Source organism: Tamandua tetradactyla, chromosome 21 (assembly GCF_023851605.1).
Source record: "Tamandua tetradactyla isolate mTamTet1 chromosome 21, mTamTet1.pri, whole genome shotgun sequence".
Classification (NCBI taxonomy): domain Eukaryota; kingdom Metazoa; phylum Chordata; class Mammalia; order Pilosa; family Myrmecophagidae; genus Tamandua; species Tamandua tetradactyla.
Window position 1 is genome coordinate 4,888,572 of NC_135347.1, and position 144,179 is coordinate 5,032,750.

At 41.4% G+C, this 144,179-nt stretch overlaps 1 protein-coding gene, 1 long non-coding RNA gene, 1 other non-coding gene and 1 pseudogene across 3 annotated transcripts; 1 reads left to right on the plus strand and 3 right to left on the minus strand.

Moving 5' to 3' along the window:
* Positions 1–3,788: 3,788 nt before the first annotated feature.
* Positions 3,789–104,991, minus strand: PRDM6 (PR/SET domain 6). Its single transcript, XM_077138810.1, has 8 exons — positions 104,937–104,991; positions 103,850–104,462; positions 94,730–95,037; positions 37,906–38,033; positions 33,407–33,531; positions 22,196–22,538; positions 12,608–12,784; positions 3,789–5,095 (listed from the first exon to the last, which is right to left on the minus strand). Exons 2-8 carry the CDS (start codon positions 104,445–104,447, stop codon positions 4,981–4,983), a joined length of 1,794 nt encoding a protein of 597 aa, XP_076994925.1. The 5' UTR covers positions 104,448–104,462; positions 104,937–104,991; the 3' UTR covers positions 3,789–4,980.
* Positions 27,124–27,194, minus strand: TRNAE-CUC (transfer RNA glutamic acid (anticodon CUC)). The gene has a single exon. It is a non-coding gene; the product is annotated as a tRNA-Glu (tRNA).
* Positions 104,992–108,818: 3,827 nt separating the features above from the next.
* On the minus strand, positions 108,819–110,238 carry LOC143665257 (uncharacterized). The gene is made up of 4 exons (XR_013166815.1): positions 110,143–110,238; positions 109,885–110,016; positions 109,525–109,688; positions 108,819–109,012 (listed from the first exon to the last, which is right to left on the minus strand). It is a non-coding gene; the product is annotated as an uncharacterized LOC143665257 (long non-coding RNA).
* A 2,081-nt stretch (positions 110,239–112,319) lies between these two features.
* Positions 112,320–120,474, plus strand: LOC143665807 (T-complex protein 1 subunit zeta pseudogene; annotated as a pseudogene).
* The last annotated feature ends 23,705 nt before the right edge of the window (positions 120,475–144,179 follow it).

Genomic DNA, 144,179 nt, shown 5'->3' on the forward strand with positions numbered 1-144,179 from the left:
AAGGCTTCTGCAGATACAGCAAAGTTCTTTTCAGTTTGGCTGTCTCTGAAAAGTGACAGAATTTAATCTTGAGGAGGGCTGAAGTATGCGGTTCTCCCAGGGACACTGGGAAACAGTGTCACAAAATAGCAATCCAGTTGTTACATTGTGGCAGTTCAGATAAATGCTTGTGATGGGAAAAACCTCAAACTCAGAGGTAGATAACTACCCAAACTACTAGTCACTTCGTACAATTTCTCCAAGCCTCTTCACCTTCAAAGTATCATGACAAATGAATGACGTTTGGGGAACCTACTGTCATCCCTTAAAGAAACATACCTCTCAGTGTTGGTGACAGGGACTGCTAAAGCCTATGGGAAATCAAGTTAAATTCCCATCAAGCAAGGAAAATTGAAACTAACTTTTTTGACAATGTGTTTATTTAGTGTATTTGTTATTCCTGGCCAGGTTTCTGTAGGCAGGAGTAGCTTGACTGTGGGGACAAATGATTGGCTCCTCAAAGCAGACCTTCGGGGGTGTGCTTTGACTCGAGACCCCACACTGCTCTGGAAATACGTTCTCTGTGAGATGTGCTTCGTGTCTTCATTTTAAACAACCCAATAGATCCTTGCATTTGATTTTTAAAATCAGTGCAAATGCGTACAAAATGCTATTTCTACTCTGAAAGGCTATCAGATATTAGTTTCTTACGTGGACAGCTCTAATAACCAATTATTAGTAATTAGCCTTGCATTCCACGTGACAGAAACCCGGGGTCTGGAGCCACTGAGGGGAACTACATTTAGTTAAAACTGAATTTAACCACCCCCCTGAGGAATCTGCACTCTGACAGTGCTCTCTGAAGCGCCTGGGGACAATTATGTGTGCTCTTTGGAAGAGCGTGGAGTAGCCCTCACTTCTGACAGCTTCACAGCACACACTGGGACAGCAGCTGCATCGCCCAGGCCTGTCACTGATGGAAGCTCAGACCCCGGCAGGACCTGCAGGGGTCCTGCTCTGAGCAACTCCAGTCCCAGCCCCATTTGTTGCCTTATCCCTGGAATAGGGTCATAAAAACCATAAGGCTCTGACCCTAAATCCTGTTCCCTTGATATTGTTGGTAAAAAGTGATAGCCTGGTGGGCCAACTGAGTTGTGCCTCTTAATTTATTTAGAAATACACTACTTTCTGGTCCTTAGCTGACCTTATATCTCTCTGATTCACCCACTGCAGCAATCTCTGTAACGTCACTGAGACGGGATAAAGGACTCAAATACACTTGCTACTAGCCAGTCACATAGAAAATTATTATGTTCTCACTAATAGTCCCCTAAATAATGTTGATTATGGCAAACACCTAAAATGGTATCCTTAAACAAAGCAAGAGTTCAATAAATTGTTGTTGAATGAATGAATGAATGAAAAAAAAACCATCAATCAGCCAATAGTTGAAAAACTGATGGAAAAAAACAAAACGAAGCAAAAAAATTTGATGAGCTGGCAAATGTTTATAAATCTTTGTAAGTATGGACGAGAATGAAGTTTTCCCAAGGTTTTTGATAATCTAATAAATAATAGCCCTTGTGTGGGCAGATTGTAGTATTATAACTTCCTCCTACAGTTTCCAGTAGAAGGCTATCACTTGAATGGGCACTCGATAAATATTTACTAATTGAGTCAAATTATATGAGACGGTGTTTTGCAGCTTTAATTACTCACACAATAACTCGGTCAAAACACATCTTTCTTCAAAAAAAACAGTCATTTTTAAAGACAACCCAAACAAAAACATCTTAAAAAAAAAATCCACACACATTTTCTAGGGAAAATATTCAGCTTTGCCTTAGGTTACTGAGATTTTTCTAGAAATGTAACAGTCTGCGGTTCAACCTGTCATCTTCTTGTAGTTTAACTTTTTAAACTTTTGCCTGGCATTGCCCTTTGGCACATATTCTTTCCTAGACAAATGAGCATAGGTTAGGTGGTATGTCTTATTCTAAAAAAATAAAGTTATGTTCTGTCCTCATTGACTGAAAAGGACAAAGAAGAATTGCTTCAACAACTAAACGCTGATTCTGCTGTGTTGGTCTACCTTTCTCATCTTAGATATCTTCTTCCATCAGTGATTCAGAGCTTTTATTATCTTTACACCATTACTAATTAAGAAGTTGCTAATAAGGGAACCAACCAGGCAAATCTTTATATACTAGCAGTTTCTACTACCCATTTGTTTTGTCCCAAGAGATTATATGTCAATTTCAAATAGAAAAGGCTAAAGCAATTGTTTGGAGGTGTCAAGTAGAGCCTTCCTTCCTCTCCGGTAAACACTTCAATTAAAAGCATTTGGGACCCAAGCAGGTCTCAGAACCTGCTTTAGGGCTCCAGGTCAATTTGCAGGTGTAGGCCTGATTAAGGGACTGACAGACTGACGGCCTAGACTGGCCTGTTAGAAGCTGGCAATGGCTCAGTAATGTGAAAACTGTGAATATCCAACAAATGCCTGGAAAACCAGAGTATGCAATTTTTTGTTTGTTAAGCAGAAAATATTTTCTTACCAAATTTGGTGGGAAATATATGCCAAAACTGCCACATTCATTGGGAGTTTGGGATCAGCTGCCAAAGCCATCTGAATGGCAGAGATCTTTGTTATGGGGACAGTTCCCTTGCTATAAACTGAGGCAGGAGTGAAGGCTTCCCCTTCTCTCATATGGGGTGCTCTGTGTTCGATCATGAAATGAAGAAAATGGCTGAAGAATGAATGATTCCTCTTGTTGAAAAAAATTCTAGAAATATACAGGGTGTCCCTTACTCTCCTTTTCAAAAAGTGCAGCCAGATGTTTCAACCTTAATAAATGCAATGGGCATGTATGTAGCCTTGTGTCATTTTCTTGCCGGTTTGGAGTTAACATGACTACATATTCTTTCCACTCTTTCTGATGACACACATTGTTGGCCAATGTTCCCGTCACCTAGGGCAGAGAAGGAACTGGAACACATTCCTTTCTACCAGAGGGGATACTTTCAATCAGCAGCAGTTACACAGCATCACAGATTGCGAGCTACTTCCATGACAGCAAGCCAGCAAGAGCTAGGGGGAAATTGACTGGAGATGGGGCAACAGAGGTCAGCATTCGCCAAGCTCCTCTCCGGTGGCCCACCATCCCAGAGATTATTCATATATATACACATGTAATTATTCATAACTACAGACCCAATTCTCACTGTTCGTGAGGCCCTGTTTTATTACAATTTTAAATGTGGCAGGTAAGGGCGAAGGAATGCAGGAGCAGAATTAAAAGGAAACGATGATTTTCCGAAAACCGAATACAAGATGACAGATTCAACTGAAACCACACAGGATCACATGCCTTTCAAACAGGGTCTCATATTTTTTGTTGAGGGCAGACAGTGAGAGGGCAAAAAGACTAGCAGTTCCCTGCAAGGCTGAGCCCTGCTATCAAGCGACCAAGAAATCAACAAGCAGGAATTGCAGCTATTGGGCACTTAAGATAAAACCATTCAGCTTTCTCAAAACTGGCCGTGGAGGTACACTTGGTCTCGGTGCTGCTGCTCAGAGGCAAAGGACTGAACCCCAGGAGCCATTATTCCTTCCTGCATCAGACCATTTCATGCAGTATGACTGGATGTTGTCGAGCAACACTGCTGAGCTCCACAGGGCTAAAGGAAGTTAAACCTCCCTCTGAGCACTCAATGGGAAAAAAAAAGTGAAATGATGTACATAACTCTTCCTCTCTCGATCAATCTACCTTCAGAGAAGAAGGCCTAATTCTGCTGAAATTTCCCTATTTAAATTTGTATTTCTTTTTAGAATTATCAGGGGGCAGAGGAACATGGTAATTCCTTTTGATAAAAATTAGCTGTTCCTGGGTAGTTTTGTCCTAATTGCAACCCTCTCCGTGGCTCCCCCTCTCCATGTTTCCTGCAGAAATGCTCCTCTCTCACTCAGGAATGAGTAAACGAACCTCTGAGTCTTCACCTGTACAAGGATGAAAGATGAAACCACCTAAAAGGGCCTAGACAATCAGACTTGGCACTATTTCTGCTTACATAGCCCACCACTTTCACAGCAACAACAAAAAATTACTTGAAACCTAATACCTTATATTCAGCTTCAGACAGAAGAACTTTATTTTCCTCTTTTTTTTTTTTTTTTTAAGCTAAAATGTTATTGAAAACAAAATTTTCTCAGCTAGCTGCTTCGGGGCAATATACTGAATTATGAAGCTCCATACATTTTAAATGTTTTTGAAATCCTGCGAGGAACCCAGTAAGTCCTCCCACCCCCATCTTTTCCGCCCTTGAATTCTGCTGTTTCGACCATTCTCTTCCTTTTCCAGGCTCTTCTGCATCACAGACAGGCTGTTGGCCGAAACGAGCCGCCAGGGAAAAGTGCATGAGAAAGCGAGGGCGGAAAACACAGAGACAGAAATTCGTCTTGAGATGGCACTGCCTGAGCCAGGGCTCTCGCTTCTGCTTCCAGGGCCTCTCCTGGGCAGCTGGCATCAAACCCAGAGCACATCGAAGTTGCAGGGAGAAGGGCTGTACAATGGGTGGGTCCCCTTGAATCATGCTCCTAAAAAAGCAAAAGGTGCAACGAGAAACGAGTCCCTGTGCATTCTTAGTCACAGTTGTGGACAGAAGAAGAACCCATACGACTCTTCCCTTTGGTATTAAATAACAGTTTTAAAAAAAAGCTTTTTAGAAACAAAGCATATACTTGGTGAGACTGGAAACGTTAGCCATCCCAGGCTAGCTGTCCACCGAAATACGTCTCATCCCTACTCATAAATAAATAATCTCTCTCCTGGTCTGGCTTCCACGCCAGGATCAATCTCTCTTAACATCTTACTTATTTTATTACAGCTTTTGGTTTTCTGGGACTGATTGAAAGTTGCTCAGAGGAAATCTTTGGTTTTGCTTAAGTGTCCGTGACATTTAATCATGACTTTCCTTGCAGTTTAATTTCAACCAGTCAATCAGTTAATCCACTTCGATTGATTCTGGGCTCTCGGTGACTGGTTTGCACTCGTTGGGCATTCGCTGGTGCCGGCTCAGCTGGGTGGCCTGCGTGAAGCTCCTCTCACACCTCTCGCACCTGGTGGAGGCAAGAGAGAAAATTGAGACCGGGAGTGGGACCGGCAGGGTGATGGGCTTCCTCTCATCCTGCCTAATCAGAACGGACACTCCAAAGTGGCTTCAGATTTTACCGGCTCAAGAGGTTTAATTGGTGGCCCCTTCCAAGGCCTGCATGCCTGTGATGGGACAAAGCTTGTCTGTTGCCGAGCAGAGGGATCTGTCAATAGGCAGGGGGGAAGGTGATTTCTCCAGAGAGCCCTGTCCTGCTGCAGCTCTGATCGCTGTCAGTTCAAATAGATAAAGAACAAAAAGAGATTTTTAGGAGTGAGCTATCAAAGAAGCAGCTTGTCTGCAGTTTTCTGCTCCGTAACCCCAAAAGAGAAATTGATGACAAATAGAATTGCAGCTGCTGCTAATTTAAAATCGGGACTCCTACTCCCCTCGGCATAGCAGCCAAAGAGTGATCATTTCTGAACTGGGGAACTGGAGGAAACAATACATTAGTGTGCAGTGACGATGTGGAGGGGGTGGGGTGGGTGGAGGTGGCTGCTTCTTTGTAAAAGCTCACCCATACTTGGGGTTAAAATACCTTTTCCTTTTTTTTTGCTGGGGGAAGGGGGTGTTGGCGGCACAGAAAACCCAGAAACCAACAGATGTTTGTAGGTCGAGATACAGGCTCAGCTCCTTAGAAAGCATAGAATTAACCACATACACGAGGGCCATAATTAAGGGCCAGTGTGTCATCACCTGAAGAATAGCGCCTCTCCTTAACCTAGAAAATAATAATTACCGGTGGGGGGGAGGGGGTGTGTGCAAGGGGAGTTCAGCAGTAGAATTCTCGCCTGCCGTGCAGAAGACCTGGGTTTGATTCCCGGTCCATGCACTTGCTCCCCACCAAAAACAAAAATTCAACAAATGGTGTTGCAATAACGGGATAGTCACATGGAAAAATGCAAAATAATAATAATAATAATTAAATAATAATAATAATTAGCAAAAGCTGATGGTCTAGAGACCCCAGGTTTGTCTATATCTCCCATGTAACATGAATATTCTAGTCTGGGGGCTGCTCAACCTATCAGGAAAAAAAAAAAAGAAATCCAGCGCAGCCTCTAGTCACTCTGTCGTCGTTCCTGGCTGGCTGGCTGCAGCCGTCCATACCCACACAGATGGGTGGTGGCCGGGAGCTGGGCACAGGCAGACCCCCTCGTGACTGTCATGCTCTCCCGGGCAGCCTGGAGCCCCCACCGGGCACCGCCTAGGGTACGGCGGTCACCTCAGCCTTCCCCTCCATGTCCCCTCCTCAGACCTCTGAAGGATATTTAGGAGGCGCCACAGTCACCTGTTCCTCTTAAAAAATAATGCCACCTCTAGCTTTCTGGTCTCTGCACCACTGGGACTGTGGCAAAAGCCATCTGGGGAAGGTCCCCACTGCCTGACTTAGAACCACAGCCCGAGGAAATCCGCAGGTCCCATTACCCACTGTGCCTTCCTCTCTTTCTCCTCTTTACAAAAATTATAACTCTGTCTTGCCACAGAAATAATGACCTATAGAAACAGAAAACATCCATCCACTTTGGGGATTTTTTGCAAAGTTTGGAATGTTAGGAGACCGGAGCGTGAATATCGCCCTTGGATCTTTCAGGGCTTCTGTGCCTGCCCAGGGTGTCAGTGTGAAGAGACTGTGTTTCTTTGATTGTCTTTCAGGGAATATTTTTTTGCAGCCTGTTCCACTGTTAAAAACTGCACTGTGATCTTGACAAATGTATGATGTCAGCTTTAATGTATCAGACCTATCAGCTCAATGAAAATAACTCAGAAGTATTGATCACCTAATGATTTTTGGTGCATTCATTAACAGCCACGGGCAGCTCAGCCCCTCTCCGGAGCTCCTGAAGTGCTGATGACACGTTAGCGACTTGCTGATTGTTTATTAGAAAACTGATTAGTTACTGGATTAGTGTGTCAAAATATACTACCTTTCATGGCTTGACAAACTTTCAAATTATTACATTCCTTTTTTTTTTTTTTCAAAGCTCTAGAGTCAATTTCCAAGAGAGGAATAGCTCGAACAATTATGAGGAATGACAATTTACCCGGGTCATGATTTTGCTCTTCTAATCCCATGTATTAGAATATAAACAAATTATAAGTGGAAAGGATAGTGCTTCATATAGGGCAAAAATGTGTTTGTATATGAGATATTTAAACATCCTCATTAAGGGGAGGGTTGATTTTTTTCTCAAGTGTTTGCCTTAAATACATCACAGATATTTCCATGCATGGAACAATTTGTTGTAAGAGTCAGGAAATTTACTAAGTCAGATTTAAGGGGCATGTGAGAAGCTGACTGCCGAAAAATCATCTCTAGTGCCATCCACTCACCAAATGTGAGTAAAAATACTTTCAGATGTGCAGAAAGTTACCTTAATCTAGATCCTTGTCCCAGGAATTTCTCCTTAAGTTGCCTTACTCTAGATCCTCTTCCCAGGAATTTCCCCCTTTTAAGTCGAGTGTGCTACTAGAAATCATTATCTATACGATTTGGAAATTATAAGAATACAAGTTGGATAGCTGAGGAAACAAAGGGAGCAGGGTAATAACATGCTTGGTTTTGTTTTTAATTTGGGTAAGGGTAGGACCTCCATTTTGCATTTATTGGCTTCAACTTTAGAAAAAAATCCCATCACAAAATATTTTCAAAGCTTAATGAAACCCATCAGAAGGACAGACTCAATTAAAGAGCCCAGATTCTGGCAGGTCAAAGCCTTGACTGCAATTGAGCTGGCATCCGATTAACCCTGAACTACTACCCCAGATGAGTGACGGGCTGTGGGCATATCTAAGCCTGGACTTCGTGCCGTATAATAGGATATGAAGGTAGGAAAGATGCAGGTAATGAGCCAGGAGGAAAGTAATGCTCTGCATGCATGGGTCTTCTCGTGGCCCTCCCTCAGCACAGGTGTCCATGCCACAGCCATCAATGGAACACTGTAGGACACGCAGGTGGAGAGGCATCCAGATATTTCAGCATAGAGAAAGTCCCTGGGTTTCATCACATATGAGAGTCCTAATTATAACTCGAGTTCCTCTTAGATTTGAAATCATCCTTTGCTTAATATGATGGTTGATTGGATTATATGTGCGGGGGCTTAATTGCCTCTTGAGAGTGACAGATGAGCAAAACTACGGAAAGTTCTATTTCACAGAAAACTTGCAAAACCCTTTCTGTGCACTACAAGTCACAAAATCCTTCTTGAGCTGAACCAAATTGCACAGGGCTTCATACAGATGATGTGCTCACTGCATAGTTACTGATTTGATTTGATTTTGCCTATGACTTGTTCAACTATTGGGCATGTTTCGGAATTTCCTTCGTTTTTCCTACTGAACCAAACAGCTTTTACTTGGGGCAAAAATGCAGTTTTATTCTAACAAAGATAAAGAGAACTCCTCCTAAGCAAAGTCCTGCTCTTGTGAATTTTTCCAGCTCAGCAGCCAGGCATCAAGCAACTCACATGGATCCTCCCAGCAGAGCAGAACAGCCTACCTGAAACCTGTGAGATTATTTTTAGTAATAGAAGAAAGAAAAGGGAGTCCTCCCTGTAAAGACTTCTTCGACGGGCAACCTCGTCTCCCCCTCCCTCTCTTTCTCCCTTGCTTCCTTTTTGCAATAAAGTGTTTGGCAATTGCTATGAAATGAAATGACATCTTGTTTTTGCTTCTTGTTCAGCACAAACTGAAAGCCAAGCGTTTCAGTCGGATGCTTTGATTTTTGCGTCTCCTGTATGCTCATTTACCTTCCAGATTCTAAGGCCATGGCCTAGGTCAGCTGTCCACAAGGCGTCTGCTCTATCTAGAGCTCAGGAGATGGAGTCTTCCATGGGCTGCAGCCCATCAGATCGGGAGGCAGAGCCAGGAATGAAACTCTGCTCTCTCCTCCAGCCTTCACTGATTTGCAATAATCTCACTCTGCCTTCAGAACCCACTTCCCCACAGAAGATTTTAGAAGTCAGAAGAGCTTTTCCCTGATGTAGCAGACACAATCTCGAGGCTTGCCCCTGAGAACTCTGTGGAGATCTCCTGGGCCCTGAGTGGGTGGGACAATTTGGGGAATGAGCCATTTGGGGCAGTTATTTGGAAGTTGCCCAAGGCATGGAGTTTAGCGATGGGCATCTTTACAAGATTCTTTTCCTTCTTGCAACATTGTTTAAGCCAATGCCCATTAGTTGAAGTAGTAAAGTTAACTGTTGTGGCAAAACCCATTTTGTTGACTAATCTGCAATGAAAGTTGTTTTTGAATATTTGTCTTACAAACTCGTAAAACGATATCTTCATAATATTTACAAATGCCCATGGGATGGATATCCATGAGCTGTGGCTGGAAGATTCCCAAAACTCCCTTGGGACAGTACAATGCTAAAAGACCTGCTTGTATACACTAAAGGATTTAATTTTCCATTTCCTAGAAGAGGTTTAAATCCTGCACTTTAAAACTAAGCTGACACTCAGCTCTCCCTTGGGAATATATATTTGATAATTTAAACTAAAAGCGACAGGATGTGGCTTTCTTCATAGGAGTAGGAGCCAAAGGAACTGAAAGTAAAAGACCCATAGAGCCCAATCCAATCAATTTTGGCTGTTTATCTTCTTTTCCAGATGAAATTAGATTATGGTCTCAAAGACTACTTTTGAAAAGAAAAAAAAAATACAATAACCAAAGCCCAGCAAATATTAATTTATGAATTGAAATTAAGTTAAAATGGCAGCTTTATCGGAAACATGACAAAAACAGGATGCTAAAGAAAAAAAAATTGAGAGGAGTCAACAAGGTTACACATAAGTAACACCTTAACATTAAAAGAAATCTATTTCTCATTTTGACCCTGAAACCTCTTCAATTAATTACTAAAATCTATTTACACAGCAACAAGGTAAAAATCAATCTGATTCCTGGCACTGCATCTGTTTAGCTACCCTCTCTAATGCAAGGGGCCAGAAAGATGCTCGGTTCTCCTGCAACTCTGCTTTCGAAAGGCACTCCTGTGCAAAGGGCATGGGGAATGTGCCATTGTCTTCTTCCCATCCAGAGCAGTGGTGACACCAGAATCTGTGATTCTCCTGAGGGCAGGAGTCCACCGGGCAGATGAGGATGCAAATTCCCTTATAGGGAACTCCTAGGACTGTGCTAATCTACCTGGCACCTTAGGGTGTGTGGTAGTTAGATTCAGTTGTCAACTTGGCCAGGTGAAGATACCTAGTTCTGTTGCTGTGGACATGAGCCAATGATACATGAACCTCATCTGTTGCTGATTACATCTGCAGTTGACTAGGAGGCATGCCTGCCATAATGAATGATGTTTGATTTAATTGGCTGGTGCTTAAATGAGAGAGCTCAACGTAGCTCAACAACCCAAGCAGCTCAGCATATCTCATCTCAGCACTCGCAGCTCAGCCCAGGCCTTTGGAGATGGAGAAAGGAATCACCCCGGGGAAAGTTGTTGGAACCCAGAGGCCTGGAGAGAAGGCCAGCAGAGATCACCCTGTGCCTTCCCACATAAGACAGAACCTCAGCTGAAAGTTAGTTGCCTTTCCTCTGAAGAACTATATGTCAACTAAATAAATCCCCTTTTACTGAAAGCCAATCCATCTCTGGTGTGTTGCATTCCGGCAGCTAGCAAACTAGAACAGGGTGAATTAGAAAAAGCACCCCATTGGGCTATCACAGCTCCGGGGCCACAGTTTATCCAGTGCAGTGCAAGCCCCATTTTAGACCCCACTCTCTCCCAGCCCCATCAGCCCAATGCCCTTTTGCAGCAAACAAACTGCAGCTATGTACATAAGCAAAAATTATCAATGCTTTTATTATTAATTAATATCATAAATGAAGCCATAATGAAAAATAGTTAAAAATAACAACTAGAGGTATCTAAATCCTGAGAGGTGAGGGAAGATGCAGCCTTTTGTGGACTCCTCCCTCTGCTGGCAGGCACAGAGGTGGTCAGGAAAATGACCAGCAGGACTCTTCCTACCCAAAATAAGTGTGGCCTCAGGATGAGCAATGCTGTGGCAGGACCCCATGCAGGTAGGGACAGAGGGAAATTCATGGGTAACGAGACTTTGGGCAGACTTCTTGGTGAGACTGAGCAAAGGGTTAGTTTCCTACTGCCTGAATAGTTTTCTCTCTTGCTTGGTCTTGTCCTACAGAAGGTTAAAAAAAAAAGAGCTATACTCTATGCCCTTTTACTTTTCTTCTTAAACACAAAAAGGCAGTATGGCAAAAGAGTAGAGAGCGATGTAAGAGGGTTAAACAGAAAAGGATTCATTACACAGAAAGTGAAACCTGCTTTGAGACCACTAACCAGTCATACATGATAATTCACACTCTGAAGCCTTTTCACATGCTGTTTGGGCTGCCGCAAAAGCCTTTCTTCCTCTGTATGTCTGACAAACTCCTACTCATCCTTCAAAACACATTTTTGAAGCATACCATTCATTAAAAAGAAAAAAACCCACATCTGAAATACCATCTATTCCAGATAGCACTGATTACTCCACCTGTGTGCTACCCTCAAACATGGTATGTGAATGCTTTATTGTTGCACTCTTCATTCTAAACTGCAATACTCATTCATTATTTGGGCTTCGTCACAAACTATGAGGTCTTCAGAGACATCTTTTGTATCCCTTGTAGGTGCCAAGTAGCAGAGTAGGTGTGCAATAAATACTTGCTGAATGAACAAACACATATATAAATGATTGAATGAATGAATGAATCAATGAATGAAAAGGACATCTTACTTGACTCAGATGTCTACTGCTTTCATGATTACGATACATCTAGGAACACATAGTCTCTCTTAGGTACCCTGGCCTTGCCAAAACCTTGGAATTCAGTTCTACCTCTTTCCACATTTCCTGAATCCTCAAGAACTCTGAGCATTTTATCCCCATCAACAAAGCATTTCTGAGGTCCAGCAAGTACCCAGAAAAATCACAAGTTGGCTGCTATAATAGAGTCAAACCCCTTTAATATATAAGAAATAAAAGGAAACAGTTCGCCAGAACCCCAAAAAGTTCAAGTTCCCAAAAGATCCAGATGTTCTAAAGTCATGGCCAACTTGCTGATGGCCATGAGGCCTACTGATGGCTCTCAGAGCTCCGTGTGGCTCCTAACTCAGATTCTAGAAGTTCCTCAGGAACTGGAAAGCATCTTAAAATGACTGTCTCCTACCTCCTTATTTTATGGGTGAGAAAACAGAAACCAGAACAATGATCTCATGTCCAAGGTCGCACAACTTGAGCCCAAGCCAATGTACCCGTATCCTAATTAAATTTTCCAAACTTCTGCCACTAAACCAGTAGGTCCTTCTGCAGCTTAGACACTGCCCTTCCAAAGAACCTCCTCCACCAGCTGGCTGGGCTGGGCAGGGCGGTGGCTGGCCCAGAGCCGGTCCCTCCACTCTTCTGCCAGCACTCAGGGGAGGGTAGGAGGAAGAGACGCAAGGAGGACAGGGCCACGGCTACTTACTTGAAGGGCTTTTCTCCAGTGTGGGTTCGAATGTGGTTGTTAAGGGTGGTGGCCCCAGCAAAGGCACGGCCACAGTAGCCGCACTTGAAAGGCCGGTCACTGGAGTGAGTGACCACGTGGTTCCTCAGCTCTGAAGGTTGGGAAAAGGACTGGGAGCAGTGACCGCACTGGTAGGGTCTGAAACAAATAAAGAGACTGCCTGGTTATTATTTCCTCTGTTGGTCAAAGGGATGCAGCATCATGGCGGCAGGGCCAAGACTTTTTGGTGACACTTTCCCCATCTCTCAAGCAAAGCATAGAGCTTTGGTCGCTGGGTTCCCACCACTCTCCTTGTTGCCACAGCAACGGGATGCATGGAGCTGATGAGACAGATTGATTCCCAAACTAATATTCCTTTCCTGTACCAATTGCACCATTTCAAGCACCCCTAATTTCTTGTTTTTATTCCCCCTTAGGCGAATATTAGTGTACTTCTGGGTCCACTGAAGTACAGATTTGGTTGAGCAGAATATTAAGAGAGAAAATATGTAATTGTCTCATCCTTCCATGGCATGTTTAACTTTTTCAAGGTGCTTTACAATCAATTATCTAGTTTAATCTTTACAATAATACTCTGGAATGGGGGAAAGCAGCTGTCATCATTGCCACCTATCAGTTCAGAAAACAGGATGCATAATTATATCCTGTACATTATTGATGCAAAGGACTGAAGATTTGGACTTTATCCAAATCTCTGGACTTTATCTGAAGTGCCAGAAGACAAGGAAACAAGTGCACAGGTGTTTTAATAAATGCTAAACTCTCGGAGGCAGGGTCTGTCTATAGCAGAATCACTGGTATTGTACAGACGAACACAGAATTGCAATCATATTAGTCTCTTTGTACCAGAAACCTGGGCTTGAAACACACACAGGAATCCCAACTTCTGCGTCCTTCACCCCCCACCTCCAATATTTACCCCTAGGCTCTTTTTCTTAAATCTCCTCTGCTCCCCCACTCCTTCTGATGCCGAGCCATGATTTATAGCAGCGTGGAAATGATGAGATGTCACCGAGCTTGCAGAAGGATGGCTCTGATGCAAAAGCAAGTGGAAGGAAGTTGTGACAAATATCTGGTAATTAGTAAGATTATCCGAGAATATTCTTTCCAGCTCAGCAGAAGTGAATCCATTTTTGGTTTTCATAAAACAAATTAAAATTCTGCCTTCTCCACAGACGTTCTGCTGCTTACTGAAGCAGAATCTGGTGAGTGATATAAAACCTGGGGAGTTTTCCCTATTCGAAGCTATTTCATATCATTCCTTGCCAAGGCTCTAATTTGTTTATCAAAATTTTAAAGAAAATTAATAACCTGTTGTGAGGGTTAGTGACAGCACTCGCTAAGCCCAGAACTTCCTAACTGTATTTGGAAAACCAATGGCTAAAGCAGACTTAATTGCTCTACCTTTAGCAAATGCATAAGCTCCAATGACCAAAAACCCAAATGAACGACCAGGAGACAATGGTAACCAAGCATGTACAACAATTCAATTAAGTGCAAATAAAGTGTAGCCTCTCATTTGTCAAGTGAAGTGCTTAATTGTGGCTACTTGCCTCACTGAGCACAAATACTATTACTTTACCAGGCTTCGGGACGCTGAGCACTGATTGTAGAATTTTTTAGCTTGATTAATAGTCCAGGATTGGTCAATAACTCAATACTATACAATTTTAATTACTTACATTAAGAAATCTATCTAACTGTCCTCCAACAAGTTTCAAAGAAATATATAAGAGTCCTTGGTAAGGAGTTTATCAATCTTGACAAATTACGTATGCATCTTATTACAATTACAAAATAATGCTTTGAAAGCCATTAAAATTATATTTAGGTGAAAGTATTCCCCTGCCAAGCCTGGTCTTTGTGGTGATTGTTAACTTTAAAAGGCTCCTCAAAAATGATTCTCTCAGGGATGACTTTTTTTTTAATGTTATTGAAGATTACAAGCAAAATAATATTTTAATATATGCTATATCCACTGACAATTGATTTTTCTAATAGTGAAGGGACCATTAACATTTATTAGCCTCTGGTTATCTATTTTTAATAGCTATCACAATAAACAATAAGCCACTAAACAAAACCAATTAATCTTTTCTTTCTTTTCTAACTCTGCTGTCAAAAGTTGGACTGATTTATTTCTTATGGTCAGAAGTCAATTCATTCTTTTTATGCTAACAGTCACAGTGGCAAAGATTTACACGCAGGAGAGCAGAAATGACAACAGAGAGCCTTATGTTGAATTTTTATATCAGAGGTGGGTGCACAGGTGTTTCAGTGGTTAGAATGCCCGCCTTTCATGCAGGAGACTCGGGTTCGATTCCCAGACCATGCACCCCAACAAGAAAAAGAATATATCAAAGGAATACCAACGAAAGGATAATGGCATTCGAAAACATCACCATTGCCCAGCACTGGCCTGAGAAGTGTTTGCTAGGAATCCAGCGACCTAAGGTACAGTTTTTAAAACTTCGCAGGCGCAGCCTGACTGAATGGCAGGGTCTAGAGGAGGCAAGACAGGAGAGACAAGTCCTGCTTCAGTCCCTGACTTCAATCAGCTTTGGAACTTGGGGCAAGTCACTCAACTTCCTGAGTCTCCATTTTCTCATCTCTCTGGGAAGGGAGATGGACTGAACTACATGCTCATTCCGATGAGCTCTTTTCGTACGTTCCAGATAATCAACAAATGTGCATCGCCTGAGGATTGTTCCAGGGCACAGCTTCTCAGAAGTAAGAGGCAAAAATATGCTCTCCATCTTCCATCAGGCGTACGAGCCAGTTCTCTGTACACAGAGCTGTGCATGTGTGCACTGCACATGCTAATTAGAAGATGAATGATTTAAACTTATTTGGTGAACACGTGCAAATATAGAAGAACAACAAAATACAGTTGATCCCAGAAAGCAAAGTAATAACCCTTCATTCTTAGCTACCTCGAAAAATAAGAATTCAGACCCTTCAGTCACATTCAACTCTGCAGAAGCTGATTTTTATACAGAATTAAGAACTAACACATGTTACCCTACTTGCCACTGCAATAACAGATTGTCTCTTCCAGCCTAGAAATTTATAGAAAGTTAGTCCTCAGAAAGCACAGAAGCTACACAGTTAGTAGGGTAGAATTCCTTTAAGCCCTCTTTTCTTGTTCTTTCAATAACTTCTAAAAAAATGAGTTAGGGAAATGGTCAAAAATTCATCTCAGCTTTGATTGTGTGATAGGGTTTCATCTAAGGGCATAGAATATGTTCAAGACAGAATTAAATCTCCAAGCCCAAAAGCTGGACTAAGAAAACATTATCAACACTTGGGTATCACAACTTCTTTTGAGAACACTTAAGGTCACAAGCCTTAAGATGTGGGTGTATAAATAAACATAAATATATATATATATATATTTCTATTAGCACAATCTAATTCCTCACCTTTTAATTTATAGCTGAAGGACCTTTAAGGCACAGAATTAGTTGCCATTACTCAGCTTTTTTTTTTAACTTTTTTTTATTGTATAGTATAACATATATACAAAGCAAAGAAAGAAAAAAGCAATAGTTTTCAAAGCACTCTGCAAAAAGTGGTTACAAGATGGATCCCAGAGTTTGTCATGGGCTACCATATGATTCTTTCGGATGTTTCCTTCTAGCTGCTCCAGAATATAGGAGGCTAGAGGGCTTAAATACTTTTCTCCCATCACAATTGACTTTTGTTTCCTTCTTTTTTTGTGTGAACAATAACTTATATACAAAAAAGCTATGAATTTCCAAGCACAGCACCACAATTAGTTGTAGCATATATTTCAGAATTTGACATGGGTTACAATTTCACCAATTTAGGTTTTTACTTCTAGCTGCTCTAAAATACTAAAAGAGATATCAAGGTAATGATTCAGCATTCATATTCATTTGTTAAGTCCTATCTTCTATGTATAATTCCATCATCACCTTTGATCTTTCCATACCTCTCATTGGGGTTGTATGGGCCCTGGCAATTCTAAATGTTTGATATTGGAAGGGTATGTCACTAAAATGTACTCAGCTTTTTATTTTGATAACTTTCCCATTAATTTTTTAATGTCTGCCCTAAAATAAGGCCTTAGTTTATAAACATTTGAATGCTATCTTTATCAACTCCAAAGTTGGATATACTGCAGCAGATTCAGAATTCCTTTGATGTGTCATACCAGAAAAAGCTCTGAGGACTGACAACACCAACTGTTGGTTAACTGCACTCTTTCCAGGATCTCACGTCACTAAGTGAGAATCTTCTTTCTAGACCACTTTGATTCTCCCCACATCATCAGACACACACACACACACACACACACACACACAGCACTCTTCCCAAGGCAAACAAAATAAGCATTCCTCACAAAGGCATAGCATCACACACCCAGTAGTAGTTTATCAAACCCCCCCTTCTTTTTTTTTAACAACCTGAGACTTATGCTACCCAATGGAATCCATTCTGCCATGATGGAAATGTTCTATCTCTGCATTGTCCAACACAGGAGCTGTTGAGCAACTGTGACGCGGCTAGTGCAACTGAGAAACTGAAGTATTACTCTACTTAGTTTTAAGGAATTTGCATTTAAATAGCCTCATGCATTTAGTTCCAATACAGAAATACCAAGCTTCTTCACAGTGTGACTATGTGATTGTGAAAACCTTGTGTCTGATGCTTCTTTTATCTACCTTATGGACAGATGAGTAAAACATATGGATTAAAAATAAATAAATAATAGGGGGAACACATTAAAATAAATGTAGTAGATTGAAATGCTAGTGGTCAATGAAAGGGAGGGGTAAGGGGTATGGTATGTAAGAATTTTTTCTGTTTTCTTTTTATTTCTTTTTCTGAATTGATGCAAATGTTCTAAGAAATGATCATGATGATTAATATGCAACTATGTGATGATACTGTGAATTACTGATCACATATGTAGAATGGAATGATCATATGGTAAGAATGTTTGTGTTTGTATGTTAGTACATTTAATAAATAAAATAACTTAAAAAATTGTGAGAAATGAAAAGAAAAAGAAAAGAAATACCAAGCTTCATGAAAAACCTGAAAGTGCTCTGTACCCAATGAAGAAATAACTGAAAAACAGACAAAGCTTGGGTTGATTTAGTTAGTATCTATCAATGCTGGTAAATTTACAGCAGAAAGAAGGCAGTGAAACAATTTTGTACATCCTCTGGCATTTTATCTGTTACTGGCAGCTCTACTGGCAAAGATTTCTCCAGTAAAATGTGCAATTCATTTGCGTTAAGTCTGTAACTGCTTTGGTGTACAGGAAAAGGATAAAAGATTTAACAAAACTAAGTGTGGTTTGGTTTAAAATTATTAATCCTTCTTTGATTTTTATTTCATGGCACGAAAGGCTCCAGGACAAAAACTGTTCAGCCGAAGCCACATTTTCTCTTCGCTCCGTGTCAGCCAGTGCAAGTGCAAATCTCCCAAGACTTCAAAGAGAGTGCTACTTAGGTCACTGCTGGCTGGGTGGAGTGAGTAAAGAACACAGTTCTATGTAAAGGAGAAAAAGATTTCAGGAAAGCTACAAATGGGCAGAGCCAATGGGCCTGGAGAACACTGAAAACTAGAGGAAGATACCTTCACATTTGGGGGAACAAAAGAAATACTGGAACACAAAACCATTGAAACATTCCAAAGAAACCATTGTCGTGATGGATGAGCTCCAGGCACCTTCCATCAAACAGCACCTTCCAAAGACTCGTTTTCCTCTCTGGTACCACATCCAATTACAAGCAATGATGCTGGAAATGCAAATGTGAACAACTGACGGTGGGTGTACAGGGGAGGCTGACGGCAGACTTTTCCATGTGGCATAAATAATCAAAAGGAGAAAGGAAAAGAAAAAGGATGCAAAATAAACAAAAGTAGGCATTATAAAAACAACTTTTATGAAAGAGAACATATTCATCAGAAAATAATCCACTGTAATGGAAGGCTGTGCTTACCCTTTCCTGGAGCCCTCCCAATGGGATTGTTGGGAGTTTCTGCAGCAGGGAAAAAACAGAAGAGAAAAGGGATTTCTAACTCCTGGTTCAAAGCAAAAATGAGTCGAGTTGCTGTGGCCTAGGCAATAAGCTTATATAAAAACCTAAGAGTGTGTGAAGTCCCTGAATACAATCTTGGCTGATTTAGATTCCAATAGCTTCTTCCTTTTTGAATTTGGGCAGGCAAAGCAAAAGCCAGTTGCCTGGGGAAAAGGAAGAAGAGATTTAAAAAAAAAAATTTTTTTTTTTTGCTAATATTAGCAGATCTAAATCAAGAAATAACAATTCTATAGCTCCTGGACCCTGCTGATGTGTTTTTATCTTCAAGCGCTGATTCCCACCTTAGTAGGTCAAATAAAATTTTTTCTGCACTGAACGTGAATACCACAGTGGTGAAACATGGTGATTCTGGCATATCCCTGTGTGTCCAGAGATCCTTCCCCTTTCTATCAAGGCATAGAATTTCTGATGGTCCCTCACATGAAAAAGCTCACGAATGTTGACACACAAAGTGTCTTTGAAGAAGGTTCAAATGTCTGAGGATTCATGGCCAAATTTTCAGCCTGGTAAATGAAAAATCTTTTGGACTTAAAATTTAGGGGTCTGTTTCAAATTCAGGCCTGGGTGAAACTTGAACCTGTTTATCTTTGGACTTTGTCTTCTTGCCTCTGATTCTTCCGAGATTTTCTTAACAAAATAAAACATTTCGTGTTTTTCAAACAGGGGGAATGGCTTTTTCATTGTTTATGACTGGCTGGACACAGGGTGCTAAATGGCCAGTTGATTTATGGAGTCAATCACTAAAGAATATACATGCGTTCAGCAGTTTGAAGTGTCCATGCAAAAGGAAGAGTAATGCAAAAGGTTCTAGATTTAGCAACCATCCTGATCAAATTGATGCTCCACTGTAGTTCTGTGCCTTTCTCCTATTTAGCAATTCACCCAAGCTGGGTGAATTAAGAATTATGGAGAGTACGTTTTCCTTCCAAATTTTCTGGTAGAAAGATAGCATCCTAGGTTCAGGAACAGGAATGAGCTGTTCCAGTCCAAAGGCTAAAAGCAAATTACATCTTTAGAATGAGGCTATAGGGTCAAAGTGACTGGACATCTTTCTCTATTTCCTCCTCATTTCCAAATATCATCTCAAGTGGGGTGGTGTAATGCAAGTATCTCCCCACCATTAGTAAGAAACACTGTTTATTTCATTACTTTGCCTATAAAGGGACTATTTTTTTTGTCATAATTCTTTATTTGAAGTCACTCACGAATAATGGTGATCACACCTCAGGTGCTCCAATTACTCCCAGGAAAGGGAGAAGTAGAACCTCACTGCTTGAGCAATTCACTCCAGCTCTGGTTATTTACCCAGATGACAAGCACCCAGCACCTCACTGCATATGGGGAGACCTGGCCACACAGCACCTGGGCATTTGAGTCAAAGAAACCTAACAGGGTCTGGCACAGGATTTTTGCCAATAATTCTAAATTAGCTTGGAATCAGCTCTGGCCTGAAAAGCTTTCATGGAAGTGTATTTTGCATGTGTAAGTTTTCTAATTTGTCAGATATTTTTTTCTGACAGTTTATACTGAGGCATTACAAATTGTGGAAATATTAATTCATAAGACAGACCTCATAGAGGCTTAAACTATAATATACATGATTACATAATATACTTATTAAACATATTAAACATAATACACATGATAACATAATATACTTATTCCAGTGTGACTGGAATAAGACAAAATAGTACACCTCAGTGTCTTTCTAGTTACGGTTCCGTATTTTCATTAATGTATATGACATTTAGCACGAAGTCATATCATATGCAAAGCTAAGTGCTGAGTTCCAGAATCCAGAAACTTTTAACTATTACTTCACTTCACCTTGCATGTTCAGTTATTATGACCATGCCTACAATGAACCTTTTCAAAGAACAGATCTGTCCATCTGAATGAACTCACTCTATTTAAAAAGCAAGTTTACAACAAGATCTTAATCCATCTTTTCTAGTTTAAAGAAACTAGCAAAATGCTGTGAAAACTTCAAATATCTTGAGGCTTTATATATACTTGTAAGGAGAGGAAACTTTTTAAGAAATCTTTCTGAAGGAGTAAACATTGTCAAAACTTTTGTATCACCTTTTCAGCCAATATAGTACCAAGATGTGCAGCAGTTTGTTGATATTTTAATCGAGGGGCTCTTCTATTGAAAGTAAAAGATTATAAATACCCAGCTGTCTTAACAGCCCTAAAGTAAATGTTTCAACATTAATTAGCTTTAGCCATGTCTGATCCTAAACAAGTCTTTTAGAACGGCATAAATAAAAGCACTTCTATGTTGATATGTACACATATACCCAAAAATTGATTACCATTATTTCGGAAAATATCCATCCTCACTCTGCCACACCTCCATCCTCTCTGTCCTTACTCGGCTTCTCTGGCATAGAGTGCTATCCTGTAATGCTGGGAGGAGATTGCTAAACACATATTATTAGGCAAGGAGAGCTGAGTGGCTTGCTTAAGGTAAATCAGAGGCAAAACTAAGAAAATAATTCAGGAGTCCCACTTTCGAGTCTCCTGTTCCAGTTCCAAAAAGTTATGCTCTGCTTTTATGTTCATGGTACATTTTCAAGGCTATTCTTAGATAATTTGGTTTCAATCAAATTTTCATAGGACACGGAGGCGAGATAAAACACAAGCAATTCTTTCTTATTGAATTACTTTGATTTTTGTCTTTTGCTCTGCCAGCTATCAAGACCGTCGAATAAACCAGCTTTGATTCATAAATAATAGTTCCATTATATCTACTGTGCCACTCGTCAGAGTACTTGAAATTTTAATTCACTTGTTCAGCTAAATTTCATCCTCAGTTCATGGCCATAAAATTCTTTATTGACAAACTTTCAAACCAACTTTGACTCTGAGGTATCTAGTCAACATTTTTCTTCTGTGTGGATATTAGTTTATTGAATAAGTGGCATCTGTTTTCCTCCACATCACCAGGAGAGGAGGTATTTCCTTTTGACAGCTTTGCAGGATTTATGGGTTTGCATGCTCCAAAGAAAAATGCGCTAAGCAAAAAATTCCAATTCATTACCTCTTCGTACTTAATTAAGTTCATACCCACGGCACACTGGAGGTGAACCCTGAAACGACTGCGACAGCAGCAGAGCGGCCAGCTATATTATCTCAGGAAGACAGAGAGGATTCTAATTATCCCGACCTCATTTTTCCATCTATGTTATTCATATAAAGGCTCCTTCCACTCGCCTCCCCTTTACCCTTGCACAGAGCTCTTTGGAAAGCAAGTGCAAGTTCCCCTCTGCAGCCACCAGCCTGCCCATGAGGTCTTCTAAACCAGAAGAGTCGAACGGTGGCCTGACATTAACTCTCAGACCTTCCAAAAGGTCTCTCATCCCAGGGATTCCCCCAGAGCTGTGGGTGCAGGAGGCAAATGGAACCTGGCAGGGACGCAAGCGGCGCATCTCGCGAAGCAAGCACCGTGAGCGCGCGCGTCGGGTGTTACCTGTCGGGGTTCTGCGTGCACACATGCATCTGTAAAAGGATCCTCTGGGTGAAAGTCTTAAAGCACTGCCCACATTTCCAAAGATGCCAGTCACTGAACTCCGAGTGGAGCTGGCTTGTGGAGGTCGGGCTGGCAAGGACTCGCTGGTTTTTCACGTTGATCTGGTTGAATCCTGATTCAATGGGCCCAGCCTTATCCAGGAGAGAGAAGTTCCTGCTGCAGGGAGTCTGTGGGAAAACGACGGAGCGCTGCTGGGTGGCCGGGGAGAGTTTGCTGCTCTTGTTGAAGGGCTGCAAGGCGTCTTGTCTGCACATGGCTTCCATTACCGTGGAAGGGACATTTACTAGGAGAACAACAGTATTTTTAGAAGATCAGTTTTGCTAGCCCTTAAAATAAGCAAAATAGCATGCATTTTAAAAAATTCCTGTACATTAGCATCTTTTGAATGTGTTCTTCTAAACTCAGAATTAACATAATAACATAGTTTGATTTGCGGGGTAAAGCCCTATGAATGCAAATTAATAACTCATTCAATGCCTATTCGTTATGCCGCTGCTATATGCTCAGGATTGTTCTTACATGGTCTTTGCCCTCATGAAGCTCTCTTCAATGAATGAGATGCTCAAGATTGCACACTGAGGCTCCACTCTGCCCCTAATGTTAGGAGAGAGCTCAGATGGAAGACACAGCAAAGGGAGCAGAAGAGCAAACGGGGGCATTTTCAACAGAGGGTAGTCTTGAAGGTTGCAGAGAAAATAGGCTCAACTTCGTTAGCTACAGATGAGATTTCAGGCCTTCCACCAGATCTTGCCACCAAATGAAAGGTATGCAAGCAAAGCTGGCTGCAGAAAAGAAGGGAACAATATGAAAGATGCCTAAAGATGGGAAACATCTGGCAGGTTGTGAGGGAGACAGGCTGGCTGAGCAGAGCATGGATTCTGGGCATTGTGGGAAATAATGGGATTGGGTGCAGACGTCAGAAGATTGTAAAAGAACAAACAGATAGATAAAAAAAAATAATAACTAAGTAAAAAGACTTTAGTCCAAGGAATTAGAGATGCACTGTTCCTGAGCAGAGGAATAGCAAGGATAACGAAGCACTGTCCAAGTTGGGCTTGAGTGAGGCATGAACTGGGCTCGTAACTTGGCCTCTGGAATCAGAAAGCCCTGGGTTCAGATCCTGACTTCTGCCATTTACTAGCTGGGCAATTGTAGCCAAGTTACTCAACCTCTCTTTGCCTCAGCTTTCCCATCTGTAGAGTGGGGATGTAGAAACAACAATCATATTATTAACAGCACATGGCCAAGAGGCTGAGATGGCCTGGATTTTAACTCCACTATTTCCTGGTCTCATGACTGGTGGGCAAGCATGGAACATTTAAGTCCTTGATTTAATCCTTGGTGAAATGTAAAATGAATGAATGAATCAGATAATGAATCAGATAATGGATATATTAGGATTCAGCAAAGAGCTTAGCTGACAATTAATATCAATGGATGTTGAGCTTTATGAGCCCCTGTTTCCTCATCTTTGGACCACTCCCTTTACGAAGCTTAATATCGAGATGATGGAAGTTCTCATCACAGGGCTTACCATCAGCAGCCACCACCATTCTTATTATTATAGAAGAGACTAGAATGAAGGGAGCTTGGCCTAAACTAGGCTGGTGGCAATGGCAGTGGGGACAGAACTAGGAAAAAGAAATGTCTTTCAGGAGGAAAACCTGCTAAACTTTAAAAATGTTTTCCTTTTTTTAAAAGCAGTGATTGTGTTAATAATACTTATCAAGCGGTCCTTGATCATTCCACAGGTCTCGAGGTGATTAGAATCTAATATGCTTAAAACTATTACTCTTTTGTAAAGTAACTGCTGTGTCAATGAAATGTATTTTTTAGTCATTTCAGGGGCCAAAGGGATTACTGATTATAAGGCAGTCTAGAGAAGGAAACTAGAGAGCAAAGTATTTTAAAAGGATGATTGGAAAAAAGATTGGTAATGGCAAGTAGCAAAGCCATGCAAACTAAGGTCACTGACCAGGGGTCCAAGACCACATTTGAAGGAAACACGTGAGCTGAGGGGTCATCCTGCCCGGCCACAGGACACTGACAGCCTGGCCTATCCTGTCTTAGAAAGGAAAACCAAACCATGAGAATCACAGATGTGAAAAGAACCAAGGGATTCCCCCAGTCCATACTTCTTCATCTGAATTGGGGAGATAGAAAAAATTAAATCAGAATCACTCAGTGGGACCTAGGCACCTGCATTTTTAAAAGCTCCCTAAGTGCTTTTGATGGGCAATCAGCATTGAAAAGCACTGATCTAATTCAACCCCTCTTTACAAAGGAAAAGAGCTGAGACCTGCAAAGGTCCAGTAACTTGTCCCAGAGCACACATTCACTTAAGAAGAGAGCTAGGCTAGAAACTATAGCTTTCTGATATCCAGGGCAGTGTTTTCCTACTGTTTCTCTACTTGCTTTATGTGTTTCAAAAAGAAAAAGGACATTTTATAGATAGCATGGATAGCTAGCTAGCATGGATAGATAGATTGACAGATAAAACTTATACACATATGAGTTATTTTTATGTATATACACAGTACCCATACAAACAGATGCTTATAAATATGTTTATATTTTATATATGTCTTTATACGTAATATTAATGGCTGGAGCAGAACTGTTTAATCGTGATGGAATTTATGGACAGTTTTTAGACTTTCAAAAAACTTTTATTGCACAGGGTGCACGGGTAGTTCAGTGGTTAGAATGCCTGCCTTTCATGTGGGAGACCCAGGTTCGATTCCCGAATCATGTACCAAAAAAAAAAAAAAATCTTTAATTGCACACCAATTGTGTGACTGTTTACACAGGTACTAGAAGAAAAGGAATGTTTCATCATGCTTGGCCACTTTTAAAATAAATCATAAAAAGAGCCACATTGTCAGACATGAGGAGCACCCTTCCATAACTAATGTGGAAGAGGCAAAGCAAGGGAAATATATTTGATTTCAGACAACGCTTAGCTCTGGTGGGGTGGGTAAGGGAAGAAACCACGGCGGGAAGAATGCAGAGTGATGATGTCATCAACATGAACAACAGAAAGAAAAACCTGCCAGAGGCTTCACTGTTGGAAAGAGGAATACGACACCCTTGGGGGGAAAATAACGCAAATAGTGCTTATGCGTTTTGGAATCTGACTTTCCATTTATGCTCCTGGGGGGTAATCTAATAAGTGAGTTCTCAAAAATTGCTAAGGTCATATAATCTTTAAATTAAACAAAAGAGTTTGTGGGCCAGTGATTTCTGTAAGTTTGACAATCCATGTCAAAACAGTAATGAAGAAAAATACATACCGGTTTGCAAACCAATCCAGGATATAAGGGATGTGAGTTAATCATCACAATGACAGCTCTCAGGCTATTAAGAATGGGAACGGTTAGAATGAAATTATTCACTGCTTTATTATTTTATTCTTCCAGAACACCCCAAACAAATACGTATTTTCTGCTATAGAAAGTGATACTCGCACTTTATCTTTTACTTTTGGCATATTCTCTTATTAGACTTGTGAATAAATCCAATCCTGCCAAATGAAAATGAGTACATAATTCGAGAGAAGAGAGAAGTAATAAGAATGAATGATTTTTGCAAAAGCAACCATATTTGATCTCTAAACGATCCTGCACACTTCCACAGAACTTCAGAAGTCTAAAAAGTACAGTTTTTAAAAGCAGGCCTTAAAAGGCACAGAAGATTATTATTGCCAAATACCAGCCTCATTTTCATGGCATTCAAAGCTAGCAACAAATACAGGAAACTATCAGCAAGGGTAAAGAAAATGGACCAGAAAATACTATATTGTCCTAGCTCAAAAAACACAACACAGACAACTCCAAAAGGCCAGAGATGGCCAACTAAAATGCCCAGAAAGATCAAGTGGTTTCTGCACCAAGACATAATGAGCTTGTAAAATCTCTTTAGTCTGTAAGGACAAAGTTTAAGAGGGACAGGCAAACTCTCAAACCCTTGAATGAAGAACATGAATTCAACAAATCCTGGTCAATTAAAACATTGACTGAAGCAAATTCAGAATCCGTAAAACACAGTCTTATTCTAATCCCTCTTATTCATTTCTTCAGTTCACAAATACACAGTGAGCGTCTACTACAATATGTGCTGTAGATACGGATGAACGAGAAAAACCTCAATCCCTGCCCTCAGGGCACTTAAACTCTAGTGGAAAAGACTGATACTAAGCAAAATTTTTTTCAAATACATATTTACTCAGTTTCATGGAGTCAAAAATCCCATTAATTGCAAGTTGTACCATTATAATTATAAATCACCATTCACTTAACGAAACCTACCAGGTTAGATTAAAATGTGAAAAATATATGAAATTTAGAATTGATCAAATGCAGGTGTTAGAGCTGTCATAAATACTAGGAGAGGGGGGAAAGAGCGCCAGGAAAGCATACATAAGGGATACTTATACTTGGGGTATGGGGAATGGCTTTCCAGAGGCAGCGACCTTAAATCCCAGTCCTGAGTGGTGCATAGGTCTCAGGTAGGTGCAAAGGGAGACACGGTCATCATGAGGAGACAGAATATTGGCAGCTTTCGCCATAGGGTCTGTGTGGCATGCTCAGGTATGGGCACTCCAGGAACTGAAAAGCAGTCAGCGAGGCCTGAGCAAAAGAGAGAAAGGCTGAGAAGGGCTGCCACTGCGGGCTGGAGAGGAAAGCAGCACAATTCCCAATGCCTATGGGAGACGGGCAGGTAATGGAGTGAGGATGGTAGGAGGCAGCAAATAAATATTGTATTTATCCCACAATAAAGGATGGTATGACATGCAGCAAACCGAGAAGGGTATGGCCAATCTAAAGACACTTGGATCATAATATTTCCTATCAGTTTTTTTTGGGGGGTGCAGAGTCCAGGAATCGAACCCGGGTCTCCCGCATGAGAGGTGAGCATTCTACCACTGAACTACCCCTGCACCCTCTTATCATATTATTTTAAAAACAGTATGTTGGCCACATTAAGTACTGTTGGACACTACATGGCCCATAAGCCACCAGATTAAAGAATTAGGAATTAATCCTAAAAGTAACGGAAAGCTGAAAAGTATTCTAAACTAAGTGTGAAATGATCGGATGTATGCTTTAAATGCACCACTCTAAACTGTTAAATGAAAAAGGAAGGTGCACACGTGAAAACAGGGGCAACAGTGGATGAGGGGGGATGTATGGGAACTCTCATCACTCCCTGCACAATTCTTTAAGCCTAAAATAGCTCTAAAAAAATAAAGTCTATTTTAAAAAGAAACAAAATGCAGAGCAATGTATACAGTACACTATATTTGTGTAAAACGGGGTGGAGAGGAAGAGAAAGAGAGGAGGAACATGACACATGCCGAATGGGAAAAACATATCTCTGGAAGAAGATCTAAGAAACTGCAGCACTACTGATTGCCTCTTGCAAAGAGATTGGCACAGTCAATGGCACTTTCTGGATTTGGAGCTATGTAACTGGGCTACTATTAACAAGACAAATGAATAAACTGAAACAACAAAACCAACCAACGAATCCTTCACTCTGGCTGCTGGGCTGCTGTGATATGGTAAGAGAGGCGAGCATGGGTTCCTGTAGGAAGCTACGGCAGTGATCCAGCCAAAGGTCGACGGAGACACCAGTTAGGGTGGTGGCAGCAGAGGTGAAGAAAAGAAGTGCATTTAAGAATCTACAACCAACAGGTCTTAATGACGGATCAGGTAGAAGGGCGCAGAAGATGCATGCGCCAAGGTTTCCAGAATGAGCGAGTGGCTGCGTAGGAGGGACAGTTACTGAAATGTGAGAGTGGACAGAACACAGTTTGGCATACGCTCAGTTTGAGGGGCCTGTGAGACATGGAAATGAAGACAGGGAATTGACAGGTGGATATAGAATCAGAGACTTGGAAATCTGTGCACAAGAAGTTTACTGCGGGGGGGTGCTCTCAGGATCAGCACCTCAGGGACACACGTCGTGGGCAGGAGGCGCGGATGGAGAGAGAAGTTTAACGTCTCTGGAGCTGAGAAGGTCCTTCAGAGCTGTCCCGCTTTAGGCAAGTGAACCAGCCTTTTATACTGACCCAACCCCCTCAGTGACCAGTCACTGGACATGGGCTGCCATGGGGAGGGGGCACAATCTAGGGTGAGTGGCACTTTTAGGCTGAAGATAATTCCTGGAGGGGCTCATCTGAGAACTGTCAGCACCCTATACTCCCGCGAACTGAGGGAATGAACGAGTGCCTCCATCCTGAAGTGGGCATGGGGGCTGGGGGTGATTTAGGCAGCACATCACGGCATCCTTCAGTACCCAAGAGGTCAAAACTCTCCTGACGGTGGGCTTCCCTGTCTCTTTTGTCACTTTCGTCCATGAACTCATCTCCAGTGAGTGCTGCCTTCTGTTGGAGTCCTACACAGATGCAGAGATGTCCCTGTAGGATGACTTCTCCTTTGCTGCTTCAAGAATCCTACAGGTTTCTCCAATTCTGGGCTAATTTTTATTAGTTTCTGGGCCCAGGATTTTCCACATCTGGCAAGCAGTGCAAAATCAAGCCCCAGACCATGCACAGCTGGGGCAGGTTTTTAGGAAGTGACTCTTTTTCCACCAATGGCCCAAGATGGACAGCTCCTTGTTCTCATTTCCATTCAAGGTCAGGCTAGCCCCTTCGTCCAGCTCCCCATGTAGACAAGGGGTCTAAAACTTGGTTCCTCCCTACTGAGCTAATGCTCGGCCCCACAGCTCCACAGCCCAGCTCAGTCCTTATGGCTTTGAGGTTACTCGTCACTCCTGGCACCTGAGATTTTCCTTTCTGGCTTGAGGATCCAGCTTTGTATTTATCTGTTTTGTTTACGCAGAATTCTCATGAACTTGCAGTTGACAAAAAGGCTCTCCACCATGACAGTCATCCCCACAGCTAACTTCCAAATAGAGTCAAAGGATCACTGAATTATAGAATGCTGCAGAAGTCAAATTAATAAGACACAGTCAAACTGGGCTACACTCTGAGCAGCAGCAGTCTCTCCCTCACCCTAATCCAGAGATACTCTCTTTGCACAGCCCCTCCTGAGGTACCTACACCGTATTCTGTAGCATAGTTGTGTGTTTGTGTGCCTTCCTGAAGATCAAATCCATAAAGGACAGGGGCTGAGTTTTCAGAGTCCATCACAATGGTTTCCAGGGAGAACTTCAGTATACTTGTGGAACTGAACGATGCCATAACCTTCTCAGAGGTCACAGGTTGAAGGCTTGAGTAGGGTCTTCCTTACCCGTAGGTGGGATGGAAGGGGGTGAGGGGCACCGTGCAGAGGTGCCCCTTTATATGTCATGTCTTCAAATCAAAAGCAAACGGCAGGACTCACTGAGGCAAGTGTTTTCTCCGGGACAGCAACCCCCGCGTGGCCATCAGGTTTCACACTCTGCTCCCTCAGCTTCACAGAGACAGAAAAAGCAGCAGGAAGGCTTGTTTAACATTTATTCCCAGGTTTTTTTTTTTTAATTTCCTCCAAAATGAATATGAATACACTATGGTCTTTACACTCTGCAGGAGCTAATCCCTCCCCTGGAAGCTCGGGGGAACCTCATTTCTCCTTGCGGATACAATCTGTCGACACAGGCGTTCCTTCAGGCTCTTTGAAAGGTCCACGGTGGATGGAGGGGCTCTCTCTTTGGAGCTCTATTACATTTATAACTGTGACTTTTAAAAAGAAAATAACACAGGAATTGCTTCCAGAACCCAAATGCCTGTGTGAAACCCTGAACTCTCTTTGAGGCAAGGCAGCTCTGAATGGCTGGCCCAGGGGTGAGTGTGCTGGACCCCTCACAGCTGCCGATGAAGGGGGGCAGTCGCTGGAGCCTGAATCTGCTGCACACACTCAATAGGAAATGTGTACTTTCAATGTTGCGAGAACCATGGGGAGAGAATTATATTTTTATAAATGAAAGTGCTTAATGAGCATGGCATGTGGACCCCCAAACCCTCTACTCCAACCCGTCAACCCCCCTGTACATGTACTGGCATCGCACAGTTTGCAGATCTAGGATTTCGGCTCCAAAGAGCCCCATTCAGGGTAAGAAACGCATTCTCTAAGTAATTATTCCGCAGTTTCCATTCCTGACATACTCACTGAGAGGTCCTCCTACGCTGCCAGTTTCTCAGACCAAAAACCTTGGAGTTATTCTTGACTCTTCTATTTCGCTCTCACTCCGCATCCGATGGGTCAGCAAATGCTGCTGGCTTGACTTGCACACTGCATCCAGCATCCAACCACTTCTCACCACCTCCACCATTTCCACACTGGTCCAAACCACCAGCACTTCTGTCCTGGATTCCTGCAAGAGCCTCTCACCGGGCTCCCTCCTCCACCTTCACCCCTTACTATCCACTTTTTACAGCCGCCAAAGTGATCTTGTTTAAGACTTCAGGCAGATCATTTTACTATCCCTCTCCCTCCACTAAAGTATAAGCTCCGTGAGGGTAGGAATTTCGCTTGTTTGGGTCTCTGCTGTATTTGTGGCACACAGCAAAGGCACTGGCACGGAGCAATATTTGAGCAACGAATGGATGAATCAATGAATATTTGGACTAGGTCCTGTCCGTTTTATTTATTTTTGCACGGGCAGGCACCGGGAATCGAACCCAGGGTTCCGGCATGAGCCACCGTGGCCCGCCTTGTCCCACTTCCTTTAGTTCTCTAGACTTTGATAGGTCAACTTGCTGATAATTCCTCAGAGCACACACTCCAGAACAACTTCTTCAGAGTCTGTAGCAGGTTGTATTAAAGGAGGAAGCAGAGAACTTTGTAGGATTTCAGGAATCCTTTTTGATCAAGTCTCACACTTCGGAAGCAAGGTTCTGGCAAGGTCCCAACGTGCAGGCTGACCCCCACGTTGGCAGGGCAGGGGCTGACATGGGTGTTCTTCTGTGCACAGACCCTGACCTATTTTCAGGGGGGGTGGGAGCTTCGAGACATTCTGGGCAAGAGTGATCACCCTGTCCTCCAGCTCCGTATCTGCCTATCACACCAAGTGCACACTCGTGTCCAACACTGAGACTTTCCCCTATGAAAACAGATACTTCCTCAAACAGGAGCATCAGTACAGAAAAGAAGCTTTGCAATGGAAACTCGGGAAGTGAGAGGAAAGTATTATACATTCAAAAATTCATTTTTTAGGGCGGGCCGCGGTGGCTCAGCGGGCAAAGTGCTTGCCTGCTATGCCGGAGGACCTCGGTTCGATTCCCGGCCCCAGCCCATGTAACAAAAACGGAGAAACAGAATACAATAAAACAAGAAAATGTTTAAAGATGTTTCCCTTTCTTCCTTCCTTCCTTCCTTCTATCCTTCCTTCCTTCTCTCTCTCTGTCTTTCCTTAAAAAAAAAAAAAAAAAAAAAAAAATTCATTTTTTAAAAATCTGAGTCTGGTTTTGGATCAGGGTAAGGTAGAAAAGAAAAGTTGATAGCAACAGGCTTTAAAAAGTCTTTTGTTTTTTGCAAAGAAAATAAAGAGAAGATGGAAAAGAACTATCTGATCATCAGCATTTTGATCAGTAGTAATACGAGCATTTTTAAATTAGAGTGTGTGTGTGTCCACGTGTGAGAGAGAGAGAGGAAAAGCAAGTGAAGGAAAAAAAAATTCAAAATGAATTAACATTTAAAATGAATTAACTAACAAAATAGAGCTGTTCTGTTTCCTCCTTTGTAACATAACACCAAATTGTGAGTTCACAGATTAGTTTTATGACAAAAATGAACAGCATCATTGAAACTGATGTTTCACACGGAAACACACCAGAATTATCTAATTCTTTCCAAATACTGGAAATCATAATATTTTCCAAAGAACCAGAAAAACAAACATATAAATTGAAAGTTGCTGCAAGTTTGCATTTGCCTAGACATCAGGTTGTTTTTTAAAAGATAATAGCTGTCATAGTAACAGAGATGGAAGAAAATCACATGGTCTGCTCTAGACTAGGAAATTTAGAAAGTCACAAATTCTTCGGTCACATGGCTATGATTTACATGATCATTTCTCACTCCAGTGACTGCTTGGGAGGTAGCACGCCCAACTATACGGGGGTCAGCCCACATAGAAGCTACTGCTTTCTCATTGTTTCATTTTTGCATACAGGGTGGATTCAACAAGACTGTGTATCCCCGTACAGCAGAAGGCATATCTCACGCTGCTCTTGTCACTTGCTAGGGTGCTGTGCTGGCTTGAAAGGATTATATGCCCTAGAAAAGCCATGTTGTAATCCTCATCCATCTTGCCGAAGCAGCTGTTTCAGGACAGAGGGTTGGAAACTTGATTAGATTATCTCCAAGGAGATGCGACACGCCCAACTGTGGGCATTAACCTTTGATTAGAGGAGATGTGACTCCACCCATTCCAGGTGGGTCTTGATTAGTTTACTGGAATCCTTTGAAAGAGGAAACACTTTGAAAAAAACTTGAGAGCAAAAGAGCCACGAGAACGATGAGCCCATGCAGCCAGACGCCTTTGGAGATGAAGAAGGAAAACGTCCCCAGGAGAGCTTCATGAAACAAGAAGCCTGGAGAGAAAACTAGCAGACATCACCATGTTCACCATATGCCTTTTCAGTTGAGAGAGACCCCTGAACTTCATCAGCCTTTCTTGAGTGAAGGTAACCTCTTGTTTGGTGCCTTAATTTGGACATTGTTTATAAGCTTGCTTTAATTGGGACTTTTCACTAGGCCTTAGAACTGTAAACTTGCGACATATTAAATTTCCTCTTTTAAAAAGGCCATTCCATTCCTGGTGTCTCGCCTTCTGGCAGCTAGTAAACTAGAACAGGTGCCAAGCATAGAAACAGACATAGTAGGTGTTCAGTAAATACCAGCTGACCTAACTTTGCTGTTAACCAGTACTTTAAAGTGATGGCAAAGGAGAAACCCTAATGCTGTCGGAGGTGAGGCATGAAATTGTGAACAGGCAAAGAAGGATTGACCTGTGCAGGTTAAGCTGCCCTACGAAAGAAGCAAAAGACGTACAGGGAAAAGAAAATGATGGGACAGACTTATGCACCTTTGAATGATGTATCGCAGTGAACCGTGTTTCAGGAGCTTCAAAACATATTCTTAAAAAGTTAGGTTTGAAATAGGTATTTTGAGATGTGAATTCAGAGCTAAAATAAATTCTTACAGTTTTCATCCTGGGCAATGCATTGTAAAGGGATCCCAAAGAAAGACGTATAGCTGTCATTGTACCACACCAGAAGTTCGGTACCCCTGGGGATATCTATACAGGCTCGGTAGAATATATTCGACCTATTCAAAACAAAAGAAAACCCAGCTTAGTAATAGGTAGGACTCATGTACCCCCATTTCACATTTTTATTGCCCCCAAAAGTTCTGCTCAGCTCCACCTCAACAGTTTCTGTTTGTAATAAATCTGCATCCACCTTATTGTCCCCTGCAACCAATTAGAGCCTGTAACCCAGTATGACAAACAACTCACAATTTATTTACAGTGTCCCTCCATACAGCATCCTAGCGGAGAGATGGATGTTTGGCCCAGTAGAGAGCAAAAACCAAGAGTTCATTAAAAAAAAAAAATTCCATCTCCCACTAATGAGAAAATTCTCTCTTGGCAAATGGCAAAGACTCTGGCATCTCAGCCCCATTAATAAATTAATACCATTGATTTCTTACTCAAAGGAAATCATTAAATGTATTCTTGCAGCTTAGCGCTGGGAGTTCCCAAATCCGTCATAAAATTAAGCAGCTTTGTGATATAAAGATGGAGAGAAATAAAAATCCTTTCTGTTGCCTTTCTTCTACAGTTTGATTCAGGAGAAGAGAAAAACCGTTTTATGTGAAACGGATGTAAATTCAATAAATACAAGAAGAGCACTTTACTCCGGTTGAAAGATTACACTCTGAAATGATACAGTGAAAGTACCAAGAAATAAACATTCTTTATAACAGCTTTGGTACTGTAAAGAAAAATCTACAGACTTAAAAAAAAAAAATGAGGAAACTGCGACGAGTTTTCTCAATGAAGGATTACTACAACTATCAGCCTCAAGTTCAAGATAAAAGTGTTTAGGGTCGGTGGGCTTTAAATTTAGCCTTTCTGTAAGGAATTGGCTCTAGCAGGGCAATTTGTTCCTTGTATAACACTGCAGACATAAGGCGAATCCTTCACCACATTTTTCATGGCAGTGAGATATGCACTTGTCAACATATTTTGTCACCACAAAGTGGCTCTTGGCAATAGGCTCATAAAGATCAATAAAAAAGTGCAGATTCTCAATATTTTACTTGCAGCTGCAAAAATTTCATTTATCTCGTTATTTTCCTTACTTGCTGCCATTCTGTCTCACGAGGGCACTGCTAGCTAAGCAGAATGTTTTTTCCCAACATTCTATGAATATCTGACAAAAACTCTAGCCGGTTGTCCAGCCCTCACTCCCCTACCTCCCTCCAAGAGCTGTGCATTTTATTAATTCTTTCCAGTGCTACATTAAAAAAAAAAATCAAAATTGCAGCCGACCTATAAATCACTGGCATCCCCTAACTTGAGAAAAATTGAGTCTACTTTGTACTTCACCCTTGTAACATTTCATCTCTCGGTTTGGCTTCCCTTAATATAAACACTGCGCCCGGCAAATGAATGTGCTAAAACCAAATGACACACTTTGCCGTTGAAAGAGCAGAACTGTTTTCAAGCAATGGGTGGTCCTGGGAGGCACAGAGTAGACCGAGAGGGGGGAAAATGTGTAAGCATACACCATGCCTTACAAGCGGGCAGAGCTTCCAAAACTCGCAGAAATCTCTGCATGTTGAAGCACATCAAAGGGATTTTTCCCTTTTCAGATAATATTTCCTTTGCTGACATGTATTTAGTATTGTGGTTGGATGACTCATAAAGATAGCTTCATGGCGTCCCAACGCAGTTGAAGCAGAACACATGCCAACAAACATTATTGTCAGCCTCAAAATAAAAACAAAACGTTCAGCGAAGGGTCAATCAATCAAGGGCGCTTTGAAGAAAATTCCATTTAGATATTACAAATCATAACAGAATGAATTTAAACCAGCTGACGTTTTGCGAGGAGGACATTCATGTACGATAAAAACGAGGCTGGTTCTTCAGGGTCCAACTTCTCTATTTTCTTACTCTTGGACGCGGTGACTGGTGAGGGATGCCAGTTTTTTGTTTTATTTTAATTGTGTTTTTGTAGTGCATTTTATAAAGAGCTGAAGTAATCGAAAGCAGATTGGCAGAGAGAACTGGAGGTTTACGAAGCGTCGTGGAAGGGAGCTAGAAAACCCACTTAGTATTAACAGATAGGTAATGACTTCCTCATCCCACCTCCCTCTTTGGGTTTTCTCATTTTCCCAAATTCAGAATCTACTGGGAGAGAGTTCCCCGGGCGCTCATTACAGAGCCAGCCAAACTATCTCTTGCTGAATGGACTAAGCACAGTCTTGACTACTTTTTCTAGCTCAGAGTTTCCTAAAAACTTTATGACAGAAGTGCAGCTGGAGTAAAGGTGAGGAGAACCCATACCTAGCAGTGTAATCAAATATTGCCTTGCACTATTTCATTTTAGCCATTATTTTAATGAAATGAAACTGCATAGGAAGCTAAGGCGATGAGTCACACGCTGCCCGAATATGTTCCTTTTGAATGAGAGCCCTTTGGACAGCAAGCCAGATTTGTGCAGCTTTTAGCCTACAAGGGGAAGAAAATTTGCTTTTTGTTTTTTAAAAGAAAGGCTGCCTTTTCAAAATCCAAAAAAAAAAAAAAATAGCCATGGGCAGGGTTCCAAATTGCCAAGCACAGGGCCTTCTGCTTTGATGTGTCTATGGAGCCTAATAAAGCTAAACAGTTGCTTCTGATTCTAAAGGGAACGCGACTGTTTATAACTGAGGTCATATATTTATATGGCACATGTTTCGAGGGATTTTGAAAAAAAGAGAAAGCTTAGTGGTAGGGCTTTTTTCCTATTTGATTTGTTTTTGCCCTCCAGTCTCCACTCCACCCTTCTTAGGCACTCAGAGGAAATGCTTGACCAACAGGTGCATTGAGCAGATGCAGCTTAGCCCCGGAGAACCCATCCTGTTTCTCGGCTCCCAAAAGGCTTCTGTAGGTGACTCTAGGAAATGGGGTGGCTCCACCTTGCCTTTGTCACCCTTTGTGCTTTGCCCAAAAGTCTCAGGACATGGGGGACTCCTCCATGCTCTGAAACCACTTCCTCTCCTCAGATATACCCGGGACAGTCAACGGGCGGAACTCAAATGCTCTAGCACCTTCCAAGGCAGCCATTGCTGCGAACGTAACAGTTTTGGGAGAGCAGCCTTGGAAAGGCTTGAGCAGTCTTGGTTTCTCATGCCTCTGTGTAAATGAAAACGTCGCCCCTAGGAGGCAGCCTGACAGCACCGGGACTGGGGCTGAATCTCAAAACCACCTGATTTGCTGGGGTAATTGCCCCAAATTGGTGGGCTTGCTGGGTTCACTCAGGCCTTTGAGACCCCATGATGCATAAGTAACTTTACCATGTGTACATAGTGGAAGAGATGCCTTTGCTAGCAGTTTTATTCCTGGATTCTCATGAAATCACTGTTGCAAAGACTAAAGGGGTATCAGAAACCTAGTAAAAAAAAAAACTTTCCTGCCAGTCCTTGCAGAGTTCTGCAGGGTTTTTTTTTTCAAAACTAATCACAAGCCTGAATTTGTATATGCAAGCCAAAGGGCTTCAGCTCTGTAAGTGGTAAATCAAGATACACTTTATCTAGCACCGTGGGATCAACAATTCCATCCTGACCAAATGGGGGAAAAGAAGTGTAATTAATAAAGTATCAGTGGCAGAGAGAGTTCAAATAGAGTCAAGAGGCTACTCTGGAGGTTACTCTTATGCAAGCTTCAGGTAGACCTTGCTACCTATCATAACCTGCCAACCCCCAACCTGCACCATTCCAGCCAATCCTAAAGAACACCTAGGGCAATATATAAGATTCCACAAGGGTTCCAGGCGCTAGAGTAATGTGCCAGAAACCTACAACCTCCAGATGGGTCCCTGGTTCAGATAAGCCCCGAAACCTAGTCCAGCCTCTCCAGAACATCAGATAGTTCCATCTCCCTACCCCATATCAGTGACAGACCCTTCCAATATAAAAAATTTAGAATTGCCATAGCCCAAACAACCCCAAAGAGAAGTATGGAAAGATCAAAGGTGATGGTGGAATTATACACAGAAGATAGGACTTAACAAATGAATATGAATGCTGAATCATTAAATTGATATCCCTTTTGGTCTCCAGTATTTTGGAGCAGCTAGAAGGAAAAACCTAAAATTGTGAAATTGTAACCCTCTGAAATACATTCTACAACTAATTGTGGTGCTGTGCTTAGAAATTTATAGCTTTTTTGTATATATGTTACTGTTCACAAAAAAAGAAGGAAAAAAGTTGATTGTGATGATAAAAAAGTAAGCTTTCTAGCCTCCTATATTCTGGAGCAGCTAGAAGGAAAAATATGAGGGGATAGTATGGTAGCCCATGATAAATCTGTCCTGCAACCACTTTTTGAAGACTGCTTTGAAAACCATTGCTTTTTTTTTTTATGTCTTTGCTTTGTATATATGTTATATTATACAATATAAAAGTTAAAAAAAAAAAAAAGATGTACTTTACCTGTACTGAACTACTGTTAGATTCTGCTCTCCGCAGTGCCTTGCACATCGGATATACCTCATCCAGCTTGACTTACTAGGTTCCCCTCCATCAATAAAGTGCTGTAGTGTCCCATCTTGGTCATATATCTAGAGAAGAGGTCAGAAGGTCAAGTAGTTAGAACGAATCATCAGCAATCATTTTCCCTGCTTCCCTTGGTGTCTTGATGTGTCGGCTGCAGAAATTTATAGCACTTAGGTTTGCCAGTTCTTATGGATGCTTGTGGAAACTCAACTGGAATAACAGGGAAATATTTTTTGGTGATGCAAGTCGATCACGTTTTTCTTATCAAGCCAATCTTCCCTGCATTAAACATATTTGTGGTATCTCAAGTATGTGACTATGTTTCCCAAAGAATATTTAACCTATTTTGACAGGCCGGTCTTAAGTAATGAGCTGCCAGATAAACAAAGCGAGCTGAAAGGAGAGGCCCCTCTGACATGGTTGGAACATCCACACAAGCATCTCCCAGTCCCAAACATATAGCCATGTGAAGACGCCACAAAGACAGTAAACATCAGCTCGGCAAGCTGGGTTAACACCTAGCAGAAGGCGGTTGGACAGTACGAAGCTGCAAAGAGTTGGAGAAACAAACTCTGATGTAGGTGACACAAATGGACTCTCACTTCACAAAAGACGTAGGACTGGAGCTGCCAGGACCTGAAAGTTTTGGGAGAGGAGTCATCCAACAAGAGAGACCCTCAAAAAGAGGAAAGAAAACAGCTGCTTCCTGTAGACTTCAAATTTCTCAACTGATTTCAAATTTCTGAAAGGAAAAGTAGATTTTCTTTCAAGATCGCATTCAAGCAAACGAATCAGCTTCAAGCCTGGCAATAAACTCAGGGCAGAGTCTTAAGCAAAACAACTAGCGAGCCGACCAAATGCCTTGTTGGCACAGAGAAAACTGCTGCCCTTTCTAGAAACCAGTTCAGATCCAGGAGCAGAAGATGAGGGGGGTATAAAAGCATAGCAATTCTAGAAGGTCATCCTCAGGACTGGAAGCAAGGGGCACTTCAAAGAGTTTCTTAGGAGCATGATTCTCAGGAAGACCATGGTACAACTGGAGCTTTTCAAATAAAATCAGCAGTGGGATATTTCTTCTGGAGCTGCTGAGGCATTCCCCAGTGCATCCTAAGAAATAATATGTCTCTCACTCTTGCTAGTCAGCCTTTCCACTTTTCCTTTCCAAACAGGCACAGAGTAAGTTTTACAGAGAGCCTCACTGGTTACATTCAGGCCCTGAAAGTAATATGGTCATTTATATTAATTTAGCTCGGCATTTCTATTCTGGGGGCCTAAAGAGTTAGTGATGACAGTTTCTTTTTACTATCACCGGTTATTTTAAAATAGCTGAAAGTTTTGTGGGACTTTTTGTTTGGTTGGTTGGTTGGTTTTGTTTTTGTTTTCTTTACTTTTCATGAACTCATTCTTCTCCAGCCTTTCCATGATCCCCACAAATAAAAGATAAAAAATCTAATGAAGACAACCGTTTGAGAGTTTATGACTGGATAAACACGCCAAAGCCATCACAGTTGATAATCAATTTAGCCTGAGGAAAAAAATAGATTTCTGGATTATCTACCAGATAATTCCTGAATTCTCTTATATTGAAGGCTAATGACGTCTTTAAATTCCTAATTTTTGGATGATGGCAAAGAATATAAGCATTCAATGTGATAGATACCTCTGCTACACAAGCAATCTAATGGTAGATGTCACCGCTAACTAGACTACGCTATAGTTTTGCATTGTTTTTAGGAAACTGGTCAAGATTCAAAGCCTCAACCCTGAGTCTACTGTTGACAGCTCATGAGACATTAAGCAAAGCTGTTAGGTTCCCTTTAGCATCAGTGTTTATCTATAAAGGAGCCAAAAATGCTGATGATCCAGACCCCTGTCTCCCTGTCCCCACCCCCCACCCCCCGTGGACAAACTTTCCATGAGGACTGCTGGTGAAAATAATTATGAACCATTCTGAGAAGCACACACAGCAATCCTTCTTCGTGCTTTTAATCAATGTCCTCAACAGCAAAGAAAAACTCTCCAGTATTTATAGGCAGTGGGTGCTACTTTCAGTGTTGGCTCATTTGAACAATGGCCACTAGCCAGCTAGGCTTCAGACAGAGTATAGAAAGCATTTCCAGCTACACTCTTGCTTCAGTAATCATCTCCATGCTGAATTTTTGTCTGCCTGATATAAACCGCTATTTGCCTTGAAGAAGTAGATGGCTATTTGTAAGGCTTCTGCCAAGTATCACACAAGGTTGTACATGGTGTGAGACCGGGCTTCGGCTAACACCGATATTATGATATTTCGCATGAAACTGTGAAGTGAATCCCATCTACTTAGGATGAATAACTGGGTACCCAATCGGAGTTGAGGGAACTCACTCAACCTTGAGACTGCCCTCTCCCTCAGTTCACCGAACTCAGCCTTCAGCAAGCCCGGTTCAATTTGCCTCCTAAACACTTCAGTGCAATCGTCCATCTCGCTCCCTTTACCATCCTACATGTAGTCGGCTTGCTTTCTCACCAGAAGTTCGGCAATCACCTCTTCTTTCATTTCCCTGGAGGCCCCCTGCCCCCTCCAACCTATTCTTTAAACCATAGCCAGAGTGATCTTTCAAGATACAAATCTGATTATATCTGTTTCACTCAGCTTTCCTCAAAAATAAAAAATAAAAGCCTCATAAATGTCTAGTCATAACAACATATATTCACAGTGGGTGGGATTTCCTGAAGGGATCGTCATATTAAAATGGGCAGCACCTCCTACCAGAGTCATTTAGGGAGATGGACACGTTGTGCCTTTGCATTTGCCTCAAGATAATCTGCAGCTCTCTCTGACCTGTGCTGTTAGGAGTTAACATTTAACTCAGTGTTTCTTCAAAGAGAAATGATGGACCAGAAAGTTCTGCTGCCTATTGCTGTTCATTCCTCTCGAATAAGGAGAGTAAAAATTGGAAAAATAGAATACCTGAGTGTGAATTTGAATAGAAAGTATAAATGACTTCTCAGAACAGCTCTAGGTACTGATGCTGGAGGTATATGATTCCTCTCCAGCATTGCTTACCCTTCTTTCCATTTTAGAACTTAATTTTAAAATGCTGGTGGGGAGGGGGCAGTATTAAACTTGTGCATGTGACCGAACTATTCAAAGACAACAGTTCGTCTATTACTCAATGGGTTTCAGCCTAAAGTTGCAGCAACAATTTCAATATGGGAGTTTGCTCTCGGAGGTTTCATCAGCATCTGCATTTGTGTGACACGAAAATGAAATTCTAAGTCAGATACCTGAAAGCTCTAAAATACTTAAGGAATTTAAAGAGATAAATTTGTAGAAATATTTAAGGAATTTTACAAATGCCAAGACCTAGGGTTATTTTGTTTTTATTATCTTTCAAAAGACTTAAGCAGAAAAATGTCCAAAGTTATGCACGAAGTATATACACAATCCCCCTCAGGACTTATGAAAATGCCAAAAAGGTCAGAAATCTTATTCATTTAAATAGTGAGAATGAAGGCAAGAGAGTCAAAGTAGAATAAGAAAAAGATTCGTTCTGAAAGAACACTTGAATACAAGCGAAGTATTGCTGAAAACTGCCATTTATTCTGAATGCACATGAACAATAAAGTTTTAATATTTGCTCTGTTCTTTCAAAGGAAGCCAAACAATGAACCTTTGCAGGAAGGGGAAATAAAGTGTAAAGAAATACAGAACACTTGGGGGAAAAGGGTTAAGGTTTGCTGTGGAAAACTCTTGAAATCCTAGAAAATATACTGGGCATATTTGTTTTAGAAAATCAGGCCCAGCATTGCTGAAGAGAGTATAAAATAGCCCAGACATATTGGAGAACACACTGGCAATCTCTAAATGAAGTTGATACTGCATATACCCTATAACTTAGCAATTTTACTTCTAAAAATTATACCAAAGAAACCTTGATGCATGAGTCTAAGGAGACAAGATCAAGGGCATTCATAGCAGCATTGTTTATAATGGCAAGTAATTAGAAATAACTGAAATAACCATCAGCAGAAAAATAGTCATTTGCTTGTTCATGCAGGAGACCCAGGTTCAATTCCTGGGCCATGTCCCCCCAACTCTCAAAAAAATAATTCAAAGTATGCAGAATAACACTACAGCATTTTAAAATAGTGTATATAATACATATATAGATAAGCACACACGCACATATATATAAAGAGAGAGAGAGAGATTTGGAAAAGACACGCAAGCAGGATTCCTGCCAACTTTATCAGAGTAGGGGCCTTGGGAGAGAAGGAAATGGGAGGAAAACGATGAGAACTTAAATTTTATCTGAAACATTTTATTTAAAAAAAAACTGAAGCAAATATGGCAAAGTGTCAATACATTCATTTTTTTGATGGCCTATATATGGACAGTTGCATATTTTACTTGGTGCTTTTTCTTCCACCATCATGAAAAAAAAAAAAATCTAGCCTTTTATTTCTTTGTAGTTTAGCTTTGCATGCGTTTTTAAAAGACAGACGCTGACTGTCTTAACCAAGGTTAAAAACTACATCTGTGTTATCCTCCTGGGAAAATATTTGTAATGTATATCACCACATTATCAGGCTCTGATTTCTTTTGTGGCTGTTGTTGCTATTTTAAAAGCACTGTTTTTGGTCTGTACTTTCTCTTTTATCTTGTATCAATGATAGGAGAAAGATAAGTAATGGGAGAGTTACTTCTGACCTTTTTAAGGGGGTTTTTACAGTTTTCAATCCAATAATATTTACTGGGATACCACACATGTGGTTGAGATAACGATCACACAAATTCCTGCTCATTACAAACCATGCATGACGTTAAGTGAAAACCAATCTGCAAAAGGCCTCTTATTGCCATACTGGTTATCAGGAAGAGCTACGCTCTCCCAGGACTTTGTTTTCCTAGAACAAGGAATCTTCTTAAATGAGAACAGCGCAAATAAAATATGCACCAGCCTTCTGTGTTATAAACCCTGACTGTGACTGGCTTGTCTACAGCTTTGCTATTTATAAACGCTGCCAACTTATATTAACGATAATAATAGTAAGAGAAATAATGTGACCTAGTAGACTAACTTTGAGCCCATTTTAACAGAATAGCGAGAAAACTTTCCTGACTGATAGAAATTTGTGTGTATCGGTGGCTCTGAGCAAATCATTTCTCTAAAGAGATGATTTGTAAACTAGTGGTCCACAGGCTGAATTCAGACAAATAACCTGGTTTGTTTTTCCTGTACAGTGTTTTTAAAATTTGAAAAAAATTATCTAATTAGATTTCTGCTTCTTCACTAAAATCAAAAGACTTGGTAATACTGAGTCCCCAATTCCTGGCAAAAATTATCCCAGCTGAGAAGATCGGGCATGCGTTTGTCCAGTTCTCTACAGACTCTGCCATTCTCTATTGCTTCACCTACTACTTACTTCGCTCATTTACTTACCTGCTTGGCCTTATTAGGCATTTCAGTTTGTAACCCCACCACTCAAGTAATTATTGCTACTGCCGAAAATCAGTCTTGCACATCTGGGGGTACCTTCAATAACAACTGTTTAAAATGACAGCCTGGAAACACTGCAAAATTTCATCACCCCTGTGCTACCAAAAAACAATCATCTGACCTGAGATCCAAGCTCTTTCTGCTGTAGCTTCCCATGGAAAGCAGAGAAGAGAGTTCATTTATTTCCTTTGCACTTGTGGAGGCTTTCAAAGATCTCTTTGAAACAAAGAAATCTCAAATATAATTCAATTATTAAGAAACAGGTAAAAAAGAAAGGTGCTAAAGAGATAATAGCAAGTTTAACAAAGATGTGAGAAATTGTAACCCTTGTACATTGCTGGCAGGAAAATAAAATAGTGTTGCTGCTGCAGAAAACAGTTTGGTGGTTCCTCAGAAACATTAAACATTGTACTATCACATGGCCCAGCAGTTCCACTCCTAAGCATATACCCAGAAGGACTGAAAACAAGGACGGAAACATATGTTGGTACACCAATGTTTACGCTGTTAATAGCAGCATTATTCACAATAGCCAAAAGATGGAAGGAACATGGAGATCCATCAACAGAAGAATAGATAAACAAGACATGATATATCCATGCCGTGGAATTTTTTTTTTTTTTTTTTTTTTTACATGGGCAGGCACCAGGAATCAAACCTGGGTCCTCTGGCTGGCAGGCGAGCACTCTGCCTGCTGAGCCACCGTGGCCCACCCAATGCTGTGGAATTTTATTCAGCCATAAGAAGGAATGAAGTGCTAATGCATGCTACAACATATGTGAATCTTGAATATGTTAAGTAAATGAAATAAGTCAGGCACAAAAAAGACAACTATCGTATAATTCTACTCACACGAAACATCTAAAACAGGCAAATTAACAGGGACAAGAAAATAGATTCGAGGTTGCCAGGGGCTGGGGGAAAGGGACACCGGAGAGTTACTGCTTAATAGGTACAGAGGTTCTGTTTGGGGTAAAAAAAAAAAAAATTAAGAAATAGTAGTGACGGTTGCACAAGCACTGTACATGTAAAAGCGTCACTGAATTGTACACTTAAAAATGGTTACATGGCAAATATTATATCTATTTTACCACAATTGAATTGTACACAATTTTCAGGGGTGATGAAATTTTGCAGTGTTTTGCAGGTTTCAGAAACCTGAAAAAATATATTATCAGCAGTGTGCTCCCCCTGCACACACACACACACAAAGAAAGATGGTTTGATAAAAGAATAAAGGGTTGGTAGAAGCGCCCCAATAGCTCAGCCAACCGCACTGTTACTCACTGGAGCAGTTCCTGGGGCATTTCTAAGGGCCCTTAGTGAACTGTGGAACCTGGTTTGAAGAACCGCAGAGACCATTTCCTTCTCCACAGAGAAGATCTCCTTGAAAATTTAAATCACCAGTTCCGCTAGAACCCCTAGTACCTTGCTAAATTTTAAGCCCCGGAAAAATCCGATTTCGAAGGGACCTCAGCAATGGCTCCAACGTGATCCTTTAGTGCAGAAGGAAACTGGGGTCTCCAAAAGGTCAGCAAAGTGAGAGGGCTACTTAGTGGCAGCATCGGGTCTGTCCCCAGCCTCCCTGTGCCCTCTCCATCTCTCCACCTTCCTGTGGGGGTGGGGGGGCTGGGGGAGGGCTGGCTGTGCTCAGGCCCTCCCTCACCTCACTTAACCCTGAAGGGAGCTGAGGGTCTCAGTAAAAGGATCTTGAATCACGATTTAAAGATTACTCTGCTCCTTCCAGAATCTGAACCCCTGAATACTGGCATGAAAAAAAAAGAAAGAAAGGAAAGGGTTAGGCAACTTTCAGGGAGTGGAGAGACATTTCAGGCTCCCTCACTTATGTTCCCACACTTCAGTATTGCCCCCTCTGACCACGCCGATTGCTGGCGTTTGGGCTGTGTGCTGCAATGCCAGCCTCCTGCAGTTTTCACCGAACAGCTGAGGTTAGGGGCATATTTCATATCCAAACATCTACACAGGGCCCAGCACCAAAGGGGAGCCCAAAACAGGCTGAAGTGAATTCAACCGAATTCGCACAATTCCCTAGCTTCTTAAATATCTGAGATTTTATTCAAAGCTGAGATGAAATCACCACTAAATGCAGTTAAAACTCGCTTCTTAGCACTAACAATTAGGGTTTAAAAAAGGAAAGAAAAAAAATTTCACCCCTGAACCTAACTTCTTTCAATTTTATGAAATACAAAGGTGAATTTCACAGGATGCTTAAAAATGAAATATGCGATTACTACAAACGAGTGTCACTGGGAGTTTTGCCACTCAGACCTGTGCACACAGCAGTTTTAAGTCCTTTCACAACACGTGAGGAATCCAGAGAAGAACAGAGAAAAGGAAAGGTTCTCTCCAAATCTCTTCTTCCTGCTCTCCACACGGTGCCTTTACTAAATGGCTCCAAATTTCTATAAAATCCAGAACATTAGCGTTTCAGCGATCAACCTTATTAGCACTTTAAGATACTTAGTTGCAAACATCCTGTAACCAACATGGGTAAACAGGTTTTCACTTCCAGTTTGCTCTGTTTGATAGTTAAAGGACTAAAAACGGTGCTGAGGGTGGGCCATGGTGGCTCAGCAGGTAAGAATGCTTGCCTGCCAAGCCTGAGGACCCAGATTCAATTCCTGGTGCCTGCCCATGTTAAAAAAAAAAAGAAAGAAAAAAGAAAATGGTGCTGAGCTCAAAGGAAGTTAGCTCTCCTTCAGTCATCATTATTACTTGATGAGAAATGTCAGGCCAGGCATAATCTAGTGACCTGCTCATGGGCAATGCCACCGTAATCTGTGTAGTTTTGTATTGCAAAACTTACCAGATCTTGTCTTTGAGGACAAGAATGCCCTTTAAACTTGTTTTTTAAATTTACCCATATTTACAAATGCCGGGCTTTGTACATTTCAGGAAATCAACTTTCGTTGAAAAAGAGAGAAAGGAAAAAAGATATGGAATGGCATCAAGGGGGATGTAAGAGTAAAACAGGCATTCTGGTTTCGTGTTCTTATCTCCCAGATGAGTGTGTTTAAATAACAAAACAAAATGTAGCAAAACAAAAAATTCTGGATGCATGAGAATACGCTCTAGAAAACATCAAGGAAGCATTTTTTTCAATCCTGAATTTTCCATTTCCTAAATTTAATGTCTTCAGCTTAATGTAGATGACAGGGTCCCTCATCATCCAGAAGACAAGGGCACCCATCAATTCTTGCCTAATTTCCCTGGATTGGAGTTCTCACTAACAGGTATTCATTGCAAGTGTTTTCCTTAGCTGTGGCTTCAGTATTAATGTTTTCATTAATTGTGGCTTCAGAATTGCAACAGCCCTCTCGCTGGCCATCACCTATCATTTAGGTTTGCTCGTCCCCTGAAGTCAGTGACAGTTTTAGACCAAGGAAGCACCCACTTACAAGGCACCACTTCTACCTGTTGAAGTAAAGTGAGATGCCTGTGCAGTTGAACATGCCCAGGTGAGGGGCAGGGACCATTTGTGGCCAGCAGCCTGGCACCTCAGATTCACAAGGACACTGACAGGGATTCAGGGCACTGCTTCCCAATCCAGAGGGGAAGAAAGCAGGAACCACACCACATGATCTCTTACCCTCTTTGTTTTCAAACTTTTAAGTTAGGCTGAATCAAAGCATGAGGAAAGAGAGCAAAACGAAATACTTCCAAAATGAGTGAAAGCGTCTGCCACCACCTTAACACAAAGTCAAATAGCAAATTAATGACCAAGTCATATACCTGTGCATGGCATATTAATTTATAAAATGCTTTCACAAGTTATTTAATTCGTACTGACCAGGGAGGTAAGCCGAGAATATTATTCCTATTTTACAGATAAGAATCCTTGGGCTGAGAAAGGTTAAATGACTTCTCTGAATCCTTACAATTGGGAGGTGCTTGGGGCAAGATGAAAAACTCCTGCATCACAGGAAGACACCTTGTCATTGCTTTTTTCATCACACCTCATTTGTCCTATCAGGGGGAAGTAGGAGAGCTTTTTCTTTAAAAGCATCTGAAATTCTCCAAGTGAGGGTCATAAAAATGTTCATCATGATTAATAATGTCACTTATGAAGCAAATTCCTATTTTCAGAGCAAATGTCAGTTTAGTGAGAATTACTTAATCTGCTAGTAAAATTTACAAAAGCTACCATGCAATGGATAAAGACAAAAATCCTCAACTCTGCAAAACCATTCTTCTTCACTGGCAAAGCGCCATAATGACCAGGAACATCAAAAAAAAAAAAAAAAAAAAGAAGGGGGCAGGGGAAGGGCATAAGACTGTGGATAAAGATGCATATTTTAAAATAAAGCCTTCTTTCATACCTTATTACTTGTGCTTAGTTTTCCCCTTTCTCCCCCAATGCAGATTATCGGCTTTTCACTTCAATGATTTCTTCCTCTTCCCTCCATCACAATTAGCTTACTTTGTTGTTGTTCCTAATAAGAACATTTTTTCCTCTTCCTTTGGCTGGATATGTTTTGGAATGTTTGAAGTGCCAAGATGCTAAGACGATGTTTCAAAGGTCAAGTAATAAATGCCCCATAAAATAAATGAGTAATGGTTATATACACCACTGCTGTATTTTCAGTAATGCTGATATAAAGCTATATACTGTACTTCGTCAATTCACATTCATCAAGTTCCAGAAATATTAGAAAATCATTAGAGGTTTATGTTGAGCTTGCAGATAATATGAACATATAAGTCAAGGCTGAAATATGGTAATCAGAAAAACAGTTGAAATGTGTCGATAAACCGTAAAACACCGGGGGTGGTATCTGTGGAGCCTTCATCAGCGAGCTGGCCATGTGAAGAAATGGAAATGGGTATTTCGGTCACACCGTGGACCAGCTCTGCTCAGTGTCAGGTTAGCAGAGGATTCTGAGTGGTTCTGCGGATTAGAACACAGAGACCCGGGGAGTTCCTGAGAACCGGTTCAGCATTGGGTGAATCCCCGTTATCTCTGAGGACGCGGCTAGCCGTCCAAACGAAGCCTGCCATCCATCAATCTGGAGTCTTCTTGAGATGTCTTGGGTCTGTTGATCAGAGGAAGACTTCGGGGAATCAGCTTTCCATTATCAGGAGTTTGTCTGGGATCTGAACAAGCCACTGAACCTTTAACTTTTCCCTTGGCAAAAGCATATATGCTGGAAAAGTCCTGACAGTTCATTCATTTTCCTCCATCCTGGAGCCAGATGATGTCTGACTGGCGAGACCCACCCTCTTTGATGTACTCTGGAGAGAGTGTCCTGCTGTGAAAAAAATTTTTATCCGTCCAAATTAAAGAGAAATATTTCTGCGTCCAGCTGTTAGCGGTGACATGTTTGCCATTTTTCAGGGCACTGGCCTGGTGCCATCTGCAGGCTCTGCTGCAAACCTATCTTTTTCCCTCACCTCCATTGCAGCAATAAAATCCCCAGTGTTACTGTCTCCAGCGTCCACACAGCCTCAACGTTTCAGAGGAAAATACCGGTAATCCTACATTGCTAAGAACAACCTTAGAAATTTTTGTATGCAGCAACGTCTTTCTCTTTCTCTTCTTCTCCACTCCCTTTTCCCCCCACCCTGTTTGTTAAATATCAGGACTAATGTCTCTCACAGACTGTGAAATTCTTGGACACAATCCACCCATTTAAAAATGACTTAAACCCAGTGTTAGTTAAAGCAACCAACAAGGAGTCCTGACCCCCACTAAATATATTTACGAATCCTGTGGATCCTGTGAAAACTTGTTTCAGATGTACAGAGCCCACATCAAAAACCAGGCATTCGGTCGGTGGAGAGAGCTCTGTTTAAATGAAGACAAACTCTCACGAAAGCTTGAATAAACATTTAGGTCGAAGTAATCAAGAAAACCTGTATCTTCTCATATTTATTAAGTGCAATTCGGGAGGGGTTGTAAAGATTGCTGTAAAGAATTCTGTGTATTATAAACAAAGGGTGGCTCACTCTGTTACTGCTTCTTTTTCCACATATTGAGATGAATGAAGGAAATGTGGCAGTTTCCGGCTTCCCTTCCATTCCAGCTTTTCTTCTTTTCTCTCTCATTTTCACTTTTGCTGCACAGAACAGGACCCTCTGAACTAGAGCTCAGCTCGTAGCATCAGAGAATCCTGTCCCATTATGGATCTCAGACTGTGACTGGCAAATGTGAAAAACCACTCATCTTTTCTCTCACCAGTGAAGGATGTTTTCTTTTTTAAAAAAAAAAAGTAAATAAACAATGACAGCAAAAACATGTTATATGTGGAAAAACATCAATTTTAGAAAATAAACCAGAGATTAATTTAATTAACATGCTCCTCCACTTGCATAAACAAAGTTTTAGTTTTCCATCAAACAGGAACAAGGATCACTATTTTATTAAAATAATCCTATAAACAGCAACAGTGTGAACTGATGGGATTTGCATGTTATTTGCAATGGCATAACAAACAGTTCTGCGTTTGAGAATTACAAAAGCGTGCATTCAAATGAATGCACAACTTAATATTACAAACTGTGAAACATAACCGAATTCTCCATACGGCTCAAACAATACATGTCATGGAATACTATTCAACTCTTCACCGTAATGGAAAATTTTTGGTTTATAAATTCTAGATGCCTTACAGACCTTGGTGGAAAACCATCACTAATTTTACACCTCAGCATAGTAGCCACTGAAGAATACGGCTTGGTTGAAAGCCTAGGTATAAAGAACCATGTTCAACCGAAACCAGATTAAATACTTCCAAAATGTTAAGTAGGCAATGTTTGTAAAAGGAATTTTCCTCAAAAATCTGAGAGAGACTGCTTCCATGCATGTGCAGACACACACACCATGCCCTAGAGCTCACCCGCCTTTTTCAGTGAGAACTTTCTGAAGAACAGAATGTTTGCCCCAATGAAGTAATGGTTTCCTATGGTTTTACTTCTTTTCAGAGAAGTCTACAGCTTTATTTCTTTGCTGAAATGTGCCACTCTTTAAATTATGATGTTTTCCTAAGTCTACGACATTCTTTTCCTAACCACACCAATAAAGTGTGATTGTCAGACACACTTTATTAAGGGGAAAACGACCATCTGTTGAGAGTGGAAAACTTATTTTCGCATCTTAAGTAATTTAGAAGACATTCCTAAGTCAAACTGGGACAATTCTAAGCAGGCACAAAATTCCCGATTTATACCGTCCTGGATCATGGGACAAGGGCAGAAGATGAACCCAACTCAGATTCAGGGAGCTCAGTGAAGTGAGACAGCCAGGGCCACAAGTAGCCTGCATTAAACATGGTCCCAAAGGAGAGGCCCCTGAGGGTGCTGTCATCCCAAGATAATGGCTTCAAGGAACGCAAAGAAATTCTGAGTTCATCTTGGAGCAGGCTAAAAAGAGACGTGGGAGAGGGGAGGATTTGGGCTTTTGTGCACCACTTTTCTTGAAGGAATACTTGTAGAGAGGAATGAACAGATCCATTAGTTAGCCATAAGTCTCCCCATCAAAACCCAGGTGATAAAACATCAAGTAGAAGGTGACAGCAGTATGGGGAGCCTCCAATTTAGACCCTAAACCTCCCAGAAAGCTCTCATTCGACAGACACTTAGTAAGCAGCTGCTACATGCCAGTCTCAGAGCTTGGTGCAGGGTATTAAACACTTAAGACCCTGCTCCCGCTCTCAAGTAGCTTGCAGTTCAACAGGACCAATACGTATGTGTATCAGAAGGTATCTGAAGAAGGTGCTTATTCTGACATCACAATCTGTAAATGTTTCCATCTAATCTTTGGACATTTGGTGTCTAGGATGGGGTACTCCATTAACATTTTGCAAAAAAAAGTATACACAGATTTAAAGAGAGATTAAAGGCTAGGTACTTAAACAAATTCTGTACAGTGAGGACAACATTAAACAAAACTTCAATCAAAATATGCCAGATTATAACCTCAATGAGGGTTTTGCCATAGTTTCCTTAGTGATTAACATAGTGCTTAGCACATGATACTGCTTGGTATTCAATAAATACTTGTAGGATGGATGAGTGTGTGGACGGATGGGTGGTAGATGTGATGGATGGGTGAACCAGTGAGTGAATTGATGGATGGATGGATGGATGGACGGATGGATGGATGCATGGATGGTGGGTGGATGGATGGATGGATGGGTGGTAGATATGATGGATGGTTGAACCAGTGAGTGAATTGATGGACGGATGGATGGGTGGATGGATGGGTGGATGAGTATGTGGATGGATGGGTGGTAGATGTGATGGATGGATGGATAGATGGATGAGTGTGTGGATGGATGGGTGGTAGATGTGATGGATGGTTGAACCAGTGAGTGAATTGATGGGACGGATGGATGGGTGGATGGATGGGTGGATGAGTGTGTGGATGGATAGGTGGTAGATGTGATGGATGGGTGAACCAGTGAGTGAATTGATGGATGGATGGATGGATGGATGGATGCATGGATGCATGGATGGATGGATGGTGGGTGGATGGATGGATGGATGGGTGGTAGATATGATGGATGGTTGAACCAGTGAGTGAATTGATGGATGGACGGATGGATGGATGTATGGATGCATGGATGCATGGATGGATGGATGGTGGGTGGATGGATGAGTGTGTGGATGGATGGGTGGTAGATGTGATGGATGGGTGAACCAGTGAGTGAATTGATGGACGGATGGATGGGTGGATGGATGGGTGGATGAGTATGTGGATGGATGGGTGGTAGATGTGGTGGATGGATGGATAGATGGATGAGTGTGTGGATGGATGGGTGGTAGATGTGATGGATGGATGGATAGATGGATGAGTGTGTGGATGGAGGGTGGTAGATATGATGGATGGTTGAACCAGTGAGTGAATTGATGGACGGATGGATGGGTGGATGGATGGGTGGATGAGTATGTGGATGGATGGGTGGTAGATGTGATGGATGGATGGATAGATGGATGAGTATGTGGATGGATGGGTGGTAGATGTGATGGATGGATGGATAGATGGATGAGTGTGTGGATAGATGGGTGGTAGATGTGATGGATGGATGGGTGAACCACTGAGTGAATTGATGGATGGATGGATAGTCAGAAGGATATAGATGAAAGGATGGCATCTTTTCTATGTGCCAAGAACTAAGGGTTGTATTGTGTTTTTCTGCTCTCTGGGTAGGTCAACACAGCTAAGGCAGAGTCAGATATCCTACTGGGAGAATTTTAAGGGATATAATATTGCTGGAAAAAGAGTGCCTTGCCACACTCTGACTAAAATTAAGACTTCCTCTAAAAATGCTAAATAGTCTCTGTAATTGAGGTCACCACGAAGCAGCTGGATGGAGACCTTACTTAATGGTAAGACCAGAGGCTACGCAGAGTCTGCACACACCTACCTGCCTTTCTCCAAGTGCTGGCCCCTGTGCCGTTCCCACCTCCCCAATCTGTCCCGTGCTGAGGATGAGCTTTACCGTCCCTAGTTTTCCCTTTTGGTGGCTCTTTCTCTATCTTCTTTCATGCTTCAATCCCTTCCTTTTGGGCCTAGTGCTACCTCTTTTCAGGTTCCTGGTAGCTGCCATTTATGCTTTAGCTTGAATTTAGCCCAAAGTATTATTCTTTAGATCAAAGTGCTGTTTGCACTCGGTGCTTTATCTTCAAGTGAGGTTTGAAAAAATGTGTACCCTTTTAAAGGAATCTGAAATGACAGAGAAAAGGCTATTACGCTCCTGGGGAGGACTGAAGACCATCCCCTGGACACTTCCTATTGCAAAGACATCCCATCTTGGTCCTGATCAAGATCCAGGACACTGACTGTCCTGCTACAGTTGCGTGGGAGCGTTTCACTCCATAAGAAGGGAGGGAGCTCAGGGGAGAAGGTGAGGGAGTCTGTTATAGAGGTTGCTCCGGCTCCTTCTGCAGAGGCACCTGCTGCAGGGCCTCCTCCAGGGAGTCCCAATAGGGCCATTTGGCCCCACTTTGATAAAGGGCCTCAAATCAAACCTTTAAAGTAATTTCCAAATGAGGTTAGACATGCAATCACAGAGATAGAATCACAGGGCTGAAAGAAGGAGGTCCTATAATCAGACCACCTTGCCTAAAGTGAGTCATAAACTGATGTTCTTATAAATCCTGTAATTAACTTATGAACCGCAAAATTATATGTTTCTGGTATTAAAAGCGTTATTACAGATAAACATTTAACGTACATTACAGTTTCCATAACCCTGTTTTGTCATTTTTTTTTTCATTTTTTTAATATATCAAGAAGCTCAAACAATGGAAGTGACCCAGGCTTCTAGACAGTCCCACTGTGGGTTTGTTAATGAAGCTCCTCTCATCCAGTTGGGAAAGCGTGCAGCTGGTGCTGATACACGGCCCCTTCCCAAGGAGTGGCAGCCCTGTTTCCGCATGGGCATTCTAGTGCACAGAATGTGATTTCCCTGACATTTGACCTAGAGAGTTAATAAGCCTGGATGTCTGTGGCACAAAGTTTGCAAATCCTTTGGTTAGCAAAGATTACGATCGATGCCAACCCCCAACAAAAGCACCACCACTTGGTTATATAGCCTGCATGCTTCCTAATTTTTTTAGACAAGACAGGATTCTCTTCTCTCCACAGAAGACATCTGTGGACTGAAAGGAAAGAAAGGAAAGTGGTCTCTTAATCCATAGACGGTCCACAGAGAACTGCTGTAGGCAAGGTTTCAAACACCCTGACGTTGTATACAAAATGGCATATGAGTAATCTTCCTGGAAGAAGGTTCGTGGCTTTTATTAGAATTCTAAAAGGGGATGTGCTTACATACACCCACATGTTAAAAACTGATGCTAACTCTCTCTCTAAGCCAACTGAAAAAATAAACTCACTGTCCTTCCCCCTATGTGGGACATGACTCCCAGGAGTGTAAATCTCCCTGGCAACGTGGGACATGACTCCCAGGAGGTGTAGATCTCCCTGGCAACGTGGGACATGACTCCCAGGAGGGTAGATCTCCCTGGCAACGTGGGACATGACTCCCAGGAGTGTAGATCTCCCTGGTAACGTGGGACAGGACTCCCAGGAGTGTAGATCTCCCTGGCAATGTGGGACATGACTCCCAGGGATAAGCCTAGCCCTGGCATCATATGAACTAAGAAAGTCTTCTTGAACAAAAGGTGGAAAAGAAACCAAAGAAAATTTTAGTGGCTAAGATTGCAAATAGAGCTGAGAGGTCATTCTAGAGGTTATTCTTATGCATTATATAGATACCCTTTTTAAGTTTCTAGTATATTAGAATAGTTAGAAGGAAATACCTGAAACTGCTTAACAGTAGCCTTGATTTTTGAAGATGACTGTATAACTATATGGTTTTTACAGTGTAATTACATGATTGTGAAAACCTTGTGACTAACAATCCTTTATCCAGTGTAGGGGCAGATGAGTAAGAAAATAAAGAGAAACAAACAAACAAATAAATAAATAAATACTAGGAGAGAATAGGGGGTTTGGGATGTTTTGGGTGTTCTTTTTTATTTTCTTCCCCCTTTGGAGTAATGAAAATGTTCTAAAATTGACCGTGGTGATGAACGCCTAACTATAAGATGATACTGTGAGTCAATGATTGTATAGTTTGGATAATTATATGATACATGAATATATCTCAATAAAATTGCATTTAAAAAATAGAAAAAACAAAAAAACGAATGCCAAGACCCATACTTTAAGAGAGCAGGTCAGTACTGAATGGGGAAATGGAGGAGAGAACAACTGTGGATAAGCTAGAATTCTTAGGCGATTCTGTGTTCTTTAAAAGAGAGGTTCATTTGAAAGGCTGAGAGATTTCTTTGCTCTTGGCAGTCTCCAGTCCCACTCTCATTTCTTTCTCTCCTGGGACCTCCTAACTTCCCTTATCTGGACTTTCACTTTGTATATCATTGCAATTGTATTTTGCTGTGTCGGTTTTGCCTTAATCTCTAACCACATTTTTTGGAACATTAGAAAAGCAACAGGAATAGAATTCTTTAGCTGAATCATCCTAAAAGACAGATATTTTGAGGTTAGAAGTCACATGAGGAAGCCAGGTTACATTAGGCTGAGTCAGTGTTTCAGCTCTGTGACTATTTAGTACTCCCTGCTGCTACACTTAGTGAGTCAATGGTTATTAATACACCCAAAGCATTCCCTTTCATTTTTGATCAAACTCTCTGGTGCCACCACTTTTTCCTATTAAAAAGAAAATATATAATCACATGAAATCCGTTCACCCAGTAGAACCGCTTGCTTTGAAAGCTGTAGTTTTTATAAATATAAGGTACTATTTGTCTTCCTGATGTTTTCTAGCTAATTAATTGACAGTTGAGCAATAAAGTAGGAATCCCGGCTTGAAATTTGGAGTCCTACAGTATTAAATTTGTCACCCAGGCAAGTCATTCAGTCTGACGCTCTGCGTTCTCAGATATAAAACATGGACAGTCAATTAAATGTTATGACTCCATGAAGTGATGTTCTTATAAATGTATGTTAAATATAAATACTTGGCTGTTGGAATCCAGAAGGTTAAAAGGCATAACACAACCATTTTGAGTTTGCATAAAAATATCACAATGTCCAAGAACGTGGGGGCCCTGGGAGTAAAGCATAACCCTAAGTGAAATAATATTTTATTACCCCGTGCACGTTTAATTTTAATTTAATTTCCAAGTTGTAAGCTATAATATGTTGGAGAGCAAACTCTTAAAAAGTTGTATTTTTAAAAATTCCTTGCGATTGAAAGTGAATTCAATTGCACAGATGTGTAATCTTATACACTTAGATGTAAGTGCAAAGGGACGTGGTAGAGAAGTAGAATCAGCCAGCCTGGGTCTGAATCCTGGATTCAGCAACTACGAGCTGTGTCATCTCCAGCAAAACACTTCAGCTCATTTGTAAAATGAAGATGTTAACAACGACATCGAATGGCCTCTGTGCAGATGAAATGAGATAATCCATAGAAGTGCCTGGCACATTATATAAGGGCTCAATAAAAAGCACCATTTCATTATCCTTTACCGGTGCCTTTTGATTTTCCTTTCCAAAACAAATTTCCTTGAACGTCAACATTTCTGAAAAACGAAGTAAAACTAGGCACAGGAGAAAATGACAAAATTTTAGAAACTTCTCCTCGAGTGTTATGTATTTGGTAGAAGTGGGCAAGACAGGAGTCCAGGCTCTGCTTGTTTTGTGACTTTAGACAAATTATTTCATCTTCACAAACTCATTTTCTCATGTGTAAAAAGAGAAGAATAACAACCCCACAGGGGTGCAAGAGGTAAGAGAAATAAGGCATATAAAGGGCTGAGAACAGTGCCTGATACACTACAAAAGGAGGTTCCTAGAAAAATAAAAATTATTTCTGTAGTTCAGTGACCCCATTACCTTCATAATGCAAGTGCCTTTCACAAGTCATAACAATTTCTGAAAAAACCTCTGTATAATTGTTTTGAATTAAAACTATAAATGCCGCAGCATTCAATACTGTTCGAAATATTGAGGCCATTTAAACTTGACAATAGATTTTCAAATCAACTAAAAAATTTGCCTTCCTAGAGCACACAGTATTTATTTTCAAGTTAAAGTAATGTTTTAAAAAGGGAAAAAGAAACTATCTCCATATCTTCCAAAGAAGAATTTACTCTACTTCTTTCATAGAACGAATTTAAGCTTGGGATATAATTACTCAAAACTGGATTTATAAAATCAAGGAAGTGTAAACATGAAAAGATAGAAGCATTTTTTCTATCCATTTAGTTTCTATAATCACCCTTGTAACAACTACCAGAATTAATTCTAAAAAATACGTGACTTCATCTTTATTTATTTATTTTTTTACTTAGAATCTGAGGTTCAATTTAAAGGGGAGGGGGAAAGTGATGAAAAAAAGACTTAACTTTAGAAACAATTATTCTTATAATTGATTTAAGAATTAATAATTTGCTTTCTCTTGTCAATAAGGCATTTACAAACCAAAGTCCTAGCAACAGTAAATATATATAACAATTCCACATACCAGACTTACAAAGATTCGGTCTCATTCATGTAACCCATCTCTCAGACCTTTTCTCTGTGACCTTGTCATCAAAAAGCAAAAATATTTAGTTTTATCAAGATATGCGCCATTTTTATTAGGGTGAATATTTTTTTCTGTAAACCATCTGTGTATTTTTTTGCAACAAATTAAATACATGTCAAACTCTAAATGGCATAATTAAAACCCAACAAATATCTGTTTTTCTTTAAATTGAATAATTTTGTCCTGCTGAGAGGCTGCATAAATCTTGGCTAGTTTGTACATTTTTGCTTTCAAAAGGATATAATGTAACCATCAGAGCTGTTACATCATGTAAATAAATTTCAAAGATGGTCTTAATAATAAAAACTATATCACATAACCCTAAAAATTTAATATAGCTGCCATGGCAATAGCCAGATCATTTTTCCAAACAAATATATATTCCATCATGTCATTTTGAACTTTTTCTGACCTTCTCTTTTTTTTTTTTTTTTTTTAAGAAAGAAAACTACAATTGAGACCAAATGTTTTGTGAAAGAAAATGCAAGCTAGCCTACTTGGCCAAGCACAGATAATTTCAAATTAAAGATGTTATTAGAGTTGAGAATTTAACCCAGTTTTTCATAAACCAAAGTAATTATTGATAAAATTATGACCTGAAACTATGAAGTTAAGAAGACTAACAGCTTGCAGTAGGGCTTAGAATGTTTTTGGAATAGTTTGATATAAACTGTGACTACCAATTACACAGTTCCTAAAAAAAAAAGCATACAGCAGGAACCATAGAACCAACACGGGCCTCCATCCGTCTCCAGGGCTGGGCCTGGAGTGGGCAGGATTTCTCATTCTTCAGCACCAGCATTCACAGTGTTTCCTGTAACTTTAAACTACCTGCACCACTACTGTAAATTAAAATGACTTTAAGTCAATTTGTCATGCTATTTAGCCTCACGTTAAACAATAACATGTACAATACTGAAGGCTTGATGTACCATTTTTTTTTTAAATTTTGCATACTACCTAAAGTTATTGAACGCAATAACACGCCACACTTTGGACCATCGCGTTGACTTCCAAGGCCAGCTCTGCCCTAGCTTGCTAGGTATGACCTGGGACAGAAAACGTTAAGCTCTGTGGATTGCCTGGCTTGCTCACCTGTAAGTAAAATGACAACGAAATCTCAGAAGTCCTTTCTAAATTCTGAAATTCTATGATTCCAGAAATCTTAGAGTGCTGTGCACAGTGAATCAGCACAAAACAAGACCCAGATCTCAGGTTCTTGGCTTCTAAATCAGTTCTCCTTCCTCCATAACCTACCATGCACGCCGGTGTGCAAATGGTCTGAAAGTGGGCACGTTGGCAAATGATGGCAAACATGTATTTGGTGCTCACCTTGTGTCAAAGATACACCACTTCATCTTCACAGCAATCCCTTCACCTCTTTTACAGCTGAGGAAACTGAGGCATGGAGAGGCGAAGGTACACGTATGAGATTAGAGTTAGGAAGGCTGCGGCAGAAAATTGCGGCCCCGGCAGCCTGGCCACAGAATGTGGGCTCTTTTCCATCAAACCCCACAGTAAATTTAGGGTGTCCCTCAGTTGCTAAGGTTCCCTGCACACATCCCTGGCAGAACTCAGAGGGTTTGAGGACAACAGTAGAAAGATGAGAGACTACACCGAAGAATAACATGCAAGGTGAATGGCAGCTAGAAAACAAGGAGACAGAAGAAATGCACCGCGGCATGTACTCTTTTGCCTGAATTTAGCATCAACAAGATCAGCAACATTAAATCTTTTTTGGCAATAAGAGCAAATGAAAGAAAACAACACAAATAACATCACATCCTCAACCCTGTCAGGCAACAAGAAGCTTAAAGAAAAAGAAACATTGCGGCAAAAAAAAAAAAAAAAAGAAAGAAAGAAATACTCCAAAATAGAGTCAACTGTACTAAAACATTTGATCTCTTAAATTTACTGGCAACTTACATAGTCTCTAATTAGGTTAATTTCTTTCTTTTTTTACATTTTGATTCTTTCTACAAAAGAAAAGAAAACAATCATCACAATCAGAAATGCTTTCAGCGGCCTGCTGGGTGCCTACTTCTGAAAAGGGTCTACTGTGTTGGGTGAGTAACGTTGTATATCTCACTGCTGTTCTCAGCCAACACGAACCTTATAAACACATTAAAACTGTCTGGGCAGAAATAAAATAAAAGTGGCGCAGCTCGCTTTTGGATAATGTAGTTCACCTTACGCTAGGAAACTCGCCAAAGAACACATTTAACGCTGTAGTCATAGGATTGGAGTCATAAAACTCATAATGGAGCGATTTCCAAGAGGAGATAAAGGTCTGCCTTCAGAATGGGACGGGGCTGGAAAAAATAACTTTCTAATTGAAATCTTCCCCGACAAATCTCACAAGCAACCTGGTCACTCGGATTTCTCAGCGGCCTTTGCAGAACACGCATGTCCAACAGGATGGACAGAGCTGGCCTAACAAGAAAGCTTCATTTCTACTGTAAGATCTCAGACCATCTGCAAATGCAATTTTAATCCTTTAATTTCCTTTACTTAGTGGGAGTGAGAAAGTCATAAAAACTTTTTTCTTTTAATATCCCAAGGCAGTTTGACAGGTAACAAAACAAACTAATGAAACTTGAAAATAATTACGTAGCGCTCCGCTGTCCGCATGGGTTGGTCTGGTTATTTTAATATCTGTGTATCATGGGTAAATATAGGAGGAGAGTGAGTGTGCATGAATAAATTCTTAGGAATTCGGAAATTCATCCAAAATTTAGCAGTTTGAGATGACTTAATGAGTTTGATAATGGGATACAGAAACTTGAATTCTTAAATCATTTGTTTTATTTCAAAGCAGTCAAAGATTAATCAAGTTTTCTAATAGTTTCTGGCTTAGATACAGTTGCAGGGGCCCTGGGGTAAGGAGCTGGGAGGCAGTTTGGTGGAATGGGGCATTTCCAACATCCTATCTTTAGTGACCAGTAACCCTCAGGCTTTATTAAATCCACGGGTTTTTCATATGAAGCTTAGCTTGGCCCTGCGGGCTGAGTGGCAAGAAGCTCCGGCAGCCAGAGGTGACCTTCTGTTTTGTTTTGTTTTTGTTTCTGGGAACATCCTTAGCTTTTTTAACGTGGTGTGTTTTCCAAGCCTTACGTTTCCTCAAAGATTCTCCACGGACACTTCAACAACCAAATGGCTGATTTTTAACATCTTCACTTGACGCGAAAGTAAAATACTTTCACGAACACAAACAGAGGTAGTTGCGTTCATGTTCGTATAACTTCCTGCTCTCGTGCAGGACTTCATCATTTTCAAATATTCCAAATATTTCATATATTTCACCTCTCTATGGTTTTCCGACTGTGCAAACCATTTAATGATTGCTAATTCGGGGATGATCGTGAGGTTAAAAATCAGGACAACCCATAGAGACCATACGTTTTTAGCAAAAATTTTTAATCATGCAGGAAGGACAGGTTTCCGCGTGAGTTGTGTGTTTTTTTTTTTTAAAGAATACTTCTGCTCTTTTTATTCTTTATGTTTGTAAGATCTGTTTTACTTTCATTGCCTGTGGAAGGTGAATGCTGTCCACCGCTGCAGGTTAAATGTCCCTGCATGGTGATGTGATTAGCTTCGTGATGTCTTATATAATGCTCATCTCCGCATGCTGCCAGGATCTGGTTTATCAAAAGGTACTCAAAGAACTAATTTCTGGGGCGTTAAACCACCTACAGTTTAGCAGAAATCCTATACTGAAGATGACTGGTGGAGACATAAGGTTAATAATGTCTTTTCACTGTTATTCTGGCTTCATTCATTTAATCAATCCATTTTATGACAAACAAATGAAAAAGTTCAGTTCCTTTTAAAAAGAAATTCAAACACGCCTATAAATTAGTTTTCCGTGTGCACCACCACAATTTAAAGTCCATAAAAATTAAAATGCTTTCTAAACAAACGGAGGGAATCTATCAGTTAAGTCTGTCTCCTGATATTAATTCCTATTTTGTTAGCAGACTGCACCAATCTTCTGCCTTAAACTCAACCTACCTTATTACCTTGAAATCAACATGTACATTTTTTACTTCATTTCTTCTGGATGCTCGTTTGAAGTAATAAATTAAAGACCTCTATGGGAAAACTTAACTGATTTTAAATGCATCCACATTCTTTTTCGACATGATATTTTTGAACTAAAGTCACCAAAAATTTTTAAGGCCATTGCAACTGCTTTAAAAAAAAAAAAAAAGGAGGAGGATCCTAAATGCAGCAGTAAAATCCTGCTAGGAAAAATTTTGCAAGAAACCCACATTTATTTCTTAGACAAATTTCAGGTTTTTACAAGAGCAAAAACGCACTTGGCTGACAATTAGAGAAAGATATCTGGTAAAAGGACAAAGTGACTTTGAATCACTGGAACTTTATACAAAAATAAGCCGAAAGTTTGTAAACGGACCCTTAACTGGTTTGATTAAAAGCACTTAATTAATAAATGACAAGACAGAATGAAAAGTTCTTTGTGGCATTTGATAAACCACCCAAGAAGTTAAATCATTGCTTTTCTGTTTAATTTCACAATTTGTTTTTCCATTTGAGCTGCCAATTTTCTAACATGCCACAGAAGGGAGAAGGAAGAGGAAACTCCCTTTTTTTTTTTTTTTTGATTGATAAACATCACGGATTTTTGTTTCAAATCAATTGAACTTTTTCTTTCCCTAAAGATGATCCTTTGTATTTGCTGATTTGCTGTCACACTTGTGGTAAAGCCCTTACTCCATCAAAACTATTTAAATAGCCCCCCCCCCTTTTTTAGGGACTTTGACAAGAATACCCTAACAGCTCACCTCACCCCTGACCTTCAGGGTGTATATCATCTTGTCAACATATAAACAAACACAGTATTGGCTGTATTTTAATAGATTCTGTAAATATCAAGATCCAATTTATCAAAAGGTTCACCCAACGTGACAGCTCTGAAGTTCTGGATTGTATTTGCAATGCTAATTCTGACTTTTAATGAAAAAGGATTTTTCGGTTTCATTTTATTCTTTTTTTTTTCCCCCTTCAAGAAAATGTAATAAGCTACTAGAACTATTTTTTTTTTTCTTTTTGTGATGGATGCCTGACTCTGATTTAGTCTCAAAAGATGAAGATTGAAAGTACTGTCAAAAGTGGTTATTTCTCTCAATTGTGAGGGAAACACGCATGTTTGCACAGAAAGAATTTATGAGATTCCTATTACTGTGTCTGAGCTTGGCAAATGCATAACCTATGATAATAAGAATACTTTGTTTTAAATGGAAAACAAGGTAATGACAAAGATGACTTTCCCTATAGTTTCTGCAAACAAGCCATTCTTTTCTTTTCAGGTCCGCATTTACAGCTGCTTCACACTGGGTGTCACTGACTTTGTATCTTCTTTCGAAAACATAAAACATGTTATCGTTATTAATGTGTCCTCTCCTTATGAAGCCTTTATCAGGGAGACAATTTTATAGAAATATTTCGCCTGTTTGTCAAAGAATAGACTTCTAGATAATATTTGTTAAATAATAGCATGTAAGAGTTTATTGAACTTCAACAGCTGTAAATATAAAATATCCACCTGCTGGGGAAATGGAAAAAAATTAATCAAAAGTTAATATATCTAGGAGAGAAAAATGCTTTAAAAATCATTAAAGTCTCTAAAACAAGATTGTGAAGAAAATGGCAAGGTCCGCTAAGAGATACAGACCGCACAAACTTATACATATGCACAACTTCCATTCTCTCACATCAGAAATCATGCTTGGAAACTATCTTGCTTTAGGCACATTTCTTTGAGTCTGGGCCAACCACTCAGCCCAAAGGACAGATACATTTTGAAACATTCAAAGTTTCCCGAAATGTCAACACACTTGGAGAATGTTCCACCAGAGATAGGGGATGATGTACCTGCTCTTGTGAAAAACTAAACAAGGAAACCCATTAGAAGGTAACGACAGAGCATCCAGGATTTGATACCCTGACTACGATAAGTTTAGAAGAGGAAAAACACACACACACACACACAACTCACTGTTACTTGGTCAGAGGAATTTGTTTCTCCTGCTTATGTGAAGTTTGAGTCAGCAATAATTCTAATCTTGGAAGGCCTGAGGTGTTTCTCTACATTTATACACCCCATGTGCAAATGACTGGGATTCCTAGGTTAGAAAGACCACAATGTAGGGTTTGAGCTCGAGTAATAAAGAAGTTTGGCTCTCTATACATGAATCTTTTTAAGCATGACATCAAGGAGGAAAGTGTCGTAAAAAGGGCACATACTTTGGGGTCAGACATACCTCAAACAGAAATAATAATAGTTTCTATTTAACTATTTAACAGCACTAAGGCACTCCCTAAGTTTTAATCCTCAAACTTCCATATGGAAAAGATACTGTGATACTTTTATCTTCCCTGTTTTGCATGGAGGCAGCTGAGATCCAGGAAGGCTGAGGAATCTCCAGGAACATGTTTCTAGTAAGGGCCAGAGCTAAGATTCAATCCCAGGCAGTGCTGGATGCAAAACAGTGGCACTATTCAGGAATACCATGAGCACTCCGTCTCAATAAATAACTCTTATCACCACGGTTCATTCAGCAAACCTTTACAGAACTGGAGGATATATTTTCAAGCCAGTCATCATGACCTTAGACCCCCTGCTGCTTTCATAAAGTCTACTGAGAAAGACAGATAATTAAAAGTATCGTGGTGTTATGATAGTTTCTCAGAGCCTCAGTTTGTTGTTTTTGGGGGGGGAGGGGGTGGGAGGGAAGGAGGATTAACAACAGGAATTTATTGACTCATGGTTTCAGAGGCTAGAAAGCTTGCTTTCTCCAAGAATCAGTATCTTCTGCCTGGCTAGTAATCCTTTCAGAGCCTCAGTTTTTTTTTTTAACGTATAAATTGGGAAAATTAAACCTCCCTTCTTCATGGCTTAAAGCGGGCAACATGCACAGACAATGCCTGGCACATGGTAATTGTTGTCAGTATTAGTTACGTTATTTTTAATATGATGAAAACAGTATAGTAGTTGGGGATATTGTATGCTATTAAGGGGGAAAAAAATGCAAGCACAACTGCAGCTGTACCAAATTCTCAGACCATCTCTTGAGAGAATTAGTAACTGCATATTGACTATCATTTGCCTCAAAGGCAACCTTTAATCTCTTAATGCCATAAGCACTTTAATGGAACATATAGACTTTATGATTTTTTAAAAAATCCCCTAAATAAATGACAATTCAAATAAAGTCACCACAAAAAGAGATCCTCTGTGCCTCATTTTAATCCAAAAGCATTCAGCCCCGCAGTATGCATTAAGAAATTAGTTATTCCCCAGGCTTGAGGATTTCCTCATTCTTCAAGAAGTGATTCAAGGCTAATTACTATTCAGAAAGAGAGCAGACAGGAAGAAGGAAGGGAAGGAGGAAGAGAGGGAAGAAGGGAAGGGAAGTTCCAATGTTATTTTTATAATCAAGAGCTGCTTAGGTTTGATACACTAGATTTTCTGATTCTCTCTGGCTCAGGCCTTAAGTGGAGTAGAACTTCATAATCTAGATTTTTAAAAATACAATAAATGGAAGGAAACACAAAGAACCTAATGTGACAAGCAGTGTGCTATGAAATTTACACTTAATTATTTTTACTTAATTCTTAAGGCAAAATTAAGTGATATTAGTATTCCCCATTTCACAAATGGAAAAAAAATCTGAAGCGAAGAAAAGTTAAAAGTGACTTGTCCAAAGTCACACCAAGTGGAGTCAGGATTTGATCCAGGCTGCGCGACTGCCAAGGCCCTGTTGATTACATTATGCCACGCAGCTCCTTTCACATAAACATTCATTCTTGTGCAGCACGGGAAGGAAGAAGGACGCTTGCAAATATCCTGCAACAACCTTTGTTTAATGTCCTCCACTTTTGTTGTGCTTGTTTTAAATGCCGATACAGGCTTCATTCCCAGACACTGTGATTCAGTGAGTTTAGGGCAGACCTGAACACTGCAAGACACTCTAACTACACTGAGAATCTGAACACGCTATTTGTTAATGATAATCTCTACCGCAAGTCCTGGATTTGGCATGGTTTGAAACGGCTTCATATTAACATATTACCCCTTCTCTTCCTTCTTGCCCTTTGCAACGAGAGAGGCCCTAGAACAGCATTTCTCTAAATGTTCTGTTTTAGGTTCCAAATCCTTTGCTTTATTTTCATCCACAGATCTCGCCAAGCAAAGATTTAAAAGTTGACAAAAGTTAACAACAGCCTTGAAAAGGATGAAATCTCAAAACAAAGACTACTTTAATGTTTTTCAATCCCAAATAAGTCATCATTTCTCCATTCACTCCTCTAGATGATATTGGATGTAGAAATCTGATCTTTTACTCTGGAACTTACTGTTCAAACGATTAAAAATGAAAACCTTTTCCAACACCTCCTGACTAAAAAAAGAAAAAATAAGACAAAACAAAACCTCCTGACTTTTTTTCTTCCACCTCAACTTGAAGATTTTCCCAATGTAGGAATATGTGCCATCTGTTGTCCTGGAGATATATCTTGCTTAAACAGACAAAATTTGATCACAATGCAATCCAAAAACAAAAAAACTGGTGGCATTTTTAAAAGAACAGGACTGGTTCTTAGAGCACTGTCAGAACCCAAGTATGGTGATGGCTGGCTTGAGACCATTTCCATAACTAATTAGCTGGGTCCAGGAAAAATGGCTCATCCCAAAGAGTACCAGTTCACCCGTCCCTGCCAGGTGTCTCTTCCTCCATTACTTTGGAGATGCTATGTTCAGAACTTTCCGATTCTGAGGCAACCACCTGGCTTCTTTGACATTGCACGCCCAGCAAAAGAGACGCAGTGATTGCCACAAGTTTGACTTAACTCATGAAATCCTGGGACAGCATCTGATCCCACTGCCTGCCTTCACTGACACCACCATATACCTCCCCAAATAAATGAGGAAGATGGGACCTGGTTATGCATAACCAAGAGTGAGAAGCCGAAACGTATTTGTGCAAATTCCTTGCAGGGTGGTTCCTGGTTCCCAGTACTGGTCTGCTGTGCCGACTCAGTCTCTATTTCCCAGCTTTTAAAATATAAGTCATTAAGATCTGAAAGCAATATCGTCCAGCCATAGATGAACTTTTGTGTCTCCCCTTCCTCCCTGCACACATAAGCACAACAGAGTAAACATACAGTGACAGGGACAAGTATGATGCAGTCCTGCCAAAGTCCTGAAAATGAGTACCATACGCTGTTCTCACGGGACAGCCAAGAAAGGACATTCCACAGTTTCTCCAGAACTTGCTCATCGGGGCTCAGGGCAGCCTCAGAACATGAAATTCCCTCTCTCTCCACTGAGACCACTTTGGGAAACTGACTCTTCTTCTGCTGTCTTGAAACCAAAAGTATATGTATTTTTAACTCTCAAGTGTCTCCTGCTGAAGTCACCCACACAAAATAAGGGCCAAAGAAATGGATGAGGGAATACTCCGTTCTGATACCAGGTAACTTCTTCCTTAAGCCTAATGACAATCTTCCCTAACGAAAAGTATTCGTCCAGCTTACATTTTGCCTTGTTCCTAGCAAGCACAGTGCAGGAGTAAAACTGGAGGAGGGGCCATGTCAAGAAGACTTTGAATTTCTGGCAAATGGCTCACTGTATATTTCATTTCAAAGGCCTAATTATGTCTGCATAAATAAACTGTGCTATGCAGCTTGCTGCATGGCCATTTGTCATATTAAAACAATGGCATCCAAAGTAAATCCCCATTAACATTGTTTAGCTTTAATGCTTTGGGGTGTTTGCTACTCAAATGATTAAAAAAATGGAGTGATTTATGACACCAAAATTTAAATGAGGCAACAAAACAAATAAGTCTATGAGTCACCAAGACTTAAAATGTACTACAAACCCAGCTGGGTTAGCAATGCAAAAATGAAGAGAAGCTGGCCTCTGGGCTGTTATTTTGCCACTTGGTGTGTGTGTGTGTGTATGTGTGTGTGTGTGTGTGTGTGGATTGTGCAGGGACTGAGAAAGTTTTCAGGGAAATGCAATACTAAGTTTCAAAACAAAAGTGTTCTATAAATTGCCTATACTCAGTCTCCATGGAAATATTTATAATGATGAAATTCGGCCATGAAACTATTGGGGTGCACAAAATATCAATGAGGGTAAAGAGACATATTTTCCCAGATTTGGGTGCAATAATATGGGACTTTTCCCTCCTTATCTTATTTTTTTCTTTTAGAAAACTGTAAGTGGAATATCTTTATTTTATATGGAGAAAAAGAAAGCTACAGAGCTTGAAGACATACCCTTTCAGGGGCTCATAGATTAGTCTTCTAAAATAAAATATGCTGCATAGACCAATAAATTAACGAATGACAGAACTGGTCTCAACCACAATTTTTCCAGACGTCACTGGTCTTAACCGTAAATTTTCAGGATGCAGCAGTATCTTGGTTTTCACTGCTGTCAAATTTGTCTCCTTTCCTCCTGAACAGAGCTGTTTTAATCCCTGATCCTTGTCCCACCTAAATCACAGCAGTTTGACTGCCAAAAACAGCAGAGTTCCTGAATTAGACATTGTATCTGTGGAAGACCAGAACTACTCTACTTAAACCCAGCCCTAAATTGAGCTATTGTTTTACAGAGCAGATTTGGAGAGATACCTTTACTGACAGAGTAATATTTTTGCCTTAGTCTTTGAGAACCAAACTTCCTATGTCTGTGCCGTCAAAATGAGTTGAGGTCTTTTAAAACAAAGTACCATATGAAATGTGTCTAAACAGCACAAAAGTAAACCAAAACTGGGCAACATGAATTCCACCAATATGAGTGGCTAACGTGGACAATTTAAGATAAATGCTTTCTCCTGGAGTCTGAATTATCCTTCTGGCCATCTACACTGAAATAATTATTGAGAAAAGTACCAGGTTGGTTCTTCCTGTCATTAGACATGAACAGGCACAAATGCAAAGAATACTGGTGCGGCTGCTCTGTTGCAGGACAAGTGGAGCGCAAAACAGGGATGTACAACCCAAGTCGCCTTCAAAACAGCAGCAGCAGCCTCCTAGCCTGGCAGGTCAGCCTCCAAAACCTTAGATTTTGGACCTGGACCAGGCTGAGATTTCCCCTTGCTTGTGAAACTCTTGTGAGCTTTGTTTACATGCTGCAATCTACTCCAAACCATGCACTTCTCCAGTTTTTCAAAATATTCAAATATGCCAGCTTTACTCTTTTCCCACCCAAACCTCTGAATTGCCCTCAGCTGTTTCTCTCTTTCTTTTCCACACTCTTCCTTTTTCAAACGTTACACTGTAATTATAACCTATAAGGCCTCCATCTGAGACAGGAGAATGGACTAAAAGCAACCAGAAAAGCCAGATAAGAAATCAGGGACATTATCTCAAGGTCTGTATTCAACGAGCCTAAAGGTTCAAGTACAATTGGAGTGGTGTGAGAATGTACAAGGAGAAGAGGCCACAGGCCTATTGACAGCACCGGTACAGATGTGGGAAGCAAAGGACAATGCAAATGAAAACAATAGAGCCAATTGCAAAACATTTTTTTTTTCTGCAAACTTGGACCCTCAAGTACTAAAGCTAATTTACAATGTATATTTATTCTGGAACCATTCTGCCAACCCATGAGATTGAGACCCCTCTATAAGCAGGACATTTCAGTATCTCTGCCACAGTGCAGTGCCTAAAACTGATAAAACAGAATGAAAAAATTAAGTGGCCAGCCACTGGCTACAGGAATCTGTAATGAGAGCTGAGGGGTTTGGGGTGACCACAGATGGCTTCCTAGACCTCTAAAGGGTGTTTTCTTAACACTCATAGAGCCAAGAGGACCAAAACCTGAATCAGCAGGTGTAACGTGCATCAGAAAGCATAATGAAGGTCCTATACTAGAAACCACTAATATGAAAGAGGGAAGGGTCCAGAAATGGCTTTATAATAAATCAAGTGCACAGTGTAGGCAAAGGGTCAGGGAAGCAGACACTGCTCCACCCAGTCAGGGGAGTGTGCTCATGCAACCTTTCTGGAGGGAAATTAGGCAAAATTAAAAGCTTTTAAAATGCATAAACATTCTAACTGTAAGGATTCTAGTAAGGTATTATCCATACCGGGGGAAAAAGCAAACAAGTCAAATATCCAAAATTCAACAATGTTCGAGTATTAGGCAGCACAAATAAAGAATATGTAGTCACTAAACAATGTTATGAAATATTACATTTAGAATGTTACAAAAATGTCTGGAATAGGGTTTTAGCTTTTGTTTCTTAAAAAGTCTATCATCATAAGAAATGACTAAAATGAAATACAGTGAAAATCCCAACAGTGATTGCCTCTAAGTAGGGGGACTAAAGATGACTTAGGTTTTCTTCTTCTCACTTCCTTACGTCTTCCTAAACAATTATACTCTGGAAATAGGGAAAAAATCATTTCCACAAAAAAAAAAAAAAAAGGTAGCTAACTACGGAAATGATGCGAACAGGTTGAGGAATTTAAATAGGGAGAACTCCAAGGAAAAAGCAGTAAAAACACCCACAAAGAATGGTCACCAGTAGAAAAAGAAGTGATAGTAGAAAGAAGCCTTAAATCATCATCATCATCCGTATAAGTGAGTCCCACTTTGAGAAAATCCAGTAAATAAAGGGTTCACAGTCACAAAGTAAATAAACCAGTAGGTGATTATTTATATTTCAAAAAGATTTTACGCTAAAAATCATTCCAGAGTTGTCTTACGGTAAGTAGGCTCTTTTGTACGACAGGTCTGAGAGTTGGTCCATCAGAACGACCACTAGAATTTTTATAAAAATCAGATCCATCTGATGGATTTGACTCAGGAGGTTAAAGGTGAGAGCCAAGAATTTATATTTTTAAAATGCTTCCCAACTGAGTTGTAATAGATTGGAAGAGACTTCAGAGATATTTAAACAAAATGCTATGGGAAGACTTTGTTTCGATTGCTATTAAAGCTATCCAACTATAAAAAAATATTTGGGGTGATATCAGGGGAAATGGAAATTGGATGCTATTAAGAAATCGCTGCTAATATTGTTGAATATGATGATGGTATTGTGGTTATGTGTGGTTTTTTTTAATCCTCACATTTTAGAGATAGTTAGTAAATTATTTGTGAGTAAACTGTTATGGTGTCTGAAAAAAAATGTTATGGTGTCTGAGATTTACTTTAAATGGGTCAAAAAAGAAAAATGAAACACAAAGCCAAAACAGTGAGCGGGAACAGAAGAAACAAAAAAGGAAATATAATACTTATTCAAAATCGATGCTGGTTAGAAGATGTATTATACTAGTGTTGCCTTCTTTTAAGTATGCTTGAAAATTTACATCAAAAGTGTTAAAAATAAAAGCACCCCAGGTACCAGGTTTTGGAACCACTGCTGTAGTAGTGTAAAGACAATTCAGTTCACAAATTTGGGTCTAGAGCAACTTTTCAGGATTCCGTATCTTATAAAAAGTAAGAATTTTTACATTTTTGTAATTATCCTTTAAACACATTAGCTGATTAAGTGCTTATTAACATCAACTCACAAATCCTTAAAACAGCCCTGTTAAGCCCTAAGGTAAAGAAAATGGGGTCCATGTTTAATAGGCACCTACCACTTACTATATATTACCTCATTCATTACTCCCAATAATCCTGCAGGAATAAAAATAATTCCCAATATGTAGAAGTCAAAACTAAGGCTCTAAAATATTAAGTAATCTGTCCAAATATGCTCACTGAAATGATGAAAAGCTACAAACAACCCACATGCAAAACGTCTAACAATAAGGAAACAAGCCAATTTTAGACTCGCCCATTTGGTGGGCAATATATTAAATACAGGGATTACAAAGAATACTGATTGCATTAGGACATGTTTAGGCAACTTTTAAGTGAGAAGGATAATTTAAATAATATTAAGAAAGAGGTAAATTGTTTTCAGTGTAATACAAACATGCTTATATATAATTTTTTAGAAAAATATGTAAAAATGTTTTAAGAGTTTGTGTCTACATGGTGGGCCTATGGTAATCAAAATTTTTTATCTGTAATGTAAAAATTTTGGGTAATGAACACAATTATTTTTCTAATAAGAAAATAATTTAAGAAAGAAGTGCAGCATCTCACTGCTGCTCTCAGCTACTGCACAAACTGAGATTCCAGTCTGCTAATTCTGTGCATCTCTGGAGATGTGGCAATGCCTCCAGATGATGGGACAAGAATCACAGCATAGCCACCTCACGGCAGCATTCAACAAACAAGCAAACAAAGACCTGAAGGACGAACACATCAAGTAAGCGTGTCAAGACACTATCTGGATAAAGCTAGAATTATCCATTCTCTTCCCTGGGCCAGTCCACATATCGCATTCCAGTATCACAACAGTAACCAGAGTATTTTAAAGTTATACACATTTGTTTCTATTTAAAATTTTCCATTTTCATCTTCATAAAACATTCACCCGAATCTAAAATTGGACTTTCTAAGAGCCGTTTTTTAACTTTTTGGGAAAAGGTGAAGGATAAATAAAAACTTTTAATAAAATTAAAAAATATATATTCTGAATTGACCAAAAGAATTTCTAAAACACTTAACGAATATTGGGCATTGTGGGACATGGTGAGGGAAAAAACCTTTTTTTAAAAATTTAACTCAACTTAAAATTTTCAAATTTAAAAGATGCTGAAATACAAATTAAAAAAATATATATATATATATAAACACATAATCATACATATATATAGACCATTTTTAAAAGCTCTGGAATAAAACTAACCTGGCTGAACCTGGTACTATAACCATGGATGTACTTTAACTTAAAATGTCTCCACTTAGCTTGCCCTCTTAAATTCCGTTCTGTTGCTTAATTTCCAAACAAGAGATATTACCGCTGGTCTTAAATCATCTGAGAAGAGTCTCTCTGACACTGTTGACAGTGTAGTTCTAAAAACAGAAAATTATAGATTGTCAGAGAAGGAAGTTTAGAAGTATCAGCTTAGGGGCTGAAGCACGTCTTGGGAGGCCACCCAAAAAGACATCTGGTAGCCCCCCAGCCCCAGGTCTAATCTCCAGCCCACAAACAGATGCATTCCTCTAATTCCAAGAGGGGGCAGGGGCAGGCATGGCCACAGAGCAAAGCTGCTGGCCACTGCGGTGGGAGCCCAGGCGGTGCAGACCTGCCTTCCCAGGTGCAATGCGGCCCTAGGGTGACAGGGCTGTAACCTCCTGCAAAGGAGAGCTGTCGGGGCCTCTTCCCCTCGCGATGCTTTCTCTACCTTCTGTTAGGCCACCATCCTTTTGCTCAGGTCCTCGTCTTCTCCAGTCTTTTACCTTTATTACGCATTTTGTTCTTGTTCCTTCGATTTTGTTTTTTGTTGCTAATCTCTCTGGCTTTTCCCTAGTCTAATCTTTCCTCGCTTAAAAATTTGCATTCCTTAGCGTCCTTGTTAGTTTGGAGGTTGGCTTAGGTTCATTTTTCTTTTCTTTTTTTTTTTTTCCCTGCCCCTTGGTGTGTGGGAAATAAAAGATAATGTACAAATTAGCCTCTCCACTACATTATCCAACTCTTGCTGGGAATGCAATATGAGCAGCCTCCATCGTCTAGTCTGAGTTCCTAGACGGCTGGGGTCTTGTTTGCTTTTTGGTTGTCTGTTTCTTGCATCTTTGTGCACAGCTCAGTATTGTGGGTTGAAAGACTGCATAAGGCCAGAGACGATCAGATCCTGAATGGAGCAAGATGCAATCCTTTGTCACCAAGCGCTAAATACTTCCCTCTGTTCCAGCATATGATATGCCTATGTGTGACCAGCACCAATCAGGAATAAAAGGACAAAAAAATGCTTCTAACACATGGAACTGGTACCTACCTTTACAGCGGCTCTCTTACCTGTATTTATTTCCAATCTACCCCTTTATGCATCAAAGTAACTATATTGTTACCTTGAGTGACATACCAAACCTAAGACACGACAACACCCAAGTACCTTAAAGTGCTTTCCACCCTGACTGACAGCTCCTGTGTAAGATAAACTGTGTTTTGGTCTTTGCAACTCGCGAGTGTTTGGGGAATAGCTATTGCTTTGTCATAATCTTCATCAGGCTGACCAAAGGGAAGCGCTCAGGTGGCACCGAAATTGCCATTACTTATAGTTTTACAAATTGAAAAGTTACCTATTGCGTCAGATCCCATCTTCTTTTCTGCAATCCGCCCTCCTCAAGTCACCCTCCTAGCGATTACGTTGTGGCTTCCTCCTTGCACTTCAAATCTCAACTCTCCAGCCAGCTGTCACGAAATTCTTTGATGTGCCTTCCCAGTTCCTCAACTCCATTCTCGGTATCATCTCACGGAGAGAGACTCACTGACCAGGTGCGCCTTGGAAACAGAGGCAACTTGCTTCCTCCTCCTCTGGGCTTTTGCACTTGCTATTCTTTCCATCTTGAATTCCTTCTCTCCTCCTGGATACTGTTTCATGTGTGCCGTTCCCTGCAAAGCTCGACTGCAAGCTCATCCCCAGGAGCTTAGATGACTCACATCCCCAGCTGGCTTTCAGCTCACCTCCTCATTATCCTTCTGGATTTTCATCATCAAACAGTGCTCTCTTATCCTCACTTTGATGAGTTTATTTCTCTTAAAAATCTTCCTCAAGCACTGATGTCTTCCTCATAGACCATACGTTTCCCCAGGCATGGACTGTGTCTCTCCAGTACAAAACAACCTCCAGACAACCCTGCAGAGTGCCTGGCACATGGGAGATGCTCATCGGTTATTCAGTTGAATAACTGAATGAATGACGCTCCCCTGTCTAGCTCCTCGAGAATTGGGAGTGCCTCTGTTAATACTTTACACACCTCCACAATTCCTGGTCCTTTGGTATAGCAGTTACCGCACAAGTTAAGCAAATGCTGTCTTGGACATCACACTCATTCCTGTGTGACATACTCCACCTTTATCTTTTTGAATGCAACTCCGGGCTCTGGACTCTTTGGCAAGATTTAAATGGTATTCCCATCATTAGATAATGATCTTAGGAGGCTGAATCTGAAAAAAAAACCTCATCAGTGACTCTAACCAAGCAGGAAAGGATGAGAGGATACTAAGATGAAACCCAATTTACTTCCTGGTGATGATCTAGTCCTTTCTAATGTGTCCTTAAAACATCCATTTAGACTTTCCAGATACAGACTAGCTGTGGTCCAAAGTCAAAAGCAGGAAGATTTCCATTATGCCAGGTCACGAAACAGAGTTTTCAGAAGCAGAAGTCACTGATACCCCTCTCCCTTGGGAAAAAAAATGCTAATAGTACTTCATACAACTCAGTGCCCTCTAAGGCAGTCCAACCTTGGCTGTGACCACTTTAGCTATAAAGCCCCCTGGCACAGATAGCCTCGGTGTGGGTATCGTTAATGCCCTCCCCCCACCCCCTCGCCTCTCCACCCATGCTTTCTAGGAATTTAAGACAGTTTAGAAGTCGCATAACTCGAGGGTTACTCTGGACTTTGGGCCAAACTTGCGTGAACTGAACTACTGAGCTGTTGTGCATCCTTGAGGTCCCGTAAGGAAAGTCCCCAGAAAGTCCAATGCCCTTTCAGGGCTCCAGAGCTCCCTGGCAAGGTGGCAAGGACCAGTTATGTACATCAAAGCAAGAGGCAAGACAAGAGTTGCACAATATAACGTGGTAGCTGGAGAGCTAGCTTATTCGAGGGATAACACAGGAATTCATCAGCTACAGAGAAGTGAAGTAAATTGGGGAGAACAAGGAAATTACAGGCTGGGAAAGAGAGCTATTATGGGAAGCTGATTTCACTGTCCAAAAATGTTAACTTGCATTTATTCCCAAAATTATCCAAATATTTCAGTAATTATCTATTTACATGACTGTTTTCTGGACACTTCTTTACTGCTTCCCTCCAGGCTTTCATGTAGTGTGAAAATATTTGCTTTTGAAGCCATTTCCTCACTTGTGATACAACCTGCGAGGCCTAATTGAACTGCCCTTCTGTGTTCCAAAAGGATTTTGAAAAGATTTTCAGCTGGTTTAAAGCAAAATGTCCTGGAATACAAAAATAAAATGTTTCACTGGTGCTGCATAATTGAGTTTGATTTGCATTTTTATCCCTTCCCATAGCCACTGTCGACAGCAGTCCAAATGTGCTTTTTAAAAGATACCTCGGTTTCCTCCAATAACTCCAAACCGAAAACCCCAGACGCCCAACGACACAGAACAGCTTTTCCAGTCTGAAACCAACTCAGTACCATCTTGGCTGTGCACCACTTGCAAACCGCCTTCTTGCAGTTTTGAGCATTTTGAAAAACAATCACAGTAATGAGCGCATGAGTCATTTCGCGCGGAGGTGACTTAGAACTCAAATTGAATTAACTGTAAATGCAAGCAATTGGAAAAAAAAAAATGAAGGCCTTATGTTCAGCGTTGTCATTACATTTGTTAGGAATTTCATCACTGTGTGGAGGCGTTTAGTTCCAGGCTAACATTTGGACAGATGGAAAACTCCCCTGGAGCATCCAGGTCAAGAGAGCCAGCTCTGCCCGGCCTTCTGCAGAACCACAGCTTCCCCTCCTCACTCTCACCAGGCAGGACGGGACAGTCCCTGCATCTGAGAGGGGGCAGCAAAACACAGCTTCTGGCTGTGACAGCTCTTGTAAATTATAACGTGATACACGGATGTTCAGTGGTGTCTCCAGTAATATTGTAGTTGGTGTAAAGAGAGTGTCTCTGAGTGTTTTTTTTCCCTGCAGGTATTTTGGCAAGTGTGATGGCACATACTTAGGATATCAAATGCATTGTAATATTTTCAAAGTGAGGGGGGAGAGAGCAGGGAAGTAAGGAAAGATGGGAGGGGGAGGTGGGAGCAATAACCTAAATGTTCAGCAATTTGATCCAGCCATATTAAAAAGAGATAGCCAATAAAAACTATGTTACAAAGAATTTTCAAGATGCAAACGTGTTTATGCTTTTATGATCAGAGGCAAGCAGTGTGTTTTCATTCATATATTAAAAAATGCTAAATAAAAAGGAGAAAGAATATACACCAAATGAATTTAGTTCGTTTTTCTTTTAGAAAGTATTTTTTCTGCATTTTCCAATTTTTCATACGTAAGTATGCTCGGGCTTTGTAATCAGAAAAGTCTAATTAAAATAAAGACATTCACAAGAAGTACTGTGAGAAAAAATGAGATAGAAAAGTGAGTATGCATGTATGTGGACAGCATGCCTGATTAAGAGGAGAGTGACATTTTTTGTAGAACATTCAAGTCAGATGAAGCATCCCTCCCTTTGAGGAAGGATTCCAGAATGCACCTCAGTTGGAACATATAATGGCCTCATGGTCCACAGACTCCAACACATTCAGGAATGCAGGCAACATTCCAAAGTCACATGCTTCCTCGCTGCCAGGTCACCCGCAGAGCCAAAAGGAAGGACTTGCACCCATTACCAGCCAACGAGGGCAGTGGGATGAGGCATCCACACTCACACCGGAACTGGTGATTAGCACCCACGTGGCCCGCAGATTCAATTCACAAAGGTTTAGGTTTAAAGAACTAGAATCATTTAACCCTCATCCACTCAAAGTTCTGCCTGCTCTGCTCCCCAGCTGACTCACGAGGTCCTGGGGATTTAAATAACATCTATGCACTCACAACTTCTAATTTCTTTCTCTAGCCACACCCTGTCCTCTGAGCTCTAACCAATCACATCCACCCCTGCCCCACTGCAGACTATTCTGCACACAGCACCCTGAGTGGGCCTTTGGAAACAGAAGTCAGTTCATGCCATCCCTTGCTCAAGCTCTACTTCATTCAGAATAAAACGTGAAGTTTTGCCCGTGGTCTAACTTCTCTGGCACCTCTGCATGATCTCCTATGACGCTCCTCCAAACGCTCTTGGCTCCTGGCACACTGGGCTTCTGGCTGTACCGTGAGCGTGTGAAAACCAGCCACCCCCCTGTCCCCTGCCTGGAGCAATGTGCCCCCTACATGGTCATGAGGTTCATTCCTTTATCCACCAGTTCTCTCCCCAAACATTGATGAAATACGATTGTTGGGTTTAGCAAATAAAACACAGGACACCCAGTTAAAGTTGAATTTCTAACTAAAAAAAATAATAACGATGATTTTAGTGTAAGAATATCCCATGCAATACCTGGGACATATCCTTTAACAAAATTATTTGTTGTTTATCTGAAATTCAAACTTTACTGGGCATCTGTGCTTTATCTGGCAACCCTACCTTACCGCGTGCCTTCCCTGACCACCTCAAAACACACACACACACACACACAGTCACTCTCCGCCCCTTAACTCTGGCTTGCTCTCTTAATTGCCCTATCACCTGGAGTACGTTATTAGTTCGTACATTTATCGTCTTTCTCCCTCAACTTGAATGTGAGGTTTAAGAGAGCAAGGACTCGGGTTTGTTAACAGGTAGCAGCATTCAGCCTACTAATATCTGTGAATAAGTGGATTTTAACCAGGGAAACCTCTGCTTAGAGATTTTCAATGAGTGAGATAACTATTGGTTATTAGTTATTTTCCAAAGAAGGATTTGCGATGTCTCTCATAGCTGGTTAAAATCCTCCTCCTCTCCCTGCTACTGAAAGAAAAGATAAGCCCCCAGTCACACAGTAATCATTCCTGTTCAGCTTTCAGATGAGGCTCCAGAGGAAAACTGCAATAATTTAACCTACTATGTCTTGTTAATATTTCCCACCTCCAAGCCAAGTTGGTAGTTCTCAAATTTGTTGTACAGTTATCCTGTTCTTTCAGTCAGCGTGCCTAGTGGCAAGCACCTGCTCTGGAATACAAAAGAAACAGGACCAGACTAACTGAGGCTACAAGAATTATACAGTGAGAAAGCAAAACCTTAATGGCTATCAAGGGGATAGGTGTAGGAAAGAGAATGTGTAAAGGCTAATGGAAACCTGGGATGAGCCCAGAAGGAATTCTTGCAAGATGGGACTCTGAAAAACTAAAAAGATAATGGATTGACCAGAAGACAGAGCATTCTGGGCAAAGAAACAACTTAGGCAAAAGCCCAACCGTGGACTTCCGGAGAAGATGGCGGCTTAGTAAGACGCGCGGGTCTTAGTTCCTCCTCCAGAAAAGCAACTAAAGAAACAGAAACAATACGAAACAGCTCCCGGAGTCACGACAGAGACCAAAAAGACAGCGTACCCCATTCTGGAACAGCTGAACGGGCAGGGAGAATCTGCTGCGGTGAGATACCAGAGGGGTGCGCGTTTTCCCGGCCGGGGCGGCTGGCGACTGGGGTCCCCTACACGCACGTGGCTCCCCGGTCTGACTGGGAACGTTGGATAGCGGGGCCCTCCCGTCACGCTTGGCGTTTCGGGCCAGCTGGGCAATTAGGACTGGCACTCTCCCAAGCCACGGCCGCCAGCGACCCCCGCCTTCACGCGCGGTTTCCCGGGCCGACTGCCGTGCAGACAGACGAGCGCCACGAGCGCCACCTACTGGGCAGGAAAAGAAAAACAGAGCCCAGAGATTCCACAGAAAAACCTTTCAACCAGCTGGGTCCCACACCCAGGGAAATCTGATCAATGCCCAGACACCAGCAGAAAATAATGGATGACGCTCGGAAAATTGAAGATATGGCCCAGTCAAAGGAACAAACCAATAGTTCAAATGAGATACAGGAGCTGAGACAACTAATGCTGAATATACGAACAGAAATGGAAAAACTCTTCAAAAACCAAATCAATAAATTGAGGGAGGACATGAAGAAGACATGGGCTGAACAAAAAGAAGAAATAGAAAATCTGAAAAAACAAATCACAGAACTTATGGGAGTGAAGGACAAAGAAGAAAAAATGGAAAAAACAATGGATGCCTACAATGGTAGATCTAAAGAGACAGAAGCTACAATTAGTGAACTGGAGGATGGAACATCTGAATTCCAAAAAGAAACAGAAACTATAGGGAAAAGAATGGAAAAACTTGAGCAGGGGATCAGGGAACTGAATGACAATATGAAGCGCACAAATATACGTGTTGTGGGTGTCCCAGAAGGAGAAGAGAAGGGAAAAGGAGGAGAAAAACTAATGGAAGAAATTATCACTGAAAATTTCCCAACTCTTATGAAAGACCTAAATTTGCAGATCCAAGAAGTGCAGCACACCCCAAAGAGAATAAACCGAAATAGGCATTCTCCAAGACACTTACTAGTTAGAATGTCAGAGGTCAAAGAGAAAGAGAGGATCTTGAAAGCAGCAAGAGAAAAACAATCTGTCACATACAAGGGAAACCCAATAAGACTATGTGTAGATTTCTCAGCAGAAACCATGGAAGCTAGAAGACAGTGGGATGATATATTTAAATTACTAAAAGAGAAAAACTGCCAACCAAGACTCCTATATCCAGCAAAATTATCCTTCAAAAATGAGGGAGAAATTAAAACATTCTCAGACAAAAAGTCACTGAGAGAATTTGTGACCAAGAGACCAGCTCTGCAAGAAATACTAAAGGGAGCACTAGAGTCAGATACGAAAAGACAGAAGAGAGAGGTATGGAGTAAAGTGTAGAAAGAAGGAAAATCAGATATGATATATATAATACAAAAGCCAAAATGGTAGAGGAAAATATTATCCAAACAGTAACAATACTAAAAGTTAATGGACTGAATTTCCCAATCAAAAGACATAGAATGGCAGAATGGATTACGACCCGGCAATACCACTGCTAGGTATCTACTCAAAGGACTTAAGGGCAAAGACACAGACGGACATTTGCACACCAGTGTTTATAGCAGCATTATCTACAATTGCAAAGAGATGGAAACAGCCAAAATATTCATCAACAGACGAGTGGCTAAACAAACTGTGGCGTATACCTACGATGGAATATTATGCAGCTTTAAGACAGACTAAACTTATGAAGCATGTAATAACATGGATGGACCTAGAGAACATTATGCTGAGTGAGTATAGCCCAAAACTAAAGGACAAATACTGTAAGGTCCCACTGATGTGAACCGACATTCGAGAATCAGCTTGGAATATATCATTGGTAACAGAGACCAGCAGGAGTTAGAAATAGGGTAAGATAATGGGTAATTGGAGCTGAAGGGATACAGACTGTGCAACAGGACTAGATACAAAAACTCAAAAATGGACAGCACAATAATACCTAAGTGTAATGTAACTAGGTTGGAACACTGAATGAAGCTGCACCTGAAATATGGTTTTTTGTTTGTTTGTTTGTGTGTTTGTATCTTTTGTTTTTGTTTTTTTCTTTTTCCTTTATATATATATATATATTATTAGTATTATTATTTTAATTCTCTTCTCTATATTAACATTCTATATCTTTTTCTGCTGTTTTGCTAGTTCTTTTCCTAAATCGATGCAAATGTACTAAGAAATGATGATCATACATCTATGTGATGATACTAAGAATTACTGAGTGCATTTGTAGAATGGAATGATTTCTAAATGTTGTGTTAATTTCTTTTCTTTTTTTTGATTAATAAAAAAATTAAAAAAAAAAAAACTAACAGACCTCACTTTAAAAAAAAAAAAAAAATCCCAACCGTGGAAATTAGCAAGACATTGGAAAGAGCAGGAAACAGCGCACTTGGCTTCAGTGAAGGAGCAGGCAGAGGAAGTAGAGCTGGGCCTGAAAAGACAGCGATGCCCCATGGACGAGGGGCTGACAGTCCCCTCAGGAACATCTCCCAAACCCTGGCTCTCTGCGTATCACTTAGCTATGTCCTCCAGGTCAAATTCTCTCTCCAACCCTCATCTTCCTTTAGGAAGCACCTCTCCCTCCTCTGTGCATCCCAAAAAGCACTTTCCACGCTCTGCTCCCAACAGGAATTATTCACAGCCCTACTACCTTCCAAGCCCTCAAAGGCAGAGAGGTGGTCTCACCCATCCTTGTGACCTACACGATACTTCAGGAACAGTAGGTTCTCATTAATTACGTGTAAAATGGGCTTCTCGGAATGTCAGGGGAATTTAGACTTTCTGAGAAGGTAAGTATGGGGCCCTTGGTCCTGGAACACGAGGTGGATAATCATGCCAGGGGCCTGGGTCATGAGGGTGTCTGTGAAGCCGCATCTGAGGAACCAACGCAGTGTCCCCGAGAAGCGAAAGCACACTTCTGGGCCCAGAGGCCAGCGTCGGCCTGCAAGGGGGCGTCTGCGGCAGCGATGGGGCCCCATAATCCAGCGGGGGTTCAGGTCAGAGAGTGGGAGGAAGCAGGAAGCATAGTAACAGACCAGTTAAAGGCAAAATAGAGAAGTCCTGCCTACTACATACGACCCTGGGAAAGTAACTTAACCTCTCCATGCTCAGCTCCTTCAACTGAAAAAAACCTTACCTCATTGGGTTATTCCGAGGATAAATAAGACGACCCCTGTGAAGTTCTTAACAGAGTGCCCAATACAGCAGTTTTGGCCTAATAATGCTGTCATTATTCTTTGTTAAATAATTAAACTAGTATTTATTAAATGCCTGTTTGTGTTACTCTGTTCCCTGCTGGGGATACAGACATTTTAAAAACGGCCCCAAACACCAAAATGTTGGGCTCGTAGGCCGAAAAAAAATTGAGGGTAATACAAGATAGTTACTTTCAAACAGTGTTAGGATACCCAAACAGAGACGTCCCACAGAGAACTGAGGAGACAGATTTTAAGAGAGATGGGGGCGGGGAGGGAATGGTGTCTGAGATGCATCCCTCACTAGGCAGCAGTTGAAAAGATAAGCACAGGCAAGTTCTCTGAGTGGAAAAGGTAAGCTCAGAAAACAAGCTGCATGCTCACAGATATCACATGGAAGGGCAGAGATGGGAAGGCGTGAAGGAAATAGAAAAAGGTGAGCAAACTGGCAGATGAAGTTGGCATATGTAATACTTACAGGCTGCAAATCGCAAATGTCATGCAATGAGCATATGGCCGCTCTAGATGCTATAGGACTGCACCGAAGGAGCTGCCAAGGGAAGTGGAGAGGACAGCGCAGCCGGCCGTAGCACTGGTAAGATCTTAGGGAGTTAAGTTGTCCTGGTCACAGTCCCATAGATCAAACCCAGCAAGAGCTGGGACTCACGCCCTGTGCACACCAGGCCAGCATTTCGTTCATCAAATGGCTTCCAGTGCACTGCCTCACCTGAAGCACACCTTGATTACTAAGGGGCTAATTATACACCACGGTTTACATGAAGTATGAGGCTCTCAGCCTTTTTAGCTGCTTCCTTACACTTGGCCAAGAAGAGTTCTGAGGTACAGAAAAGAAAAAAGTTGTGGGAGTCCCTTTTGTTCTCTATCAGTAGTTCTTTAATATATATATGTACATCATTACATCTTTATCCATCCATCCATCCATCCATCCATCCATCCATCTATCCGAGGGAGGAAGTGACAAGAGAAGAGACTGAAATGCTCCAAAGGAGGTAAGCCAAGGAGTACCCACGAGGGATGAAAGTAAAGTTGAGACTAGAATTAACACAGGGACAGGACTAGACCAGGTGTGCATGGGAAGCAAAGAGAGGTCAGGTGGGTTCAATTGCAAGGTCAAGGGAGAGACTGGAAGGGAAGCTGACAACCGCAAGAGCTAAGGTTGAGAAGGTCGTGTCTAGCGTTTTGTTTCTTAAAGTGCAGTTCCATGACCACCTGGGGAATTTGTTAAGAAATAGATTCCTGGTCCCCAATTTAGGACTCATGAATCAGAAACTTTTACAGGCAGGGTGCCTGACTGCATTTTGTCAGGGTTCCTCCTCCTGGAGATTTTTATGCATGCTCGAGTCAGCGAACTATTGCCTTAAAGGGAAATCATTGAAAATACAGATAATTCACCTTACTATTTATTTATTTAAAAGCTCTGTCAGCTATCCTAGATTGTGATCACAGAGACAGGCTTATGGGTCAGTTTGAGCTGGCCTGGTTGTCAAATATTTAAAAATCACCTGCCTTAGTTTCCCATCTGCTAAAACAAATATCATACACTCAAACAACAGGAATTTATTGGCTTACAGTTTTGAGACTAGGAGAAGTCTAGAATCAAGGCAGCAGCCGGGCAATGCTTTCTCCTTGAAGACTGTGGCATTCTGGGGTGACTCCCTGCAACCCTCAGACCCTCGGCTTTTCTGTCATGTGGCAATGCACGTGCTGGCCAGTCTTCCACTTTCTCTGCAGGGTGCAGTGGACTTTCACCTTCTGCTTGCTTCCCATGGCTTTCCCTTTTGTATTGCAATTTCCTTTGCTTGTAAGGACTTCATCCATATCGAATCCAGGCCACCTTCTCTCAGTTTGGGCACACCTTAACTAATAACACCTTCAAAGGTGCTCTTTGCAAATGGGTTCGCATTCATGAGATCAGGGGTTCAGACCTGAACATGCCTTTTGTGGGTGAAATGATTCAATCTCAAACCACACCCCTGCTCAGACTGCCATCAAACTAAAAACACCGGTACCATAATAGAAATGATTAATATGAAATAAACAGATATTAGCGTAAATGTTAATTTTAGTCTAAATGTTTGTTCTTTACGATGTTTTGGCAATTATGTTCTTTTTAATCTAACATTTCTAACTGCAGACCATCACTAAGAATTCCTACTTTTCACAGAGTTAATACTGGCATCTATTAAGAATTTGCATGATGTACCATTACGTCTGTTTTCCCTGGCACACATACAGCTGTACACACATTATTATGGACAGTGGCAAACGTGCCACTGTGTTGATTTATTGTCATTTAATATTTATTGACAATTCACAATATGCTATGCATTGAGATGTTTTTCTATTCAGAATTCGATATCTAGTGTCAAACCCACCTAATGAATTGCTTCTGATTTGAGGCCCATGGTCAAAAACCTTCAGATTTTAGGGCTCCCTTGTGATTTTCCAGATGTTACTAAATCATTTCCCTTATATTTTCCTATTGCAAGTCAATTCTCTGTGATGAGGACTATGAGTGCACATTTCACTTCCTGAAATCATGTACATTTAGGAAATTTTCTTTATCTACCCACCGTTGGCAGTTATGTTTGCTGTCTTTCCATTAGCAATGTAGTTGTAAAAATGAAAGCCATCCAGTGATTTTACTTTTACAGTCATCCTTTTCTTACTTATAAGCGTTGCTAAATAAATTTCCATTTAAATATTATCTCAGCTTGATTTTGTACTAAGAAATTAAATCCTAATTGTGCATCATGGTTTACTACATACAATCTTTTGTTTTAACAGATTAATTTTTTTGAGATGAGATTCTTTATGTTTATGTGCACAGCCCACTAGAAACTCAAAAACTGTTATTAAAATCCCAATTGAAAAAGTGGAAAATCTCAGTTGTTACACCTAAGTCATAAAAAGTTTCTTTCTAATCTTCACAATCATTCAGTATGACTTTCCTTTACACACAGAGAAATGGAAGTACAAAGAAATTAGTTTCCCTGAAGACTTACACTCAACTAGAAAAAATAATGAAGCTTCCTACTTAGACAAACATTTCAAAGAGATTTGCTTGGGTTTTTTTTTTTTGCTAACATTTTCATGTATAAAAAGGAAAAGAGAAATTTTCTCCTTTCTTCTCTGAGGATCATTAAAACTCCATACACACGCCAGAAAGCTCTGGTCTTATTAAACACGTGCTACAAAACATGAAAATACCCATGGAAGTGTTTCCACAATATCAGTGGAGTCTGCAGATTGTTATGAAATTTCCCGCCAGAAAAGACACTTAGAGGGAATGATGGGACTTGATTTAAAATCAAAACCTACATATGGGTGTGCTAAATGTAAGCACCTGCAGGAGACCCTATGAAAATAGAGTCACTGACTGCTGTCTTAAAAAAGTGCATTTTGCAGTATCAAGGAGACCGTACAAATATTTTTTTAACTAAAACTTGATTCAGTGATATAAATGTGTATTATAGTACATAGCCATCTCTCAAAAGGCCATTATAAAAACCATAAAAAATGGTTACCACTGTTTTACAATTCTATATAGTTTGAATTTCTTATCATGAGCACTGATTATTTTTAATATGAAAATTCATTTCTACTATTAAAGCATAATAAGATTCTCCACTTCGTGGATTATCTGGGTCAATTTAAAATTTTTCCTCAATTCAGAGCCCAATATTTTCCAGGATTCTAACCCATAAACAACATGTATACCTTTTTATATGTCACAAATGAAGTTTAATATTAGTCTGGGGCTAAGGCAGTGGATTCGAAAGCCCTGTATTCTAAACTAACATTTATTTGAGGGCTCTCTACCATTTTGGAGTGTACCCAGACATCTGAGAATTTAGTACTGATTGTCCAGTGATAAAAATTAATATTCCCAAGTGCGCTAAAAACACTTAGCTCTTGGTGCTTTACAAGACTCTGAAAACATGACTTGATTATGTTTAATTTGATTCCAATTAAAAAGCACTTAAAAAGTTTCTACCGAATTAGATTACCCTGAATGTTTCTACAGAAGACACTTCATTATCTGAGGCAGCTTTAATTTAAAATAATTACAGAGTGAAAAACACTGTTCATTTTAATAAAATGGGCTTATTCCTTTATCATTATATCACAATTGTATGTTGTAGATTTTCGTTTATTAAACAAATGCTCAGAAGCCCTGGAAAAAATTCATAATACCAGTGTCTCATTCACAGTTCCCCCAAGGAAGAACTAGACACGGCTTTTAGCCTTAACAGAAACCAGAAAGACTGGGGGGGAGGGAATTATTTAAATAAAAGAGGAGAGATAATATCAAGATACGGAAGTGAAAATATTGTCTTTGTTTTTACTGAATTTTTATGCAGTGAATTTTACAACTAATTAAAAATGAAAATGAAACTTCTGATTTAATAAGTAACAAATAGCTAAATTAATGTAAGATGTCACCAAATCACACCTATTCTTGGAACACAACATTTTCCCTTTTAAACGAAGACCCACCTTGAGTTCAAATTACCGTGTGTTCACAATCAGGGCACTCTAAAAACGCTTTAGTCTTCCCTAGACAAGTTTTTAAAGTGTTATTATTTTACAAGCCTCAGTTTGCATTAAAAATCTCAAAAGGGGGAAAAGATGATTAAAAACAAATGTCTTTGTTTTCCACCTGGATGGATCAAGGATTTCTGCACCAAAAAAAAAAGGTCCTAACATCCATTATTTCGAACTAAGCATAAACCTCATTGCTAGTTTTCAATAGGCAGAGACCTGCAGATACATTTGACTCGCCCATCCCTAAAATTTCAGGAATAAAAGCAACTCTGTGGTTTGTGGTTAGTGATTAAGCACCAAGTGGACTTGTTGTGTGTGTTTCCGTATAGGAAAATCTGCCGCATTTTGAGCTTTTCACTCTTGTAACAATGTCTTTATTATGCCTTCCAGAATTAATTGACCAAAAATCCAGTGACTCTACAATATATCTATCGGCTAATTAGAACTCTAAGGACTAACAAATAAAACACATTATTGACTTTTAGATCTTCGATCAAATAAATATTTACAGCTGCAATTTGCAAAAGTTATTTCCTTTTAAGTTGGCCTGATATCAACATCTGTGCTACTGGTCCATGGCATATCTGAATCATCAGTGCCCCCCCAAAAACTACGATTAAAATATAAAAAACAATGCTACTGGGCGGGCCACGGTCGCTCAGCAGGCAGAGTTCTCCCCGGCCATGCCGGAGACCGGGGTTCGATTCCCGGTGCCTGCCCATGCCCAAAAAAAGAAACCAATGCTACTACGTTGGCCTCCTCTGAAGACAGATGAAACTTTATACTTGTAAGCTTCTTTGAAAGCCTGCCTGACCTTGAGACCAGGACCAGCAGGGCGGGGGGACAGTAGCCTGGTTTAGTGACCAGTAGCTACAGATATCAGAGAATGTGCTTGCTGTCAATGACCATTGCTGAAATCTGTCGATACCACACTGGAACAATCAATTCTGTAAATGATTGCAATAATCAAGGCAATTGCCTAATTTATAAATCCTTGCATACAGCATTTTAATGGATTTCCCCATTTTAATGCTGATGCTTTCAGAGCTAAATGAATTGTTGTCCAGACTGTCATTACCCAAAATGATAAAAACATTCCGTCTGGTGGGGAAGCCACATCTCATGGATATTCAGAGGCTCAACCCATAATCACTCATTAGTGACTTCCGTGAAAGTTTCACACCGCTGAGCTTCAGGCACTGCAAAAGAGCGGGCTTATCCGTGCCTGTGTCTTGGTGGAAATCCCTGTCACAGCGTTGGAATTTGAACAAAAGCACCTTTCACTAAACTACAACGTGATAATGCACTCCCCAATTCTGATAGCTCTGTTTTGTTGTTTTTTTTTTTTTCTTTTTCTTTCATTTTTTAAAACATGGGCTGGAACCCGGGTCCTCTGGCATGGCAGGCAAGCGTTCTTGCCTGCTGAGCCACTATGGCCCACCCTGATAACTCCATTTTAATAGCTTTTCCTTCTCTTCTTTCAGTCTAACTCCGCACTGTTTTCTCCCACCAAGCCTCAAAGTTAACAGACTTGGCCATTCTGAACTCCTGGGTTTCGAGTCACATCAATATGGATGCTACTGGGTGCGCTGAAGTAAATGTGTGATGTCCCAACCAGAAAACTCCAACTAACAGGTAAATCTATGAACTCCACACGGAAACCCAGGCTGTACACTTAGCTCTTTTCCTAAGCCCGCCACCCATAGATTGCTCTTCTCAGCTAAAGCTTTGCCAATTGATCCCAGCCAATAGTGTGCTGTCAGTACTTTACTTACTGCTCAATCTCACTAACCTGACATTTATGGTGCACTGATTGGCCTCTGTCAGTGGTGCTGGTTGTAAATTCACTTTGAAAAGCTTTGTGTTAACAGCCTTCAACCAGGCTCCAAGTAGAGTACGAACAGGCAGCCTGACAATTGTTCGACCTCCTGCCCTTATTACACTGAGTAAATCAGGGTTTGAGCCATTAGGCTGGAGCCTGGAGCCTACACAAAAAGGATTGACATGACGAAAGGTCAACCTCTGTCACACATGTGTAACAATTTGGATAATGGAATTCTGTAACTTATCTGAGCAAGGTGGCAAATGCTTACGAGGAAAAGTATATTCTGCTCTGGCTTCACTGGCTTTTATGCTAAGTAGTTATACCAGAGTCTGTATTTCTTGTGTAAATATACAAGGAATGTCTGAACTCATGAAATCTTAGTGAATGTGGGATTCTAAAAGGAAGGAAGGAAGGAAAAGAAGGAGAGAGGGAGGAAAAGAGAGAGAGAAGGAAAGAAAGAAAGAAAGGAAGAAAGAGGCAGAGAGAGAGAGAAAAGTAGGCTAATAATGGTCTATGGATGGCATTGCTTAGAATGGCGAAATACGTTTCTTATGCTACCAGTGTAATACCCTCCACACCATTCATTACACCCATTCTCTGAGAAGAGAGGAGTTTGATAATGTGGGCATGATTCCCCAGCTAAGTACTATGCAGTTTCTCATAGTCATATAAAGGCAAAAATTTTTAGATCTACAATATTGTACCACAACTATAAGTGATTCCTGGGTTTCACAATAGATTTTTCGCAAATAATTAAAATTGCTTTAATTTGCAGAGTGTTAGAGGAAGGCTTCCCTGCAGCTTTCTCAGACCCACTGTCACCACCACCCCATTTCCATCAGATTATCTGCTGCCTTGCAGATAACTGAGGAGGGCAGGTTTCATCTGTCCAGCAACCTCTGACATGCTGATTTTAATTTGTGTATCCTATTTTTAAGCCAGCGTGGAAAAAAATTACACGACGTAAGAAAATATGTAGTTATGGACTAAGAAATAATGCTGAATTGTTTCCTTCATATGGACAAAGCACTATCCATAAATCAAGCATCTGTAAACAATAGATAAACTGAACTGACTAATGAGAAAAATAGTCCTGCTGATACAGAATACATCAGTCTTTACAAACTATTTGCAACTAAAGCACTGCAGAGTCATATGCATATTTGGATTAAATTTCACTAACGTGAGAATTTCCAAATAGCTTCTCTAATTAAAAAAAAAAAAAGCGGATTCATTTTTGGACTTGGAAAACCAAGGGTGGCACTGGGCAAAGGATACAGAAACCAAAAGTATCAGGTCTTCAAATGGACCTTTTCAAAACCAACTTAGAATATTAAGTTTTTCTTTTTGACACAATGGTGGAAACGATTCCAAGAGGCAGCAGATGGTTTTACAGTTTATGTAAAACTACAAAATGCTCACACTCTATCAAATGGGCACCACAATAAAAGGCATTTTCAAATCAAATGAGGCAAAGCCAAAGAGATACACCAGCTGTTACTCTGCATAATTTAGAGCATAATCATTATATTACTATGGTTTATTGTTAAGACGAAATTATTTGAATTTCATGAAATTGACATATTTCAAAACCAAGCTGAAGGGCAACCCAGTGTATTAAATGATAAATGGTTAAGAAGCACAGTTTTTACTTCAATATAGTCATAATAGCCACATAATTCTGTCCCCTGGTGCTCTGATAAACCACGGCAAAATGAACTAGAGTCTGTAAAGTAAGATGTGGAGCATATTGTTAGAGTATCTCACTGGTTAAGTCCTTAATCGAAAAATGTTTTTCCTACATCTCACTGCATACAAATGGGTCCAGTACTATACATATGGAATCGGCCCTTTTACAGAAATAGCCATGATGCATCCAAATGATGAAATCAAATTTTTTCCCTTCCAGTACCAATTAGCTATGACAGATCTGAAAATAGAAACATTTAGCACTGTGGAATATATCTTTAATTTTGATTTTCATTCATATCTTCTGACCTACGCAAAATGGTAATGATGAAAGATAGGACCATTTGCTTAAAAGTGAAACTCTTATTATACCTAAAACATTATGGTACAAAATCAAATCTCAAAAAGGGCCACTTTATGTTACCCCTCGACTTTGTGAAGAGAAGTAATAAAAATTCCCACACAGTGTAAATGAAAATGAGACCCATATTTCCTTAGGCTAAGAAAAGACAGCTTCTGTAAAATCAAATCCCTTTCTAGTAACCTGTCTGTAATCCTGACAAGTCACCAAATTGTCAATTAGCAGAATAATTTTTCTGGTGAAAATCAGTGCAATTTATTTTGTCATCGTTGCTAAAACTTTCTTGGCAAATCAGACTCTGAGTTGAAAGGCTTAAGTAATTCTAAACTATCTCAGATTGTAACTTTATTTTAAACTTCCGTATTTTATTCCAGTAGAATTTTAAGTATACACTGTGTACATTCCTCAGGTCCAGTCATATTAAATTCTGATGTTAAGCAGAAAGGGAAAACCATGTGCAGTTAGATTAATTTATCTCAAGGGAAAAGGGGCACATTAATAATTGAGATAATGTTTTCATATATGTTGGAATCAACTGTGCCTTTTCACTTCTTTATTAGAAAACACATTAGGGTAAAATTATCTCATTCCCATCAATAAAGGCCTAATTGCTGAGAAAGTCTCTGTTTTCTTTGCAAAACATTAAGAAAGATTTTCCCCATTACATCTAAATAGCTAGAAATATATCATCCATTCAAGTTCTGTTGGAAGAAGGCATATAACCAAAGACTGTGATTGTTTAATGCACCATGTAATGTTTTTGTTTTAAATGATCTAAGTTTTCCATTTTTTGTAAAATACATGAAAATTCTGATTTTAAAAGAAATTGGCAAAAAAAATGACTAAAATTGACTTTTAGATTGCTAATCCCTTTGAAGTACATTTTAAAAATCACCTTGGCTTATTGCTAAGAAAAAAATAAAAAATGAAAAGCTCTTAGAATTTCCAAAAAATAATCAGAAGTGTCGAAACATATTAAAAGTAATGGAATGAAATTGCTGCATTTTGATGAACTAGGATTATACACAAAGAAAATTTTAACTAAACAATGACAGCATGCTTATATACCAACCAAACGAGCTCTCCATGGCTGATGTGTGTCAAGTATTAAAAAGTCATTTTCTACAAAGAAGATAAAGCTTTTAATGATTAAACAAAAGGAGTAACTAGGTGAATCTGCTTTCTGATTCTTTCTGTAACAACCTTTCATGTGTATAATAAAGTACAGTTATACTAAAAACAATGAACTGTAAACTGAAACAAAAATCCATCATCTACTTGGAAACAGTGACAGAAAAAGATTAGCAATCCATTTATTGTACTGAAATAAAGATAAGTAACCCCAGCAAGATCCATTGAGACCTAAGTATTGAACTCTAAATAGAAAGACATTTCTTCATCAGCAAGTGACTTTAAAGAAATGTGAGGACGAAAAGCAATTACAGTTAGGACTTTAAAGTTGAACTAGTCATGATTCAATTGCTTTTAATTAAAAAAAATCTGCTTTATGTTGACTTGATATTCTGGAAGAAATCTAAAAGAATGTTTCAAATGGGTAACTATTACATGAGCCCTTAAATGATTATTGTCAGAAGTTTCCTATAGACCTATAAGACATTCCAATTACTGATTCCTTCTAATACAAACAATATGATGATAAAAAAAATTCTCACAATAAAATTTAGGTCTGAAAGGAAAGACTAAAATTTAAGGAACAAATCTAACATTTAGACTCTTCTGTTACAAATGCAACTTTATCCTTTAGTCACATTTTATAAAAATAATAGTCGTGATGCTTGAAAATTTTAAAATAAACTCACACTTCATTTCAGGAATAACTATACTAATCAACATCTGAAATCTATTAAAGTATGTGTTTTATCTTACAAAGGGGTATCGTGCATGGGCATTGAATTCCCTGGCCAAAGTTGGTCCTATTTTATATGATCTTTCTGAGATTGATAAAGTTTGCATGACTGAAGCTTTAGTATTCCCTCAACCCAACACGTGGAGCTTATTCTAGCTGTTACAGATGAGAAAAGTAGACCAAGTGTGTTCTGGATTTAGAAGTAAGAGTCCATAGATCATTCAAACACACACTCAGCAAGTCTTCTTCATAACACAGAACCAATTCTGTGCATCCCCAGCACACTCAACCCGCATGCTCCAAACAACAAGCAAAATTCACTTTATATCTACTGAAGAAAGTATCAACAAAAAGTGTGGGGGGGGGACTGATTAAGTTCTACAGTTTCTTTATCACGACAGAATTTTAACTTCATCTAGTACAAGTCAAAGTACAAAAGAAAGGCTCCACTGATTTCGATGTTAATATATATATTGCATTCTATACACAGTGGCCTCTTGCCAACATCCCAACCATTCAGTCTTGTAGAAAAAAAAAAATCAGTGAACTGTGGGATTTTTTTCATGATTATGGCTTTGTCCCCTAGCACTCTAAAAATAGATGGGCACTAAACCCAGCTCTTCAGAGGGCACTGGAGTAGTGCTCAGTTTTAACATTTTCAGATAAGAACATATTGTGTACCGCTGAACAATTGTTTTACGATTTCCTCAGAAAAGTACTGGCAAACCTTTAACTGCAAGATTTCAGAGTTCTAATAACACCACCGGAACATGGAAAGTGCCTGGAAGTGTTTTATAAACGTTAAACCTCATTAGAGGTACAAATAATTAGTCAGGAACAAAAACTAAGAAGTGTTTCAAACCCAGAAGCTTTGGTAATTTCTCACTTGTCAGTTTTTCCTATCCCCAAACTCTAACTTTTAACCCATCTCTGCACAAATCCATTTCCTCCTGTCCTATTTTCCTGCAAAAAAAAAATTCTGTTTAATGAAATCAGAATCATTTGGTAACAGAAATATGCCCAACTTTTTTTTCCCTCTATCAGGAAGCCTATCCTGGAAGACTGAAAACCTATAGCTGCTTTCCAACAATGCTTTAGGAGTGGAGTGGAGCTTGGGAGACTGGGCGCAGTATCCAGCAGATACTGTGGGCCAAGCAGATAGCCCCATGTTGTCATCTTGGGCTGCTGGGGTGTGGGGGTCACATTCAGCTCCTCTCACATCACAGCAGGCTTTGCAGACACGGCCCCAGGACCACATTCTCAACAGTCATATGACGAAAGCTCTGAGGACCACGTCTGTTTTTCCCAACACTGAATATCTAGGGCCTAACATGTGCTGACCTTAGTGGGTGTACAAAACTTTGAGTGAATACTGGGTCCCACTCAATGTGTTTTATAGCTCACAGTGAAAAAATGATCACTTGGCAAGCTACTCAGTCAAGGGTAAGGGGCAGGCTGCTACAGAAATGACCCAATAATGGGTCCTCAGGTCCATGCCAACTTGACCCCCCACATTTGAGAACCTTTCTTTTCTGGCTATTTCCACTCCACTATATTCCCAGGTCAGATTTATATATTAATTAAGGGCATGACTTCTTAGCATCTCGTATTTCATGTCTCCATGGGTAGAGGGTGGTGAAAATTCGTGGGAAGATTACTCAATAATAAGGATCAGTCTCTTTAGGAGTGGGCCTCGGTAATCAACCATGAAGCTTTATGAGAAATCTCAGGTTAACATTTTTCCAAACAAAATATTTCTTTTTAAAGAATAGCATCAGGTTTAAGATTTTGCCACTTAAGTGTTACCATCAATGGGGGGGGGGTATATCAAATGACAGGGTTTTTCTGTGTTTTGATTTGCTATCTTGTTAAGGGCTGCTTAAATTCATCGGAGAAGAAATGAAATTTGTGATTTCTGATTCACAATAGAATTTACTTACTTCGGGTGCTTTGGAAATTGTGACACATGCTGTGGTCTCACATCTCAGCATTTACAAAATTATTTTATCTGAGGAAATAAGATGGACTGTTCCTCCTCCCAGCTACCTATCCTGCACACAGAATCACATGAGATGAGTTGAGAATGAGACACAAACGTCACCCAGCTCACATGCCAGTGTCTAACTTTCTTGCTCCATCTCATGGACTGATTTCTTTTTCAGGAGACCTATGGAGGCTGGAGGGCCAAACCCATGCCCGCCAGGTTACATGACTCCATGCTCAGTTAACCGTAAGCTCAGTCTTCCTGGCTGCAACTGTGCCAGCTCCCGGCTCCTCAGCCACCTTACTGCAGGTAATACAGACACGAGGTATTTGCAGAACCAGAGAACTCTATTCTCCACTACCCTCTGAGGGCCAAAGGAGGCTCTCCCGGAAGTTACGACCCTCGGAGGGCCAGGATGCGTGCTGCCCAAGGTTCCAGCCCGGTGGTGAGGTGCTGGGCGGCGGCGGCGGCGGACTTACCTCCCAGAGGTGCTGCGTGTTCCTCACGGCGCCCGCCTGCACCTTCTCCGGGGGCAGGAGCACGCCCTGGAAGGGTCCGATCCAGGTGCCCTGCTGGATCCTCTGGGCTGCGCAGATGCCGTAGGCCAGGCCCGGCACGGTGCTGGTGCACAAGCACACCTCCCGCGGCAGGTCCCGCAGCCACTCCGGCAGCTCCGGCGGGGGCGCGGCGGCCGCGGCGCTGCTCGTGCCCACCAGCCTGCGCAGCGAGTGCAGCGGCCCGTGCATCGGGCACTCGCCGTTGCGGTTGTCCGCACACATGTCGCAGCCTGCCGGAGACAAGCGGAAGGGAGGGGGTGAGGACGGTTAAACCGAGGGCGCTTGGGGACGGCCCACCCTCGGGAAACGGCCGCCCATCCTCAGCCCCGAGATACAGCAGCCCGGCGCGGATAAGCCGCCTGCTGACAGCGCCGGGCGAGGACGTGGTGCCCCCAAAGCCTTGCGAGCTGAGTGGGACTGGCGGGATTGCCCTTGCGACGGGACGGACACGAGCGGCCTCTCGCTCGGGGTCTGTCTCCCTGCAGCCCTCCATATCTCAGAATCTCTTTCCTTCTCTCTCCCATTCTCCCTTGACCCTCTAGCCCCCTGCCCGCGAGCTTTCTCTCCATCCCGCTTGTCTCCTTGTACCACAAAAGCAAAACCTGTCGCTCTCCTCATCTGGTACCTCGCAGCGATTTCACAGCGGTTGTCTGCGAATTTGATGTTTCGACTTTTTTTTTTTTTTAACAGTTATAGTGGGGACGTTTTAAAATCATCAGGGCGGGTGAGCGACCAGGTCTGGCGCGGGGTTGCCCTTCGCGCTCTCCTCGGCCGCGGGACCCGACGGCTTCCCCCGCAGCCTCCCAGGCGCCCGGGACGCGGCGGCGGGGCCGGCCTGGGACTGGGTGCAGGGTGCGCCCGCGCTGGGGACCCTCTGATGCTGGGTCAGCGCCCGCCCGAGGCCGCCTCGCCAAGACAGGGACCGCGAGCCGGGGTGCGGGTGGGGGGCTGGAGGCCTGGGGGGGGGGGGAGGGGAAGCGCTTTGTTGAGAGGAGAAACTTGCTTTTCTGGACGGTCTGGAGGGCCTGCGCGTGCGTGCAAGCTCTTCCCAGGAGCCGAAAAGAAACGAATGGCGAATTTAGCCATCAGGGTAATGGGTCCGTAATGATCACAGCACCGGCTCAACGGAGAGGGCCCCGGCATGGCTGATCGCGAGGCTCAAGGCCGATTATCCTGTGCTGTAAATCGAATGCGAGCTCTTGCTGAAGCCGTTTCAGAGCGGCGGGCGCCCACCCCTCTGGGCCGGGCAGGAGTGAAGGCCCAGCGTCCCTCCGAGCCCAGCAGGGCGGTGGGAGGCTGGGCGGTTGGGGAGGCAGCGCCTGCGGCGACCGCGCTTGTCCGACCGCAGCGCCCTGCGGGTTATTAATGGGCCTGGCGGAGCCGCTGTGTCTGCTCCCCCGACCCGGCGGGCCTGGCCCACTGGACGCTGCCTCGGCGCCCGCCGGCGCGACCCGGCCTCCCTGCCCCGGTCTCCCTGGGGAGCCGCGGCGCCCCCCGGGGACCCAGGCCCTTTGGCGCGGGGCCTGACATGCGACAAGCCGGGGTTGGCCAAGAGTTGAAGGCCGGGCCCCAGCCTGTGCGCCAGCGCTGGATGGCGGGTCGCTTCTCCGGGCCTCCGAGCACCTGCTCCCGGCCTGAGTCATAGCCAGACCTGGTGGGTCACTGGGATGGGCCCTACCAGTGCGAAAAGGGAAGAGAGACCCAGGGAATTCAACACCGACTCTCAACCCAGTTTGGCTAGCAAGCCTGCATTTCCCCCATTTGCTTTATATTGAGTGTGGAGTGACCAGGAGAGCATCCTATTTCAGTCGAGTCAGGCTCCCTTCTTCCGAGGCTCCTCCATTCCTCCCAGGTGAGCGGCGGGGGTGGGGGGAGTGGGGGGGTAGGACCTTCCTTCCACTACAATTGCTTAAAGGTTTCACCTAAACCTCTCTGGTGAAAAGTAACAGGCTGTTTCTGCAGACAGGGAAATCACACACAAAGTCCCCCTCTACCAGCAACCCAAACTATGTAAAAAATGTATGGGGCTTCGTTTTCGAGCGCAGGTACTACCTAAGGGTATTCTCACACTTATCCTATATGTCACTCCACCCCCATGTCAATCAAAAGCTTGAGTGTGAAAAGTAGAAACTTACAGACATTGGAGAAATGGAAAGACAATAAAAACTCACAGCTAATCAAGTGTCTACGACATGCCAGGGACCTGTCTTGACCCACACAGACACCATATCAGCTAAGTATCATGATACCCATTCTGCAGATGAGGCACTTGAGGTTTCAGCAGCATTTGTAACTTAACCAAGGACTAGAGTCTAGAAAGTAACGGAGAAAGGAATCATACTCACTTCTACGTGAATCCAAAGCTTCCAAACCCTAGAGATCTAGGAAGAAGGATGAAATCTAGAAGAACTTTTACTCCAAACTCATGACTCAATAAAACTGAAATACTTCACTAAAGTAATTCTTTTGGGGGTCACACACACACACTAAAATATAAAATACTGTGTCATGATTGAATTACAGAGATTTCTTTCTTTCTCACGCTCTTGAATTTGGAGCGGTGAAAGTAAGGAAATGAATGGGAGAGTGAATAGATAATGTTCGTAATTTTGAATTTTAGTGCCTCCTGACATGAAAGATGGTCTTTCGTCACCTTAGCAAAAATAGCTGAAAACAAATGACAATAAGACGAGGCAATATGCCCATGGAAATAAAAATAAATCACCCCAAAGAGTTGCTTAACTGACTTTCCCTTTCTGGGTCACTCATGAAGTAAAAGGTAGAGGCGCCAGAGCATTTCGTATTCCCTCCCTCAGCCATCTGGATAGGGATTCTGTCATCTTCCAACATCTGCACAGCATGTCACATCACACCAGCTACATCAGTGGTAAAATAAAGAGCAAAGGTAGCGCTCACGCACACTCAAGGAGCATACCTCTGATATTTATAATACGTGATAAAACTGCGTCTGAGTCCGTTCTCTAGGAAGTCCTCTAAAGCTCTCTTCAACTTGTTACCTTTCATATGATTCCATGAGTTGTTGAAAAAACTTAGTAAGCATTTGGCAGGGTGAAAACCTGGTCTCCTCCAGTATCCAGAATACTAACTGGATTTTAGGTCCACAGCACAGCAGTCTAGATTGACCTACTTTAATGAATCCATTCAACAAGAGTCTTCTTAATCTGTAGCCACTTCAGACTGTAGCAAAAAAAAAAAAAAAAATCTGCAGGGAAAATGGACCCATTACCATCAAAATGCTCATCTTATTCTAGTGCTATTGTTTGTTAATATACAAAACCTCAGCAACTGAAAGCTTTTGGCTTCTGACTTATACCTCAGGGTTCCAGAGGAGAATGAGGATATTTAGAACAAGTAACTAATTGCTCCAGGTTGACAAAGATGAGTAAGTGGGCAAACACTCTAACAGAGTTCTCTGGCCAATGAGTCATAAACCTGAACAAGTCTGAGGGAGAAGTGAGGCTAGATGCTTAAACTACACATATTTTATATTAACGATTTTGTTTATCATATTCATATATTTATATATAGTATATATAAATTACATATATATTTAAATATTCACAACATGCCAGGCTAAGCAATACATAATTGATGTCTATTTATAGTCATAAAAAGGAGGCAAATAAATGTTCCTACTTTGTTTTAAAATCTGGGAAAGAGTTTCTGTATGTAATAGTTATTTGTAGAGTCTTCTATATCTGTGAGAAATATTTCCATATACTCCAAGCAAGATACTTCGAAGTGTCATCTCGGCATTAGGGAATACAGGAAACCATGGCCCCTTTCTTATCTTGAATAGATTTGCTAATGCCTCTGTCTCTGGGTCCCTGAATAAGACAGGGGAAATGCAGACTTGCTCACCTAGAAACTTCAGAAGACCAGGCCAAAGTTGAGTGAAGAGGAACTTGAATTCTTCATTTTACATCTTCTGTATTGTCTGAATGTTTCACAAGGACATGCAATACTTTCATAATTTAAATAGGATATACTCTAAGTTAAAGGGGGGCAAAGCAGGCCATGGTTCTATTTGCGGGGGTTTCATTTTCGTTTAACGAAGGAAAACCATTAGCATAAAAAAGACTAAGTGCAGGTAAGCTTTGGGTTATCTGGAGAGGCCTATGGAACCGAGTAGGCGCAGACGGCGCCAACGGCTCCTTCGCTCTGCTTGGGCTCATCGCCGCCTCCGACTGCCCTCACCCCTCTCTCGAAAGGGCACTAAGGAGCAGCTGAAAGGCTAGCCTCCAGCCTGGGCCACGGGCTATAAATCCTCCGCCACCGCCGCCGAGCCCATCGGTCCTCGCCGGGAGACGTGGCCCCAGGAGTGCCGCCTGCTGGCCGCCCGGCCGCGTGAGCCCTGACCGCGGACACTGGCTGCGTGCAGCGCCGGGGCAAGCCGGGCCAGGCCAAGGGCGTGCTGCAGACGGCCCTCGCGGGGATTCCCGAGCCCGGGGCTTCCGGCCCTGCCATCCTCGCGCCAGAGGCTGCCCGGGGGGTGGGTCCTCGTGGGGATGGTTGGACGGTGCGCGTGGGAGGCGGTGCAGGTGCTCGCCCAGGCCCGCGCGCGCAGGAGGTCTCTCAGGCTGCCTTTTGCAGGCCGCCGACCCCCTTCCTGCCCAAGACCGACTTTCTTCCGAGACCCGGTGCGGCCGCAGCCACCCGCACCCGGAGGCCCCCGCCGTCCCACCGGTGCCCTTCCTCCGTCAGCTCTCCCTGCCCCAGGTGGGGTCTAGAAGCGGATCGCGAGGCGAGGCGTGTCGGCCCCGCACGGGGAAGGGGAACTGATCGCGGTCTCGGTCCCGCGGGGCGGCCTGAGCTCCTGGGAAACCCTCGTCCGGCCCCTGCGAGAACTGGAAGCCATGGCGCGTAACGCTTTGGGCCCGTCCCGGCCTGGTTGCCAGCTCGGGAACCCAGAGAGGTAGACCAGAAGGCGGAGGGAGGGAGGAAATGTGATTTTATTTGTCTCCTGATGACTGTATTAATTCAACGGGAGCGCCGGTGGCTGAGGGTGAGAGAATATCGCAGGGAGATGAACGTCGCCGGCCCCCGCCCCTGTGAGCCCCCCATACAATGCGGAGATGATGAATAGGAGCCGCGAGAGGAAATCGAAGCGGGTCTGGGCTGGCTCCACTCTCTCCTACAAAACTATAGGGCAATTAATTGTGCCTTGTCCCCTCATCCTTCATCTCCTGGTGGCACATATCGATGGGGATTACTGCTGATGGACCATTTTATCACCTTAAATAAACAGTCGCCACCTCTTCTAACCTCAATCTAATATATGGCTCCATGTTCAGTTTCAGGGCGCTAGATAACGAATGATGTAAAATAGCTAAATCATGTGTGTTACGGATGGGGCTGGGCCTGCACACAAAAAGAGAGAAGAGAGAGGGAAAGAAAAAAAAAAGAAAAGAAAAGAAAACTAGAACAACACAAAAGCGCCCACACACTAACGCCTCTCCTCCCACTAGTTACCAGGTCTGAAATCTGAAGTCTCTAGCTGGCCACTGACGGCACCGCGGCTGAGTGGGAGGGGCTCAGGGCTACCGACCAGGATCCACTTTTTCCTACTGGGTAGGAAGATTGGGAGAAAGTCTGAAAACACCGCCTTCCTTTGTTATTTCTTTCCCTTTAGCCCACGCGTTTCCCTCAACGTGACAAACCAGTGTAGGGTCCAGAGTTTCTTCTCTAGCGCGGCTCTTTGCCCAAAACGCCTTGGAAAGGGTGGGCACTGCCAGCGGGAAGCCTCAGGTCAACGTGAGGGCACGACAACGCTGTTCCCTGAGCTGTTCCCTGCACAGCAGGGCTCGCCTGCTTCCTGAAGGGACAGAGAGTTCCAGCTGCGGAAGCTGTAGGGCAACCCCTACAGGCCTAGCTCCCGCCTCCCTCCCAGGCACAAGACCTTTACAAAAAGGTCTCGCCAGGAGACGACCCGGAATCCGCTGTTTCAAACGCCCAGGCGCGCCCCGCGGTCGCCACTCGCTAACTTCCAAGAACAGTCAGTATCAGACCACGCGCGAGCTTCCAGAACCCGGGAAGAGGCCACTGCGAGGCAGCGCGTCTGAATCAATGACTTCAGGCAAATGAGGACAGTAATAAGAGAAGGGGAAGTAAAGGCCCCATCCCCCGTTTATATCATACAACGTGCCACTTGACTTTTAAGAGAAGAAAGAAGACGCAATTGTTTTGCAGCGCTCCAGTGGAAAGTGTTCGATTACAGAAATTGATGTACGGAGTTAGCCGAAATACACTGGAGAGAGCTCACCCAAACCAGGCTGTACTGTCTGCTGTTTTTAAATCCTTTTTTGTGTGTGAAAGAAAGCTACAAGCCTATTTGCTGTGGCATTTGCCATAGACACCAACAGAGTTTCAAAGGGGAAGAGAGTGTTACTGCGCTCCTTTCTTACAGGACACTGATATCTTGGATTGCTGATCCCAGGCAAAAAAGTTACTCTTCTAAGGGGAAGGAAGAGCTAAGGAGGCCTTATAAGAAAGGGAAAACGACTCAATATCCTTATAAATACAAAGTGATGAAATAAAGTAATGCTGGACAGTCACTTCACAGAATTTTAACACAGCCATGTCAAATGACTAAAAGGAAAACTGGGAAAATCTATGCATGGTAAGTTAATAGGTGCTTCCCTTCTGCCTCCATCCCACCTATCACCCATCTCACCCATATGCAACATGAAAATGAAAAGCTTCTGCCTTCCATGGTCTTGCAAGTAACAAATAACCAACTTTCCCTGCGAAGGGGCAAAAAGTTTCCCAGACTTCGCAGTTCTGGTTGAGCCTCTATTTACATTAAACTCAATCACTTTTCGCTTCATCTTTGTAAATGCACCCCCATGGTTTCAAATGAGTGAAAAACGGGACACCTGGTCTCCAAAGCATTAAACGAGCGACCTCAGCTTTCCATTTTCTTTCTCAATTATCCTTTAATTCGTGAGCAATGTAAAGTGTAATTCTAATAGCACAATCTGATTTCATCTACCTTCTCCCTTTTCTCCCTGCACTTTGCACACTGAAACAGTCCTATGGGCTCAAAATGAGCTATCAGAGGCTTAACACAACAGGAATAATGTAAAGAAAGTCATAATTCATTTGCACCAGCCAGAGAAAGAACAGCTACCTAGAAAACAAAGTGACTCAATAGCCATATATTAATTAAGAATTTATCTCCATTTCCTCTCTGCTTAGTCTAGGTTTTTTTCCTTAGTGAAAAATGTATTCCATCTCAAGATTGCACTGTAAACAGTCTCGGGAGCTCAGTACATTGTCAAGGCTTTGAGGTAAGCTGCTGGTGTCACTCCCAGCATTCATTTAATTCAGAAGAGAAACTGCAAGTTGGATGAAGCACTGCCGGCTCATATTGACTGTATTTCACTTAGCGATTAGCAATACCTCTTCCAAGGTATTTTTAATCATTTCATTTCATGTGTGTAAAGAATTGCTTTGAAGAACAACACGTGAAACAAATTCGGTAGGAGATTTCTTTTTTTTTTTTTTTTGAAATCCAGAAAGACAAAATAATTTTATAAGATTTTCCTGAAGCCCTGAAATACAAGAGTCTTAACTACAGAGCAAACCTCAGTTAAATGTCCTATTTTAACCAGTACTTTGCCCTTGGACTCCAGAAAGGAAAAAGATAAATACAACTACTCATTTTGCTGGTAATAATGATTTCCATCACAACAATTATCTCCAGCCATCATGAAAAGCTTAATGCATCTTAGTCGCCAGGCTGATGCCCCATTTTTTTTTTTTTCATCAAAATAACGACTTTGGCAATCCCAGCTATAACCTGAAGTTATTTTGCTTTTACAACGAATTAAGAAGTTCAGCGGGGAGGCGTGGTATGATATTCTGCAAGAAGCAACTTCTTCAAAACAGAACAATACCTGTTTATGATCAACTTTTCTCTTACACAAGCTAGATGAAGGGATGGGATGGTAAAATAGTGAAATGAATGTTGATCTTTCGAATCCTGCTCTGCTTTCAACCCTCTTAAGCCGCATTAACGTTATCTTCGGATGTTTCTGGAAGGATATTTAACGCTTCCAGTGTCCCGAAAAGTTAAGCATAAACATATCACAGCTTCTAAAATTACCAAAAAGAAGCGAATATGAAGTAATACACATTCTCGGTTTTCAGAGTTTTGCTTCATAACTTGAAAACCTAACGGTTCTTGTGGTAAGCGTTTGGAATTGTGAATTAAAGAACCGGAGCTAATAGAGACCCAACGTTTAATTAGGCATTTGTCACTGACTTGGCGGAAGAGCCGAGCAAACGCCTTTGAATAAATTACTACCTCCTCCCAATTTTTAAAAATAAACCAGCAAAGAGGCGATGGATTATGAAGTTTGCAGGGACAAGTATACGCGGAGGGGAGGGCGAGATCAGCAGGATACGACTTTGCTCTCGCTCAACAGAAGGCTTTTTTTCCTCCTTTTTAAAACAAATGGTAGACCTAGGAATAATGCCTGCCTACGGGAGAAACTGGCCCTGTGTCATCCAAAAACGATTCCAGCAAGGCCCTGCAGTTAGGAAGCTCCCAGTGTATTCCTAAAAAACCTCGAAACCAGGGGAGGAAAAAAAAAAAAAAGCCGACGCAGCCAATTCCAAAGATGGGGTGGGGAGAAATAAAAGCAAGCCCCGATTTTCCCGCTCCTCAGGAACACGAAGACTCCCTCCTTCAGCACGGCTTAGGCCCGGCCGGTTGCGTCCGGGACATTGTTTTGGGCTTCCACGACCCGCCCGGGTCCCGCAGGCAACTCTGGTTCCCAAGACTCGGCGTCGCCAAGGGAGGGGATGCGGAGCGGAAGGTCACCCTGGGGTGCCACCCGGCCACCCCATCCCTTCTCTTTCCTTCTCTAACGCCCGAAAAACTTGCGCCGCGACGAGCTGGGAGGCCCGGGCCCGCGCGCGCGGCCTGGACCCGCCCGCCACCCAGTGTCGCCCCAATCCGACTCGCCTCCCCGACGGGCGCCCCAGGAGGGAGCGCGCCGGGCTGCGGCTACGTACGGTTGTTGGGGTCGCTGGGGTGCTGGTTGAGCGGGATGATCTCCATGCGCTGCTGGCCGTACAGGTAATAGTCCAGCTCTTCTGCGCTGCAGCGGAAGCGCGGGACGCCCCGGCCATCCCCGCCGCCGCCGCCGCCACCGCCGCCGCCGCACTTGGCGGGGCCCGGGCCAGAGGCGGCGCCGAGGCACAGGTCCTTGGGGGGCGACGGCTCCGCGACGGCGGCGGAGGCCAGAGGCGCGAACACCGGCAGCTGCGCCACCGGCAGGGCGGAGAGCCCCGCCAGCGCGGCAGCGGCGGCGGCGGCGGCGGCGGCGGCGCAGGAGGAGGCGGAGGAGGCGGCCGAGGCGGAGGAGGCAGAGGAAAGCGAGGCCGGCCGCGGTCGCAGGCTGTCCGGCGGGGGCTCGGCGTGCTCCGCAGGCGGCGGCGGCGGCGGCGGCGGCTGGAGGGGCTGGGGGGCGCCCAGGGGGACCACGCTGCCACCGCCCTTGAGCGGGCCGCCGCCGCCGCCGCCATGCGGGAAGAGTTGTTGCCAGTGCTGGAGGTAAGCGGGGTCCACTTTGAGGAAGGCCGAGCCGCCAGGATCTCCGGGTTTCAGCATGTCCGACGCCTCGAGCTGGGGGCAGAGGGCAGGGCGGAGGGTATGCGTGAGCAGGGCCCGGGTCCTGGCGCGAGAGGGGAGGGGAAGGCGGCCGCGGGGAGCACTGGACAGAGCGTCCGAGCCCCTTGGCTCGATCCGTGGCAGCCTCGCTCGGCGGCTCCCTCCTCCCGACTCTGCTGGGACTCAAAGTTTTCTCTGAAGTCGCAGCGCGGCGTGGTGGGAGCCGGGAGCACAGCGCCCTGCTTCCCGACCCCGCTGCGCCCAGCTGCCACCCTGCACGGAGGGAGCCCGGCGAGAGGGCGCCTCCCGGCAAGACTAGGGTACAGGATGCAACCCCCGCCGGCAGCCCGCGTCCGGAGCTGACCCGAGCCCGAGTGGCGCAGCGCCGGAGCCCGTCGGCCTCCAGCAACGGAACCTCCGACCTCTCCATTCTCCCTTCCCGCGCGTCCTGAGCCCAAGACCCGGAGTCCCAGACCCGTCTCGCCTTACCTGCGGATTCCGAACCACCCGCGTGCGCGCGCGTGCGCTGGTCTCGGTGAGCGGACGCTAGAGTGTGCGCCCCGCGCGTGCTACACGCCCCCGGGGCAGCGCGGGAGGAGACCCCTAGGAGAGCCCCGGCCCCTCGGGGACCCGCCCGTGCTGCCGCAAGCCAGGGATGCGGAAGCCCGCAGAGGGCGCGAGGGGGGCTCGGCCCAGGGCGCAGAAGCGCCAACTGACCCGGCCGCGGGACCCAGCAGCCGTGGGCTGCTGCGCTCCGCTGCCGCCGCGTCCCGGCACCTCCGCTCCACGCTCTGGCAGCCTCGCGTCTGGACACGTGGGTTTTACGACAGCACAAAATACAAGTGTGTGTGTGTGTGTGTGTGTGTGTGTGTGTGTATGTGTGTGTGTGCGCGCGCGCGCGCGCGTGAGAGAAAGAGAGAGAGAGGGAGGGAGGGGGGGAGGATGGAGAGGGGGGAGGGCAGGCGAAAAGATTACTAGGGAGGGGAGAGAGAAGGAAGTTGTAACTTGACTGGATCCCTGCACAAGCCGGCGCGCCTCTCCTGCACTAATACCTCCTCCACCCACTACCCCCCACCCCCACCCCCCACTTTCTTGGCGTGACGTCTCCCGCTGGTCCGCGGTCTCTTTCTGCCGGTGACGCGTCTTTTTCGAGTGCGCGCTCAACGCGGTGATCCTGAAAGCGGAGGAAACGTAGAAAGCGGAATGCATGTCCGCACGCGCAGCGCCGTGGCGAGGAGACCCAGTCCCCGGACCTGGCTTGCGCTGCTGCCCGGCTCAGTTTTTCTTGGAAGGTGGCTGGGTGACGAAGTCGACTCGCCGGCCACGCCACCTCTAACATAAATGCCCTGGGGAGAAAAGTCGAGGGCCGGGCGGGGCAGGTTTGTGAGCTGGAGTGCAGCCTTCAATCGGCCCCCGAGAAAGCGGCTTTGCGGAGCCGGGAGGACTGGGATCGGGGGTCTCCACCCGGGCTGCTGGTCTCTGCCGGACTCAAGCCTAGCGGCGGGGCCGAGACGAGGCTAGAGTGGGGGCTGCACCCAGCCTAGCGCTCAGCCTCTGGGGTTGTCTTCCTGGGGATTTCGCTCCCTCTCCTGGTCGACACCCCGAGGCAAGTATCCGAAGCTACGTCTGGTGACACAACTGCTCCCAGACACAGGCGAGGCTGTTTGCCTTCGACTCCCCAGGACTGCACCACAGCGGGCATGTGCAGGTCGCTCACGCGTCCGCGGGGCAGAGGAGGAGCAACCTTCCCTCCCCCAGCCCACTTTGGGGACTTTGGGGACTTCGGTGCACGGGCTCATCCTAAAACTAAGCATCCACCAGCTCTCCACCCACCCCCGGCTCCGCTCGGCTTTTGCAGGTACCTGGCTAGGGGAGGGTATGGAGAGGGTGCGAAATTGATCGGTGGCTCAGGCGCTTTCCGGTCACCAGAGCGGTGTCTACACCTCCAAGAGCAGAAATGGCATTTGTCTCTTCGCAAACAAGCCAATTTATTTAGCACCCACCCCTCTGAACAATTAATCTGCCTTTCTTTCCCGATTTCGGCTTGTCTTTTTGTGTGTGTGTTCTCCAACATTCATTTCTCCAAAGCCTGGGGAACGACCCGTTTAGACTTTGAACTGGCCTCGCGCAGGATGCCTCGATGTTGGATGGAACGGAGTTGGACCGAAAATGTTTTGGCTGGCGTCGTCGCGACAAGGTCATCTGTCATCCTTGGATAGATTGATAGCACCTAAGTTTAAGGCAAACACCACGAGGGAAAGCCTACTATTGCTGTGGGCCCCGAGGCTAACCAAGCAATCTTGATGGACTTCGAACAACTCCACCGGGAGAAGAGAATGAGGTTCTAGGCCCGTTTCAATTACTCTGCTCTCGTAACTGCGGAAGAGTGGCTTTCCGTCCATGGACCAAGCGCAGACTTGTCTTTCTCACGCTCTCGCGGTGCAGCGTTGAAAGACAGTTCGTTGGGAGCGGCAGGGAACCTCTGGGGTGGAAATGCCCACGCTAAGGCAGCGGCCCCGCCGCCCTCCTGGTTGTGTCTGTCCAAGCCCGGTTCTTCCGTGCACTAGTTTCCAAGTACTGGTGGTTCCAAGGAGCCTCTGCCCCGCCCCCGTCCCCTCCCCCTCCCCCGCCGCCTTGAAGTCCTCGGGAGTTTGAGCCTCGGGGCCGCAGCAGCTGCTCAGGAGGCCTCCTGCAGTCCGCACTCTGGGAAGCCAGGGGTGGGGATGGGCGGGGGCCGGGGGTGGGTGGGAGGCGGTGTTCCCTTCCTAATAGGTTTAGCTAAAGGGTTGGTGGGTCCCGGCCACCGGCCAGGCACGCTTTAAGTACGTTTTAGCCCGCCTGGCACCCTTGCGGCGAAGGCATTATCATTAACCCCATATTACTGACTGGGGAGGACACGGAGCCTCAGAAAGGTTAAGTAGGTTGCCCTCGGTCACTCCATGAATGAGTGATGGAGGTGGATTCAAACCAGCATCAGTGAAGCGCCAAATGCGTTCTTTCGCCCACTTCCAGGAAACCTGTACCACCCCCCGCCCCCGGGGGGTGGGGGGGGGCTGGACAGCGCTCCTGCGGGGTGGGGATGGGGGGATCGCTATGGGAGGCAGGTATTTTTTTTTTTTTTTGCTACTGGACCAGGCCAGAAGCAAAGACACCGTAGAAGAGCCTCTCTCTCCCATACCTGTATGGGGTGGCCCTGACGCGACTTGACTCCAGGGCGTCTTAGCGGGCCGGGTCCCGTGCATTAGGCGACAGATCCCTAGGGCATCTAGGGAGGACGTGGGCGCTCGCGTGAAGCGGCGAGCGAAGAGTTCAGGGCGGGTGGGCGCTGGGGAGGGCCGCGGGTGCGTTTCCAAGTCGCGAGAAAAACGCGGGGAGGGGGTCCCCATCCCGGCCGCAGCAGGCCACCCAGAGGCCAGAGGTCAGCACAGTCTTCCCACCTGGGACGCACGACCACCTGGACGCTGGCGGGAGGGGAAGGCGGGCAGCGCTTCCCCACCCAGCTGCCCCTTGGCCCACGTGTTCGCGGTCACCCTGGCGCATCTCAGAGGGGGTTTAGAAAGTGGGAACCCGAGAGCGCAAGGACCCCTCAAATCCTTCCCGCTCCTCTTGGTTACTTAGAAGACGACCGAGGAAGCAAATCACTTCCACCACTTCGAAGGCGATCAAACCTTTATAAAAATCCATGGCTCCCAAATCGATGGGCAAATATTTGCTGGGGATTTGTTCGAGAGGAATGAATAAGGAGCGTGAGTGTATTAAATGCAAACGGGGGGGACACGGTGGTGTTTTTCTTCATTGATTAATGACCTCTAAAATAAAACAAGTGGGAAGAGGAGCTAGGATCGATAAATTAACTAGCCAAATTCATCATTTTCTCTAGCAATTTTCTTTTTTCCCTGAAAATTATCCTCAAGAAGCCCATTGCACCCTCAGTTCAGAGGGAAAGAAGTGGGCCAGAGGTCAGAGTGACCAACGAGTGGCAGGAGGAGGCAAGAAATCAGGAAGGGGAGTCTGTCCAGGAGACCCTCTATCTGATTTTGTTTGACATACAATTAAAAGTTTGCCTTTCATATTAATTAATTTTTCCCGATGGGGGAGGGGAATAAATAGTCTGTTGCCTTTGACAGGAGTCCGATAAAGGATTTAGCAGCTCTCCTCTCTGCCCTCCACGCTCCTGCTGCTAGGTTTAAGGTCACGGGTGGCTGAGTTAATAATTCATTAATGTAGACATTTATTCAGAAGGGCTTTCTGAGATCCACTCTCCCAGCCTCCTCCCAGAGATTTATTTTCCTGGGAAATGGATGGGGGTGGGGGTGGGAATCAGGGTTTGCAGGTGAAAGGAGGGGGTAGGAGAGAATATGAAATGGAGAGAGAGAGGCTGGAAACAAGGAAGAGAAAATATTGCTTAGCCAGATGTGTTTAGCCCGGAGGGTCAAAAACTTGGTGGCATCCAAACAGCATAGAAAACTGGCCTTCTGTGGTCCTTTTTCCTGCTTCTACACCTCTTCATTCATACATCTTCAGAAGGCTCCTGTGCTCCAAAGTTTAGGAGCTGGGCAAAGGACCTCACAAGGAAGCAAAAAGGGAGAAAGCTTCAAAGGGAGCAACCTATCCCCACCCAAGAAGTTTCCAAAGGAGAAGCCTCACAACTTGCCCTTACCTGGAATCTAAAGGAAGCCCCTCTCCTAAGGGCACAGGCAGCTTCTAGTGGACACTTGATACCATCAGAAATGGGATTTATGGGGGCATGACATTAAAAAAAAAAAAAAAAGTTCAGAGCCTCATGAAGATTACATTCCAGAGGGTAGAGATAGAAAGTAAACAAAAAATAAGTAACTGTCAGATGGTAATTTGATTTGGGAGCTATGTATTTTTTTAATAAAAGTTTGATCACTTTCTAAGGGTCAGAGAAATTTTTTTTTTAATTGTAAAGAGAAAGTGAGAGGGCATGTTGGTGGAGGATATTACTATTTTATAGTGCTCAATGAAGGTGTCTCTCACAAAGTATAATTTAAACAGAGATTTAAAGCCAGAGGGTTTCAGTTTTCTGCTCAGAGTGGGATATTCCCTGCCCTACCTTATGAGCGAGAAGCTGAAGCAGTAAAAGGGGCTTCTCCCCTGCAGAACCCTTCAAGTCCTTGGGTGAGGAGTCTCCTCCTTGGCTTGGTTCCTGTGGTAGTTTGTAGCTGTTGTGAGCCCAGAAAAGGCATGATATTTTAATCCTTTCCTGTGGGTGCAGGCCTGTTGTGGGTGGGAACCCTTTAGTTAAATTATTTCGGTTGAGATGTGACCTGCCCCATTCAAGGTGGGTCTTAATCCTTTTACTAGAGTCCTTTATGAGAGGATAAAAGAAATAGCAAAAGCCCAAAGAACTCAGAGAAAAAGCCCCCAGAGCTGCTGAGAGAGGAAGTCAGGGGCTGGAAGCCACAAAACCCACCTAAGAGAGAAGGACCCCATCACCATGTGCCTTCCCATGTGGCAGAGGTGTCCCGGATGCTGTTGGCCAGTCTTCAGAGTTCAGATATCATCTTGTTGATGACTTATTTGGGACATTTTCATGGCTTTAGAACTGTAAATTGCAAGTCAATAAATTCGCATTGTAAAAGCCAACCCATTTCTGGTATATTGCGGTTCTGGCAGCTTGAGCCAACCGAAACAGCTCCCTTACCCCCTGCCAGTTTCTAACAGCTCCCACCTTGTTCTCTGAATATGCTGTGAGCTGCTACTATTCCTTCAATACATCCATTCCTTGTCCACATCGGTTGGAGTAGTTGCCTCTGTTGCTGATGATTTGGATCTTGACATAATGACTCTGATTAGGCTTCAAACTGGGGGGGTGGGGTGGGGGGGCGGGTCTCAGTTCTTCAACTGCCAAGTGAAAGGGTACAGCTAATTGTTTTCTATCCTAAGCTTTCTATAGAGCAGCTACTAAATTCTGACCTTTCTCTCTACCACCCACTATATACCCCACCTCCCAAATGCTGTGAGCCTAAGGTGTGTGGTGTGTAAAACGTATCAACAAACCGAAAACAAGAAAGTCCACGCCACTTATTTTCATCAGCCTTCCATGGATCCCTTTGCATCTGCACTCACTTGTCCTTACTCAGTGATAGGACACAGTGTGCCACCTTGGGAAAGGAAGGATGTGCGGAGGCACATGAAGGAGATGGCACAGGAAAGCTCAGCAAACAAAAGAAGTCAGCTCTTGCCCCAGATGATGCAGCATATGAGCCTCGCTGTTCAGCTTATATGCTCTCCTTTTCTAAGGCCTTGACAGTGTATACATGTCATCTCCTCGGCTCTCTTCCTGTCACAGCAGTACTGAGAAGGCAAGCTCCTCACTTTGCCAGGTCAAAGTCAGCCTCTGGGGGCTGAGAGACCAAGCTTGGTCTATTTCTGACCAGTCTGTTTCATCTTCCGCCAGGAGGCCACAGCAAGCACCTGTTCACTTGAAATGTGCTGAACCCTCCAGCTCCTTTCACCCTGGTCAGCCAACAGCTGTCACTCAAACAATGCCTCTCAGCCACCCCAGGCCTGATTTGTATTTGACCTACTGACCTTGAGGTGAAAGGCTCTCCAATCCATTACCAATCCCTGGAGCCAGTTCATTCTCCCAAGGAAGCCTCTAAATATATCCTTTCCATTTGCAGGAAAATCAGCTATTCTAATTTGAAAAGTCCTCGTGAGTTTAAAACATATTGGGAGGCTGTTCCATTCCTTGAAAATTGGTTGAATGGACATTGGGTAAAAAACAGCTGCTTGTTTTTTCCTAAATCTTGACAAGTAAAGGAAAAGGGAAATAATTAAACAAAGGAGAACCATCCCCTCAGAAACACGTATCCCCTTCCCCTACCTCCACCCTTCTCCCAGGAATCTAATCCTCCATTTTTCTTGGAGTCTGTGAGAACAGATAAGCCCAGTATAAGTTTTGCTATGAATTAACAGCTCTACATAATATCTAATGAGTGCCTACTGTATGCAAGATAGTACTGGTAGGGATATTTGGGCCAATCTCTTTTGATGCTCTTCTAGCAAATGCTAACTTCTTATAACACGGTCTTCCTTTGGTCACCGATTGCTCCTTAGATTAGTAGAAGCCCGTAGACATTGAGTTGCAGTCAGATGAAGCAAGCATGTTTTAGTGCATCCATTCAAAATTAGGGACACATGTTATGGTTGGTTCATTGTCTAGGGCTTGGGGGCTTCCTAGTGCATGTTGGTTCGCTGTCCCCTGAGTGCCCAGAAACTGTCTCTAGGAGCCGGGACAACTTCTACCCTGTAAAAGAAGGCCCACGCTCAACAGAGACTCTTATACTGCAGAAACCATGTGGAGCCTGTCTGCCTCCCTCATCGTATACTCTCCCTGTGAGTGGAGATCCTTTCCCTCCTCTGAGCTTGAGGGGTACAGGGTGACCCTAAAGCTTGCCTTTATTGTATTATTTCTGACAAATCTGTTCTCTGTGCAAAAGCCTCTCAGTTAAAGACAAATAGAAACTATTCTCAGTTGACTTTTGGGGACCAGAAATCTTTCTTTTGGACAAAAATAAATGGGTTGCTGTGGGAAAAACAAAACAAATCTAACTTGTTGTACCCCTGTTTTCAGTGATCTTGTACTGCAAATGGAAAGGTAGGGTGCATGGGCAGGAAGAGTAAACTGAAAACTGTAAAAGAATCAAAAGCAGTAAATGTTGAGGCAGGTCTTAGATAGGAAGTATTGGTTTAAGGGTCAAACCAAAGCGTCATCTGCACTGAGCTCCAGGCTTGGGAAAATCTTTCAGAGTCCCAGCCTTCCCTCTTCAACATCTAGGCTCTAGAGCCAGTAAGTATATGAGTTCAGAAAAGGAAGCCACTGCTTTGGACCAGGGGTTGATCATGCAGAACTTCACCAACAAGATGGGGAATGAAGATCTTCTGGATTTGGGTGAGTAGAGAGGAAATACATTCTAGGCAAGGGGGACTGCCTATGCAAAGATCCAAAGAGGACCCTACACAAATTACCTGGGAGTTCTAAGGTGAGTCCCAATGGCCAGGTGGCTTTCCTTCCTCCATTCAATGAGAATTACAATTAGATAGCTAATAGCTCTTAGAGAAGAGTCAGAGGTACATCTCCTTGGTGGTCCTGCAGTCGCATCCCATAAATTCAGATAGATGCTTTTATGAGACTGTCTTGGCCTAATAAGCTCAGGTTTACGTCCGGGAATCAACTCACAACTAAGACATTTGGGAGAAAGAAAAAAAAAAGCAGTTGAAGGTTCCAGGTTGAAACTATGAAAGCAGCAGAAATTTCAAATGGACATGGTTGGTGAGCTTGTCCTCCAGAGCCATTCCATGAGTCTATGACTTGTTCTTTTTAAACTGCAAAAAATCTATGCATAAAAACATAGAGGGCGGTGCACTGGTGGCTCAGCAGGCAGAGTTCTTGCCTGCCATGCTGGAGACCCGGGTTCAATTCCCAGTGCCTGCCCATGCAAAAAAAAAAAAAACATGGAAAAGCTGAGGAAAATTCCAAAAATTAGCAATTCAGATATTTCAGAAGTAGAATGTGTAGGAAGATGTTCTAGACCAGGCAGATATACTTCCCAAGGATCCTTTCTTGGAAAGGAAAGAAAAAGAAACTACTGAAAAATGACTTCATTTTTTAGACTTAAAAACAATTGGTATTGACTAGACTGCCAGATTCTTAAATAGAACTAAGAGTCTTTGCATGATCTTATAATACACTTTTAGTCTGTTTTCATAATACAATAATTGACAAGTGACACTGGAACATGGATTGAAAAATTAACGCCTTGAAAATCCAGTGATTAATGATTTGACTTTTTACAATGTCATTAAACTTGACTATGTTTTGGATATTTCGCTCTTGTCTGTCTGCATTGGCAAGCATTTTTCAATTGAAACATGTTCGAATGAACAAAATTTTGTTTGGCAGCAACCTAATAGTTAGATACAGATTTCAAAATTGAACATTTGCTTCATAAGCAAATGTCTTTGAACAGAAGCATTTCTCACAATGATTGCCTCAAAACAAATGTTTGTCTTGGAGCCAGCAGTGGGTCATATATTCCATTAAACGCCCATAGGACCATCACTACTATTCTGTCACCTTCAGGATTTCCCATTGATCATATTGTTTTACAGATATCCATAGGTTTCTTTACCAATGTGCCGGTTTGTATCTCTGGTGGACCCCAGAAAAGCCATGTCCTTTACTACTCCTTCAATATTGCTGGCTGGGACCTTTTTGATTGTTCCCATGGAGATGTGACCCACCCAACTGTGGGTATTAAACTTGATTAGATGGAGTTATGACTCCACCCACTCAAGGAGTATCGTGTGTGTAACCTGCTCTTAAATATTCCAAAGATAGATAGACTGAAGACATAATGAAACAGCAAAATTGGTGGCTCTGGTTGTCTGGGGAAGTGAGAGTATTTGGGATTCTCTGCACTGGTGTGCCAGTTTGAAACTGTTGTGTACCCCAGAAAAGCCATGTTCTTTTTCCTAATCCAATCTTTTAAAAAATTTTTGAACATTTTATTGGGGAATTTTCAGTATTATAATTACACAGTATAATGAATCCCCTATGTGCCCAGCACCCAGCTTCAACAATTGTCAGCATATGAGCAATCTCGTTCCATCGGCACCCGCACTCTGCCCTAACCCAGCCACACTGGATGACTTCGTAACAAATTTCAAACAACCTATCATGTACATAAATACTTACATACATATTTTGAAAAAATCGAAAGTTAACTATTTTATGTAGGGAGGTTTAGTTCATTCTCTAGAGCAGTTAGTAAATAGCCAGCAACTATTTGGGGGACTTCATGACCAGAGGCACATTGTATGTACACCAGCCTGGAATGGGTAGAAGGGATGAGATCACAGCACAGAACTGTAAGCAAATTATTTCCACACTTTGGAGTCAGGTGTCCCTCCTGACTGGCATAGAAGGCTGTCTCTGAGTCTTTCCCCAGGGGAAACATAAAACAGAAGCCCACTCTGTTAGGAGCAGGAGAAGGAAACCTTAACCATGCTCTAATTGCAGATTTGATTAACAAATTCAGACTGCTGAATACAAGCTCTGAGCACAATAAATCTACAAGGCTAACACAAGAGAAGCACAGAAGTCTCCACTGGCAGCAAAGAGGCAGGACAATTGAAAAACACAGAGGCTTTTGGAGTTGGCTGAGCTCAGAATTCTGAAGAAGGGCTGTGCTCCAAAAAAGGGGCATCTAGACTAGGCACCAACTCTGGTTTTTGATTGGAGTACCAGGGGCTGGGGCCAGTTCTGAAAAGAATTATTTTCTTCTACTTTGTAGCATCCCATTAAAGAAAGCAGCAGGCCTTATCAGTGTTCAGCACTGCCTAGGCAAGAGCTGTATAAAGAACGTCTGAGAGACAAAGTAGCTAAATGGGCAAAGCAGATTATTCCCTAAAGGTCGTCTCTTCCCCCAAGAAAGGAGTGAATAGGGCTCCGCACAAGTGACTGCTCTATTTCAGAGATCCTAATCCACTTTTATGGGAGCAGACCTACTGGTTAAAGTGGGATTTATTTTTTTAATTAGGTTGTTTCCATGGAGATGTGACCCACCTAATTGTGGGTAGGATATTTGATTAGTTCATTTCATGGAGATATGACTCCACGCATTCAAGGTGGGTCTTGATCCACTTACTGAAGCCCTTTAAGAGGGAATGATTTTGGAAAAACACTTCAGAGCTGACACACATTTAAAGATGCAGAAAGAAAGTACCCCTGGGGAAGCCCTTTGAAAGAAGAAGCCAGGAGAGAAAGCTAGCATCTGCTGCCATGTGCCTTCCCAGCTAACAGAGAAATCCTGATCATTTCTTGAGTCAAGGTATCATTCTCTGGATGCTTTGGTTTAGATATTTTATGGCCTTAGAACTGTAAACTTGTAACTTATTAAATTCCCATTATAAAAACCAAGCCATTTCTGGTATATTGCATTCTGGCAGCATAAGCAAACTAAAACAATTGGATTTTTATTCTTTTTGCAAGTGTACAGTATTTTGAAATTACTTCAAAATAAAAAGTTAGAAAATAAGAAAGAAATAGAAGATCTCAACAAACCAATTACTAGCAAAGAGATTGAATCAGTCATCGAAAGCCTCTCATCATAAGAAAGTCCAGGAGCATATGGTTTCACAAGGGAATTTTGCCAAACATTACAAGAAGATAACTTCAATTCTGCTCAAACTCTTCCCAAAAATTGAACAGGAGTGTGATGGTTAGGTTCTGGTGCTAACTTGGCCAAATGATTATGCCCGGTTGTCTGGTCAGGTAAGCACTGACCTGACCATTGCCACAGGATATTTCATGGCTGATTGATTAAAGCATTGGTCAGCTGATTGCACCTGCAGTCAACTAAGGCATGTCTCCCACAATGAGATAGTCCAATCAGTTGAAGGCCTTTAAGGAAGAAGAGCGCCTCTGTCACTGCTTCTTCAGCCAATGGGCTTTTCCCGTGGAGTTTGTCCAGACCCTTCATCAGAGCCACCAACTTCACACTCTGCCTTATGGATTTTGGACTCTTCCATTCCCATTGTTGCATAAGATGCCTTTATAAATCTTTATGAAATTTACAGATCTCTCCTGTTGGTTCTGTTTCTCTAGAGAACCTTGACTAACCCAAGAAAGGAACTCTCCCTAATTCTTTCTATGAGGCCAACAACATCCGCATACCAAAGCCAGATAAAGATGTAGCACAAGAAAAGAAAATGACAAAACAATAACTCTCATGAATATAGTTGTAAAAGTATTCAACAGAATACTAGAAAACCAAAAAAAAAAAAAAAGAATACTAGAAAACCAAATCCAACAGCACCTTAAAAGAATTATACACCATGGAACAAGTAGGATTCATTTTTGGTAGACAAGGATGGTTCAACATAAGTAAATCAATTAATGTAATACCCACATTAACAGAATGAAGGAAAAAATGCATGTGATCATTTCAATTGATGCACAAAAGGCATTTGACAAAGTGCAGCAGACTTTCTTGATAAAAACACTTAGAACACTAGGAATAGAAGGAATCTTCCTCAACATGATAAAGGGCATATATGAAAACCCACAGCTAACATCCTCCTTAATGTGAAAGACTGAAAGCTTTCCCACTAAGATCAGAAACAAGACAAGGATGCTCCCTGTCACCACTGCTGTGCTGGTTTGAAAGGATGTATGTCCCCTAGAAAAGCCATGTTTTAATCTAAATCCCATTTCTTAAAGTCAGAATAATCCCTATTCAATACTGTATATTTCAAACTGTAATCAGATCATCTCCCTGGAGATGTGATTTAATCAAGAATAGTTGTTAAGCTGGATTAGGTGACGACATGTCTCCACCCATTTGGGTGGGTGTTGATAAGTTTCTGGAGTCCTATAAAAGAGGAAACATTTTAGAGAATGAAAGAGATTCAGAGAGAGCAAAGCAGAACGGCATAGCCACGAGAAGCAGAGTCCACCAGCCAGCGACCTTTGGAGATGAAGGAAAATGTCTCCCAGGGAGCTTCATGAAACAGGAAGCCAGGAGAAGAAGCTAGCAGATGATGCTGTGCTCACCCTGGGCTCGCCATGTGCCCTTCCAGATGAGAGAGGAACCCTGACTGTGTTCGCCATGTGCCCTTCCACTTGAGAGAGAAACCCTGAACTTCATCGGCCTTCTTGAACCAAGGTATCTTTCCCTGGATGGATGCCTTTGATTGGACATTTCTATAGACTTGTTTTAATTGGGACATTTTCTTGGCCTTAGAACTGTAAACTAGCAACTTATTAAATTCCCCTTTTTAAAAGCCATTCTGTTTCTGGTATATTGCATTCTAGCAGCTAGCAAACTAGAACAACAGCTATTCAACATTGTGCTGAAAGTTCTAGCTAGAGAAATTAGGCAAGAAAAAGAAATGAAAGACATCCAAATTGGAAAGGAAGAAGTAAAACTTCCCTATTTGCAGATGGCCTGATCCTATGTACAGAAAAATCCTGAAAAATCCACAGCGAAACTCCTAGAGCTAGTAAGTTAATTCAGGAAAGTGAGATTTCACAAGATCAACACCCAAAAATCAGTAGTGTTCTTATACATGAGCAATGATCAATAGGAAGAAGAAATCAAGAAAAGAATTCCATTCACAATAGCAACTAAAATAATCAAATATCTAGGGATAAATCTACCCAAGAATATACTATCCTTGAACACAGAAAACTACAAAATACTGCTAAAAGAAATTATTGAAGACCTAAATAAATGGAAGTACATTCCATGTTCATGGATTAGAAGACTCAATATTGTTGAGATGTCAATACTCCTCAAAACAATTTATACAGTCAATGCAATCCCAATAAAAATCCCAACAACCTTCTTTTCAGAAGTGGAAAGGCGAATCATCATATTTATATGGAAAGGTTAAGGGCCCCAAACAGCTAAAACCATGTTGAAAAATAATGAAGTTGGAGTACTCATAGTACCTGCACATAATACTTATTACAAAGTCACAGTAATTAAAACAGCATGGTACTGGCACAAGGACAGACAGATAGACTAAGGGAACAGACTCGAGAGCTCAAATACCTACCTCACAATTATGGCCAACTGATTTTTCACAAGCAGGCAAAGACCACTCAATTGGGAAAGACTGGTCTTTTCAACAAATGTAATGGGAAAACGTGTCTACATTTGAAAAAATAAAAGAAGACAAAAATCAACTCAAAGTAGATCAAAGACCTAAATATAAGAGCTAGAGCTATCAAATACCTAGAAGGAAATTTATTGAATCATCTTCAGGACCTTATGTGAGGCTATGGTTTCTTAGACTTTATACTCAAAGCCTAAGTAACAAAAGAAAAAATGGATAAGTGGGACTGCATAAAAATTAAAAACTTTCGTGCCTCAAAGGACTTTATCATGAAAGTGGCTCCAACACTTAAATAAGTTGCTGTGTGACCTTAGATAAGTTACTTAACATTTGTGTGCCCTAAGGATCTCATCTTTAAATTCCTAGGTTTTATGAGCAATCAATGTGCTAGTCTTGGAAAAATTATGTAAAGCATAGGAAGCACTCTATATGTATTATAAATTCTTCCACACATTACCTTTAAAAAACTTGTTGTTTAAGATTTTATGCCCAAAAAGGATGCCAGAGATCATCTTTCAGTCACACTGAGCCAGCCTTGGATTTCCTACTTTTTTTCTGCTGGATCAGCTATAGAGGCAGTGAAGACTCTGAACCCTAAGGCTGAGGTAACCTGAGTCCAGGTGGCAATAGGTGGTCAACATCAACACAGCACGAAGGCTGCAAGATGTACTAAGGACCAACATGGGCCCAAGGGAAATATGAAGATACTTGTTTCCGGTGCTGGAGCATCAAGCTTACTAAAGATGGCAATGTGCTCTTCATGAAATGCAAATTCGACAGCCTACAGCCTTGTTAATAGTGAAAGTAGCAAAAGCCCAGGATGACATACTGTTGATGGAACAACTTCCCATGCCCTAATCATTGGAGAGCTGTTAAACAAGCAGATCTCTACATTTCTGAAGGTCTTCATCCCAGAATGATACCAGAAGGATTTGAAGCTGCAAGGGAGAAGGCACTTCAGTTTTTGGAACAAATCAAAGTAAGCAAAGAGATAGATATGGAAACACTTATGGATGTGGCTAGAACATCTCTACATACTAAAGTTCATGCTGAACTTGCTGATGTCTTAACAGAGGCTGTAGTGGACTCAATGCTACCCGCTTTAAAACAAGACGAATTTAATGACATTTTCATGGTTGAGAACATGGAGATGAAACAAATCTGAAACTTATACAAGCCTAGTTAAAGCGTTTGTTTTGGACCCTGGGGCACATCATCCTGGTATGAAAAAAAAGAGTAGAAAATGCATACATCCTTGCATGCAGTGCACCATTAGAATATGAAAAAAAAACCGAAAGTGAATCCTGGGAATGTGTATGTTTTTTCTTTTAATTCATTTTTCTGGAATGATGCAAATGTTCTAAAAATGATCATGGTGATGAATACTCAACTATGTGATGATATTGTGAGCCATTGATTGTACACCACGTATGGACTATATGTGTGTGAAGATTTCTCAATAAAAACATTTTTGGGAAAAAAATTGAAATTTTTTAAAAGAAGTATACTCTGGTTTGTTTTTTTAAGACTGCAGAAGAGAGAGAGAGAAACTAGTAAAAAGATGAAAGAAAATTAATTGAAGATAGAGCTAAAAAATAATAGAGCTGAAAAAGTAAGTCTACAGTCATTCAGAAAAAAGTTTTTGTTGTCATTAATCAAAAGGGAACTGACCCCTTTTCCTTAGATGCTCTTGCATAAGAAGGCATAGTAGCTCTGTGCCAAGCTAGAAGGAGTTATATGGAGAGGCTGACTCTTGCTTGTGGTGGGGTAGCTGTAAATTATTTGGATGACCTAAATTCTGACTGTTTGGGGCATGCAGGCCTTGTCTATGAGTATACATTGGGAGAAGAAAAGTTCACCTTTTTTGAGAAATGTAACAATCCTCATTCTGTGACATTATTGGTGAAAGGATGAAATAAGCACACACTCACTCAAATCAAAGATGCAATAAGAGATGGCCTGAGGGCTGTCAAAATTACTACTGATGATGGCTGTGCGATTCCAGGCGCCAGTGCAGTGGAAGCGGCAATGGCAGTGGCTCTGGCTAAATATAAGTCCAGTGTAAAGGGCAGGGCCCAACTTGGAGACCAAGCATGTGCTGATGCACTGCTCATTATTCCCAGGTTCCTTGCTCAGACCCTGGTTTTGACCTTTAAGAAACACTAGTAAAAGTATCAGCAGAGCATTCCGAATCAGGTCAACTTGTAGGTGTAGATTTAAACACAGGTGACAAGGTGAGCCAATGGTAGCAGCAGAAGTAGGCATATGGGATAACTATTGTGTAAAGAAACGGCTTCTGCACGCCTGCACTGTGACCAGTTTTCTCCCAGCTGATAAGAGTATGCGAGCTGGAACGTCTTCTCTAAAAGGTTGAATTGAAGCTTCCCGTGTATCATCTGAATCATGAAGACTTGACAAGAGTGATCCTAAAAATATAGCTATGGAATTTTTTGTCCAAGCTTCAAATGACTTTCAAAAGATTTTTTCCCATATTAAACTAGGAGAGTATTGGTAGCTTTTCAAATTATGAAGTTCTGAATTATAATTATAGTGTTTTTTTTTTAATTGTGCTGAAGTGTTCACTTATAAGGCAGGTCCCTTTTACCCAGTGAACAGGATGGGTACTTTAGCTGCAGTGGCATAAAGTTACGTGTTACATAAGCTTCTATTACCTGCTTTGTTATTACATGTCCTTCACAAACATATTATTGATGTAATCCATTTTCTATGGCTGTATTTAATTTATCCAAAAATTCCCTATTGGTGAGCATATGTTTTAAATTTTCTGCTATTATAAATAGCACCGAAGTAACAAATTTTTGTATAAATTTGTATAAATTCCTGGGAGTAGAATTATTGGATCAATTGGAATTTTCACACTTTAGAAATAGCTTTGTTGAAATACTCTCCAAGAAAAGTTTATATTCCGTAGTAGGTAGAAAGAGGCATAAACTGAAGGCAAGGAAATGATAGAGTTGGAAAAAAATATGAGATAGGGATACCTGAGTACCGTGACTAAGGGAGCTGGGCTATCAGAGATTTTCAGGTGACCATATTTCCATGCTTCTGAAGCTTTGCTAATGCAGAGATATCCATCCCAAACCCTCTTACTCTCACCCAAATTACCCTTCCTCCCAAGTGTTCCCCGAAATTGCTTGTATACGATTGGTATCTCTGCGTTCATTGAAGTTGTAATTGTGTGTTACTAAGCTTTGTATTTTGATGGCTTATAGCAGTTGCCTACAGAGTGTGCAATAAATCTTAAGGCAAAATCTTTTTAGAAAAAAAAAAGGATTTTATGCCCTTACAGTTCAGTGTCGTGGGGGAAACTTCAGTTAACACATTTTGGCTTAGCAAGAAACACATGGCATATAGACACAGATGGTTAATTGGTCCAGTTCCTTCTTTTCTTGTTTTCTCCTCCCTCCTCCATACAGTGGAGACAAATGGCTCTAAGGATAGTTGGCAGTTCCAAAATTATGCCACCAAACTCCTTATGCAATGCTGACTGAAAACCAAGGTTGTTTATATTTTTGCCTTTAAATGGTCATAAATCACAATCATCCATTTATAGACTATGTAATCATGACAATTAGTGTGGTATCTCCAAAATTCCCTCAGCCATCAAGGCTCATCTGTTGTCTTGAAACTTGATTCTGATCTCTTTAGGGATGTTTATTCTGGCCTTTGGATTGAGCTATTAAATGCACGTTTACTTGCTTTGATTGAATGTATGTTCTCTCTTTGTAAAATGACAACAACAATCTAGATATTAAATTAAATTAAAAATTTTTAATTAAAAATTATGATTGAGAACACATATATTTCGCAGAAAGAGACATTCCTCAGGGGAGATAGATGCCATTCAGAGTCCATGAACCAGTAGGTATTGTCTTTAGCATTAGAATAACCATGTCTGAGTTGATTGGTTAAAACTCAACACCTGACCCCAACCTAAGTATACACTGCCAGGAAAAGGGCTGCTGAGAGGGATATAAAAATGAAACTTCCAGCTAAAATTTATTTACCATAGTTGGTTTATGAAGTCTTGTGTTAAGGGCTTTTCATATATTATTTCATGTAATCATTATGCTATTAGTTCTACTATTGGCTCTATTTTTTATTCAGAAAACTAAGGTTAATTAAACTGATCAAAGTTGCTCAACTAATAAGGGTACAAACTGAAATTCAAACCTATGCCTGTCACATTATTTGGAGACTCTGGGCTCCAAACAATTACTTCCCTTTAAACCCTTTTTAGTTACTATTTTGAAATACAACATACTCAGAAAGATGGATAAAGCAAATGTGCAGTGCAACAAAAAATTACAAAGCAAACACTCTTGCAACCATAATTTAGGTCAAGAAATAGTACAACCAGCCCCTCAGGACTATTAACATTTCCCAACCAAATCTTTATATTTTAAGAGAATCATTTCAGTTTTTCCTTTATAGTTTTATCACCAAAGAGTGATTCTATAAGCAATATACTTCATTTTTCTTGTTTAAACTTCATGAATGGAGCCATCCTAAATGTTTTCCTTAGACTCCTGCTTGTTTTTCCTCAAAACTATACTTTTAAGTTTCAAACACATTGTTGTGTGTTACTTAAGTGCATTCATTTTTTAACTTTTTTAAATTGTGAAATATGACATATAACACAAAAAAGCAATAAATTTCCAAGAATGCTTTAACAAGTAGTTAAATAGAACAGATTTTAAAGTTTGGTATGGGTCACAGTTTCACAACCTTTCATCTACCTGCTCCAAGACACTAGAGACCAAAAAAAAAAAAACGTCAATATAATGGTCAGCAATTATACTGATTTGTTAAATTCCATCTTCTCTATTATACTTCTCAATCTCTTTTTTTCCTTCTTTTGTGCAAAATAACATATACAAAAAAGCAATAAATTTCAAATTACATCACAACAATTAGTTCTAAAACAGATTTCAAAGTTTGGTATGGGTTACAATTCCACAATTTTAGTTTTTTACTGCTAGCTGTACTAAGGTACTGGAAACTAAAAGAATCATCAGTATAATGATTCGGCAATCATACTCATTTGTTAAACCCTACTTTCTCTATATAACTCCATCATCACCTTTGATCTTCTCCCACTCTTTAAGGGTATTTGGGCTATGCCCATTCTATATTTTTCATGTTGGAAGGGCTGTCGATAATATAGGATAGGGGGATGGAACTAGCTAATGTACTGGAGAGGCTGGCCCCTTTGCATTTTAGGACTTATCTGGTCCAGGGACCCATCTGAAGGTTGTAGGTTTCTGGAAAGTTACCCTAGGGCATGGAATTTTTGTAGGATCTTATATAATGTCCTTGGTGTTCTTTAGGATTGGCAGGAATGGTTTTGGTTGGGAGATGCAAGTTATGATAGGTAGCAAGTCTAACTGCAGCTTGCCTAAGAGTGACCTCTAGAAAAGCCCCTCAACTCTATTTGAACTCCTCAGCCACCAATTCCTTATTTGTTATACTCCTTTTCCCTCTTTTGGTCAGGATGGCATTGTTGATCCCATGGTGTCAGGGCTAGGCTCATCCCTGGGAGTCATCTCCCACACTTCCAAGGAGACGTTCACCTCTGGACATCATGGCCTATGCCATGTCATGACTTGCAGTGTTGAGCTCAGAGAGAGAGAAGCCACACCTGAGCAACAAAAGAGGTCCTCCAGACGCGACTCTTAAGCATACTTATATGTAGGCTAAATTTATCTGCTACATATGTTGGCTTCAAGAGCAAGCCTCAAGAAGGGTTTGGCCTAATAATTTGAGAGTCCCTAATGTTTGATACAGTATCAGGTGTTTCCCCAGTCATAAAGTTTAACAGTTCCATCTTTTCTCTCCCATACCTCAAGGGACTTTGCCAATACTTTTTGATTATCTGCTTAATATACTCTGGGATGTATACAGGCATTACATTAAACTATACAGGATTAAAGGCCTTCATTCTTATTCTGGGTTCCCTGTGTTTGGATTGTTTAAATGATCAATCCAGATAGGTTGAGTTAGACTCTGTGCTACACAATATTTAGGTTCTAGACAAAATAACCTTTCTTCCTTTAGTCTCAAAAAGTAAGTGTCTAAAATACAGATAATGTCTTCCTTACCCCTGTGCTCTGAATTATCTTAATCCCAACCTGGTTAGCTTTGTTCTTATCTCTAAATGCCAGGTTACACATACATAAAATAGTCCCCTCAAACTCCAGAAATAACTACCACTTTGGACTAAATATGAATGCTGTAAGAGCTTACAATCTAGGCCCCAGTTTTCTTACAAGTGTTTTTTAAATGAGATCATACAATATTTGCTCTTTTGTTTCTGGTTTACTTTGCCTCACCAAATGTCCCACAGGTCCATTCACATCATTGCATGCTTCATAACTTCGCTCCTTTTGGCAGCAGCACAATGTTTGATCATACGTATACACCATTGTTTGACAATCTAGTTCTCAGTCAATGCATCTTTCAGCCACCTCCATCTTCTAGGCCTCATGTATAATGTCCAAAGTCAACAGTCCATCAACACTCTAAATTTTAGATAATTTCATTGTTCCCAAGAGAAAGATACCCAATAAACAAACCCTCACCATATGGAAAATCCAAACCTTCTCTTAACTCTTGTCCCTCCCCCCATTATTTACCCTTGGTGATGCTGCAGTACTGTTGTGTTTTCCTGTTAAACAGCCTATAGCATGCAATAGCAGTTTTCTCCCTATACCCCAAAATTATAAATTCTTTGTAAAATACCTTTGCAGTAGTTCATACAAGAACTTATTTATATTTATATTGTTAATTGGTGGGACACATGAGTCTATACAACCCCTTTCAATCATGTTCACCTTCAGTATGTAATATTACTTATAGACCCACTAGAGAACCACCTTCACTTCTATCTGTTCCGTTACAATTAAGTTCAACCTCATTAGCTAACCATTCATCCATCTCAATTTTCCGTGTATCATTAGGTCCCCTGTATTCTGTCTTATAGGCCTCTGATTTTACCTTTACCATGATCATAAAGGTGGAATCATACAGCATCTATCCTTTTGTGTCTGGCTTACTTCACTCAGCATTATGTCCTCAAGGCTCATCCATCTTATCATGTGCTTGGGGACTTCATTTCATCTTTACTGCTGCTTAATATTCCATATGTATATACCACATTTTGTTAATCCACTCATCTGTTGATGGGTACTTGGATTGTTTCCATCTTTTGGCAATTATGAACAGTGCTGCTATGAACATCGGTGTGCAAATGTCTGTGACACTGCTTTCAGCTCTTCTGGGTATATACCAAGTAGTGGTACTCCTGGGTCGTAGAGCAACTCTATATTTACTTTTCTGAGGAGCCGTCAGACTATCTTCCATAGCAGCTGCACTAATATACATTCCCACCTGCAGTGCATAAGTATCCCAATCTCTCCACATTCTCTCCAACGTTTGTAGTTTCCTGTTTGTTTAATAGTAGCCATTCTTATAGGTATCTCATTGTAGTCTTGATTCGCATTTCTCTTATAGCTAATGAGAATGAGCATCTCTTCATGTGCTTTTGAGCCATCTGTATTTGCTCTTCAGAAAAATGTCTATTCATATCTTTAGCCCATTTTATAATTGGGTCGTTTGTTCTTTTTGTTGAGTTGTATGATTTCTTTATGTATACAGGATGTCATACCTTTAATTGATGTGTGATTTCCAAATATTTTTTCCCTTTGAGTTGGCTTCCTCTTCACCTTTTTTGACAAAGTCTTTTGAGGCACAAAATTATTTGATTTTGAGGAGCTCCCATTTATTTATTTTTTCTTTTGTTGCTTGTGCTTTAAGGGTAAAATTTAGGAAGTTACTTCCTATTACTGAGTCTTGAAGATGCTTTCCTAAATTTTCTTCTAGGAGTTTTATGGTACTGGTTCTTATATTTTGGTGTTTGATCCGCTTTGTTAATTTTTGGATAGGGTGTAAGGTAAGGATCCTCTTTCATTCTTTTGGCTACTGATACCCAATTCTCTGATGGCCGTTTATTGAAAAGACTATTTTGTCCCAGTTCAGTGGATTTGGGGACCTTGTCAAAAATCAGTTTACTATAGATTTGGTGGTCTATTTCTACACTCTTGATTTGATTCCAAAGGTCAATATTTCTATATTTGTTCCAGTACCATGCTGTTTTGACCACCGTGGCTTTATAATAAGTTTTAAAATCGGGGATTGTTAATCCTCCCACTTTGTTCTTCTTCTTTAGAATTCTTTTAGCTATTCGGGGTCTCTTTTCCAAGTCTTCAAAGTAGGTTGTTGAAATTTTGATGGGTACTGCACTGAATCTGTAGATCAATTTGGGTAGACACTTAACTACATTTAACCTTCCTATCTATGAGCAGCGAATGTCTTTCCCCCTCTTTAGATCTTCTTTGATTTCTTTTAGCAATGTTATTTAGTTCTCTGTGTACAAGCCTTTACATCCCTAGTTAGGTTCATTCCCAGATACTTGATGCTATTTCGAATGGATTTTTTTCCTTAATCAACTCCTCAGTTAGCTCATTGTTTGTGTACAGAAACATTACTGACTTTTGCACATTAATTTTATAACCTTTCACCTTGCCCAATGTGTCTATTAGTGCAAGTAACTTTATTGTAGATTTCTCAGGATTTTCCAAATATAGTATCATGTCATCTGCAATAATGAAGTTTTACTTCCTCCTTTCCAATTTGGATGCCTATTATTTCTTTTTCCTGCCTGATTGCTCTAACTAGAACTTCTAGTACAAGGTTGAATACTAGTGGTCGTAGAGGGCATCCCTGTCTTGTTTCTGATCTTGGGGGAAAATTTCAGTCTCTCTCCATTGAGTACAACGTTGGCGATGGGTTTTTCATATATGCCCTTTATCATATTGAGAAAGTTATCTTTGATTCCTACCTTTTGAGTGTTTCTATCAGAAAAGGATGCTGAATTTTGGTGAATGCTTTTTCAGCATCAATCAAGATGATCATGTGATTTTTCCCTTTCGATTAGCTAATGTGCTGTATTATATTAACTAATTTTCTTGTGTTGAACCATACCTAGATTCCTGGTATAAACCCCACTTTGTCATGGTGTATAATTCTTTTAATGTGCATTGGTTTCGATTTGCTAGTATTTTGTTGAGAATTTTTGCATCTATATTCATTAGGGAGATTGGTCTGTAGTTTTCCTATCTTGTAGTACCTTTGCCCTATTTTGGTATTAAAGTAATGTTAGCTTCATAAAAAGAGTTAGGTAGTGTTCCTTCTTCCTCAATTTTTTGGAAAGGCTTGAGCAGGATTGGTGTTAGCTCTTTATGTAATGTTTGATAAAATTCCCCTTTGAAGCCATCTAGCCCTGGGCTTTTCTTCGTAGGAAGATTTTTGATGACTGATTGAATCTCTTTCCTTGTGATTGGTTTGCTGAGATTTTCTGTTTCTTCTTGAGTCAGTTTAACTTGTTGTGTGTTTCTAGGAATTTGTCCATTTCATCTCAGTTGTCTGGTTTGTTGGTGTATAGTTATTCATAGTATCCTCTTATGAATTTTTCTTTCTTCAGGGTCTGCAGTAATGGCCCCTTCTCATTTCTGATTTTGTTTATTTGCAGTCTCTCTCTCTCTCTCTTTTTTTTTTTTATCTTTGTCAGCCTTGTTAGTAGCCATTCAATTTTATTGAATTTCTCAAAGAGCCAACTTTTGGTTTTATTAATTCTTTCTATTGTTCTTTTGTTCTCCTAGTCATTTAATTCTGCTTTAATCTTTTTTATTTCTCTTCTTCTGTTGGTTTGGTGTTAGTCTGCTGTTCTTTAATTCCTCCAGGTGAGTAGTTAAGTCCTCAGTTTTCGCTCTTTCTTCTTTTATAATACAGGAATTTAGGGCAATAAATTTCCCTCTCAGCACAACCTTTTCCATATCCCATAAATTCTGATATGTTGTATGCTCATTTTCATTCGTCTCCAGACAGCTACTGATTTCTCTGGCAGGTTTTTCTTTGACCCACTCATAATTTAAGAGAGCTTTATTTAATCTCTGTATACTTGTGAAAGTTCTGGTTCTTTAGTGGTTATTGATTTCCAATTTCACTCCACTGTGATCAGAAAAAGTGCTTTGAATAATTTCAATGTTTTTAAATTTATAAAGACCTGTTTTGTGCCCCCAGAATATGCTCTGTCCTGGAGAATGTTCTATGAGCACTAGAGAAGAATGTATATCCTGGTGTTTTCAGTGTCACAACCTATATATGTCTGTTAGGTCTAATTCACTTATCAAATTGTTTAAGTTCTCTATTTCCTTGTTGATCTTCTGCCTGGTTGTTCTAGTTATAGAGGAGAGTGGTGTATTGAAATCTCCTTCTATTAGTGTTAAATGTCTGTTGGTCGCTTCAGTTTTGCCAATATCTGTCTCAGGTACTTTGGAGCTCCTTGATTATGAGCATAGACATTTATGATTGTTATATTTTCTTGGTTAATTGTCCCTTTTATTAATATATAGTGTCCATCTTTGTCTTTTATGATGTTTTTACATTTAAAGTCTATTTTGTCTGGTATTAGTAGAGCACACCTACTTTCTTTTGGTTACAGCTTTCATGGAACAACTTTTCTCATCCTTTCACTTTCAACCTATTTGTATCCTTGTGTCTAAGATGAGTCTCTTGTAAGCAGCATATAGCTCGATCATATTTCTTAATCCATTCTGCCTATCTATATCTTTTAATTGGTGAGTTTAGTCCATTAACATTCAAAGTTATTATTATAAATGCATTTCTTGAATCCACCATCTTACCACTTGGATTTTATTTGTCAGATCTATATATTCTTTTCTGTCTTTCTCTTTTTACCCTTTAAGTTATCCTTACTGGTAGTCTTCAATTCTGTGCCCTCCTCTAGACCTCCCTTGCCTGTCTTTTTCTTTTCAGCTGGCAGAACTCCCTTTAGTATTTCTTGTAGGGCCAGTTTCTTGTTGACATATTCTCTCAGCCTTTGTTTGAAAATTTTAATCCCTTCCTCAATTTTGAAGGACAGTTTGGTTGGGAACAGAATTGTTGGCTGGAAATCGTTTTCTTTCAGGATCTTAAATATGTCGTACCACTGACTTCTTACCTCCATAGTGCCAGTTGAGTAGTCTGAATTCAGTCTTATGTGGTTTCCTTTGTATGTAGTAGATTGTTTGTCTCCTGCCACTGTCAGAATTTTCTGCTTCTCTTCAACATTTGACAGACTGATTAGTATGCGTCTTGGGAAAGGCCTATTTGGATTTATTCTATTTGGAGTTCATTGAGCTTCTTTGATTATTATATTTTTATCTTTATGAAGGTGGGATGTTTTCTCCCATTATTTCCTCCACTAATATTCGTAGACTTTTCCTCTTCTCTTCTCCTTCTGGTTCACCAATGATTCTCATATTTGTGTGCTTTGTTTTGTCCATCATTTCCCTGAGATCCTATTCAAATTTTTCCATCTTTTTTGTCATCTTCTTTTTGGTGTGTTCAAAATCAGTTGTCCTGTCCTCTAGTTAACTTATTCTTTCTTCTGCCTCTTCAAATCTGCCATTGTGTGTCTCTAGTATATTTTTATTTGGTCTACAGCATTTTTAATCTCTGTGAGTCTGCTATTTTTCTATTTATTCTTTCAAATTCCTCTTTATACTCTTCTAGTGTCTTCTTGATCCCCTTTATGTCATTAGCCATCCCACTGATTTGATTTAGTAGCATTTTATGAACATTTTTAGTTGTTCCAAAGTCTGTGCCTCTTCCAGTGTGTTAATTTGGTCATTAGACTGGGTTGTATCTGGCTGCATCTTCATATGGTTAATGATCTTCTGCTGTCTTCGTGGCATGTACATATCTTCATAGGGTTACTTTAGATATTGATTTCCTTCAGTAGCCTAAAGCTTTGCATTTGTGGAATAGGTACAGAACAGGATGTGGGGTTTGGGAGGGGCACAACAGTGTGGTGATGAGTTGTAGCACAGGTACATGCCCATGATGGGATGCTATGCTGGTAGCTGTGAGCATGGGGTGCAGGTTGCGGGTTTGTGGAGGTCCAGTGCAGGGGCTGTGGGGGCAGCTCAGGCAGGCCTTGGAGCACAGGAGCTGAGTGCGGCATGGGGGACATAGAGGTAGAGCATGGCGGGAAGTGGATGTGAGGTCTGCGAGGATGTCCTGGGGCTGATTGGTGGGCAGGATGTGCATGGGCACATAGAATGTGTGAGTCATGAGTGTTAGGGTGTGGGGTACAAGGCACATAAGTTGGAGCACAGGGAGAACAGGGCATGGGTGTGTCCTTGTGCATGATGAAGGGTCTGGGGGGTTGGGATGTGGATGTGTGAGTGTGTAGGGTCAGGGTTGTAGAGGTGGCAGCACCTATGTCAGGGGTGGGCCCTGGTACTGGTGTGCAGGTGTGGGGAGAGTGGTGGCAGTGGGGTAGGGGTGCAAGTGTGTGCAGGGCAGGGGCTATGTGGTACAGATGTGCATGAGAGCACCTGCCAGTTGCAGAAGGAGGGCACTTGTGTCGTGGGTGGAGCAAGGGTGTGCATATGTGTGTGGCAGGGGGGATGGGGTGCAGGGGTCAAGAGGTCAGTGCACAGATAGGATGTGGCTATGCACATCATGGGGCAGGGGGCAGGGCCATGGTAGGCACTTATGCAGAGCTCAAGGACAGCTCTGGGCAGGATTATGCCTGCAAGGGCTGGGTGTGGGTGTGACATGGGTGTGGAGGTCAGTGCTTGCCCAGAGCTGAGGGGAAGTAGTGTGAATGGGCACAGGCGAGTGCATGGTCTCGGGGGCCAGATGCTGTTGTGCATGTGCACAGAGCTCAGGGGGGCAGGGCGGGGTTGCACAACTGTAGGGGCTGGGTGTGAATGTGGGTGTGGCCCGGATGTGAAAGCAAGCGCCTGCAGCCCAGATGCACAGGTGGCCATGAGCATAGGGCAGGGAGGGGGAGGTGGGAGTTGAGGGGCTGGACAGGGGTGCACGAGACTCTGGAGGGGCAGGGAGAGACTGTGCGATTGTGGGGGAGAGGTGGGTTGGGCTGGGACAAACTTGCATGAGTGTGCAGGGCAGGGCTGTGGCACAGGGATACGTGGGGAGAGGCAGGGGGCGGGGGTGCTTGGGGTGCTGTGAGGGGAGGGGACAAGTGACTGGGTTCACTACAAGGGGCTTGAGGGGAATCGGAGGTCACGGGGCAGGGGCGGCAGGTGCCTTAATTTGGACACCTTCCCTTGCTTAGAGCTGTGAACTTGTAACTTATTAAATTCCCCTTTTTGAAAGCTGTTCCAGTGCTGGTATATTGCGTTCTGGCAGCTTGCAAACTAACATAAGGAGAAAACTACTGTTGCATGCTATGGATTATGTTTAACAGGAGCACGTCAACAGTACCACCATAATACCAGGGGTAAATATTGGGACAAGAGTTAAGGGGAGTTTGGGGATTTTCTATTTACAGAGGGTGTGTTTAATGGCTATTTTTCTCTTGGGAGCAATGAAAATTGTCTAAAATGGAGAGTACTGTTGATTAAACCACTAAGTGAAGATAATGTGAGACATGGATTTTTTGCTTTGGACATTATACATGATGCCCAATGGATGGGGGTGGCTGAAGGATACACTGACTGAGAAGTAGAATGGTGAACCGTGGTGTAAATATGATTCAATATTGTACTGCTACAGAAAGGAATGAAGTAGTGAGGCATGCTTCACTGTGAGTGAACCTGTGGGACATTATGTGATGCAAAAAAAGCCAGAAAAGAAAGAGAAAGTATTGTATGGTCTCATTTAGAAAGTACTTACAAGAAAACTGGGACCTGGACTGTAAGCTCTTATAGCAGTCACATTTAGTTATGAGCTGCAATTGTTATTTCTAGATTTTGAGAGGCTGTGCTATATATGTGTAACCTGGTATTTCCCTGCGACTTTGGGTACCTGTGTGTCACCTGAGGCTCAGAGTAGGAGTTCTGCAGCTCTGAAGGTCAGCATTGTTACATACAATAACTGTTAAAGAAATTGAACAATAGATCAGACTTCAATTAGAGATAAGAACGAAGTCAATCAGAACACAGGTGAATCAGAACATGGGTAAGGAGGACATTCTCTGTATTTTAGAACTTCGCCTACTCTATTAGGCTAAAGGAAGAGAGGTTTATTTGTCCAGACCTAAATTTTCTGTAACACATAATCCAACTCACCCAGTCTGGATAGATTTAAACAACCCAAACAGCTCAGAACGGGAATTAGGGCTTGTAATTCTGTACAGCTTAATGTAATGTCCACATACCTCCCAGAGTATGTTAAACAGATAATTAAAAAGTAGGCGGGCCGCGGTGGCTCAGCGGGCAAAGTGCTTGCCTGCTATGCCGGAGGACCTCGGTTCGATTCCCGGCCCCAGCCCATGTAACAAAAAACGGAAAAACAAAATACAATAAAACAAGAAAATGTTTAAAGATGTTTCCCTTTCTTCCTTCCTTCCTTCCTTCTATCCTTCCTTCCTTCTCTCTGTCTTTCCTTAAAAAAAAAAAAAAAAAAAAAAAAAAGTAATGGCAACCTGTTCTACAACTAATTGTGGTTCTGTGCTTGGAAATTTATAGCTTTTTTTGTATATATGTTATTGTTCACAAAAAAAAAAAAGAAGGAAAAAAAGTCGATTGTGATGATAAAAAAGCATTTAAGCCCTCTAGCCTCCTATGTTCTGGAGCAGCTAGAAGGAAAAATATGAGAAGATTGTATGGTAGCCCATGACAAACTCTGGGATCTGTCCTGTAACTACTTGTTGAACAGTGTTTTGAAAAGTATTGCTTTTTTATTTCTTTGCTTTGTATATATGTTATACTATACAATAACAAAAAAAGTTAAAAATATATATATACTTTATGCAGTATATTTGAGTTTCAAGCAATAAAATCAGTTGGGGCATCTAATCTGCTGTGTTGCCAGAAATGGATATCCTTGATCCATTTCAAAGAAACTTAAATTTTAGGTAAGGTTTATGTAAGAAATAAGGAAATGAGACACAGAATTCCAATTAACAGGACCCAATTAAAAAAAAAAAAAAAAAAGCCCTGGCCCCAAGTTTGGGGCCATGCAGTTGACTTCTAAAGAATTGAAGTAGCTACTCCACTTTCAATGAAATGGAGTGTATCTCCATTCCTTAAGTGTGGACGCTGTATGATGATTTTTCAAAGCATAAGCATGTAAAGGATGGGATGCAAGGGACAAAGTAGCTTCACAGTGTCTTGGAGAAACACTCCCTCAGTCAGTTCAGCTACAATTTTAAGTCATGTATCAAGGAATATGAGGTGATAAAAATGGTACTTTACCTCTGTGGTCTTTTTCCCCTAACCCATAACTCCATTCTAATCATGAAAAAGACACAAGATGAATCCCAATAGAGGGACATTCTACAAAACTTATTCAGGTTACCAAAAGTAATGAAAGTCTGAAAAACTCACAGCCAAGAGGAGCCTAAGGAACCATAGTGACTAAATATAATGAGGTATCCTGATAGGTTTCTGAACAGAAAAAGGACATTAAGTTTATACTCAGGGGATCTGAATAAAGTTTGACTTCTAGTTAATAATAATAACTTAACAATAGAGGTTCATTAATTGTAACAAACCTACCATATTAATGTAAGTTATTATTGGGGAAACTGGGTGTGGAGTGTATGAGAAGTCTTTGTACTATCATTGCACTTTTTCTGTAAATCTAAAGCTGTTCTAAAATATAAAATTTGATTAAAACAACAACAACAACAAAAAGTAATGGCAATCAAAAAACTGTAGGAGAAATATGACCAAAATACATAGGAAAAAAGAGTAGCACATAGCAATGTGCCCAGCAGTTAACCAATATAAATACTGTGTACTTTTCTGGATTTTGTGATGTCTTTGCTATTTGTTAGATTTTTGAAATTTGTAATCTATTGTGATTTCTCCTAAATTAATAGTCATAATTGTACCTAAAAATAAAGCAATGGTAAAAGTCCCTTGAGGGATCAGAGGAAAAATACAGAACTATTAAACTTTATCACCAGGTAAACCCCTGATACTGTCTCAAACAGCAGGGATTCCCAAGTCAATAGGCCAAGCCCTTAGCTTGAGGCTTGCTCTTGTGAAGCTTATTTATGCCATGGAGAAGTTAAGCCTACCTATAGTTATGCCTAAGAATTACTACCAGAGGACCTCTTTTGTTGCTCAGATGTGGCCTCCTTCTCTCTAAGCCCAACTCTGCAAGTAAAATCATTACCCTCCCCCCAATGTAGGGCATGACATCCAGGCATGAAAGTCTCCCTGGCAACATGGGATGTGACTCCCAGGGATGAGCCTGGCCCTGGCACTGTGGGATTGACAATGCCTTCCTGACCAAAGGGAAAAGAATCGTAGCAAATAAGGTATCAGTGGCTGAGAGAGCTCAGGTAGAGTGGAGAAGCTATTCTGGAGGCTACTCTTACACAAGCTTCAGCTACTTATTGCTATTTATCATGGTTTGCCAAACCCAATCAAAACCATTCCCGCCAACTCTAAAGAACACCTAGAGCTTTTCCTGAGATTCTACAAAAGTTCCATGGATGGCAGCCCTTTCCAACATGGAAAAGTTGGAATGGGTATAGCCAAAACACCCCTAAAGATTAGGAGAAAGATCAGAGGAAAAGGTGGAGTTATAACAGAATAGATAAGGTTTAACAAATGAGTATGAGTTCCAAATCATTATATTGATATTTCTTTTAGTTTCCAGTGTCTTGAAACAGCCAGAAGGAAAAGCCTAAAATCGTGGGACTGTAACCTCTATATGAAATTCTGAGTTCTGTTCTCTAACTGTTGCAGTGTGCTTTGAAATTTATTGCTTTTTTTTGTATGTATGTTATTTTTCACACAAAAAAAGAATGTATTGTAAATAATTTCCTCTTGCAAATGCACTAAAGTGTGTCTCATTAGGTTTTGAGTATGATATAGTTCAGTTTGTCTCTGAATAACCTGACATTAAAAAAAGAAAAAAAAACACTCAATTAAGCTATACTAGTAAATATAAGCAAAAGTAAAATAATTGTAGAGGGCAGACCACAGTGGCTCAGCAGGCAGAGCTCTCGCCTGCCATCCCAGAGACCCAGGTTCAATTCCTGATGCCTGCCCATGCAAAAAAAAAAAAATATATATATATATATATATCTTTGTAGAGCCTGATAAGACTCTAAGAAAGCATTTGAACCTATCAGACACTTCCTCAAAGAGAGACCCTACAGAAGAGAAATATCATAGCTATTTTGCTAGTCCATTATGGAGTGTAATAACTTCTGTATTCAAAATTGCTTTTATTTCCATTTTTCTAATTTTCCCCAAATCTGTAAATGGGTTTTCTTCTTAATCACTCCTCTTGTTTCACAACTGTTTGTTCCTATTTTTGTGCAGTTCTTTCCTTTATCTCTCTAAAGATATTAAAACATATTTTATTTAGTTTTAGAACAATTCATTTTTTAAATAACTTAAATTTTTAAATAATTCACTCATGTGGATTATTTTTTTACTATGCATCACATTTTATAAAATGTCGATATATAGTAAAAATTCCCCCTTCCATCAGTATCCAATGGTCACCCATTTTGCCACTCTTGAGGGAATCAATGATCCCAGTATGCTGGTTTGAAATTGTTATGTACCTCAGAAAAACCCTGGTCTTTTATTCCAATCTTGTGAGTGGGACCTTTTTTTTTTTTTAGGTTGTTTCCATGGGGATGTGACCACACCCATTCAAGGTGGGTCTTAAATAGTTTACTGGAGTCCTTTAAGAGGGGAATATTTTGGAGAAAGCACAGACACAGATGCTTGGAGATGCTGAGACAGCCATTTGAACCCAACGGCCAGGAGAGAAGGACAGTAGACGTCACCATGTGCCTTCCCATGTGACAGAAAAACTCCAGTCTCAATTGGCCTTTCTTGAGTGAAGGTATCCACTTGTTGGTGCCCTAGTTTGGACATTTTCATGGTCTTTGAACTGTAAGTTTGTAACCTAATAAATCCCTTTTGTAAAAGCCAATCCATTTCTGGTATATTGGCATTAGCAAACCGAAACAGGTTTTGGTACCAGAGAAATAGGGTGCTGCTAAGTTTGCAATTACCAAACATGTTGGAATGGCTTTTTAAATGGATAAGAGGAAGATTCTGGAAGAATTGTGAGGAATATAAGAGGAAAGGCCTAGTATGCTTTGAAGAGACTATCAGTAGTAATATGGATACTAAAGATTCTTCCAACGAGGCCTTAGACAGAAGGGATAAATGTGTCATTGCAAACTGGAAGAAAGGAGATCCATTTTTCAAAGTGGCAGAGAATTTGCCAAATTGAGTTCTGGTATTGGAAGGAAGGTAGAATTTGAAGTATATGAGCTTGGATATCTAGCTGAAGAAATGTCCAAACTAAATATGGAAGATACAACCTGATTGTTCCTTGCAGTTTATAGTAAAATGTGACTGGAAAGGGATAAGCTGAGAACTGAATTCTTGGGTACAAGGAAGCCAGAAATTTATTGTCTAGAAAATTCTGGGCCTCCATAAAGTGAGACCCCAGAGAATAGTGCCCCATGTGAGGACTTAACAACACATGGAACCAGTCAGACATTTCAGAAAAATCCAGGATTGGAAATGCAGTTATCCAGAAAGGATTTGTGGAAAGTACTATTGTATGATGGTTGAGATCCCTGCATTCTACATAGAAAACCAACAAAAGTTTGTGGGATCTGTATAAATGGAACCACGGCCAGTCTGGACTGAAAGGGACATAAAAATGACAGATTGCAGGAAAAATTACTTCAAAGACAGAACCATGGATGCTAAGGCCTGGAGCTAAGAAATATCAGACCAGGAAAACAGAACTTCCAAGCCATATGGAAAGGGTGAGGTTGCCCCAGAGGCAGAGGGCAGGCCTTCCTCCGTGATGTTCAGGAAGAGTTTTGCCATCTCAGGCCTCAGAAAGTGTGGAGCACATCTCTTGGGGATTGGGGAGAGCTTGGCTGCTACATCATTATGTTGAAGGGTTGTTTGTGTGGAGATGGCCAAGAGTCCAGGTACCACCAGATGCTTGAAAAAGATGTGACAGAGAATAAGGTGGTCTTTCCAATGCTTGGCTATGTTGGAAGACTCACCCAGTGTTTGGAGAGTCTTTATGTAAACCTTTGGAAAGAATGGAACTGCCACTCTCTCAAGCCCTGAGAATAAATGATTCTCAGACTTTCAAATGTATTAGAGTTTGCTCTGCAGGTTTTAAGAACTGTTTGGATATTTTGACCTCTGTTTCCCTTCCAATATCTCCCTATAGAAAAGGAAATAATTATCCTCTGATGGAACCTTCTTTGTATATTGGTAGCTGATAACTTGTTCTGAGTTTCATAGGTCCACAGCCGGAGGAGAATTTTGCCTTAGGACAGACCATGCCTGTAACTGACTTTAATAAGATTTTGTACTGTTTTTGACTTTGTAATGTGTTTGTATTGTTACTGAAATGGTTTAAGGCTTTTGTGATATTGTGATGGAATGAATGTATTTTGCATTTGGAAAGAACACATCTTTTGGGGGTCCAGAGAGTGGAATATGCTGGTTTGAAATTATGTACCCCAGAAAAGCCATACTTTTTTGATCCAGTCTTATGGGTGCAAAATTACTGTAGGTGGGACTTTTTAAATTAGGTTATTTCCATGGCGATGTGGCCCACCCAATTGGGGTTGGACTTCTTGATTGGGGGACCATGGAGATGTGACCTCACCCTTTCAAGGTAAGCCTTAATTAGCTTATTGAAGTCCTTTAAGAGGAGAACATTTTGGAGAAAAGACAGACACAAGTTGCTCGGAGATGGTGAAATGTCATTTCAACCCAGAAGCCAGGATAGAAGGGCAGCTGACATGACCATTTGCTTTTCCACATGACCGAGAAACTCCAACTTGATTGGCCTTTCTTGAGTGAAAGCATCTTCTTGTTGGTACCTTAGTTTGGACGTTTTCATGGTTTTAGAACTGTAAGCTTGTAACCTAATAAATCTCCTTTGAAAAAGCAAATCATTTCTGGTACATTTCATTCTGGCAGCATTAGCAAACCCAATCATCTAGTTTCTTAAATAGCATGCCAGAAATATTCTATGTGTATATATTTCCCCCATTTTCCCTAAAAATGTTATATGATACACACTGTTATACACTGTGTTAGTTTGCTAGCTGCCAGAATGTGATATCCCAGAATGGCTTTTATAAAGGGGAATTTAATAAATTACAAGTTTACAGTTCTAAGCAAGTGAAAATGTCCAAATTAAGGCACCACCAAGAGGTTACCTTCAGTCAAGGAAGGCCAGTTGGTGTGGAAAACCTCTCTCAGCTGGGAAGTCATGTTGCTGGCATCTGCTGGTCCCTTGCTCCTGGGCTCCATTGCTTTCAGTCTCTGTCAGTGTGGAGGTTCCTCGTTTTGCTTCTCCAGGGTTGGCCTTCATATCTTGGCTTCCTTTGACTCTCTCCAGGTTCTGGTTTGCTTAACATCTCATGGTGACGTCTGCTGGGCTCCAACCATCTCCAAACATCCGTGTCTCTGTTCTTCACATGTCTGCACCTGTGTCAGGTTTGCTCTGAAGTTTCTGTCAGCTCTGAGGCTTCTGTCATGTCTGTCATTTCTGTAGGTTCTGTCATTTTTTCTCTCTCTCTCCAAATGTTTCCTCTTTTTAAAGGATTCCAGTAAGCTAATCAAGACCCACCTGGAATGAACGGAGCCACATTTCCATCTAATCAAAAGTTAATACCCATAATTGGGTGTGTCATATCTCCATAGAGATAATCTAATCAAAAGATTCCAGCCTACATTACTGAATCACGATTAAAAGAAATGACTGCTCCTTGTGGGAATCAGGATTAAAACATGGCTTTTCTGGAGTACATAATATTTTCAAATTAGCACATATACCTTGTTTGATTTTTTAGCTTAATATAGCTTAGAGATTGTGCCATATGTGTAAATAAGGAAATTTCTCAATTTTTAAAATAACTTCATGGTAAAATCATTAATTTAAGTAGTCATCTATTGATGACCATTTAGATTGTTTCAAATCTTTTCCTATTGCATACAATGGATGTATTGCAATCTGGAGCATACATCCTTTCATATTTTCTGATGAATATTCAGTAGTGTGCTTGAATACACTATTGGCTTGAAGAGCAGCTTTTGTGAAAGTGTTAGTAATTTTGAAGGCTGGTTGACATTAAGTTGGTAGCTTGAAATTGGTCATTGTGGGAGTATTTACACTATTAAAATTGACAAATGCTAACCAATAAAAGGCCTCTTCTTCCCTTATTTTTTCCGGAGAGCTGGTTGTTAAATATTTACTAGATTCCACTGAACATATTCCCAGTAGTAAAATTGCTTGGTCAAAGGGTATGTATATGTGTTATCTTGATATATATAGCCAAATAGTCCTGGATATATTCGTACCAATACTGTATTAAAGATATTTCTGAATTCTCACCATACAGTACTATCAAACTTGTTGATCTTTGCCAATCTGATAGTTGAAATTAGTTTCTCAGTGTAGTGGTAATATTTATTTCACTTATGATTTAAAACAGTCTTTTTATATGACTTTTAAATTTCTTTTTGTGAAAAAGCTGTATTGATATCCTTTGCATATTTTTCTCCTCAGATTGTGGTATTTTAATTGATATGTCAGTGTTCCTTTTATGTTGAAGAGGTTGGCCCTTGTTCTGGAATTTGAATTGCCCATATTTTTCCCAGAATTTTGGTTGCTATTTAAATTTGTTATGGTGGCTTTTTCAATCCAGATTTTAAAAAACTTTTTATGTAATTGGATTTATCAATATTTTCTTGTATGGCTTTTTTCATAACAGCTTTATTGAAAGATAATTTATAAGCCATGAAATTCACATTTTTAACAGTGTACAATTCAGTGGGTTTTAGTGTATTTACAGGGTTGAACAATATTCACTACTTTACAATATTTTCATTATCCCCAAAAGAAACTCATTCTCTCTGACCCCAGCTCCTGGAAACCACTAATCTACTTTCTTTCTGTATGTTTTTTTGTCTATTCTGGACATTTCATTCATATTGTAGCATCAATCAGTACACTCCCTTTTATGGCTGAGTATAATTCCATTGTATGACATACCATATTTTGTTTATCCATTTATCCATTAGTGGGAATATAAATTCTTTCCATTTTTGGATATTATTAATAATGTTGATATGAACAATCAGGTACAAAATTTTATATATGGATAAAAATTTTCATTTCTTTTCATATATACTTGGGAGTAGAATTGCTGAGGCATATGGTAATTCTATGTTTAAGTTTTTGAGAAACTGCCAAACTGTTTTCCAGTATGGTTGCATCATTTTACAATTCCATCAGCAATGAACGAGTGTTCCAGTTTCTCCACATCCCCACCAACACTTATTATTGCCTGTCGTTTTTTATTATACCCACCTTAGAGTATATGAAATAGTATCTTATTGTGGTTTTGATTTGCATTTCCCTGATGGCTAATGATGTTGATCAGTTTTCACGTGCATATTGGCACATGAAATATATTTCATGTACATTTTCTTTGGATAAATGTCTATTCAAATCCTTTGCCCATTTAAAAATTGGATTATTTGTCTTTTTATTGTTGAGTTTTAAGAGTTCTTTATATATTCTTGATACAAATTCCTTGTCAGATATATGATTTGGAAACATTTCTCTCGTCTGTGGGATGTCTTTTCACTTTCTTGATAGTATTCTCTGAAGCACAAAAGTTTTGGATTTTTATGAAGTCCAAGTTATCAATTCTTATATTTTTTCTCTGTGCTTTTGTTGTCATATCATGACCAAGATTATGAAAACTTACTCCTATTTCTTCAGAGTTCTACAGCTTCAACTCTTACATTTATATCATTGATCCATTTGAGTTAATCATTGTATATGGTTTGAGGTTGGGATCCAATGTTATTATTTTTTTGTGTGTATAAAATGATGATGTAGCTCTAGTCATTGACCGAGATATCATTCACATAGTTTCTGTGTACACAGAAACATACACAATGCATGTGTGTGTACACATCTACACAAGACACACCACATAAGACTCCCTTTTTATAAATGTATCGATGAATATAGAAGCACCTAGAAGACTATATCCTATCATTGGTGGTAAACATTATAAAGTGGGTTATTGCCTAAAAATGCATAGCCTCTATCTCTACCGTAGCTACTCCAATCATGAGCTCAGTGCTTAAGCACTGCAGTGGCTAAGGACAGAGCTGAGTGCCATTGTCACTATTTTGCATGAGGATGTCCAGTTGTCCCAGAACCACTTATTGACAACACTATCTTCCCCCTACTCTCCTCACTGACATCTGTTCTAGTTTGCAGAGGTTGCCAGAATGCATATACCAGAAACAGAATGGCTTTTTTTTTTTTTTTTTTTTTTAAGAGAGAGGGAGGAAGGGAAGGAAAGACAGAGAGAAGGAAGGAAGGATGGGAGGAAGAAAGGGAAACATCTTTAAACATTTTCTTGTTTTATTATATTTTGTTTGTTTGCTTGTTTTTTTTACATGGGCTGGGGCCGGGAATCGAACCGGGGTCCTCCGGCATGGCAGGCAAGCACTCTTGCCCGCTGAGCCACCGCGGCCCGCCCCAGAATGGCTTTTAAAAGGGGGAATTTATGAAGTTGCTAGTTTACAATTCCAAGCCTGTGAAAATGTCCAATCTAAGGCATCCAGGAAAAGATACCTTGGTTCAAGAAGGTCAGTGATGTTTAGGGCTTCTCTCTCAGCTAGAAAGACACATGGTGAGATCTGCTAGCATTCTCTTTAATGGCCTTCCTGAGGCACTGGCCGTTCTGTTAGCTCTGTCAGTTCTGGTGGCTCTCATGGCTCTAAAGCTTTTTCCAAAATGGTTCTCTCTTAAAGGGCTCCAGTAAGCAACTGTACCTTGAATGGGTGGAAACACATCTCCATGGAAACCATCTAATCAGAAGCCACCACCCACAATTGAGTGGGCACATCTCCATGGAAACAAAGCTCCCACCCAGCAATATTGAATGAGGATTAAAGGACATGGCTTTTCTGGGGTACTCAACAGATTCAAACTGGTGCAACATCCTTGTCAAAAATCAATTGACCATAGATGCAAAAATTTATTTTGGACTCTCAATTCTATTTCATCAATTTATATGTCTATCTTATACCATTACTTCACTGTCTTTATCACTGAAGTTTTGTAGTAAGATTTGAAATTGAAAATTTTGAATCTCCAAACTTGCCCTTCTTTTTCTCAAGATTTTTAATTTTTTTCCTTCCTCTCTTCATTTGCTATTCTGGCTCTCTTGCATTTCCATATGAATTTTAGGGTCAGCTTGTCAATCTCTGCAAAATAGTCAGCAGGACTTTTGATAGGGATAATTCTGAATCTGAGATCTAGTTGGAGAATATTGTGATCTTAATAATGTTGAGTCCTCTGAGGCATGAATATGAGATTTATTTACATTTATTTAAGACCTCTTTAATTTCTTTCAACATTTTGTAATTTTCTATTACATGTCCTGCACTTCTTTTGTTAAACTTATTCTTAAATGTTTTAGTCTTCTTGATGCTATTGTGGATGGAATTTTCTTAATTTAGTTTTTTACTGTCTATTGTTGTGCATAGGATTGCAATTGATTCTTACATGTTCATTTTGTATACTGCAAACTTGATGTGCTCTTTTATTAGTTCTAATAGCTTTTTTAGTGGATTTCTTAGTGACGTTTGATACAAGATCATGCTACAGGTGAATAAAGACAGTTTTACTTCTTGCCTTCAAATTTGGATGCCTTATATTCCTTCTTCTTAACTAATTTCCATGGCTAGAATGACCACTACAATGTTAAATAAAAGTTGTAAGGGTAGACATCCATGTCTTTTTTCTGATCTTAGGGGAAAAGCATCTAATCTAAGTATGATGTTTGCTGTGTGTGTTTTTTTATAGATGGCCTTTATTAGGTTGTTGAAGTTCCCTTCTATTCCTAGTTTGTTAAGTGTCTTTGTTGGAAAGGTTGTTGTTTTTTATTAAATCTTTTTTCTCATCTACTGAGATGATTATGTGGTTTTGTCCTCTGTTCTATTAATAGAGTGTATCGCACTGATTGATTTTTGGATGTTAAACCACCTTTGCATTCACGGGATAAATCCCACTTTTTAATGGTGTATCATTCTTTTTATATCTTGTTAGATTTAGTTTACTAATATTTTATTGAGGATTTCTGTGTCTATGTTTTTAAGGGATATCGATTTAAAATTTTCTTTTCTTGTAACATCTTTGTCTAGTTTTGTTATCAGGGTAATGATGGCTTCAGAATAAGTTGAGAAATATTTCCTTTTCTTACACGTTTTTGAAGAGTTTGGAAAGTACTAGTGTTAATTCTTTGCATATTTGGTAGAATTGACCAACACGCCTCCAGAGCTGGGATTTTCTTTGCAGGAAGTTTTAAAATTTTCTAATTTATCTTTTACTTGTTATAGATCTATTAAAATTTCCAGTTTTTCTTCAGTCTAGTTCAGTAGTTTGTGTTGTTCTAGGGATTTTTTCATTTCATCTAGGTTATCTAATTTGTTGACATATAATTGTACATAATATTCCCTTATAATCTTTTTTATTTCCATAAGATTGGTAGTAATGTTTTCTTATAGTTTTGGGTTATGCAAGACTTTCTTATTCTGACATTATTAAAAATTCTCTTCTGTTTTCTCCCAATATTTTATTTTCTTTTTTTCCACATTTAAATCTTTAGGACATCTAGAATTTGTAAGATAGGGATATAATTTAATTTTTCTTCAAATGGGTTATGCATTTTTTTCTAACACCACTTACTGAACGAACGCTTTATCGTGTCTTGAATACTTGATTTATTTTTAAGCTGTTTCTAGACTTTACATTCCATTATAATGTTAATGTTTGCCTGGTCATATGCCAGTAGCATGTTGCCTTATTTATTGTGGCTCCAAAACATATTTTCATAACTGGTAAAGCTCATTCTTCTTCTTTTTTTTTTTTTTTGGAAGAAGTTTCTTAGCGATACTCATTTAT

Coding starts and splice junctions, on each gene's coding strand:
- PRDM6 (XM_077138810.1), bottom strand. CDS start 104,447: ATGCTGAAACCCGGAGATCCTGGCGGCTCGGCCTTCCTCAAAGTGGAC. Junction 38,034..94,729: donor ACACGCAGCACCTCTGGGAG/GTAAGTCCGCCG, acceptor CCTCTTCTCTAG/ATATATGACCAAGATGGGAC. Junction 5,096..12,607: donor ACTGGAGAAAAGCCCTTCAA/GTAAGTAGCCGT, acceptor TGCCTCCACCAG/GTGCGAGAGGTGTGAGAGGA.